General features: G+C 41.5%; 8 protein-coding genes across 19 annotated transcripts in view; 5 read left to right on the top strand and 3 right to left on the bottom strand.

The window, feature by feature from the left end:
- Nucleotides 1-33,625: 33,625 nt before the first annotated feature.
- On the top strand, nt 33,626-39,552 carry LOC147152945 (potassium voltage-gated channel subfamily A member 3). Of its 2 annotated transcripts, none has more exons than XM_086049049.1 (3): nt 33,626-36,524; nt 38,540-38,609; nt 38,696-39,552. In XM_086049049.1, exon 1 carries the CDS (start codon nt 33,899-33,901, stop codon nt 35,492-35,494), a length of 1,596 nt encoding a protein of 531 aa, XP_085905175.1. In that variant the 5' UTR covers nt 33,626-33,898; the 3' UTR covers nt 35,495-36,524; nt 38,540-38,609; nt 38,696-39,552. The 2 variants fall into 2 exon arrangements, with proteins under 2 accessions (XP_085905175.1, XP_085905263.1); XM_086049137.1 differs by having other exon boundaries at nt 38,680-39,552.
- A 7,214-nt stretch (nt 39,553-46,766) lies between these two features.
- On the top strand, nt 46,767-54,771 carry kcna2b (potassium voltage-gated channel, shaker-related subfamily, member 2b). 4 transcript variants are annotated; one of them, XM_086048829.1, is made up of 5 exons: nt 46,767-46,991; nt 47,178-47,360; nt 48,762-48,969; nt 49,600-49,872; nt 50,321-54,771. In XM_086048829.1, the coding sequence occupies exon 5, from the start codon at nt 50,398-50,400 to the stop codon at nt 51,895-51,897; it is 1,500 nt and encodes a 499-aa protein (XP_085904955.1). In that variant the 5' UTR covers nt 46,767-46,991; nt 47,178-47,360; nt 48,762-48,969; nt 49,600-49,872; nt 50,321-50,397; the 3' UTR covers nt 51,898-54,771. The 4 variants fall into 4 exon arrangements, with proteins under 4 accessions (XP_085904955.1, XP_085904870.1, XP_085904780.1 ...); XM_086048744.1 differs by lacking the exon at nt 46,767-46,991 and having other exon boundaries at nt 47,078-47,360; XM_086048654.1 differs by lacking the exons at nt 46,767-46,991; nt 47,178-47,360 and having other exon boundaries at nt 48,443-48,969.
- Nucleotides 54,772-60,856: 6,085 nt separating this feature from the next.
- Nucleotides 60,857-69,719, top strand: kcna10a (potassium voltage-gated channel, shaker-related subfamily, member 10a). The gene is made up of 2 exons (XM_086043117.1): nt 60,857-61,162; nt 67,101-69,719. The coding sequence occupies exon 2, from the start codon at nt 67,228-67,230 to the stop codon at nt 68,947-68,949; it is 1,722 nt and encodes a 573-aa protein (XP_085899243.1). The 5' UTR covers nt 60,857-61,162; nt 67,101-67,227; the 3' UTR covers nt 68,950-69,719.
- A 4,445-nt stretch (nt 69,720-74,164) lies between these two features.
- Nucleotides 74,165-78,906, bottom strand: pnpla1 (patatin-like phospholipase domain containing 1). Of its 4 annotated transcripts, none has more exons than XM_086048539.1 (10): nt 78,739-78,906; nt 77,712-77,832; nt 77,379-77,611; nt 77,231-77,296; nt 76,948-77,157; nt 76,693-76,753; nt 76,327-76,590; nt 76,130-76,244; nt 75,073-75,195; nt 74,165-74,965 (listed from the first exon to the last, which is right to left on the bottom strand). In XM_086048539.1, exons 1-10 carry the CDS (start codon nt 78,739-78,741, stop codon nt 74,803-74,805), a joined length of 1,359 nt encoding a protein of 452 aa, XP_085904665.1. In that variant the 5' UTR covers nt 78,742-78,906; the 3' UTR covers nt 74,165-74,802. The 4 variants fall into 4 exon arrangements, with proteins under 4 accessions (XP_085904665.1, XP_085904675.1, XP_085904655.1 ...); XM_086048549.1 differs by having other exon boundaries at nt 77,712-77,899; nt 78,739-78,884; XM_086048529.1 differs by having other exon boundaries at nt 77,712-77,907; nt 78,739-78,878.
- A 557-nt stretch (nt 78,907-79,463) lies between these two features.
- On the bottom strand, nt 79,464-87,371 carry etv7 (ETS variant transcription factor 7). 2 transcript variants are annotated; one of them, XM_086048077.1, is made up of 9 exons: nt 87,240-87,371; nt 86,951-86,977; nt 86,715-86,850; nt 85,629-85,793; nt 85,403-85,561; nt 84,555-84,647; nt 80,846-80,988; nt 80,667-80,767; nt 79,464-80,584 (listed from the first exon to the last, which is right to left on the bottom strand). In XM_086048077.1, exons 2-9 carry the CDS (start codon nt 86,966-86,968, stop codon nt 80,395-80,397), a joined length of 1,005 nt encoding a protein of 334 aa, XP_085904203.1. In that variant the 5' UTR covers nt 86,969-86,977; nt 87,240-87,371; the 3' UTR covers nt 79,464-80,394. The 2 variants fall into 2 exon arrangements, with proteins under 2 accessions (XP_085904203.1, XP_085904119.1); XM_086047993.1 differs by lacking the exon at nt 87,240-87,371 and having other exon boundaries at nt 79,466-80,584; nt 86,951-87,108.
- Nucleotides 87,372-87,382: 11 nt separating this feature from the next.
- Nucleotides 87,383-92,151, top strand: ube2t (ubiquitin-conjugating enzyme E2T (putative)). 3 transcript variants are annotated; one of them, XM_086048199.1, is made up of 7 exons: nt 87,383-87,551; nt 87,823-87,932; nt 90,154-90,223; nt 90,287-90,392; nt 90,481-90,579; nt 90,851-90,939; nt 91,213-92,151. In XM_086048199.1, exons 2-7 carry the CDS (start codon nt 87,824-87,826, stop codon nt 91,436-91,438), a joined length of 699 nt encoding a protein of 232 aa, XP_085904325.1. In that variant the 5' UTR covers nt 87,383-87,551; nt 87,823; the 3' UTR covers nt 91,439-92,151. The 3 variants fall into 3 exon arrangements, with proteins under 3 accessions (XP_085904325.1, XP_085904493.1, XP_085904411.1); XM_086048367.1 differs by having other exon boundaries at nt 90,851-90,934; nt 91,213-91,465; XM_086048285.1 differs by having other exon boundaries at nt 87,402-87,530.
- Nucleotides 91,148-132,833, bottom strand: lgr6 (leucine-rich repeat containing G protein-coupled receptor 6). Of its 2 annotated transcripts, XM_086047864.1 has the most exons (19): nt 132,717-132,833; nt 129,783-129,960; nt 114,872-114,943; nt 108,212-108,283; nt 105,588-105,659; nt 102,937-103,152; nt 102,763-102,834; nt 100,892-100,960; nt 100,370-100,441; nt 100,175-100,246; nt 99,744-99,812; nt 98,464-98,535; nt 98,281-98,346; nt 98,117-98,188; nt 97,691-97,762; nt 97,367-97,492; nt 95,659-95,813; nt 95,061-95,141; nt 91,148-94,923 (listed from the first exon to the last, which is right to left on the bottom strand). In XM_086047864.1, the coding sequence occupies exons 1-19, from the start codon at nt 132,736-132,738 to the stop codon at nt 93,677-93,679; spliced, it is 2,877 nt and encodes a 958-aa protein (XP_085903990.1). In that variant the 5' UTR covers nt 132,739-132,833; the 3' UTR covers nt 91,148-93,676. The 2 variants fall into 2 exon arrangements, with proteins under 2 accessions (XP_085903990.1, XP_085903909.1); XM_086047783.1 differs by lacking the exon at nt 132,717-132,833 and having other exon boundaries at nt 91,149-94,923; nt 129,783-130,302.
- Nucleotides 132,834-143,156: 10,323 nt separating this feature from the next.
- Nucleotides 143,157-144,179, top strand: part of LOC147152938 (uncharacterized) — a 3,079-nt gene continuing 2,056 nt past the window's right edge. The window contains exon 1 of the mRNA XM_086047581.1: nt 143,157-143,218. The gene's annotated coding sequence lies outside the window, so the exon portion shown is untranslated. The remainder of the gene's footprint in view (nt 143,219-144,179) is intronic.

Genomic DNA, 144,179 nt, shown 5'->3' with positions numbered 1-144,179 from the left:
TATAATTTTCTAAATATTTCCTTTTTTCCATTGGGTCACTGATTGTCAGTATTTGGATCAGGAAGCTTTTCCCTTTGTACTTTATCACAAGTTCATACGTGCAGCCTACTGTCTGTCGATGTTATGACAATACATAATTCATTTTAGTCATTTGAGTGCCATCGAGGAATACAATTACCAAATTGCACCTTGAGATGAAAAGGTTTGGGAAACCCTGATTTGATGACTCAAATGACGACAAGGGCAAAAGTAATGAATGCAGATTCACTCCTGCAAATATTTATAGGGAGAAGAGGATTATCAAAAGATTTTATGGGCTTTTAGACTCGTTCTTTTGTCCTGAGCTGTCCTTTGGTGTACTTAGACTAAAAGAGATCAATGTCAGAGTGAGTATGCACAAGGGATTAAATACATCCAACATGTAATGGAAATGAGCTCAGGCGCTTGCTCGTGCTGCCACCAAGAGACTGGGCCCAAGTGTAAATGAGAGCAAAAGAATTCACACACTCGCGCACGTGCACTTTTGACAGGGACACACATGAGATCTAACATGGCTGAACTTGCACACGCCCATTTTTGTCATTTGTTTGGCCTTAATCAAAACACAAATTCACTGGGAAAGGCCTCACGGATTGCAGCCATAAACACAGACATCTCAAATATTCTGTAGAATTCCTCTTAATGCCCATGTTGCTTCTGCTTTGGAAACATCCGCACAGAATTATTCCGGACAGTCTCCAGACGCGTACAGTCAACAAAGTTTTTGTTTATTTTGACGATCTAACAAACAGACGTGGGACCGGTGAGCGTGCGCGCATGTGTGTGTGTATAAAGTGGGTTGTTGTTTTGTGATGGATTGCATAGCTGGTACTGTCCTACAGTATAAGTTTTAGTAATAAATTTCAGAACACATCCGGAGATATACAACATTAGCATTGACTGCTAACGCCACGTTGCATCTGTGAAAGCCATTACATTCAGGCTGAAGAGTGAAAATAAAGCAGAAGGATGAGATGAAGTAGAAAACCTTCAGTGGAACAACAGTGCGCGTAATCAAATTTTGCACAAAAAGGCCTGAACAGAGATTCCAACCTGGAACCTCTTTTCTGTGAGGCAGTCATGCTAGCTAAATGTGCTGCTCTTTTTTGGAATACTCAAACAACAAGCTTCTTTCTCTGGTAACTTGCTTTTAAAACTACTCTTTACATGGAAAGAAACCCACCACAAACAATTCATGGAAGATTTTGTAAAAGCATTTCTGACACTAATCAAACCTTTACAGTATATGGAACAGGCATTCTTTCAGCCTGCAGGTGGAACAAGGGAAATTTGCCCTTGATTACTTTTTCCCCTCTCACTGTTTTATGACATCTACTTTACAAGCTTATTCACATGCAATCGGGAGCCCTTACCACCCACAGACATTACGTCAGTCAGGATCCATTATTTAGAAGGAATGTCTTCGTCTACTGTTTGCAAAACATGATTGGTTAAATTATACAAAGATGTTTGCATCTGCAAAAACATAATACGGCGGAAACTTGATTTACGAGGGCCCCGCCTTTTAGGAGTGTTTCGAGTTACGAGCCACGCTTGGTCGAGGTCTCAAAGTTTGAGTTAGGTGCCATTAAGGTACTTGCATGTCGGCCAACGCACTTTATTGACAAACAGTCAAACGCACAAATAGGCTCACACTTAATCAAGCCAACCCGATTCCGGCTCCTGACATCACTCACCAAGCCAAACCCCTGAATCATCTTTCATATAATGTGTTGCTAGTTTAAATGATTCAAAACACAATACCGACATAATTGTGGTGGTTTTTGAGGGGCTGTACCAGTCAATTGATTTAAAAAAGGAACATATATTTGATATACGAGTAAAGTTAGGAGGTGGCACCATATATAGTACAAATCATAAATCAAGTCATGTGCCTACACCAGCTTGGTCGAGAGCAATTGGTATTAAGTGAAAATTAGCTAAAATATATTAAAGAGAAAGTCAAGTATAGTAAGTCCTGAAATGTAAAATGAATGTCCAAAGTGAAAGATTTTTAGCCCACAGCTGAGGGGCCGGATAAACGAATGGACTGAATTTGACTTTGCTCTGATGGTTATACAATCCACGTAGGTCTTAACTACCGGTATATAATACTCATGACAATAATAATAATAATAATAATAATAATAATAATAATAATAATAATAATAATAATAATAATAATAATATGGTGTTTGCTGGCATAATTCCCCCATGGAACTAAAGGTTGAGGGTGTGTTGGGGGACAAGGCTTTTTTGTGGTTGCAACATCCGTTTGGTTATTTGGTTTCCTGTTTTCACTTGGGAGACGTGTTCAGTAAAGTCTTTTGTGATACACTTCCTGCATGCATTAGGATTCTAATCTAGAGAAGCTGGAACACTGAAAATTAGAGCAATGAGGCAAAAACAGGGATGCGACTCCAAAACCATTCAGGTGATTTTTTAAATGTTCTCCAAGGAGCCGTATTTTACGTGTGAGGACTGAAGAGCTATTGAAAGTACCATTTTTTTTCTTCTCCCACAAAGATCCCTCACCTCTTGCCCTTCAGATGGCTGAGTCCATTCTTATATACACACGCATACATCATCCATTATAAACCTTACAGCAGTTTGCCGGGCAAAAAGTTCATGAAATTCAGCTATTTGTGAGAAAATGCATGTCTTATCGTCAACTGACAGAGCTCATCACGTATATAAAGTCAAGAGATAACGTTTAAGAGGGTTATTTATTTTGTTCGACCTGTGAGAGAACTTTGAATTTCACTGTATTTGGCACTTCACTTGACATGCCGGTAAGCTGTGGACAGATGTTCCCCTCGCACACACGGTCCAGCCGTCTGGTTTTGTTCCTGGCAATTTGTTGTGCTTCGCTCAAGAAGTGGAGAGCACCACTGAGCTTTCTCAAAGTCATCATGGCTGGAGTGCGGGGAACTACAAAATTACGAAAAAAGAATTGAAATGAGTATTGGAAAAAGTGCTGGGTGATGATTGAGGAATCCCTTTACAGTCAATATGATATTGAATAAAGACATGATGTCTCTAGATTGAATACAGTTTGTCAACACTGATCATGTGTCATGATAGGAGCATAAATAACCGAATGAAAGATTGGTTAAAAATGTTTACAATTCAAAATAAAAATGTGCACTGGATATAAAAAGTCTACACACCCCTGTTTAAATACTATTTTTCTAATATAAAAACAAAATTACAGAGGAAAAAACATTTTTTCTTTCCTAACTTTTTTTTTTGCTTCCTTGCAGACCATTTGCCCAATGTGTTTTGGTTATTTTCTGAATGCCACAATTCCAAAAAGTATGTTAGCCACAACACAGCTTATGAACAGAAGAACACCATACTAAAACATAGTGGTGCATCATGGTAAGCGTCATGTTTTGGAGTTGTTTTTTTCAGCTGGAACTGGGGTCTTAAACAAGGTAAGGGAATTATGAATAGTTCCAAATAGCAGTCAATATTAGCACAAAACCCTCAGGCTTTTGCTGGGGGGAAAAATGTGAGGAAAGCCTACTAGAAAAACTAAAAATGTGCTTTGGTTTAATCTGAGGCACTTTAAAAGGTGACCGCTGTGGGATGACATTCATTTAACAAGCGTTTCAATGTTATTGATTAATTCTGAACACAGCCACATCTCAGTTATTGGAGGGTGTGTACACTTGTGCAACCACCTTATTTTAGTCACGTTTTTTTTCTTTACCCTCAAAAAGATTTGCACAAAAAAATCAATTGAGTTGTAAAGGCTACAGTTCACCGACACATGAGAAGGTTTTGAAATCATTTATCTTGGTCTGAGGTACCCCCCCATCCCAAAAAAAAGACAAATAAGTAAAGGGATTTGACCAGGGGTGTGTAGACTTTCCATTCATTGCACCTACTAATAAGACCTTTTCATCATACCTGCCTTGACAACTATATTTTTGATATCCTTCAAAATTCCATTGTTTCTGGGTTTCACAACTAATATGGTGAAGACTTGAAGGCTGGAAGAACACAGAAAATATGTTTTCTCTTCATGGGGTCCAAGACATAGTTGAAAATGTAAGGGCGTACTACTAAAGGGAAACAATTACTGAGCGTTTCAAGAAGATTGAGTTGGAATTGTTGCTAAGTGTGCCAATTATGTCCTTTAAACTTTGTGGGAACAGTTATGGGAAGGCCATTTTCGGCTCCAGCTTGACTGTACCTCAGTGTACCAAATAAGGTCCATAAATGCATAGTTGAGTTTAGGATCTACATAACCTACCGGCGGTGTGAAAGAACTGACCTTGGCCCCATCAAGCACCTTTTTGACTGAGCTAGAATAAACCCCTCATCCACTATCAGTGACCCCTGACCACGCTGGATGAATGTTGACAAATTTCCCCACACATCCAACATTTGGTAATAAGTCTTCCCAGAAGAATGAAAGATGTGATGGTTACAGTGTCGAATGACTCCAAGGATTCCATCAGTCGTTTGTCCCATTTGTAATAGTTTCCTGAAATATGAAATGAAACAGCAAAACTGGAAATGTCACTGTAAAATGTTAAAATTATTGCAAACTCAGTATGATCCCAGTTGAGATTTTAGTCTTGAATTCCTCAAACTTGGGGTGGAGCTGTATATTATGGGAGCCAAAAATACATCTATGTGTGTGTGTGTGTGGGTGTGTGTGTGTGTGTGTGTGTGTGGTTGGGTGATTAGGACTGGGCAAACACACCCTTCCTCAGTGCCAAGCATTTCTCCAATCAGTGAAGGCCGCTGGAGTTAGATGGAGCTGCTGTGTAAGCCTTCCTAACTGAGAAAAGATGTGGTGGCTTTGTCCTTTGCTCAGCACAGCACTTGGCTCAAAGATGGAGACATTTCACAATCCGTTTTTGGGGACCACTACTGGATTACAATGTCCTGAGTCCTCGCAGTCAAGGTGGAGGTGCTCAACGTGTTACGATAAACAAGCATTTCAAAGCTTGGTTTATACAGTAGTTGATTTTGCTTTCAAAGTCATCGAAGGGGAGTTTTCCACATTTTATCGGGTAACATACAGAGCTGGAAATTCCGTCTATGTGACGTCATTGACGGACGCCCATTTTGCTGATGGTTGACGAATGACGAGAACATTTTTAAAATAGACGGATTAAGCATAGACCCCTTTATTTAGTCCGCCATTCATCTGCAGTCCGCCATTAATTTAGTTTTTTCTTTTATTTTTATCATTATATTATATCACAGTTCAGAGGTTGCGGGTTCGATCCCGGCTCCGGCCTCCCTGTGTGGAGTTTGCATGTTCTCCCCGTGCCTGCATGGGTTTTCTCCGGGTACTCCAGTTTCCTCCCACATTCCAAAAGCATGCATGGTAGGTTGATTGGACGCTCTAAATTGCCCCTAGGTGTGATTGTGAGTGCGGTTGTTTGTCTCTGTGTGCCCTGCGATTGGATGGCAACCAATTCAGGGTGTGCCCCACCTACTGCCCGAAGACAGCTGGGATAGGCTCCACCACGCCCCGCGAGCCTTGTGAGGAGAAGCGGTATAGATAATGGATGGATGGATATTATATATTATATATTTTTATTATTTTTCGTGGGGAGGAAAATAGTGAGTTGTTGTTGCTTGGGGGACAGATTTAAGTGAGGGACCAGGCTGTGAACAGGCTTTCAAAGCGCAGCGAGTCACTATTTCTGTTCAAATAGCGGGGTGGAGGGTGCTAGTGAAAGTTTAGTCGGACTCGCCGACGCCGTTTCAAATTAGAGGGCCGGCCTATAGACGGGTACTATTTTTTTCCCCCGGAAAAAAAGGCGAATGACAGATGACAGACATGTACCCACGCTGCAGACAGATGCCGAATAACGGACGCTCAAGATTTAGTAAAATGCCCAGCTCTGGTAATATATATTGTTACAGCTCATAAGTTCTCCACAAACAGCTAGCATTTTAAGCAATTTTTCTCTTAGTTTTACTTACTGTATGTTTAATGGAGGAGTTGAAAAGTAGTGAATGCACTCTCACATGTTTACGTTTGCATATAGGGAACTTGGGGGGAGGTCCCGGGGGTCTGCTAGGCCAAATTCTGCTGGTGTTTTGTGTTAGGTCGTGAGTGCGAGCCTCAGAGTAATAAAGATGTCTCTCCCACTTCAAACTTAAAGGTCTTACAAACTTATTACCACTTCAATTGGACCACACAGATAGTGCTGGTGAGTAATGCCGTTTACTGGCTGGTCAATCACTTTTTTATGATCTTAGCACTGAATCATAATTTAAGAAGTAATATTTAGATGCCCACCCAAAAAGTAGCAATTGTCTTGTGAAGTCAATAGCAACACCTTGTAAGTGAGTGTGACCAGTCCAAGGTGTAGTCTGACTTTCAGCTAGAGTCGGCTGACTCCAGCTCCCCGTAACCCTGAACAGGATAAGCAGTATAGCAAGTGGACGGATGAATGATGGGACAAAAACGTAAAAATCATTTTGGTACAATTGACTTAAGATGCCCATTGTCATACTCTGATTTGCAAATAAATAAGTTCATGAACAAAATTTGTGTCGTTTGATCTGGTGAAGGGCAACATAAATAAAGGAGGGGGCCACAATGTTTCATATTCGCTAGTGGTTGAACAGTGCACTTCCTAACCAGGTGTACTGTATGACAAAAATGACATTTTAAATATTGACAGAATATAAATAGACAAATCCATGTATAATTGATGCCCGTTGATATATATTAGGGAAACTGGGAAAAAAAATTGTAAACCATTCTTTTTCTTGAATTGTAAAAATTCTTCAAAAAACACTGATACCTGTACGAATAGGATTGTTAGTTTGTGCGTATGTGTTTCCCGGGGGACTGTTAAGTTGTTGCACAATGTTCAAGGCGGGCGGAAGTACACTGTATGGGAGACGGGCTTTTCAAATAAAATTAAGTGAGCAAATGTAAGAGCTATAACCATCCATTCTGTATAGGAAACAGAACAGAATGAAACAATACCAATGTAAAATCCTACCTCCTCACCACACCGCCCCAAAAATAAAAAATAACATTTTAATTTAAAATGGGGAGGAAAAATAAAATTTTAATTAAAAAAATTTTGGGGCGGGGGGGATTCATTGGGTGAGTGTGAGCGCAGGCCTGTTCTAGTGACACGTGAGTTTTGCCGTTCCACCGTTAGTCAAAAAAGATGCATCACATGCATCAGTTACATTTTCAGGCCATTAAGCCGCCTGGGAAGGCACGATCTAAAGACACGACTTCTTTGTGAATCATAGTTGAAACTGCAAGCCTACAGGGCTACAATTCTGACCAACTTCCTGTGTGTCCGCACCCACAACCATGGCACGCCTTCAGCAACGTGGATTCTTGTTGAATGACATCACGGTAAACCAAAATCGCATAAAACTTGAGATTGTGACTGAGTGTGCTTCACATGTTTCAATGACGCCATCCACAGCAGAGGCCTGAAAACCTTTTTTTCTACTTACTTTATCAGCTGACACTTATGAACTTTATTTTATTTTATTATTTTATTTTATTTTCAGACATAGTTTATTTTTGCATTGAATTTTAGCTGGAGTCAGACAAAAATCCCCAAAACTGTGACATGGACCAAAACAGTTATGACTGTACTGATGACGAGCCTGCTCCGAGAAAGCCCATTCCATCTTGGGTAGAAGTTCAAAATCCCCTGCAGATAATCACAAATACTACTTCAGCCTCCTGACTCGGACTCTTTCTTTGGTGCAATCAAGCCATCAAACCTTTAAATGAACCTTCCCTAATCTTGCCTATATCTGGTCTCATCAGCTGTGCTCCTCTAGTGTTAGCCAATTGGCTTGCGCCGCTCCACTTAACAGTGACACAAGACACACATCTCCAATGAACACAGTCCAGAAGGACTGCAGGAAGAAAACAAGGGTATTTGTTTCAGTCAGAAATTAAACAGGTGTTTCGTTTTTTTACAAAGAAGTGTTTATTGGATACGCTGAAATGTGGTATATGTACTACTATGCTATTGAGAAGCTGAGGGCAAAGTGTCAACTTTAAGGCACTACACTCATATAGTTACACACCTTTGTTTGCCAACAAAGTCTTTTGGATCGGAGACAAGAGTTTGAGTGTCCTAAAATGCTTCCGCAGAACATGAACATGACGAATCACAACATTTTCATCTTTACGAGATTCGGTGTCACTTTTGTGTACAAAGAAACATCTGTCTTCCCTGTATGAAGGGGTCGTTCACCCCTTTGGAAATCTGGTGCATGCGCATGCTGCACTTTATTGGAGCAATTGAGTCTGACGACCAGATAGAAAATGTTGGAGAGCGTTCCGCAAATATCAACCGGACGAAACAGTGTCGGAATGACGGATGTCCTGTTTGCATTACGTCCAGCGACTCATTAATGCTGTCACGTGTTGGCCGTTGCCACGTTTCAGCACAATGTTGGCCAAGGCTCAGGGAGCAAAAGCATGCAGTCTTGGCCTTGTCTAGGAAATGCTCATCCGATTGACACGCATCTTTAGTGAGTAGGCACTATGCCAGATCTGATTTTGAACTTTAAAAAAAAGAGAGACAATGAAATCAGACAACAAAAAGAGCAAATAGCTCACATGACTCCAGAACAATGACTCCATTAAAAGCACGAGACAATCTTGTTGTTTAAGTTCACCCAGATAAAGCTGAGTCTCTTTCTGGCAGGTAAATGTGAGGCAAAGATGTAACACAGGGTCCGACTGGATCTAGTCTTACTAATTCTCAGCCTCATCCTGCTACTGACAGGAAATGGGCAAACCAAACCAAAGTAATGGGGCTGAGCTGTCAAACTGTTTAGAAGTCCCAGTTTGGTTTTAAGAGATCCTCAAGCCAGTTCCTCAAGCCTGCTCTTACTTGGAAACCGGAACAGATACATTTGACTGTATGGCACGTGCAAAAAGCAAAGGGTGGTTGAATGACTCCACATTTTCAACTATTTTCACTTCCTGTTGATGTCATTACCATGTACCCCAATGTTTGTCCCCATACTGGGAATGTCTCATGTTTAAATCAGTGTTTCCCAAGCTTTATTGAGCCAAGGGCTTGTTTTTCTGCAGAGAAATATCACTGCACATCACTAAACAAGAATGTAAAAAAAAAAAAAACTAGGAATGCCAAGTATTAATATGATTATTTAGTTAGTTGATACAATAGAAGAAAAGGACTGAACACTCCAATGAGTTCTCTGTCTATTGTTAGTAATAAACACAGGTGGGCATTCTGTCAGTACTGGCCGTTTTGCTGATGAATGACGAATGACGCGACACTTAAAAAAAATGACGGACTAAACACTGACAGAAGTGGCTTTTCGTCCGTCAGTGTAATTGTCACTAACCGGGTGACGAAGTACCAATGGACCTCTCACTCCATCACTGACGGATGGCAGTTTCGCTGACGGCTGACGTAAACACGAACCGCTTTGCGCTTCCTGTACAGTAGGTGGCAGTATGCACCAAAGAGCTGTAATCCGCCAATGAACCAAGAAGAAGGAGAAGAAGAAAAAGAAGATGATGATGATGACTATTTATAGACCGGAGTAGGAGTGCGAGTGACTTGAATTGAATGCTACCTTTGGTCACAATGCGGAGCGGGATTCTGGTTAAGGTAATACGATACAGCTTTATTTATACAAGCCATTTTAAACTATAAATGAAAACGTTTTCGCATTGTATGAGTTAAAACAGCTGAAGGTACCTGTGTGCTCTCGCTTAACAGTTCTGTAGATTGATACACTGATATATGATGCACTCCATTTGCCATTTGAATCAAAGTGGGTTTTTCATCTGTTGGACTATAAGGTGTTTTTTTGTTTATTTTTTCGGGACACGGAATGACAGATTGACTGTAGACAGACTGACAATGACGGACGGGTGCCCAGGCCCCTGACCAATGAAATTTGGTAAATTTCCCACCTCTGGTAATACACTCAAACACAAAATGTGAGAGGTAAAAGTCCAAACACTGCAGTTTACTTGTTATTGCCTTCCTATACAATACTACACCTGATGACATTAGTCCTTTCGTGAATCGGCAAGTCCTAATTGCTCGGTAGTGATGGATGTGTTCGAAGGAGTGTCGCAGGTCAGTGTTTGAATGCCTTAGTGTTATATTTGTGACGGATGTGTGTTTATGTTTGTGTGTGTTTATAGGAGTGTATAAATGGGGCTTGCCCCTCAGCAAAAGGGCCAGTTGTTTGGATTAACCTCCACAGTTGCCATCTTTGTTCTAGTGTCTGCTGCTGTCGGTGTCAGTCTGCTGCCTCACTCTTCAAACTTTTAGATACACAAAGAAAGTCCGAAAGAATTCAAAATGTTTGTGTCTTACCTTGTAAGCAGCCAGCTGCTGATGATTATCCGGGATCAGTAGTGCATAGATAGCATAAGGTGTGGCATTAGCACGACATTCCCCAGTTAAAGGTCAGTTGTAAGATGCTTTGCCAAGATGCTGGGCATAGGTTGACTGGAATTGATTTTGAGGCATAAAACGGCCTCATGGGAACACGATTTTCTCTGTTCTGTAATGAATCACTAAAGTGTCGACTACCACTCAAGAGGTTGGAATCCTTCTGGAAATTCCATGCACTTAGTGGCCACAACATTAGGCCCACCTGCACAAGTTGTATCAAGAGTAGTTTAGAATAACACCATTTGTCTTATTCGCTGGTACAAATGTACAGTATGCCCACAGAGTGCACACAAAAATGTGAAATTAAAAGTCACATTTGTGTGGAAATAATACATAATTTGTTGTAAAAGAAAAAGTTTTCCAAGTGATTTTGAGTCTGTAATTAAAACCATAAACCTTTTTTTACAGGAAACTGTTTCAAGCTGTACTGGTATGACTACAAAATTTTCCCAATGATCAATTGGGCCTTAAACACTATTGTCTTGGCACCATCTGACATTTGGACCAAAGGAAATGGTGATTCTATGCTTGTCTAAACATTCAGACAAAAGTCATTTCCAATAAAAGGTATTGCGTAATTTCCAACATTAGTCATGCCTACACTGTATTTCCAATAAGTCTCACGTTCAATCAAATCTTTTCTTTCAATATTAGTCTCATATTATCATAACATTTTAGTAACCGTCATCAGTATTAAAATACAGTTTCCTAAAGTTTGAGAAAAGTGTGGTCACAGCGCACGTTTGAATGAAGTATAACTTGCTTGAGCCCCTCCATGAGACATTTTTAACCACTCTTAAGACAATCATTTTAACCCCTGGCCTTGACTGATTGTGACCAGGTGCTCACCATCACATCTGACTGCATCTCATCTTTCAGAGAGAGAGCGCATATGTGTGTATCTCACAGTGAAGTATTAACAGGTGTCCGTGGCTATTAGCACGCGTTTATAGATGCATCTCACACGAAGGTGGAAGTCTACCAATGATCATGGAAAATAACTGAGACCATGTTATCACTCTCTCTCTTTCTCTCTGATTAACTAAATAAGAGCCAACTGTACGTCTTCACCACCAATAGCCCTGAAAGAGACAAATGGTATACTGCAATGCAAGTGTATGTTCATGTATGTATGTATGTATGTACGTACGTATGTATGAATGCATGGATGTATATACGTATGTATGTATGTACATATGCACGGATGTATGTATGTATGTATGTACATTTACATGTATGTATGTACATATGCATATATGTATATACGTATGTATTCACTTATGTACAGTATGTATGTAGAGTATATACATATGTACGTATGCACAGATGTATGTATGTATGTATGTATGTACGTACTGTATGTCTGTACGTATGTACGTATGTATGTATGCACTTATGTATGTTTGTATACAGGTATGTACGTATGTATGTATGTATGTCTGTATGCATGTATGCATGTATGTACATATGTACGTATGTACGTATGTACGTACATACATATGTACATACATATGTACGTATGTATGTATGCATACATACATACATACGTACATATGTATGTATGTATGCATGTACGTACTTATGCATGTATGCATGTATGTTTAGAGAGGTTCTAATAAAGGTCACCTGTGAACATTACAGTTCATTATAGGTTATCCTGAAATTTCACCTGAAAAGCTGAATATCCCCAACTTTCTCTAAGCAGTGTATAAACATACACCAGCAACCAAGTCTCTATAATCAGTGTTAAACATCCATCAGAGCTGTGAAGTGGATGGTAAGATAAACAGATCACAGTCAATGTAACCCAGAGAGAGAAGTTTGGCCCGATACCGCAGCTCTCAGACCAAATGACTTCCTCCCACTTCTCGGTTTGGCTTGACGGAGGATTCTGGCTCTGGTTATTGAGGTCAACCGATAGGTTGGACAACATACAGATTATTTACTTATTAACTACTAAATCAAGAATTGACCATATGTGTTTGACTGGAGGTACAAACCAATTTTAATTCACATTCAAACGTGTTCAGTTGTGCTTCTTGTGACTGAATCTGCTCTTGTGGTTGACTACAACGAGTATGGTATAAACAAGGAACATGGATGCAAGCACTCGACGCTTACGATGTGTGACTGAGCTAGGGAGGCCGCCTCTAATAAGTAGTAATTGCCATGTTGCCTTTTCATTTTTAATGATGCCAGGGTTATTACAAGAGAGCCATTCAACCCTTTGGTTTCAGGTTGCATCCTTGTTCAGAGGAGTGTGACTGGTGCAGTGACATCTACTAAATAAGAGATCATGCATATGCAGCCACACACACTGATGTACTCCGTATGTTCATGCACGTTTGGGGTTCATCAGATTTTGGCAAATGTTCCACAGCCACATTTAGAGTACTGTACGCTGTTGAGCTCTCTGTGGTTCTTTAAAGACACAGGTCTGTGCATTTGTGACACTCCCTCATGCGCACACAAGCACTTTTGACACATGCTAAATAAAACATTGCACTCGTAAACTAATCCAGCCCGCATATGCTGAGCACAGCATGGGTAGCGTGCTGCATTGTATGGCTGTATGACATTCGGAGGGCTTGAGTTTCAATTTGGAAACGGTAACACGCTATTTGTATTCCCCGTTTCACCCTGCTAATCAAAATCATGTGGATTTTTCACTTCCGCCAGCAGGTGTACCATCCATCCAAAAGGCATTTTTGGTCTAAGAGTGAGCATAATACATCTAAAACCAGGTTCTTTGATATGCCAGATGATGTACTGAAGTTGGGAAAAAAAAAAACTTGGAGAGCATATGGAAAACATCTGGAGGGATGTGGCTGGAGATACTGTAAAGCTGAATCGCTATTGAAAAGTGGATAAACTGACAGAATGTGTAAGAGACGGGGTACACCCTGGCCTGGTCATCAGCCTATCACACATCGCCTAAACAACCCAATCCAATTGCCACATGGCCTTGAAACCCAATTTGTGCCTGTTGTTGCCTGTGCAAAGTTCGGTTGGCCTCAAGGTGATATACAGGAGTATACAGCAACGCTAATGAATAGGAGGGGCTCTCATAAAATCACAACTCTGCCTGCGGAGCCACAGAAATGCCAGGCTAAAGCAAAGATGTGTGGATATACTGTAAACCGTGCTTACCATTGAACGTACAACGTACGAGCACAATCCGCTGTGCCCTACATGACTGACATGCGACTACAATTACTTGAAATTCTGTTGATGCCATTACTTTTCGGAGGCAAATTTATCACACCATGCAAAAAAAAAAAAAAAGAAGGTGAGTGGGGGGAGGAATGTGCGGCATATGTGGTTGCAGCTCTGTGTGACGGCCTTATATGAAGCTAGTGTGTGATTCATTAGTTCAGCTTGTAAAGATCCCAAAATTGTTCAAAGCATGCTCTCTTGATTAGCAGTAAGGTAAAACAGCCTTTAAGCACATTATACATTATGGGAAAGGAGAAGTCATTGGTGACGTTAAAATGTAATTAATTCCTCCCTTTATGCTGACTTGACAGATTTTTGGATTTACATCCCCACACACAGGTGTAGATTTGATGTCTGCGACTCTGTGACATAGTTGTGCAAAGACACCTTTGGGTCTGACCAGCTTACCTCTGTGCACAAAGAGTCTTGCATCATATGTTTCTACTTGATTCTTGGATGGAATTTTAAAAGATTAACCATTCAAGCAAATGCAGTAATCCAACCAAGCATAACCGGGCTTGCATTTGTGCTTTAGGTTCCTCTGGAGCTTATCTTAGTCAATGCGAAAACAAGCTTGAAAACTTGAGGATTTTACTGACGCTTTTAGTAGAAGATACACTGTATAGCGCGTACAGTATGCAACACATACAGTATAGCATTTGTGTTTGCGTCCGAACAAACACGTTCACATCATCTGTTTACGGTGTCAAGCAGACGAAACAAGCACTTGAAATTACTGCGTTGTGGCCACAATCAGAATTCATAAAGCTGGAGTGCAAAAAAGCCGCATGCGTTGACTGGAATTCCAAACACTTGGAAGTCAATTGGGTCTGTGTTTAAACTGTAAAAATACCTCCCATTGCTCTCCGGGGCGCACGACTATAACATGACCAACCTGACCTCACAGTGACTCAGGATTTTCATTAAAACACTTGGTACATGCCACAAGAATTCCCCCCCAAAAAGAGGGGGAAAGCAAAGAAAAAAGTGAAGGAAACAACTTGAAACCCATGACGGCGTTTTAGAGAGAGCATTATTTATATAACCTGAACGGGCGGGCACATCACTTGATTTCTGCTCATCCAACTCTGGCACTGATGATCTGGGTCAGTGGATTGTTTTTGTGTTGTTTTCAGCAATGCAAAAATAGATTTTTGAGGGAAAATACTGATGATGCCAAAACAAGATATTTCTGAGGCAGTGCTAAATTCCAAAGCTGCGAAATGATTGCCACAAAACATTTGGGAGGTTTGGCATGTTCCGTCTCGGTATAGTCCCAAAGAGTAAATACTAACCATATTAAAGCAGCATTAAACAGCTGTGTCATCAACCAGCAAATTTGAACAAGAACACCAAATTAATAGTTTGGCTTTGATTCTGTTTGACTTCATTCTTTTTTTCACAGCTGTGCTCACAGCTAACCTGACATATGAGAGGAGCATTAGCTCTACCTTGCCTTACCTGTATGCAGAAATAAGATCCTGGGGGGAGGGAAGGTGGGCAAAGAAAAAGAAAGAGAGAAAGGGGCCGCCACGACAAACTCTGCACTTCTTCACCGGCCTCACCCAAGGTGGGTATCCCGTGTCCCCCTTTGAAAGGGCCAATCAAACAAAATGCAGGCAGCTTTTAACCGTAATGACCCGTACTGGTGGAGCAGACTGTGTCGGAACCGGGCAAGAGAAAACCAAATTTACAGCTTGGTGCGGAGCAGTGGCGCTTGAATGGTGTGTCAGAGTGTGTTTCTCTGTCATCTGATAAGGAGGTTGTCGTCTTCTAATTGGCTTCCCACGCACACCAGGAGACTTAAGTCAGGGACGGATTATTCACAATTCATGATGTTGTCCGCCAAAGTAAAAAAATGACAAATAAATTGTGGAATTTGTGTTTTGGCCAAAATGCAATTTGCATGTTGTTCGTCTTGATTCCCAAATCTGAGCAAAGATTTTTCAGTTCATACAGTCAGTGTTTGAGTCTGCAAATAAGAATGCAGACACAGGGTAAAATGTTTTTTGTTTTTTTTTCATCACTTTCAGGAATAACACATTTGATGGATTTTTTGAAACATTGGAATATAATCTGTAGTGCCCCCAATGCATCTGGGGGCAAATAAAAAAGTCCCTTTCTTACACGCACTGCTCTTTTTCCAAACACAACTGTACTATATGTCTGCTGAGCATTAGCTCTCTTTGTGGTTTATATGCCCACATTTTCTTTGGCATTGATCCCTTGTATTGTTCCTTTCAAACAGACGCATACTTGTACTTGAATGCAACCTCAGACATCAGATTTGTGTCCTTTGGCCTTTACCACTCAACCACTAAACTCATGTTTATCCACTTGCCAAGACACAATAGCTTCTGACCACACCGTGGCCAATTACTTTCAAACTCTTTATTTGACATGAGGAAACTGTGACTCGAAGACCCTGCATGTGGAGTTGTTAGGGTGGTTTTGTAAACCACCAGTATGACTTTGTTGATTTTGTTGATGGGAAACTCAGATATTGTGCATCCTTATTTTCACACAAGTTAAGCATAAATATGCAAAAACTACCGATTAGATTTGCATGAAAAAGGTTGTGTAAATCAATGAACAGATGCCTACAGATAAACATTGTGAATCATTCAACAACAAGTACTTGTAGGTTTTATTTTGCATTTGTCTATTGCAGCTTGAATCCACGGCAAAATTTAAATCAACAACCAAAGTCTTGTTCCGCAGTTCTCTTGAGATCTACAATGATTTTTATGAAATTTAATTGTAATACATTCAATGGTGATGGCATACGTAAAACAAAAACAGAACTTCTATCCTGGTGTTGCATAAACAGTCGGCGTCAAGACTTAAAAATGAAGTTAGGCTACAGGAACAGCAAAAGGATGCAACAATACACTACATGGAACCTTAGATTAGTATAGATTGATACTTTGTTCTCTGTCTGTACTGATTGCATACTATTTCTGAATTTTAAAGTAGAAATCAACCCAAACATATTTTTTTCAAGAATATGTTCCCAGCAGGCCCACTAGTTGGAACAAGGCATTCTGATTAATATTGCGTTTGTGGAATATGAGCTAAGTAGCAAACTCCAACCCTTTTTAGCCATCTCAGGGGGCGGCCATTTTGTCTCTTCTGTCGACCGAAAATTGCATCACAACTGCTCAGGGCTCAGGCAACAACCAATCAGCTTTAGAAAACAGGTCAGCAGTGATTGGTCGTTACCTGAGCCCTGAGCATTTGTGATGTAATTTTCAGTCGACAGAAGTGACAAAATGGCCGCCCCCTGAGATGGCTAAAAATGGGTGGATTAACTCTTATTCCACAAATTCAATATTTATAAGAATTCCCGTTTCAACTAGTGGTCTTACATAGAACATAGTCTTGAAAAAAATATGTTTGGGTTGACTTCCACTTTAAAATTGCATTAGCTGAAACTTGTATGTTCTGGCACTGACAACGACAGCACAAATCTTGCAAGCAGTTCAAAACAAGCATAGACCAAATTCCCAAACGCTCACATTCCATTTCTGGTGTATACTGTGCTGGTGTCAGCCCGCACAGTTGACACATTCACACAGAGTTGGGATTACAAGGGCACATCCAAGATATACACTGAGTTGAATCAGATGTTCCATCCCTCCCCATTATCTCGGTTAGTCCTTTGCATGCCCTTGAATAACCTTGTATAACCAGAATTGGATCCATAACAGAATGCATGTAGCTGCGCTATTTTCAAGCAATATACATTTGGGAAAGGTCTGCATGGAATGAGCGCTTGCGAGGGAGTTTGTCATCGCTTCCCAGCTGGCAGTGTCAACTGCTGACATGCTTTTTAAATTTCAATAGCAGCTTCCTAATTCATTACACAAAACAAGTTAAGTGCACATGTTATGGACAGTAAATCCCTCATCGCCTTCCTATTAGTTTTTTTTCAGTCAGCCTGCAAAAGGTTACAGTTTGCATATGGGTTTTTTTTGTGGTATTGTGGCAATGAGGAAGTCATGGCTAAGTAATGGGACAAGTGTGTGTGTGTGTGTGTGTGTGTGTGTGTGTGTGTGTGGTGGTGGTGGGGGGGTTGTTTTGTTGAACTGCTGGGGTCACTCCACAGGGATATGGGAGTAAAACACATTTGCAGATTACAGATTTTCCGTAATGTAAAGTGAGTTTATGAGATTATTGTTATATATTGACACATAAGTGCTAGAATAAAAAAAAATCCCATACGCGTAATACGCATACCTCTACAATTGGCTCACTTTCAGTCTGGGCCTCTTTTTAGTAGGAAACACATGACAAGTCCCTTTTAGCTCCCCTGTTAGCCAGAGAGGTTGATGCAGGACAGTTTGCTGTCCTCTAGTGGATAATAGCAATACTACACGCAAAAACAACCAACAAATGACATCTGACAAAACCACATTTCAGTCATATACATCTTTACTGAAATGACTATAGATGGAAGTTCTTAATGTGCATTGATAGCGTGTCCCCGCATCCCCCCCACGTCAGCTGCTGTCCCCTGGCTCCCCTGCACTAGTCCGCAGCACACTTGCAACAGGCCACGCTGGAAACCCAAACCCTCATTACCTCCATCATTAGAACACGCTTCACAATGGGGTCCTGCTTGCCTTTGCTCCCACGGTCCCCAGATAAAACCTGCAGACACATGCACTTAATGCCCTCGTCGCTGTCTCCCTGGGCTACGGCCCCGCTGATCAGGTGTCTGAGGTGCTTTCTATTCTCTTTTGTACTGTAACACAAAGACTGGCTCTTTGCCTTTTATCTTTTTACATTATCCACTCACCTTACCTGCATTAAATCTCTTTACCCTCATATGAAGGGCAGTGTGTCTGCTCAGTTCCCTTTAAAGACCACCGGGTAGCAGCAGTGGCTGTCTATCAATCTGAATGGAAAATGGAAGCTGCAATGAAAAAAAGGGGCAACAGTTCATCTGATTGCCTCGTTTAGCACCAGTGATTCTCTGTCTTGCTGCTAAATGATTCATAATTGAGATTTCCAGATTGACTCGAGTTGTGTTTAGAGTGTAGCTTTCAAATGATTGCTAATGTAAAGTGGCTGCATTACTGGCAGCAGGGGAGAATGAAAATGCAGGCAGTCCTCGTATTACGACGTTTCGACTTTACGACGCCCGTGCCTCCTCCTCCATTTTTTTCCCCAGCACCGTAGTGACTACGTTTGAATCCAGTTAATATTCGGGTTGATTGGCGCGCAAACCACCTCACTTCCGCATACAAGCCCTTCCTGTACTACAAAGACCAGTATTTCTTACGGTTGTGTATGAGTGTCACGATCGTGTCTGTGCGCGCCGGCAGTATCTTTGTCTTTTTCGCCCTCCGCTCATCCTTCTCCATCCACTTCTCAGCAGTAATGCTAAGTATAGCATCTTATGTTTTTATTTTAATGTATTTCCGTTTTTTTATGCAAAGTATTTTGACACAAATTTCGACTTTAATGGTGAAATCCGACATACGCCGAAATTCAGGTTACATCGCCAGTGTAGGACCGGAACTCGTTCGTAAAATGAGAACCTGTAGAATAAAATATCCTTATTATCACTGTAAAATGAACATATTTGACCATGGCATGAAATATTGGCATGAAATTATTGTAGTTCAGAAGATCTTACTCAGGACTTATTTTAACATTTAAACCAGCAATTTGGTTCTGTTGTTAAATCCAGCTTTTTTTTTTGTCTGAGGCAACTGGCTAAAGTAAAGTCTCTCCTTTCAGAATAATAATATTTTTCACAAAAAATAATCAGTAATCCATACCTCTGTTACATCATTACTGTCATATACTTTATTTTGGAGTCAGCCAGTCTTCCCTCAAGCGTCTCCAGTTGTGCCAAAATGCTGCTGCTTTCCTCCTAACTGGAGCTCGTCGGAGGGAGCACGTAACTCCAATTCATTTTAAGATTATTTTATTTGTATTTTAATCTTTAAATGGTTTCACACCTCTCTGAGCATCTCCACCTCTAGACACCTGCCCAGTGCCTCAGGTCAGCGGACCAGATGTGCCAATGACTCAGCGGAGCCTCAAAGGGGATTTTCTGTTTGTGGTCCTCTGCTTTGGAATGAGCTTCCGTTAAACGTTTGGCAAGCTCCCTCTCTCTCTGACATCTTTAAAACTCATCTTGAAAGCACATTTTTATTCTTTGGCTTTCACCTCAGCATTGTTTTAATGTTTATTCTTTTTGTGTTTTTAATTTTTTTTCCCAACTGTCTTTGTTTTAATATATTTGTTTTTAACATATGTACATTTTTTATGCAGCTGTGGTTGTTTTGAAAGTGCTCTGTAAACAAAGTTGAGTTGAGTTTGAATAAATGCACTGTTTTGGCTTGGTGTTTGGACTTTTAAAATGCATAATTAAAATAGTTTGTTTTAGTACAGGATGCACACATTATATTATTCGACGATTACTGTCAAAATGCTGAGGTTTGATGTTGTAAAGCCACTGATTAAGTTTGTGCAATCATTTTGAAGTATATCAATGTGAATTCGGTATTTACTCCCATCTTTTAAATCACCTGTTTGAAAAGTGTTTCCGCGTCAGGAAGATGGGCCCCTTTGCTGAAAAGACGAGTTGCTTGTTCGCGCATGTGGCCAATGAATAAACAGTGGACTGTAAAGAGGAACTCAATTGTTTAGCTCCCACAGTGAGAGTCTCCATCTGGTTTCCTGAGGCGCAATTCCATCATGTGTAATCATGACACAAAAAAGAAAAAAGCTCGCCAACGTCTTGGCGCACACATGCATCACACTCACTCTTGCACACACACACACACACACACACACATGAACAATTCTTAAATTTCCCTGGGTTGTGTGTAGTATAAAGGAAAGAACACTGTACAACTGTGAAACTTGTCGGAGGCTCTGTTGTGTTTCGGGGCTACTGTTCTGCATCCGGAACAGATTGTCTTGAATCTGTGCAGGGTGCAATGAAATCTCAAGACTACCAAGGCATTGCGGAGCCAAATGTGTTGCCCGGAGTCACAAAGTTCCGTCTCAGCAGAGCGTCCTTCGACATTGGGCTATTCTGAAGATAGTCACTCATACTGTAGTTGTCCATTTGCCTGCCACTCAGTGGGAGTGTGAATGTAAGTCTGGATGGTTGTCCGTCTCAACATGTGCCCTGTGATTGGGGCACCGGGGACCGATCCATGGTATACTCACTGTAATCTGTCTTTCACCTGAAATCGGCTGGGATAGTTTCCGGCTCCCCGTGGCCCGGAACAGCATAAGCGGTGTAGAAAAATGGAGGGATGAATATTCTGAAGCGCTCTCATCTAAATTCTTTTGAATGACACATTGTCAGTTAGGACTCTTGGCTGTGATTGGTTCCTTGCAAATCAAATTTGAAAGCGGGATCAGAGAGGGCACGTTTTTGTGACAGATTATTTAACTACTTTTATTTCGTCAGGTTGTATTTGACTGTTTTTACAAAAAAGACAAAAAGTGATCAAGCTCCCCTTTTAACAGAAGGACGTCCAACAATTTGATCCACGTGTGTACTTGTTCCACATATGGAAAGAGGACGTTTGATCGGCCTCAACACTGGGCATGTGGGGAACAAGCAAAATGCATCATGAAGGAAAGACTGCACAGTTGGTTTACAACTACAGCACGTTGGCTGTACAGTGAGCAACTGAAATATTTGCATCTTGAAAAATGTGTTCATTCCATTTTGACCAATGTCGTCTTTTCAAAGTCTCATGACATACAGTACTGTATATACAAAAAAGCAACCGCAGGCCCGTTCAAACATTCCCCACTGATGAATGGAAAGAACATTCTTGACCTCTTACAGTGGAAAACCCTCGTGTGCGCACACAACCTGCATGTCAACAGCATGCACGTGCGAATGACGTGCCTTTGAATGCTTTCCATTACATTCACAAATACAAAGCAGCCATATTATATGCAAGCCACTAACTGAATCCTAATGCCTAACAGTTTGCCGGGAAGTGACGGGCCGCATTTCTTTGCTAATTGAAAGGGCAGGAAGTGTTGGCAAAGAAAATGACTGTATCCCTGTTTTTTTTTACTGTGCAGTGCAGTTGTCTACAGCGTGATAAACGTGCTTCCTTTTGCCGGCGTGAGTGCGCTGCTCATCCGTATCATTGAAGTCTTCACTCCTGCTGCAGCCGCGAAGCGCGCGACAGGAACATGGCGACATGCCAGACAACGGCAGTCGACGTGTAAACGCTCAGATTGCTTTTTAAACGACAGAGCAACCAGTCGTAGTGCGCTTCTTACTGTGTAGTTCGGGTTTGCCACCACACACATGACATGCACGTACACCCTTTCACTTCTATTCTGTCATGTCATGGGCCCTTTGCAACCCGCAGCTCCCTCCTTTCTCTCGTGCGTTACGTAACAAGCCAATACCTTGCTTTTACCCTCTCGCCTTTTTCTGTCTCCCTCGTGACATCGGCCTCCTTTGTCATGCTCTTTCGACAGTTTAGGCATTCATTTTCTCCGCCCTCCCTTCCCTGTTCTAATCAGTGCCGGTGGTGAATAATTCACGCGGTGTCGTGGCGACCGGAGCACTATGATTGGCAGCTTTATTCTCTTGTCTGTTTCATTATTAATGCACTTCTATTAGGGCTTATTTCTATGGTGGAAGCCATTTCAGACAAGAGGACAGTCAGCTGTGAGATGATAACGCAATCCCCACCACCTCTAATCGCACACCTATTTTCTCCTCTACCTTCCAGCCCACCATCCTTCACTTTATTCCACGTGCCGTTCCATATTTAGTTCTCCTGAAGGTCAGTGGCCGCAGGTGGCCTTTCCATATGGCTTTTGTGTGAAGTCACGAATATGTTGAGCCAGGTGACTTACAGCCTCATTGAAGGAATAACATTGACGTTTCAAATGAACATGCCAACCTGAAAAGTCATGCAGGCTAATATTATAGATAAGCAGTAAACCTTTTATTGATTGGTGAAAAATGAATCGTGTCTCGAAGCAAGGGAGACAAAAGGTAGTGCTGTCGATTCCGTTTCTTTTAGTCTGGTGGACATGCAGCATGAATCTGTTTCTAATGATGGCTCTAGAAAGTTTTACCAGGGGTGGCGAGAGGTTCATTCGTGGGGGCCGACATTATAACTCCGCTCTCTGCATCACCGTCGACACTGCATCGATCGAAGTCCCCAAGATACTCGAACTCCTCCACTTGGGGCAGGATCTCGTCCCGACATGGAGAGGGCACTCCACCCTTTTCCGACTGAGTATCGTGGTCTCAGATTTAGGGGACCTGCCCACTCCTGTGTGCTTTTCCTGATGTACATTTTGTCCCGCGCCATACAACAGCTGTGTTTTGTTGTAAATAAACTTGAGATTACAACAAAGGCGGGGTCGGAATGTGGGTGAATTCTAAGATGGTTATAAAAACTTTGTACTCATGTACGGACAATATCAGGAATATTTATAATGAAGTTTTAAATGTAGTATTGATAGATTCATTGCCAACAGTAGAGTGGCAACTGGGGTGGCAATCATTAGCCACCCTCTAAAAGCGCCTGTGTCTGCTTAATAAACACTGACATGGAAACATGCTTCATAAATTCCTCCATTGTAACAGAGTGTGAACAGAGTTGTCTTCCCCCAGATTATTGGTCTTTCTGTTGTTTTTTTTTGTTTCAAAAGAAATAATCCAAGAATCAAATGTAGTTTACAGAGAAGATATCAATGACCATATGAAAGAAGGAAAAAAAAAAAACCTTTCCAAAAGCATCAAGGATAAAATTGCATATATATTAAAGCGGAAGACAACCCAAACCTATTTTTTTTTAAGAATATGTTCTGTGCAGGCCCACTAGTTGAAACAGAGCATTCTAATTATTTTTGTGTTTGTGGAATATGAGTTTAGCAACAAAATCCACCCATTTTTAGCCATCTCCGGGGGCGGCCATTTTGTTACTGCTGTTAACTGAAAATTACATCACAGTTGCTCATGGCTCAGATAACGACCGATCACAGCTCAGCTTCAGAAAAGAGGTTGAGCCGTGATTGGTCGTTATCTTAGCCCTGAGGGTCTGTGATGTCAGAAATGACAATATGGCCACCCCCTGAGATGGCTAAAAATGCTTACCTCATATTTCATATTAATCATACTACCTTGTTTCAACAAGTGGGCCTGCATAGAACATATTCTTGCTTTAATCCTTTAATGCACATGATGAGGCCTTAGACCACCTTAGACTAGCTAACAGAAGAAAGAAGCAGCCTCCCTTCTCCTAGTGGAGATTTTTTGCTGCTGAGATTTCAACCTCAAGCCTCGGTAATGTGAGGCAGACATGCTAACCAGTAGTCCACAAACTTGTGCCTCCTAAAAGTCGATGAAGGAAATGCCCGTCTTTATTTTTACTATACTACAGTAGGCTACTAAAATCTATTTCTGTTAGTCTTCTGCCTGGTTACACAAGCAGAAAGATAAATAAGTAAATTTGGCTGTGGAACATAATACAACATTTGGCCGCTAGCGTGTTAAATATTTTCCTCAGCAGCTGTTTGAGGCGTGCTTTGGAAGACGTCTTATTTCTGCCACTGTGATGGAAAAGCACCCGACTTTCTCAAAAATGTGGAAAAAAAACTTGGTGTCAAAGTAGATGGGGTAAATAAAGAATAGTTAAGGTCACAGGAACAGTTTAATTCTGATCCTGTACTCATTCAAAATGCGTTATGCTTCATATTTTCCCAAGTGTATTTATACCCCAAAGTGGCCACATGTTCAGTGTCCAAGCACTTTAGCTGCTATCTGATGATATAAATGAGGTCAGGCACAGATAGGACACTGGGAATTACAGTTATTTTTCCTACAAGCTTCAGCAATAACTCCCCCAAGAACAATAATCTTCACTTACCCTGTGCTGCAGATTGCTTTTTTCCCCAATACAATATTTGAAATGCAGCTCATCCATGAAGACACACTAAACCATGTGCATCAAATACACACAAAGAAAGAAAGGCAAGGTGAAGGACATACTTTAGCTTCTATATGTACTGTACTCTACTTACATTTGAAGTCAAGGTGAGTGCATACTCAGTTGCATTTCTAGTCGGCCGCGGAAGTTATCTGTCAACGTTTGTAGCTGCCCATCCATCCATCCATCCATCATCTATACCGCTTATCCTCACAAGGGTCCCGGGCGTGCTGGAGCCTATCCCAGCTGGCAACAGGCGGGGGACACCCTGAATTTGTTGCCAGCCAATCACAGGGCACACAGAGACAAACATCCGCACTCACAATCATACCTAGGGGCAATTTAGAGTGTCCAATCAACTTACCATGCATGTTTTTGGAATGTGGGAGGAAACCCGAGTACCCGGAGAAAACCCACGCAGGCACGGGGAGAACATGCAAACTCCACACCGGGAAGCCGAAGCCGGGATCGAACCCATGACCTCTGAACTGTGAACTGTGAACGTGCTAACCAGTCGACCACCGTGCCGCCCTTTGTAGCTGCCCGTGGAGCTACGGGGTGTTTAAAACTACACTTGCTTGTTTACTTTCAAACTCAGCTTGTAGCCAAAGTCACGCATCGCTGTGATTGCGACATCTATCATCCCCTCACACTGTTCATTGGAGACTTTAACCTTGCTCCTCTTAGTTGGATAAAGTCGAGTTGAGAGATTCACGGCACAGCGAGATACTGTAGGTCTGTACTCATATGCAAATGCAGATATTACAAAAACGATAGCACTTGGTCAGCCTGACATAGGTAGGAGGACCATGTAAAGATACCAATAGTACCTTAAGGTAACATGGATGACAACCCTTTATGCACTGCCTCGGCAGAAATTGAGGTGGCAGATTGGGACACACGTAACTGAAATGTCTTGTGTTACAGGCTATACTCAAGTGAAATTTGCAGCAAGGCTGTGAAAAAATCATCAAGTTTGACATTAAAATGTCAAATTGTTTTTCAAAAAAGTGTGGTTTTAGAGTGAAACGTATGCTATGTTAAGGAATGTGTTTACTTTTCACTTTTCAACTATATTTGGCATTATTGATGATTTATGATGAATCAAATGGAAGTACTTATTCTGGTACTTTGTCAAAAAAACAAGGGTTATTCCCCATTGCATGTACATGTTGTACCCTGTTCCTCCTGCTCTTCTGTCCTCTTTCTCTTCGAATAGAATGAACACCGGGTCCCAGCAGTGGGCAGTAGAGGTGAGTGAAAAGCGCAGATGTACTGACTTTGTAGTTTCAGACAGGGACTTGCAGTCGGGGGCAGATATTAAATTCTTTTGATGTTCGCACGATCACATTGTTGAACTGTGGGATTGACTGAACCACAATTGAGCTTTGAAAACAAATGTTTCAATTAAGGTCAAAATTGAAGTACCGTCTTATCTTCTGTTTTGTGTTGATATTTTTATATCTGACGCCAGAGGAGTCAGAGCCTCACCAGTCACCAACATTACCCATGTCAGAATTATGCCACTGATAACAAAAAGTATTCCAGACCCGTTATCTTTAAGTCCTAAGATACTTTGCAAAGTTTTGTATTGGAAGTGTCTTGCTCTCTAATTACTCAAACTATCAAACCTATTAAAAAAGAGAGCTAAATCATCAGTGTGCTTGGGTGTGGGTGTGTGTCTCATGTGAAAGCCTTTTATGGGATGCTGTGCAAAAATTGGGTTACACCTCACACGCCCTCCTTTACAACTGGGACTCAAAAGCTAATTAACAAGGATAGCATCAAGGACTTAAGATGTTCTAAGGAGAAAGAAAGGCAAAGTGCTTAAACTGTCTTTTTCTAAACTTAAAATATTGTATGTGCGCCTTCCTGCACGAAGTATGCATGGGTTTGTGCCATTAGTGCATGAGTTTACCGACATCCCAGAGGACACGGTGTTTAAAGCACCTTCTAATAACTGCATGCTGTAGTATGTGACAAAGGTTGGCCAGAACGATGGTCAGCTCATGTGCTTGTATTGGGTTTCCATGTATGAAGGTTCTGGATGTAATAGTGAGCACAGGTGTGTTGTTTAGCCTTGCAGCCTGCTGTGACGAAATCTCGACTGTTGGACGGCGCAAAGATGGAGGTTGTGTTTTTTTTTTTTTGTGCTTGTTTGTTACCAGATTCACTCAGAAATATCTGATTTCCATGCAACTTTGAGGAGGAATGGGATTGTACTTTTTACAGTGAACGTTACAGGACACAGGTGTAAGGCTTGAGCACGAGCCTGTACTCTGAGTAGTCTTGTTTTTTTGTTGTGTCATTTTTAATAAACATTTTATGACCTCCACTACCCAGCTGTGTTTTTTTTTTTTTGCCTGCATTTCTATGTATGGATTCTTGTTATCAGCAGAAAATATAATGCTATGTTCTATGTTAACATTTGGTGTGCGGGTTTATTTATGACCCAATGGCACTCCTGGTAATCATACGGAATAAGAATTCTCAATCTGATGCAACTTAGGTCTGTATTGTATTTACCTTAATCGGAATTGTTCTTTGAAATATGGTTGACTTGTCCACATAGTCATTCTTTAAATTCAGATAATTTTCCGGGTCTGTTTCTCTCGTTCTTGCCTTATATGTTTTCAGCATAAATGAAAGAGTGTATTGATTTGTGCCCTCCCAGCTGTTCTCCTCTCACGTTAGTTTCCGCTTGCCTCATCACTCCACACAATGTTGTGAACAAAAAAACATCACAACTGTAATGCAGTGGGCTTGCAATGAAATGCAAATGCATGATATTGCTTGTATAGTCATGACAGCGTGTCAGTCACATAGACTGATCTGTCAGATTTTTCGCTTTATCTTCCTAACCGCTTATCCTGTACAGGGTCGCAGGGAGCTGCTGGAGTCTATCCCAGCTGACAATGGGCGAAAGGCAGACTACACCCTGAACTGGTCGCCAGCAGGTCCCAGGGCAAACACAGGCTGAGTGGGAACCGATACCACGCTGCCCGCACACAACTCAGGCGTGTGTACCACTACACCATCAGTGAGCTATTTTTCGCTTTAGTCAGCAGTATTGTTTCTACACAATTATCGTTTGTATAGGCTATTGCTGGCGTTAGGCCGAAACCTCCGATGTCACAATCAGGGATGCTGGTAATGCACTAGAAAGTAACACATTACTCTAATGTATCCATATTTTACAGTAACAATTAATGAGTTACTTTTTTCAGTTTAGGAATCACACTACAGTTACCTTGCAAAGTCACAATTTATTGCTGTAAAGCAGTTAACGATGACAGTCAGCTCACAGACAGCTAATGGCCACTTAGCGTTCATTATCAAGTGGTAGCCCAATTAACTGCCTCTTGACTGCAGCAGTGAGTGACATTTGGTAACACTTAAAGCGGAAATCAACCCAAAGGGATTTTTTTTTCAAGAATATGTTCCCAGCAGGCCCACTTGTTGAAACAAGGCATTCTGATTACTATTGCCTTTGTGGAATATTGAGTTAAGCAGCAAAATTCAGACCTTTTTAGCCATCTCAGGGGGCGGCTATTTTGTCATTTCTGTCGACTTAAAATGACATCACAATTACTCACGGCTCAGCTTCAGAATACAGGTCAGCCATGATTGGTCGTTACCTAAGCCCTGAGTAGTTGTTGATGTTGATGACATTTTCAGTCGACAGAAGTCACAAAATGGCCGCCCCCGGAAATGGCTAAAAACGGGTGGATTAACTCTTAGTCCACAAACGTAATATTTATCAGAATGCCATGTTTCAACTAGTGGGCTTCCATAGAACATATTCTTGAAAAAACATGTTTGGGTTGACTTTCACTTTAAATAGAAATCACATATATTTTAATCACGGTTTTTCCTCACGCGTGTCGGTGGAAAAAAGGGGAACTACAGCATGTCAGCTGGGGTCTTTCTGTGCTGAATTTGCATGCTCCGTTTGTGCTCTTTGGGTATAACCGTCTTTTGACCACAGTGAATGTTAGGTCATTTATTTGAACACTGTAACATGGCTTGGATGTGTGAATGGGAGTGTAAATAGTTTTCTGTGTCTTTGTGCCAACAGGTGGTGTTCAGGAGGCACCCTGCCTCTCATCCTAATGCCCCTCAATGCTTCTCACTGTTATTGATGCTTTTACATTGGCAAAAGTGGACACTGTACTCTGAGGTGGGTCACGAGCCTACACTGTCAACAAAATTGGCGTGTTGAATTTACTCCATGTTATTTTGCCAAGTGGCTACACACAACAGTCACTTGGATTTAGATACATGTTTTAAGTAGAGTATAGTCTACTTAAAAAATGTATCTGGATCCAGATGATTTTATTTCGTGCAACTTCTTGACAAACTAAAATGGAGTAAATTCAACACAACATTTTTTTTCATCGCATTTGGACAAAGTAAGGCCTAGCGCATAGATAAAGAGAGATCTCTTTTCAAATTCAGGGCTTGAATGTAGGGATTAAAAGTAAAAAGTCATCAGAAAAATAAACGTTGAGGTAAATACAAAATTCATGGAAAATCCACTTCAGCAAAGTTATTTACTAAGTTACTTTCCATCACTGACGTAAACCACTGCTAGCTGCTTGGTCAATAGTTGGGCAGATTCCTCTTCAAAATCTGAAATTACATATCACTGCTGCATGTACCAACAACATTCTTTAATTGGAGTCACACAAATGTCTAAATTGAGGTGAATAGTCAACACAGATGGCCACAAATATTTTCTCTTTCGTTCAGAATCGGTCTCTGTTGAGATATGTACGAAAAGACAAACAAACAACTGCGACTGCCAACACAGTGTGCTGATGAAGGAATCTGAGGTAATGTATGTTTTGGAAGAAACTCCATCTGGTTGTCATACACACATTTATGGCCTCTGAGATCATGATAGTGAGGACTGGGAACTATATACTGTAGGCAAGGCAAAGCAGCTTTATTTATATAGCGTTCTACGAGAAGATAGTAGGAAATTATACAAAATGTTAATCGCTGTATTTCATTTATTTACTGTGCAAGTCTGAATTTGGGGATTTGAATCCACTCTTTCTGTGTTAATTCTGACATTTCTTGTGTGGGTACTTACTAAATTATATTAACATTTTGTGAAACCACAAACATGGTGAGTTCACCGCAAAAACACTCTTGGCCACGTTGAAATGTTGCTTGCTATACGAAACTTAACTATCAGAAGACTGTATATTCTCAGTGGAACTTCTTAATGGTTGCCAAAGAAATCGTTTACAAGGCTTTTTCTGCCAAAATGATTCTTGTTGTTTTACTATCTTAGCCACTCACACTCTCGAATGATTGTAGAAATCTTTTCATTAACCGCTTTGTCGAATTTCAAGCCATTTAAATGGGGTACCCGCTTGTGTCTCTTGCCACACCGGCCAATTCTCTGGTCATGCAAACATTGCTGCATCATTTTCCGCACATCATTTCTGCCTCCCTGAGAGATGTGAGTGCGCCACATTTAAAGGGAATGAGAGAAGCTGCTTTTGATAGGCGGTGAATGGGGTCGGCTCTGTTCACACTCACAACGGCACAACCCCCCCTTTTTTATATGGTGGCTTGCACGCATCTGTGAACTTAGCAACACCCGGCCAAACATGCCTAGCTGATTTGCGCAAGTCACAAAAATAGAGGCTGAGACTTGATAGTACATTAATTTTCTCTTCTATTCATCCTCACCCGAATAAGCAGGTGAGCTGGAGTCTATCCCAGCTGATTTTGAGGAAGAGGCGAGGTACGCCTGGACGGTCGCCCGCCAATCGGCACACAGACAAGCAATCATTCACACTCATAGGACAATTTAGATTTTTCTGTCAAGCAACTCCACACAGAAAGGCCATTACAGAAATGTGATTTGGGCCTTTGAAAGGTGAGGCGGATGTGCGAACCACTCATCCACTGTTCTGCCTCTTCATAATTAAAATCCTAATTTATTTTCACTTCTTTTTTATGAAGGTTTTGGTCTTCAACGTCATGTGTATTAGTCTAATCCTGTTTCCTAGCGTGTCCTCATGCGCTTCCACACCACCAACCAAACAAAGTGGGTCAAAGAATCTATTTAATAGATAATTAAGAGGCTTTATAATTCATCAAAGTCCTCTAGTCTCCGGAGTGCCAGTGGGGATAACACATTATCAGCCTTTCGATAAATCAGCCTCATTGTCTTGTCCCAATGTCTTGCCCCGTATTAAGATTTTTTTTTTTTTCTGCCATCATTTAATGTATGAATGGAGCTGGCAGGTTGAAATAGGGACGTGCCTCTCTCTCTTGCCCTGCTTCAGCTGAAATACCCCGGCAGGATTTCATTTATTATGCACGCATATAACTGCCACCACATGTTCATATTCATTACACTCAAAGTCAGGCTGAAGCTCTCGAGAAAAAAAAGACAATTGCCGTACTTGCGTGCCCACTCTTTGTTTATGTCGAGCCCAGACAATAACAGTAGTGTCACAGGCCGCCCGATTTCCTCCTCCCTGCTCTCGCCCTCCCATCCCCGTTGCCGAGGTTACAGCAGGATGTGATGTAGCTCCTGTCCAGTCGGGCTTTTGTTCCACAGATGTCTCTGTCCTCTCTGCTTCTCGTCCTCCTCCTCTTCGCCTCGCCTGTCATGTGCAGCTGCACGACGCACGTGATCAATCTATGACCCTGTGAATGTCTCAGCAGTTGAGTAATTAGCTCAGCAGCCCAGGTCTTTTTATTCAAATTGATCATTTTATTTGCCAATAGCGGCATTATGACATCATGAGGCGAACGCTGGGTGGTGAAAGCATGTCACTGCGAAGAAAGCGGGATTACAATCTGGATCTGATCATGACATTCAGCCTTTCAGAGTATAATATCAAATTAAACATAGAGTTTTAGACACCAACTCATAACTGTGGACCAGAATACTGAGACAAGTTGGTAGCCACATTATTAACATCCTGTAAATTAACTTCTAGCTCGTCCTTTTCCAGGAATTGTCTGAGTGAACTCAGGAGGGATCCAAAGCAAGCCATTTTCCCAAGTGCAACCAGATGTCCATGACCTCAGCCAACTGAGTTATCCTTCCTACATAATGAGCCACTTCCACCCCCCATACATGTTTGCAGGCCTGCTCCGATGCCTTTCGTGTCATTCAAGTTGAACGAGCAAGGGTATAGCACAGTTTTGTAGGTTGGCTCGGGAGCTTGGGTCGCTCTATATTTAGCGTGGAGAGTAGAATCCACATTTTGAGGCCCTTTAGCTGTCTCTGAGCTCTGTCCCAGCGGAGCAACTGGCCCGTTAATGCAAGACTTATTCAGTGTGGCCTCGATCGGCAAACAGTCTGTTCCAGTGTCCCAGTCCCAGTGTAACTTATCGGCAGTGTGAGCATTCTGAGATGACCCTCGACGTGCCCTCATTTGAAATTCAGAAACAAGCTATAGAATCGAATGGAACATGTAAATCATTTCAACGAAGTGTTTATTGGTGCACAGCGTTACTCAGTTATATTACAATTTCCACTCACTGCCAACTCATTAAGTGCACAAAATCGAATGCAATCCAATGCAAGAGCTGCTTAAGAAAATCTGCCATTGCTAAGTTTTGAGTGACGCTTTGAGCAAGGCAGTCATTTCACACTCGGCTTATTGCTGTTGTGTTTATTGCAGTCGTGTACAACCGCACTGCATCACAGTGACAGCTTTTCCAATAATGTTTTCAACAAAATGCAATACGTTAATGTCGCGATTGGTGAATACATATTTTAAAGTGATTGGCATTAACATTCCACAGAATGCCCTCACCAGGATTTTATTGTGTACATTTAGGTGAAATAGAGAATCACACCATTCATCATGATTAATGAAGTCCATTCAAGGGTTAATGATTGTGTCCGGTGTTGCCAGATGTCATATGATGTTCATCTGGTAAAAGCAGACCATGGTCAAGGTCTCTCAAGGTATTCTCCATTAGATGATGATGTGTGACCTTCACTTGTTGATTTAGAACACATATGGCTAGGATGTGATCGTCAAAGACACTAAGCGGTGCGTTAAATATGTTCATGGAGGTTTTAAGACAGCCGTTATGCTCGGTGTTTCTTTGTTGAGCAGATGCAGCATATGTATCCCAGAGTCAGTAATCATTTTATTCTCAGCTCACAAATCTACAACCACCCGCTTGCCAACGCCCACATAAACACATGGCTGCACAAACAAGTGGCCAAATACTTAAAGACTTTCTGATGCTGTATTGTCTTCCTGAGCTGGTGTAGCCTTACACGTGAGGATTGTCCTCATTTCCTCTGACTTTCCTCAAAACCTCCCTTATTTTGTGTCACAGTTTGCTTGCAGGTGAACTCGATAAATATCAATGGGGGAAGCTACCTTGACTTGTGGATTGTCCAGTGTCATCATTTTCATGTAATGCCAGACATATGGTTGTGATAGAAATCAGTTCAACCTCTCACTTTGATTTGGCATTTTTTTTAACCATCGCGATCCGAGCCTCAGTAAAAACAGAGTTACATATAAATCTCATTTTTTTCTGACAGTTTCGCTGTTTCTTTTTTAACTTTTCATTTCAGAACCCTGGACAGCAACTCTTGCCGAACATTTCTGCAAACCAAACTGGCAAAAAAAAAAGGAGTGGAAAAACAAACTGCCGTGTGTGTAATTTGGATCAAAACATACCACAGTACATTCTGAAAAAGAAAAATGTAGGTTTGTTTTTACCAGACTATTATTGCATGTTGGCCGTTGATGCAAATTAGCATTATAATGACATTTTGTATGCTTTTGCGCATGTAATTTTTTGCGCACCTTCCTTTTCACGTTACCGTTGCATCTTAAATCGCCATCTAACAACTGGGAACGACTGATTTATTTGTGGGCACCCCCCCTTATGTCCTCTCTGTGAGCAACGACCTTGTTTAAAAACTAAATTGATGCGTGCGTGCGTGCGTGCGTGCGTGCGTGCGTAACAAAGCCGAGTGCGCGACAGGGAGGCGGGCACGCCCCAAAAACGGTGCGTGTTGAATGACGGCCGACTGTTGCTTTCAGCGTGCGTCCTTGCGCGCTGCAATTGGCCGAATAGGAGGACATGCAGCCGGGCGCTTGGTACTGTGGGCGGGTAGAAGCCTTGTTTATAACCCCCACGTCTCCGGTGGTGGGCGGGAACAGCAACCCGGGAGGGGAGTGAGAGTGGAGGAGGACGAGGAAGACGCCAGACACCGGGCTGTAGCGGCGGTGGGGTCCGCGGAGGGGGCGAGGCGGCCGTCCCTGGATGCGTCGTGAGCCGCGCATGGACGACCACCTGAGCCTCCTGCAATCACCCCCACCGAGCGTGAGCAAAACACGCGGCGACAACCTGGTGAACCACGGATACGCCGAGACGGAGGCCGACGTCATGACCGTCGCGGCGTGTGACAACATGTTGGAGGAGTCAGCGGCTCTGCCGGGCCACCACTCTCTGGATCGATACGAGCCGGACCACGAGTGCTGCGAGAGGGTGGTCATCAACATATCCGGCTTGCGCTTCGAGACGCAGCTCAAGACTCTCTCGCAGTTCCCGGACACCCTGCTGGGGGACCCCAAGAAGAGGATGAGGTACTTTGATCCCCTCCGGAACGAGTACTTCTTCGATCGGAACCGACCCAGTTTTGATGCCATTCTCTATTACTACCAGTCAGGAGGGCGCATCAGGAGACCCGTCAATGTCCCCATTGATATCTTCTCAGAGGAGATTCGCTTCTATGAGCTGGGTGAGGAGGCTATGGAGAAGTTCCGGGAGGATGAGGGCTTCATTAAGGAGGAGGAGAGGCCCTTGCCTGAGAATGAGTTCCAGAGACAGGTGTGGCTGCTTTTTGAGTACCCGGAGAGCTCGGGACCAGCGCGGGGCATCGCCATCGTCTCCGTCCTGGTCATCCTAATCTCCATTGTCATCTTCTGCTTGGAGACGCTGCCTGAATTCAGGGACGAGAACCGCGATGTAATCCCGATGGCGCCGGCGATTAATGGTACCCTCCCCTATTTCGTCAGCCCCTTCTCGGATCCCTTCTTTGTGGTGGAGACATTGTGCATCATCTGGTTCTCCTTCGAGCTGCTGGTGCGCTTCTTCGCGTGTCCGAGCAAAGCCACGTTCTCCAAGAACATCATGAATATTATCGACATTGTGGCCATCATCCCTTACTTCATCACCCTGGGAACGGAGCTGGCGGAGAGGCAAGGGAACGGGCAGCAGGCCATGTCACTGGCCATCCTGCGCGTCATTCGCCTGGTGCGCGTCTTCCGCATCTTCAAACTCTCGCGTCATTCCAAAGGCTTGCAGATTTTGGGTCAGACCCTCAAGGCGAGCATGCGAGAACTGGGCCTGCTCATTTTCTTCCTCTTCATCGGCGTCATCCTCTTCTCCAGCGCCGTCTACTTCGCCGAGGCCGACGACCCGGAATCGGGATTCAACAGCATCCCGGACGCCTTCTGGTGGGCTGTGGTCACCATGACCACCGTCGGCTACGGGGACATGCATCCCGTCACCATAGGGGGCAAGATTGTGGGCTCTCTGTGCGCCATCGCCGGCGTGCTGACCATCGCGCTGCCCGTGCCGGTCATCGTGTCCAATTTCAACTACTTCTACCACAGGGAGACCGACGGCGAGGAGCAGGCCCAGTACCTGCACGTGGGCAGTTGTCAGCCTCTGGCGGAGCCCGAGGAGTTGAGGAAGACGCGCTCGTCGTCGTCACTCAGCAAGAGCGAGTACATGGTGATAGAGGAGCACGGCATCAACAGCGCCTTCAAGCAGCAGCCAAACTTTCCCGTCAGCGCTCAGAACAACTCACAGAACTGCATCAACATCAACAAGAAGATCTTCACCGACGTGTAGTTGGTTCTGGTGTCACGGACGTCACGAGAGGACGCGCCGAGGGTCGGATGTCATTGCGCGGGGAAGCGGCGCTAGATCAGTGAGCGGTAAAAGAGGAGTGGCGTCTACTCTTATCCGGACGATTAGAATTGGCTTCAGTGCTTACGATTCCCCCCCCCCCCCCAAAAAAAAAATAAAATCACGTACGGAGAAAAGGCACTCCTGAAAAGCCTGCAATAGAGAGGGAACCTGTAGCTGTTGAGGGAAGCTTTCTAACTGTGAAAGACTACAAATGTATACTCCAATGACCTTCACGTTGTATTAACCAGTTGTGATTCGTCAGTCGTAGCCAATGTGCAATATCCAGGATCGTTTCGATGTGTTCGATGTGTCTTTACACACACGTAATGTCTGAAAAAAAAAAAGAAAAAAAAAGTTAACCTATATGATATCAATTAGACTGTGCTATGCCTTTATCGTGCGTTCAAGTCTAGTCCAAAGTACATGTGTTACAAATCAACCCGCATCTAGAATAGAGGCTTTTAGACGCGCCATGTGGGGCCAGTGGACCGCCATGCTGTGTCTCATCACCCACTCAAGACACGTGTGAGAATGAGAGCAAAAGAGAGGCAGAGCTCTCTCTCTTTGGATGCCTCAAATAGAGCCTGCTGTGATGCAATCTCCATGGCGACGGCCGTTTCCTCGGCAACCCCAACCACCGTTGCCATGGTGCCCCTGTTTCCACAGAAACCTCCCAGATGGCTTGGAAGCTATATCGAAGATTAGCATCTGAATGGCACGTCTTCGAGGACCGCTGTCAGGTGTGACGTCAGGTGTGTGAACGCGACCTCGCGGGGGTCGAACACCAACAAGCTCATCTTCATTCGACCGTGATGATCCAAAATCCCACCACCCTTAACGAACCAGTCTCAAACCAAGGAAGTGGATGGAGAGGCAGCCTTCAAGGAATTCTGAATGGACTGTCTGTCTATCCTGGGTGCAACACTGATGGCGCCCAGCAGGGGCTGCTCTTCACCCACCGATGGCACCGGTAAGCTTCCTTTCCATGTCCTAATGGCATACATTTCCCTTTCACCGCTAGAAGTGTCTGCAGATTTACCGGTTGCTTTATGGACCTGCCAATGTAAGCATGCTGTTTGTCTGCGACCACATAGGGCGTGTCAAAAGCGTTTGCTAGCGCAAACAGTCGTGTTTCTTTGAGTATTTCACGTTTTCACCTTCAGTTGACTTTGTGTATGAACAACCTGCCCACCTTGCCTCTTCCCCCTGGTGGCCATCATCGCCTGCCAGCAGAACAGGTGGCTGGTATCCCTTTGTGACCTATTTGTGTTTACCAAGAGTCGACTTATTTAGCTGAAGGGGGAGAGCTCACCGCTCTGACGAAGTGGTAGATGTCTACGTGTAGGTTTTCCTCTACTACATATCTTCCTACAATATAATTGGCATCTTTATTTACTGTGTTCAGCTCTTATGTGGGCCAGCTCTTCTGTCTACCTATAATCAGCTTCATAAATATTGGGACATTGACACAATATCAGCTTTTTGCCTCTAGACACCACCACAATAGATTTAAAATGAAACAGGATGTGCTTTACCTGCAGACTTTGAGGAGATTTACATCCAAATCAGGTGAATGGTGACGGAATTACAGTGAGTGTACAGTATGTGCCTCCAGCATTAGAAGGGACCAAAAGTAATGGGACAATTGGCTGCTCATCTTTTTCCATGGCCTGGTGGGCATCTATGGCTGCCAATGGAAATGGTTCCCCTGTATTTAATGACGACGTGATTGCTGACGAACACAGCAGGATGAATTTTTGAATTAGGCAATGAGATTTTCTGCCAAATGCTCCAGAACTCATTGTACAGCGCTTCACAGTGCGGATGGACAATAACACGACGCGTACTGCAGAAGCAACCAAAAGTGGAATGATATGCAATAGCCAAGTCAATCACCTGAACTGAATCCGATTGAGCATGGATTTTACTTGCTGAACTGACAAAACTGAAGTGAAAATGCCTGGAGAACAAGCAGGAAGAGAAGCAGCAGAGACCCGGCAGAGCATCACCAGGGATGAAACACAGCGTGTGCTGATGTCATTGGCGTGGTTCACACTTCAGGCTCTAATTGACTGCAAAGAATTTGCAACCAAGTATTAAAAAGTGAAAGTTCGATTTATGATTGTTAAGTGGTCACGTTACGTTTTGTCCCTGAAAAGTGAGAAATATATACAAACTGTTGTAATTGCAACACTTCACCTGATTTGGATGTGAATCCCCTCAAATTAAAGTGGAAAGTCTGCAGTTCAAGCACATCTAGGTCGTTTCATTTCAACTCGATTGTGGTGGTATTTAGAGTCCAAAAGATGAGAATTGTGACCATGGCCCAATACTTAGGGACCTGACTGCATTTCTCTTGACGCACAAGTGTATGGCACTCAGGCCACTCTTAGCTTGCGTTCCTCTTCTTCTTCTTTTTCTTTAATCGTCCAGCACAAGGATGCTTGCGATGATTGAACTGGACATCTGCTTTTCTACAAGGCTGCTTGGCATGCTAGCTTCTTCTCTCATATCCTCTCTCGACACATTTTGAAGAGACAGTTTGGCCATAGTGTGTGTCTTTTTGCCAAATACTTGGCTCAGATGTTCCAGACTAACATCTTTTCAACTGCTCAAGCAGTTACATTCTGTATTATTACCATTATTAGAATTCCATTTAAGTCTTATCCTTTCATTATATGCATAACACCGCCTTTATTGTGGCATCAATTGACCCTTGATGGGACAAGCCAAAAGTCACATCATGATAGGCCAGTGTCTTCATCATCGGTTTGCAATTCATTTCTTCATAATATGTGTTGATTCACAATCACTCATTTTACATTAATAGAGGCAAATATCTGTATCCAATGTTTACTTGCATTAGATGTTTCTCCTCTGTGATGAATTGTGACTTTGTTCATGCTAAGAAATGAGGAAGTGAAATGTCTCATACTATAATTATTACCAGCACAAGATCATTAACAATATTGCCCTCCATGTCAGTTTCTCAGGTGGAAGCTGTCCAGGCCGCCTGGAAGACTTGATACTCCCACGTTGACTGTCTCTTGTGCAGGTAATATTTCAACCTGAAAATATATCGAAAATGACTGAATTATATGTTGCTGTCCTTTTTTAAAAAACAGATTTTGATCTCTGCAGGGAGGCAAGACAGCACTTCTGTGGACCAAATGGGGTAAACTTGATTGACAAAGAATTCGCCCTGGAGGAGAATTTCTTCCTCTGCCTTCTCGCTGGCGTCCTCTTACTTGGTGCCTATAGCAGCTCCACCCTGCCACTTGATCATCTTTCAGACCAAAAGTCATAAAAATCGCAAGAATAAAAAAAAAAAAAAAAAACTCTCTACATACTGTATATACAGTACAGTTTATCAAACAACCTCCTTCATTTCCAGCTGTGTAGCTGCTGTTTTATGGCTGCTCTCTATTTTTCGTGGAAGCATCACAGCATCAAATGTTACATGCAGTGAGAAAATTCATCTCCATGTTGCCCAATGCTATCAAAGATGGGGAGAAGACAGCCAATAGTTTAAAAACACAAAGCACACAACTCCTGGGATTTATTCAGATTTCTATATGTATGCTACGTATATTAATGTATCTTCTAACTCATCATCAGTGCATTTGATAAGAGATGTTTTTTTTCATATTGAAAGCTGCAAAAAAGAGGCCAAACATTGAGTGATAAGAAACTGTGATACAAATCAAAGACTGTTAACCACATGCCTTTGTTAGCTCAGTGTGCTCTGTATTGCTAACATTTAAAATAACATGTATGTTACATGTGATTGTTGCTGCTATTCCCCTGCCCTACACATGGAGAATAATTAAAAAAAAAAAAAAAAAAAAAGTGCACACAGCACAGACAAGCAAACACACAGAGCTTGCGTCTGTCCCTGAGTGCTCCGCTGCAGAATGTTGGCAGGGGAAGGCTGCGTTTGTCAGTATTTGTTCTATGTTAACTCTGTGCTGTCTTTAAACATGACCCATTTAACGAGATCATAACTTGCTCTGTCTTTATTTCAAACAGCGCGTCTTCGGTGAATGACTGAGACGTTTATTTACTGCCAGGGGAGACCGTCGGATTTAATGTGCGTTTGTAGACAATCAGACAATCTTAATCAATTTAAAATCTTACAAAATCAAATGAAGGTCAGAGCTGAAAATATTGTATATTCATTTGTTATGGAAAGCTAAGATCTGGAAAAGGGGTGGTCGTAGGGCATACTATTTTGACTATGCAATTTTCCTATTAATTATGAAATCATGTGATGTGAGCACTGTCTTATGGCTGGGCTTTAAACAGTCACACGATTGAAGTGGCATGTCTGCTTGAGATGGGAAACCCCTCCGTATGCAAGCACACTGCCCAGAGCTTTCCAGGAGAAAGTCATTGACAATACAATTGAGACAAATTATAATTCTCTCTGCTACAAGTGTTTTATCCTTTAAAGGGAAGTTAACCCAAACTTATTTTTTCAAGAATATGTTCTATGCAAGCCCATTCGTTGAAACAAGGCATTCTGATAAGTATTGTGTTTGTGTAATAATAGTTATCCACCCGTTATTAGCCATCTCTGGGGGCGGCCATTTTCTCATTTCCGTCGACTATAAATGGCATCACAACTGCTCAGGGCTCAGGTAACGACCAATCACGGCTGACCTGTTTTCTGAAAATGAGCCGTAATTGGTCGTTACCTGAACCCTGAGCAGTTGTGATGTCATTTTCTTCTGAAATGACTTAAAAAGGGGTGGATTTTGCTGCTTAACTCATTTCCCACAAAAGCACTATTAATCAGAATGCCATGTTTCAACTAGTGGGTCTGCTGGGAACATATTCTTGAAAAAAATATGTTTGGGTTGATTTCCCCTTTAAACAAAAAAAGAAAACAAAGTAGAATATTCGCATGCGTGGATATGATTCTCCCAATTTGTTGCAAACATCGGAATGATTCTATACTGCCAAACTATACATAATCCGCCATATTCATGAGAGGTACCTGACAATGAAAAAATATGCATGATTTTATGAAAGTGCACAGCTCGCCAAAGGAGTACAGCAGGAAATCACCATAGCAACAAGAGCGAGCTCTTGCTAAGAGCATATAGACATACAGAAGGAGAAACCATTGAAATTTTCAATACCATTGTTACCTGTTTACACATTCTGACAGAAAGATGGTTGGATCCGTGTCCCTCTGTGTGTATATGTATTTCCTTCCTGGCAGAAAAACAGTGCGTGACCTGACAACAGACTCCATTTGGACAGGAGTTAAACACAATACCAGGACCACATCCATGAGCCAGAATCGGCACAAAAACAGACAGTAGCAGGTTCAGCCATCAGCAAATTATGAAGCCGTAATGTTTAGCGGCAGATGGATTCATTCCCGTGAGGGAAATAATCCAATTGGATAATGTAGAAAATATAGATGTAATGCACAATGCAAATCAACATCCATCCATTTTCTATACCGCAAATCCTCACTTGGTTGGCGGGTGAGCTGGAGGCTATCTCAGTCGAAATCAGGTGCGAGGCGGAGTAGATCTTGACTGATTGCCAGCCAATCGGAGGACAGGGAGAAAGACAGTTGTTCATGCTTAGATTCACACCTCAGGACAATTCAGGGTTTTCAACTAAGAAGCATGATTTTGGAATGTGGGTTGAGGTCAGAGAGCTTATGCAAAAGCCACGTAGAAAGGCCGGAGCCCAGATTCAAACCATCAACGTCAGGACTCTGTAGCAGATGTACTAATAAGTCAACATGGTAACGACTGTTTTATAAAATGAAATACATTCAAATATCAACAGTGGACAGAGAACATGTAGACATAGAATATAACAACACATTTCTTTGTATGATATATAGGCTGTATAGAATTTAAATAATTGTAAATTTCCCTATTGTCAGACTAATAAATATTGCCTTACAGTCATATACGGTATTCTTTATCCTCTGCAAAGAACAACTGTATAAATCCCACTTGAGTTCTAGGCAGGACACGCCACACTGTGATACGGATGGCTGATGCATCCAGGCAGGAAAATAAATGAGAAGTAGTAATGGGAAAATGAAGGTTCATGAAGCACATGGGATTTTTCTAATTCCTCCAGATGGTGCGCTTCGTTTAAAGAAAAAGGCTGGTGCAATTGAAATGTATTACATTTCCACTGCATCTTTAAACCAAGAGTGCCACTGCCAACTAGAGGAGTCACAAATTATAACAAGTGTTTCATGAATGGGTGAAGACGAAGCAGGTTGAGAAAAGAAGAAGTAGAACTAAATGTACTGTGCTGTGAGCTCTCAAACTCACCGAATTAAAAGAATACTATTGAAGGTTAAATCTTGTTTTCTTTCCACCACCAACATAACAAACATGTTTGCTCTTTCCTTTGGGGAGGATGGAATCTATTAATGGACTTTCCGTTCATTTCAGTGGGACAGGATGATTTCATGATTTAACAACCTTTTTTGACGTTCGAGCCTGTTAAAGAAATGACTTGAACTTGTATTTCAAGACATCACTGCATTCTCAATATGAGTTTAGGTAATAATAGAAAAAGTTTGCTTTTTGCAGTCAGATGTAGGCACTTTTGCTGTTTATTAATTTGTCAAATGAATTGTTTGTGAGAAATGCCAACAGTGGAAGAATCAACATTAGTAAGACTAAATATTCCAGCAAAGATATGATGATGAGTGCACACTTTAGAAATGAGACTAGAGCAGATTTCACGGTCAAGCAGTATACACTATTCAATGCATTTTTAAACCTTCACATTTCAGTCGTGCGTCTTGTGCTATCGCTCATATAATGACGTCATACTGTACCATATGTGTGACAAAAAAGTGAGCAGATTTATATCAGATGAGATTCACATATTATTGTCAGAGCAGAGATTTATTGTTGCCAGGAATGATGATGCTGTTGCTAGTGCCTCTGGTTAAATGAGAATGCTGATTGGCTGAACTGGCATAGTATTCATCCACAGGCACAGTAGACAGGGCGGAACACCTTCTACAGACATGTGTTTTGTACAGAATACAGTAGACTGACAAATCCTCATATTCAGTGAGGGCAAAGCCAAGCAAACGCGGACATGATCAAATATAGCAAAACAAAACGGATGGATGGCTTGAAATCAAGAGGATGCGGCTTTGCCCTTCAGGATGACTCACTTCATGTGACCTTTAAATCTGCACCTCTAGCCCCCCTGTTTCCCACATTTTTATTCCCCGCACACTTTAACAGGGCCTGACAACTCTCCCCGAAACCACAGTTTTCCTTGGCTCTAGCCCGCTGTTACCTCAATACCGCATTGTTAGAAAAAAGGCGCCGTCACTTGAAAGACAAACAATTAGTGTGCCTGTCAGACCTCAGCGAGTGCGCATTAACTGTTAATTTGATTGTATTGACCAGACGGAGAGCACGAATCTGCCGCCAGCAGTCTGGAGAGCAAACATTTTGGCCCTGGGAATGATTCCTTCACTTCATACTTGATGCGGTGTTAGATTAAGTCAGACTACTGTTTGTGAGCAGTGGACCGATCGCCTTTTATAAACAACATGCTTACTTACCTTGAGTGGCGTGTGGTCAGGGCCTTCAAGGACTTCTCTGCTGGCTCAAACACGATTAGAAGCGCACAGCTTCAGTATATTTACAACTTGCATGAAATGGCTGATCATTTATTTCCAAAAGTATTTTGTCTTTATTTGTGTCTTGACTGCGCAGGTCCCAGTCGTTTGGAGGTTCATTTTTTTCTCCAGTCAGATTTCATCTTCAAAGTGTTGCCATGCAATTATTATTTGCCCAATTCCTTGCGAATGGCAAGTGCTGAGTGTCGACCACACACACACTGCTGAAATTGCTGTTTCCTTTTTCAACAGACCCGATTCACTAGTCTGCGCCTTCACAAATTGTCAGAATGATGTCAACATTTTTCCGTCCTCTAATAGGATTAAGGATGGATTTACATACAGAAGGGTTGTTGTCAGACGTGATTCAAAATTCATTTTCAAGACGCACTTTTCAAGAAAAACTGGATTTTATATTGATGTGGATGAATATTATATTGATTGTGAACTGCTATATTGTAATGTAGAGGTTTGGAGTTGTTTGGAGGTGATGTATATTGGAAGATAAAGGTAACTGTGTTTCTTCCTTTATTACGACTGGTATTCATCATCAAATATGCAAAACGCCTCTATCTCTTCTTTAAGTCAATCACTGCCAGACATTTTCAGACCCTCTTTTACCCTAACGTTTGAAAAAAAAATTGAAAAAAAAAACTAAATAAATTCCTGGGATTGAATGGCTGCCCTGTGAAAAGACAAGTAAATCCGTCAGTGGCAGTGAATGAGTTCATTTCATACATAGTTACAGTAAATTGCGTTTTTGTACACTATCTTGTGATGTGATGGTGTTATTAACATGTGGATGACTATAGGTCACTTGAGTCCCCACTGAAGGCCCACAATTAAAATTCACCACTACTGAGTATTTTACCGTATGCTTAGACCAAGCAATTGTGTTCAGTTGACGTGAGCCCAGTTTGCTGCACCCAGATTTGGTTGGCTTTCCCAAGGCCGCTATGCATAGACGGCTTATTGTAAATAGTGTGACATCAGGTGTGTAATCCGCCATTCAATTCAACAAAGAAGATACAAAATACACAAACAACTTTTAATCCTACCACCATCCCAACCCATGGTATTTTTTTTTAAACCGCGCTTCTGTTCACGTTGCAGCATTCCCAAAACACAAAGTAGAAGGTCTTGACATGAAAGCAATGACACAAGCCACGAGAACTATTGAACAAATGAAATGCTATAAATGAAATGCTGAAATTTCTCACACATTCAATCAGGTTTACCATTTGTTCGTGTGAAAAAGGTCATTTAAGATGTATGCTATCGTACTGTTTATTTATTCATGTCATATTCTAAGTTTCTTCTTTGTCCTCCAGATCAGTTGATGCATTGATTATTCCGTCTGAGTCCAGGACTAACAACTGTCAGTGAAACCGCATCCAGAATCAATTGAGTACTCGACTGTGATGGTAAGGACATATCTCACCATGAGCGCAATGATGGCCTTGAGCTGTTCTCAACAGGTAAATGGACTACTTTACTTCCACGGATGATGTCCAAATATATGGAATCAGATCACTGATGACTGAAAGAAAAACAGATTTGGATTCTGTTGAAATAAAATGAACAATAAATACAAATATCGTTATTGCAAGTGAATTGCATGGTAATAATAATCCACGATGCGGGCAGTGTCTGCACATGTTGTTTTTGAGCGATCACCTGCTGCAGCAGCAGTAGAGGTCATCCAGGACTCCTCCCCTGCAGTGTGCTGTCATAAGTTGGATCAGCGCCCTCTTCTCGCTCACCTCCTCCTGCTCTCCTCCAAATGTCCTCCTGTGTGGATAAGGGCGGGGATAAACTGCACAACTATCATCAAGATTATTTATTATTTATACAATACTCTTGCCAAGTGTAGTGAAATGTACGCGTATATTCCCGCAGACAGCAACATTAAAGCGGAAGTCTACCCAAACATATTTTTTTCAAGAATATGTCCTATGCAAGCCCACTAGTTGAAACAAGGCATTCTGATAAATATTACGTTTGGGGAATAAGAGTTAATCCACCCATTTTTAGCCATCTCCGGGGGCGGCCATTTTGTCACTTCTGTCGACTGAAAATGACAATGATAAAAAGACCAATCATGGCTGACCTGTTTTCTGAAGCCGAGCCGTGATTGGTCATTACCTGAGCCCTGAATAGTTGTGATGTCATTTTCAGTCGACAGAAATGACAAAATGGCGGCCCCCTGAGATGGCTAAAAACGGGTGGATTTTGCTGCTTAACTCATATTCCACACACGCAATATTAATCAGAATGCCGTGTTTCAACTAGTGGGCCTGCTGTGAACATATTCTTGAAAAAAATATGTTTGGGTTGATTTTCTCATTAAGGACATTAAGTCGTATTTAGTCAAGCAATCAAAAGACAAAATTGTGCGCTCCCCAAATAGAGTCTGAGCGACAATCGTCAATTTTCCATTGCATCAAGGACTGATTGTCAGTCAATCAGAGGGCACATGCAGTATAGCCAAACAACCAATCACACTTCCATTCAGAATTTAGATGCTAATTAAGCAATACTAATGCTAAGCTAATGAATTTCGGAGCCAAATATGCTGGTTGCAGTAACTACAAGGGCACATGTATAAATGGATGATGACAGCACGCATTGCAGACAATCAGCACAATGGGCGTATCTTGTGGCTTGAGATTCCACTCACTGTGAATTCCCCCAAACATTTCAATGCCTTTCACCTCAGCACTCATGTAGAGTGCACCGTCGATCATCTCAATGACCAGTGTAGAAGGACGATGAATTGGACATTGGCATGCAGGTTCGATTGGCCCGCCATTAAAAGGTGAGCTTTTCGTTTACATTCATGGTGGTGGTGGTTTAAGAGTTTCTGGCCGTCCATCAGTCCTCTTATGGAAAGTGTCACCGGCTCTCCACAGACACATTTAGTCCCAAAACTGAAGCAAAAGTAATTACTAGGCCTGCTCTCAATGAGCTAATGTTACATCTTCAGTGGTCCTATGTCATCAGCCTAATCACGTCGGTGACACTTTGATTGGAGTGGGATTGCATATCGTGAGGAACCTGTACTTGGGTTTTGCTGAATGGCAGAGAAAGGACATGGGGCTGGGACATGAGGTATTCCTCCCCAGAAAATGATATATATACTTATCATTACAATACAATTGCCTTTGTCTGCCTAAAGGCATACTAATAGAAATGGATTGTGTGAGGCACACTTCATATATACTGTGTGTACATACAGAGCGAGGCATTCCATCTAGCCGATGGACCGGTCCGTCTATCCGCCTATGACGGATGTAGGCGATCAATGAAAAAAGGACGGATTAAGCATAAGCGCAAGTGGATTTTCACCCATCAATGTCATCGTCTATTACCTGACATTGATGATTATTGTTTCGTTTGATATAGGTACGTTTTCTGCTTGATTCGTGTATTTTACATCAGGCATGATTTTGGTCATCTAATGGGTCCTAATAGCGCGTCGGGAGACTGCGACAGACAACTCCTGTTAGTGCTGCTTCTTAAAAAGAAACATGCTGAGTAAACACTGCTGCTATGAAACTTGCAGAAACGACTCCAGACATTACAAGCATCCACATATGAAGGATGTATTCTTTGTTTCCCGAAGCCAAAAACTCTGAGGGATAAATGTGAATGATGGCTCAACTTGTGCAGACGTCCAAAAGACCAGTTTAACGCCAGCAAGGTGAAGCCTTTTACCTGTAGTAAACATTTCGTTGGGGGCCATATGGTTTTACAGATGACAATCCGGCCGATCCCTTGCCGGCCACTGCTTGCATCGAAGAGGTAAGCCATTTCAATCATTTGCTTTCTATTTTGCTTGGCGTTTGGCCCTACTCATTCTGCCTGACATCAATGAATGATGAGGAAAAATATAAGGCTTGACTGTTTTGTACTACTGAGGTGCTCCAGTTTGTCTGGTTGTTTGTGATTGTGTCATGTGTCATCTTCCAAACCGCTTACCCTATACAGGGTCGCGGGGAGGTGCTGGAGCCTATCCCAGCCGTGTCAACGGGCGAAGGCAGACTACAACCCGAACTGGTCGCCAGCCAGTCGCAGGGCACACACAGACACCGTCACTGAGCGGGAATCGATCCCACGCTGCCCGCACACAACTCAGGCGTGTGTAACACTACACTATCAGTGACCTTATTCGTGAGTGTATTATTCTTATTTTTGTATGATTTGTTTTGAAGTATATTCTAATACAAACCAACTTTGATATTGTATTAGTTCTCTTCATTTAACTATGAAGAGAGTGGGCGCTGATCAAATCATGGGGTCAGTAGGCCGTTGTGCTGAATCTTCAAAGGAAGGCGGCACAATGGCTTGCCAGACAACGGGCACCTACGTATGTACTGTAAAACACCTCTCAGATCATTCCCAGGGTAATCAAGAGAGAGAAGTGTACTCATGGTTGACCATTTGGCTCTGTAAATGTATAGATTATATTGACATTTGTACTGTATTGGATTTGGTAACCCAAAAATGTTAACTTTAATGTGACTCAATGCCAGATAGCTTTGGAGTGTACAATCCCTACTATACCCTGCACAATCCAATTTGTTGAGTTGCTGACAATGTTCTGATTATTTACAGACCTCCTCACTGTATCACTGCCCACTAATTACTGGCAAGACCTATTAGGCACATGCAGGCATACACACACAAGACACACTGTAATGCAATCATGAACTGCAATTGCAGGAATTCATGTTTGTGCACAGCGATTAGATCGAGCCTCCCCTGCTTGGAAATAGGTAGAGCTGGGCATTTTACTAAAAATTGTGCGTCCGTTATTCGTCATCGGTCTACAGCGTGGGTACCCTTCGGTCGTCCGTCATCCATCTTGGAAAAAAAAAAATAGTCCCCAGACGTAGGCCAGTCCACCTCTGATTTTAAACGGGCTACCGTCAGCGGTTCTGACTGCAAACTTCAATAGCTTTGTTACTTTGAACCTTGCTTTTTATGGACTTTGTTAATTTGTGATTTTGGTAATTCTGCATGCCTTGTTTTTTTTTGTGTGTGTGTGACTAAATGCATTTTTTCGGTAATCGTGCATGCCTTGTTTGGTTTTCGTTTTTTGTTACAAAATACATGTTTTTACATTACTCTCGCTGCTTCCCTTCACTCGAGTTCTGCTCTTTTGACTCCACATAAAAAAAACTGGGACGAAGGGATATTTTTCCACCCTGGACTGTAAATGTTCAAACGGCGTGCCCACTAAAACATGAAAGCATGAAATTATTTGTGTAGTATTAATGTGAGCAGGCTACATTTTGTTGTGATTTAGATGACCAAATGCAGGTAATGCACTGTTCACATTCATGTACCTTTTAATGCACATATGGTATACAGTATTTGCTCAGCATACATAACCCCACAAAAAAATCAACAGAGGCATATTTTCTGGCCCGAGGTTGTTTCCACTGCATTTAGTGACGCTTCCCCTTTAACTTGCAACACTTGAGTGTCGGGAAAGTGGGGAGAGCAGCAGTGTGGGGCGAGGCGCGCTTTGCAGAAGCTCTTAGTATGCGCCGCGATGCCCAACTGCAGCCCACGCATCCCCACGGTGGTGGATGTAAGAGACAGATGAGAGACGCGGGTCGAGCAGGCAACTCCAGACGGCCGTGACGAGATGGCACAACGCGCTGGACGTGCGAGTCAAATAAGGAAAGAATGAGAGATGACTGCTCCCCACCGTCACTTTAAGAGGAGACAAACTGGATACAATCTCGTGCATCTGCACATCAAGAGACACACGGTGAATTCCTGCATGCAATTAGCTGAAACGATAAGAAATAAAGCTCGGATCTGCTTTGATTAGTGCATGGACATGGCTGTGGCTGGATCAACTGGAAAGGGCTACAAATGGTTAAGCATGTTTGGCACCTGTCACTTCCAACTAACTCTCCCTCGCGTGTGTGCCAATAATCATTAACAACAACAACCCCACTGGTGTTAAATGTTGAAGTGACCCAGTGCATGAACTTGGCGGCTTTGTCTTGCTTTAAATGCCACCTAGTCTACTTGGTCACCCTCAGGAATAAGTAGTAAATACTTTAGCTTCAATGATATGCACCATATGTGCACATCATATGGGCATCCCCCATACGGAGAGGGGAAAAAAAGCTGTCTGAAGGCTAATTATGAACTACATTCAATCATGCTAAAACACAAACATCTTTCAGTGGATGATATATGGATTTGCTTTCGCAGGTGCTTTTGATTGCAATCACAAGTATACGTAATGACATCAGCATCCCCCACAGCCTCCCGTACTCAGCTGCTGACATGAGGCTTGGAAAGCTCTGCTGCTGCATCCTTCGCCATGCTGAATAATAAACTTTACAGTGTGACTTTGCTCATGCCTGAATTTGAATGTCACCAGCAGTGCTCCAACCTGTAGCAGATAGCCGCATCTCGGCATGACGTGACGTGAGGGCGGCAACTCCCTGCGTCCTCATCCCTCGTCCCTCGTCCCTATCTCCTATTCACACTGCCTTGCTGCAGAGCGCAAGCTTTGGGGGATGTATGGCTGGAAGAAAAGGGAAGGAGCTGGCTGGACGGCGAGGTGTGACTTTGGACACTTCTGCTGGTCCTGTTGCGTATCAGCACCGTACACAGCAACAACTGTAAGACAGTCTTACAAAGGCCCATTAAACAGGTATTGGACTTCTTTTTTAGCGAACAAAATGCTTGTTTTTAGCACAGGTAAAGTCTTAGAAGTATGCTAAAAATCGACATATTTTTAAAGGCGCTCAAGCAGAGAGAGGAAAATAATCTCGGAGATTGTATGAAGCACTCAGCATATAATCAGATCTATTGGTTGTAATTGCACCCTGCGAGAGCTGATATAATATTACTGGATGGCATATTGATCCAACAGCACGCTCATACGAGAGGAACTCATAACCCAATACTCAGAGACAAAGTGGAGCCGATGTGCTCAAACGGTCGGGACCCGACTTGCTTCTGTCTTTCAAATGCCCCGCAGACTTGCTTGCCTGCAGGAATGTTTGACTAATGCAGTCTTTCTGGGTGTTACTGTCAATATTAGCGTGCGACACACAAACCAAAGTGAAATTACAGTTGTCCCTTTTTCTACCCTCTAGTTCTTTATAGGCGTATCTCCCGTGGCCAACGGTGGCCCCACCCCATTTGAACGCTGCAGGTTCCATCGCCCTCCAGCATGACGGTTGCGACCGGCGACCCCGCAGACGAGGCGGCTGCACATCCCGGTCAGCCTCACGACCAATACGACCCGGAGCCAGATCACGAGTGCTGCGAGAGGGTCGTCATCAACATCTCGGGCTTACGCTTTGAGACGCAGCTCAAGACCCTGTCCCAGTTTCCAGAGACGCTTCTCGGCGACCCTAAGAAACGGATGAGGTACTTTGATCCTCTTCGGAACGAGTACTTTTTTGACCGCAATCGGCCGAGTTTTGATGCCATTCTTTACTATTACCAATCTGGAGGGAGGCTACGCCGGCCAGTTAATGTCACTCTTGATATTTTTTCCGAAGAAATACGCTTCTATGAACTGGGTGAGGAGGCTATGGAAATCTTCAGGGAGGATGAAGGTTTCATTAAAGAAGAGGAGCGGCCGTTGCCAGAGAATGAGTTTCAGAGACAGGTGTGGCTGCTCTTTGAGTACCCAGAGAGCTCAGGTCCAGCTCGCATCATTGCCATCATCTCGGTCATGGTGATTCTCATCTCGATTGTTAGCTTCTGTCTAGAAACACTGCCAATTTTCCGAAATGAAGATGAGGAGTACAATTATCCCTTCCAAGCCAATTCCAACATCACCACCACCTATGAGACCTCCTCATATTTTACTGATCCTTTCTTCATCGTGGAGACCCTTTGTATCATCTGGTTTTCATTTGAGTTTCTTGTCAGGTTCTTTGCTTGTCCCAGCAAAGCTGGATTTTTTGGCAACATCATGAACATCATTGATATCGTGGCAATTATTCCTTACTTCATCACCCTTGGCACAGAGCTAGCAGAGAGGCCAGAGGATAGAGAGGCAGGACAGCAGGCTATGTCTTTGGCTATTCTCCGTGTTATTCGCTTGGTCAGAGTGTTTCGCATTTTCAAACTCTCCCGTCACTCAAAGGGGCTCCAGATTTTGGGGCAGACTCTAAAGGCCAGTATGCGTGAGTTGGGACTCCTCATCTTCTTTCTCTTCATTGGCGTCATCCTCTTCTCCAGTGCTGTTTACTTTGCTGAAGCAGATGAGCCCCAATCCCAGTTCAGCAGCATCCCAGAGGCCTTTTGGTGGGCAGTGGTATCCATGACGACCGTTGGCTACGGAGACATGGTCCCGACAACCATCGGAGGAAAGATCGTTGGGTCCCTTTGTGCTATCGCCGGCGTTTTGACCATCGCACTGCCAGTGCCGGTCATTGTGTCAAACTTCAACTACTTCTACCACAGAGAGACCGAGGGTGAAGAACAGGCTCAGTATCTAAATATCCCCAGTGTGCCTAAAGCCAGCTCAGTTGATGACCTGAAAAAGAGCGGTCGGAGCGGCAGTGGATCAACACTCAGTAAGTCTGACTATGTGGAGATTCAGGAGGCTGTCAACCACAGCGCTGAGGACTTTAGACCAGAGGGCATGAAAACGGGAAACTGCACTCTAGCCAACACCAACTATGTCAACATCACCAAGATGCGCACGGATGTATAATGTGAGCTGTTATTGAGGATTCACATAATGTAGAGTCTGCAGGGACTGGAAATGGAAAGAAAAAGTATGGACCCAGATGACCAAATATTTGGGAAAAAGTGTGAGAATCCAGAGCACATGATTTGGCGCAAAGGTCAACAGGAGATGACCTCATGCTTGCCCACATTCAAGGCACCTGGAGCACATCATAAATCTGCAACCAGTCTTACTGGGACACCATTGGCATCCTCATGGAGATAGTTTTACTTTCCCGGCAGTAGTTGTCAAGCCGGCAAAAGTAGCCAAATAGTAGCTGAGAAGTAATAATCATTATCAACCATCCTATGGGACCGTCTGTTTGACGAACACAGCGCACGTAATGATCAACCTAATGTTTATTTCAAAACGTAAATTAGAGATTACTTGACATATCAGGACACATTGTGAGTGAAATTGATTGTTCCACCTGCCCAGAGCCCAGCCAAACTGTCAAGGGAAACCTGAAGGGATCAACATAGAAAGACAGTGATGCTGATACCCAATTACAAGATGGTCATTAAAATGCTCCCTTTGTAGAGCTATAGGCTCCGTAAGTGCACTACCATTCATTCTTGGTCAATCGCTAGATATAGTCCAGACCAGTGGCCTCTGAAGAGACCAAACACAATGGACCACGGGGAAGTGCTGTATCTATGAACCACAACAAGGCATTACTTTTTCCCCTTTTCCTCAATGATGCATTAGCGGGTATGCAGTCAATATGCACTATCAAGCCTGGTTTGGTTTTTAGTCAGTGCAGACGCCTCTTAAAAGAGTGAATGTCTCATACAAAAATCAGATTTCATCAGTTGATTGATACTTTACTATTCGTCTGATTGTATGATATGGAAAATATGGGATACAAAAGTATTGAAACCACATTCTACGTTAGTGCCTATTTGCTTTTTTGTTTTGTTTTTTTTGGGTTCAAAGTTCTACCTTTAAGTGTCTCTTAACTGCCACCCAGAGCAATTGTAACAGGAATACTGCATAGTTTGACATCACTGCCCAACAAAAACAAAGCAGTCCTTAACTTCATAGCATTCCATCTTTGTAGAAATGGACACAATGTGAATTAATAACAAAAATGTGGTGATATTTGCGCTTTTTTTTAATGCTTGCGACGGCAGAGGTAACTGCTTAAATGTACCTAGAGCTAATTCAGGCGCTTGGTGTATTAATCCTACAGGCCCAAAAAAGCATGAGTAACAAATGATGAACAATAGAACAAAAATTAGCAAGCTTTGTCGTAGTATGCTTTGGCATTCGATAAAAACAACAACATTGTTTATTTGATTTGCTCGCTGTTAGAAAGAAACCATACTGTAAGAAACCATATGTCCATAGACTGTACATTTACAGTATACAGCTCTGGAAAAAAAATACGAGACCAATTCAATGATCAGTTTCTCGGATTTGGCTATTTATAGGTATATGCTTGAGTAAAAAGAACATTTTCTGTTTTATGTTAAAAGCTAATCATGGTATAACTCCCAAATTCAAGTCATATATTGTCATTTATTTGCAAAAAAAATGTTAATGGTCAATAAAGGTCCTGCGGCTTTTTGGTCACTTCATTTTTCTAGAACTCGTGTATACTGTACTGTATATATACGGTATGTGGATCAACAGGAAACCAAAGACAAACATGCTGCCACCTGGATTGGCGCCTTGAGTTGTAAAATAGACATTAGATGAACATTTCTAAAGTATGCTTAAATGTCTGTACACATGCACTTTGAAAAATCATTCCAATGGTGCCCATGAGCTATTGCAGACCTAGCTTACATTTTTTCATCAGCATTTAGCAAACCTTTTCGCTCCTGCTACTGTCGTGCTGCATGTCTTTGGAAGTAATCATAATAGCATGCATCAATATGAATAATATTAACAAATGGACTCAAATATACTCCAATGTATTTATACGCGATGGCATAATATGCAGAATGTGGAAGACACGGGTGGTTTGTTTCATGATTTCAGTGTGTAATGCATCTTTGCTTTTGGTTTCTATTACAACAACGATATGAGAAATGAGTTTCAAGCCATGTGTAAATTTTGCCAATTCAGGAAGACAAAGGTCCACTCCAACATGACAGAAAACCGAAACGCGATGGTCATGTTTTTTCTTCAGTCAGGTGTGTCTCAATCAAAGTGAGTCTGTGTTAACGAGGTAAAAATATCGCGCGGCTTGCATGCAGCAGTGTAAAACACCTGATTCCCTGACCCACTTGCAAATTCTAATTCATCGCAGCACACTGTTGACAGCTTGAATGTCAACCTTCGGCACATGCATACAGAGCACAAAAAAGTGACAACTGCTTGCTTATTGGGCATCAGTTCGCTTTTACGCCAAGATCTGCTGTCAAGAGTTGAGACTGACACTAATATTGAATGTCAATCAAATAATTAACACTCATGTAGCCAATCGCTGCTTTCAATGATGTCGAGTAAGCGTACGCTTTCACACCATATCCAAGGTACATGCGCTTGAAGTGTATTTTGTACTTTTGGAATGCTCTGTTAAAAAAAAAAAAAAAAATCATGAGGGAAGTCTAATTTCAAAAAGAATATATTCATGAGGTACCGCATTGTTTTGCACAGTGTGTTATTGTTAGCTCTCCTGTGTGTGCGTGCACAAGCGTGCGTGTTCATGCGTGTGCGTGCGTGTGTACAGGCTGTTTCATGATCTGCATATTAGCATTCGCCATGCCCTTCAGAAGGACTTCCAGTGAATAACTACAAAAGTAGTGTAGAATGTCTGGAGAATATTTAGTCATTCAAAATGAAATGGACATTTTAAATGTAATATGAATTATATTGGTCTTGATGATAAAACAATAATAATATCCTCAAGCTATTGTGTGATTTTTCTGTCATTACACCGTACCGTGTGCGCCAAATTGATGTTGTGTTAGTAGTCTTGATAAGGAAATTACCTCATTGGCCTTTTGTATGATTTCATACGAGATTTAAATAGCAAACAATTTCTCCCAAAGACTATTCATTTGCCCGCAAGAACATAGTCATACACATGGAAGAATGTTCCAGTACAGCATTAGATTGCCCATTAGAGAGGACCATTTTAGTCAACTGAAGACCTTCACCTTGGCTTTGTCATGCACTTTTCTTAAGTGAGTCTTTATGCTACTTGTCTGTGGTTTACAGCTAAGGCAAAGTGCTCTATTTATAAACTGCAGTATAGGGAAAGTGAGCCGGAGTTTGGCACAGAGGCAAGAAAAATGCTCACGTCTCCTGCTTCTACAGAAAGTGGGACGAGTACAAACAACCTCAGAACCTGTGTTATCTGGTGGTCTACTTGCTCTAGTGGAAGAAAATGCTTGTTTCTTGTGTCAGTGCTCTTGTCTTTTCAGCTTGGTACTACTAAGCTCATCCGCTCTGTCCTTCCTTCTCACATTTCACTAAGCACACATTTCCTCTCATGTTTCTCTCTTTGTGGCAGCTTCCTATACACGAGTAGACGCAGGCCTACTGTACACATTATCCGGACTGATGCACCCTCTGTCCATCACACTTGGCTGACTTCCAGTAAGTCAGCTAAGGATATCACTCAGGTCAGTAAGTGGAAGTTTACTAAATCTGTTCAAATGTCCTTGAGCAAGGCATTGGACCCTAACCAGAGACTACCGACATTCACTAAGAATGATTGGAACGATGGCAGTTGCGTCAAGCAGTGGGTGGCTGGATAATAGAGGGTATTGCCCCACCAATGAGCATATTACTTTGAATAAGACTGAATAAAAATGAAATCATCTTTTGAACGGTACCATATATATATATATATATATATATATATATATATATATATATATATATATATATATATATATATATATATATATATATATATGTATATATATATATATATATATATATATTTATATGTATATATATATATATATATACATTTATATTTATATATGTATATATATATGTCTATATACATATACGTGTGAGGCAGTAGTTCCTAAGCCATGCTGTAAATGACTTAACATGTTATTTGAATATCTGAAAGCAGACCATCATCACAATACGTATGTGTCCTTTACAATGGACACAAGTATGCCCGTGGCTGTGTGTTGCGTGAGGCAATCCTCAGCGGACCCAGTGAATACCTCACATGTTGGCGACATTAGATCAGTGCAGTAAATGCTGATTTATAACCTCATACATGGGTCTTTTAATGACCTGTCAACATGAACTTTCTTTAAAGCAAAACTGGTTCCACGGGGGAAACCTGGACCATTTAGAGTGTCCTTGTGGAGGAGAGCGATGGAGAGGGTTTTTCATCATTCCTGTTGCAACAGTGGAAGCCCCCTTGCAGTTGTGTACTATTTATAGCACATACTGATAATTCCCTCTCTGTTCACAAGGAATGCCTCCTCTCCTTGCTTGAAATAGATTAAAGACCGCGTCCTGTACTCTGTGCTCTAGTTTGGTCAACTGACACGCATGACGTTTATTTTTGAAAATAATGTATGCAGAAAGACTACATTGATAAAAGAGCGAGGGAAAAACAACAATGCAGTGATGTACTTTCAGACTGGGTTGGCATATGAGACAAGAAAAACGCTGCAAGGGAGTTCCAACCTGACAGTTCGTATAATGAGCCCAATTGATTAGTAGGTTTGACCTACTTTGTTCCGACTGCTTCCCATCATCCAGGATTACTTACATCAACACAGGAGTGCATGGGAGTTACACTGGGCTGGTGTTTTTTGTTTGGCATCCATTTAGTGCCCTATTTTCGTGCCGAGCGCAAATGTAGCGCAAACTGCAACTTTATTATTATAAATTTTTTGGGGGAGTTTGTCAAAGTCGGAAACGCTAACGGGAGCCCATTTAAAATGATAGTCGGATCGGCCTAGAGGTGATTACTATTTGGTCCGGCCGGACAAAATGGTGGATATACGCTGTAGGCGGAATAAACGGACTGCAATTTTTTAGGAAAATGCCCAGCTCTGCGTATTAAGTACGTTCTTGATGCCAATTGGTTGTTGCAGATGACAAAGGACGGACTGGGCCTGCCTGAAATCATGACCGAAGGATGACTGACGGGCTGATGTGCCCACATATGGGCACACATAATAATAATAAAACAACAATAATAACAATAATAATAATAATTAGCTCTGCAGTTAGAAGGCATTTAAAAAAAAGATCTCGTCTGTAGTTAGCCTTTGGCCCCATAAAAGTAAATACGGTATAGGGCTTTCCTCAAGGTTTTCTGGTCCGTGAATCTTGTTAATTTACATTTCACTCCATGAATCACGAGTTGGATGGCACAGTGGTCGACTGGTTAGCACGTCCGCCTCGCAGTTTAGAGGTCGTGGGTTGGAATCCGGCCCCGGCCTTCCTGTGTGGGGTTTGCATGTTCTCCCTGTACCTGCGTGGGTTTTCTCCGGGTACTCCAGTTTCCTCACACATTCCAAAAACATGCATGGTACTTTGATTGGACGCTCTAAATTGCCCCTAGGTGTGATTGTGAAGCGGATGTTTGTCTCTGTGTGCCCTGCGATTGGCTGGCAACCAGGTTGGGGTGTCCCCCGCCTACTGCCCAAAGACAGTTGGAATAGGCTCCAGCACCCCCACAACCCTTGTGAGGGTAAGCGCATTGGATAATGGATGGATGGATGGAATCATGAGGTCAACAAGGGAATAAATCACGTATAAATTCTTTTTTTCTTTTCCACATAAACTTTTCTGACCCCTTGCGGCCATGAGGAAGTATAGACATTTCTTGTTTTTTCTCTGGAAAGTGCTCTGGGTCTGCAATTTTATTGCTGTATGTCAAGGCTTTATTTATTTATGCATACATTATTTTTACTTATTTATGTTTGTATCAGGCAATTCCACATACAATGAAGAATTTTCTACACTTTACATTACACTTTACAAATAATTAGAGCTGCCCTTCTCTGCTCTTTGGTGACAGTTAATAGAAATGAAATGAAATATGAATGAAATTTAAACGTGTTATTACGTTTGAGCATGTTCAATTGCATGTGTGAGTGTGTTCCCACGTATTCAGGAAATCATTACAGTGACGAGTAGACAGACACAGAGACAAGACAGAAAGACTTCTTTTCCACCCGGCTTAGCCACCTCCCACACACGGCTCGCAAACATGATATACAGAGCTTTAAATATCTGAGGTACATGAATAATTCATGAGCTCTAAACTGTGCTGCATGATCCTCTCAGGTCTCTAGTGGTCCGTCATTCTTTCCTCTCTGCAGGTGCATTTTATGTGTTTACATTGTGCCCGCATCGGCTTTTCTTTTTCATACCTTTTATTAGAATATTGATCAAGTATGCATCACATAATGGAGTGGTGATTGCACAGCATTAGCAATGAACAGTTTACCTTTTATAATTGTATCTCAAACTCAAGTGCTCATTGACTCACACTCCATTAGCTTCTTCTATTACAAAGAGCACTCCCAATGTCAATAATAATCGTAATGACAATATTAATACAAAATTTTAATATGAGTGGAAGGATCTCTATTCGGACTCCAGTACTCTGGAATGACCTGTAAGTGTGGAAATTATAGCAGCTGCATGTGCTAAATGTTTAAATCTCATGACTTATCTCTTCAGTCTCGAATTTGGTTAAACCACACAACAATTTTTTGTTTGTTTGTTGTTTTTTAGTTGTTGATTTTGTCCTGTTTTACTGCCGCTTCTCTTCTATCCTCCCCCTTCCTCTTCTGCTCAGAGAGGTGGATGATGAGCGAACTGAGGCTGTTGCTTTGGAGGATTCAGTATTGAGCTGATCCTTACAAGGCCTCAGGAGGACCACTCGACTTGCAGTTCTTCATTTCATTCAAATGACTCGCATGCTGTTTAAACTAACATTGTGTAGTATCATATCAAGTGATTAATGTTGCCTGGAATCAGCCTAAAAATATCCTGAAAGGGGATCCCTCTATCTGTGATCCCTTCTCAATAAGAGCGCAATTGAAAAAAAAAAAAAACACTGAGTATTGCTTCAAAGCATATAGCCAAATTGTTTTTTGGTACCACCAACAAGCTGGCTTGCTGACCTCAGACTGCCAGTCGGTGTGCAGCTGTAGCAGGTCAGATGAGGAGGAGATAGACCGTGCAAGCTCTGAAAGCAACACATCTCATTCAAATGATCAGAAATTCCAAAAGGTCCGCGGAAGATGGATAACCATCCTGATCATTTGAATCAGGTGTGTTGCAATAGGGAGGGATGGAAAAGAGGCAGGGCAGCGAACCTCGAGAGAGTCATCCAACTCATCACTATCTGGCTGAGGTCCCAACAAACGCCAGCAGAAGGCAGCATCTCCTCACTGTCTACGGTGTCGTGTCGTCCATGTGATGCTGGCCAGGACTCAGGAGCTTTCCTGTTTCAGGCTGAGGCTTCACGCAAGGCCAGCCGTGGCAAGGCACAATATACTGTGACACTATGACACATATCAATGAAAATGAATGGCTCTTACTGAATCACACAGGGTGTTAACCTTCTGATTTCAGTGGATCACTCAGGTAAATGTTATATGAGAAAACGTTTTTCATTTTGAAGAATGATTAAAGGCAGTTCGAACTATTATCTTAACTTTTATTTTGTTGGGCTTCTGGTTGTTTTATTCTCTCTATTTTGTTGTGTTTGTTTGTGTTTTTGTCCAAAAGCCTTTTTTTTTGCATCCAAAATTCAAGGTTGCCTATTTCTGACCTTGTGCACTGTGACAATTTCCATACACTGTGCTGCGCTACATTAGTTGTTCAATATCCATGGGCGCTCTGAACAGCACTTGAAATAAAATGTATTTTGTAGGCGATAAATGATAGACGGGAAACTTTTAGAAAAATAGCCGGACTAAGCATGGTCGGAAGCCCATTTTTTCCCGTGTATTCAATCGTCTATTTTACGCAGTGTGGCGTAATGGCCGCCCCGAGTAGTGTTTTGTTTTCCTTTTTTTTTTTGTTGGACAATAACAAATGAAAATAGTGAGGTTCACTGGATTACTTTGGCTTGTTTGTTTAATATGGATCGATGAGATCCTTCGTTGCAAAGGCCCCCCTCAATCTTGTGTTGTGAGATCAGTCCGTTTCATTTTATTATGCACTTTATAGTCGCGGTTAGCGACGAATAGGCTAATATCTTCATTTCAGATGTCAAAAAGTGTGGCTCCCTGTGTTTTCTTTTCCGTCAAAACCAGGTCGAACTGGCTCTTTTAGGGTTAAAGTTCACCGACCCCGTTTTATGGTGTCTGCTGTATTTGTGTTAGTATATGCTATAATGCTATATAAAAAAGTTGAGGTGAATTGAGAATTGGTATTGTTTGGTTTGGTTTCACGGACTATTAACAAAAGAGTAGACAAAGACTAGAGTTGTGCTTTGCATGAAAATAGAGCCCTATATGCATGAATTTCCATCCATCACCATGTCTAATGTGGAATCATTTTACCTGTTAAAATGGAAATTACACCCGAGGTTGGGTCTCACTTCCACACATTGCAACTACAGTCTTTGTTTTCTTGTTTTGTTCTTTCACCAGTGGTGTGACGTCTAGGTGAAATATTGTGATTTCTAGCAAAGGTGCACTCCATCTGCTCACTGACCTGTTCTTGGGAATGACATTAAACTCACAAATTAATACTTCATGCACACGTACTTATTTCGAGGACACGTTTTGTTTTCCACCCCATATTATGTCTGGTGAACACAAATGATTTTTCATCTTAATCAGAGATGAGAATGAGAGTCATCCTGAGGGAGTGCAGCCAAGAGAGCATGAGGCAGCTTATGATAGAGGTTAGGAAACAACCTTTTTTTAATCTCCTTAGTTTCTCTCTCTCTCTCTCTCTCTCTCTCTCTCTTTCTCTCTCTCTCTCTCTCTCTCTCTCTTTCTCTCTCTCTCTCTCTCTCTCTCTTTCACTCACTCTGGACCTGATGCACAGTTGTTGCACAGTTGTTGTTGTTGTTTTTTTTTTATGAGGGCGAAGACAAGCGGGGAATTGGCCAAATAAAACGTCATTATGTTCTCGTTATATCACTACGACATCTGGCCCCAGTGTGACCTCCACCTGCCCGCGGGGGGTGCAGTTGTGCCGCTGGTGAAACAATGCAAGCTGTGGATGTGCGGGCTGTGTCCAGTGTGCACTCAACATGCCTCCGCTTTGGCCCGGAGAGCCAGGAGAGCAGGACCAACGCTATCAGGGCCGAGGAGTCGTAAAGGTCTCTGTGGAAATTGAGGTAAGGTACCTCTGTGACTTTCCCATCCTTATATGCAATCTGTGTAACAAGTGCAACAAACGGTGTGTGACTGAGTGTTGTGTTGTGCAATACTCTCAAACAGCAGTTTTAAGAACATTTTAAAAAAGTAAAAAACAAAAAAAAAACACTAGTAGGAAATGTCCTAATTTCACAAAGTGATGTAACTGTGACCAAAGTGTCTTTTAATTTCAAGGGGTTTACAAAAATATGATCTATGCCTTTATTCACATTTGGGTCCGTTTTTTTTCCACCAACATTTTTTTCATATTTTGGTGTTTGAAAAAAAATATATATTTTTTTTAAATCAAGGGTCTGCTTTGAGTGTGGTCGCATGTGGCCCGCGGACCCCATTTGCCCATTTCTGGTATAGATTTTTATCTTGAGGTACACAAATTGAGTCCTCCTGTATTTCTGTACTCTGTACTTTTCATGAAGCTATGTTATTGAGTATTGACCGGGGGCTAATTATTGGAATCCAGGGTGACCGTTTGGATCTATTCCAGTGCCAAAAGTGTGCAGCTACAATTTCCAATTCATAACAGTCATGTATGAATGGGAAGAAAATCAGTAACTTTTACATTACCAAACGTGTTGAGTTACTGCACGCTTGAAGTTCATTGGATTTTCTTCTGAGAGTGCACTCCAATTGTACAGTACTCAAGTGGAAGTGACAGTGTGAAAATAAGAAGTAAAAGTCCTTAGTGTTTTATGTACTGTTATACAACTTGATTTGTTGCATTAAAAGTTAGAAAGTAGGAGCTGAAAAAGCACATACATGGAGACTACAGGGTTGTATTCAGTTAGCATCTTTGTGTGTGTGTGGGGGGGGTGCGTGCGTGTGTGTGTGTGTGTGTGTGTGCGTGCGTGGGGGAGTGTGTGTGTATGGCTGGCTACTTTATATGATTGTGGGGCACCTGGGATTAGTGTAATAGTCAGTCCAGATGGCTATATTTTCCCTGTCTGGCATAAAAAGTGGACTTCTGGAAAATAATGTAACATTTCTGTAAATGAGACAGGCGTAATCTCTTTTGGAGGAGGGAGGTGGAGTAGGAGGGGAAGGATTTGTGTGTTTTGTAGTTAGTTACCGTAATTGGGTCCAGAATAACAACTATTGCCTTTTGTCTTGCGAGCAAATGTTCTCTTATAGGCGATGACAACTTATTACAATTACTATAGCGTTGTGTTGTCAAATCTGCACGAAAAGAAAGTGATGTAACAACAAAGGTCACAGCTGCGGGTTTACACTAAATACAATTACATCATGATACACTATTATTCTAATATTATCTGCATATTCCACTTACAAATGTCATATAGTGTTTTATCCATCCATTCATCCATCCATTTTCTGTACTGCTTATCTTGTTTAGGACTGTAGTGGGCAAGGGCTTATCTTAAGCTGACTTCAGGCAAAAGGCAAACTGTATCGTCAATCACAGGGCACATATAGAGACAGACAACTATTTACACTCACATTCACGTATGGTAATTGAAACAATGCTGCCTGCACAGAAGTCTGGCGAGTTAATCATTACACCATCAGGGACTCCTTCATTTCAACTGTGAGACAGAAAAGATTGGCAAAGGAGTAATCAGAGAACGATATAACTTAAGTAGGCTCCCTACGGTTGCTGTTTTTAGATGTTTTTACAGGAAGTTTTGAATTCATTAGGAAGGGATTTCAATTTGCTCAGGCTGTTGTTTCTGTGCCTGCGTATCTGCATGCCTGTGTGAAAAGGCCAAAGACGGATTTTGGACCCAGCTGCTGTGCACAGGAACTTGGCCCGGAGCCTGTCGATACACCCCTGTCAGCTTGCATCTTATAAATGCCCCGCTGCACATAAACAACACATGTGCTCCACACATGTAGATAAGGAAAATGCACTAATGCGCAGTCTATAATCCGTAAAAGCCAGTATGAATTATTTCACAAATGGATGTTGTGGGTACATTCGCTTTTCATTGTGGATGCAGCTGTGTTGTGAACAGCCCGAGGTGTAAGTAATGCCTCGGGCATGGGGTTGAATGCGGGTTTGACATTAGATTTAGAAAGTAAAAACAGAAATCGTGACTTGCGACAACAAGTGATGAATGTCCTGGTCAACGCACGCTGTGAAAAATCTTTCATTTTCCAAATACACTGCACATGCTTAAAAGTCTTAATCATGTGTGTGGCACGTGTGCGTGCCTGCGTGTGTATGCGTGTGTATGCATGTGGGGGCTACTCCTTGTGTTTGTCTGCCTATCTATGACAGCTAGCTGGCATCTGGGTTGATCTGACACAACTGATCCCCCGGCTTATGGCACTGTGCTGCCCAGCCTGCATTAATCCCAAAAAATCTTGTCCAAAAATATCACCTCTACCAACTAATGCCCTCCGACAACCAAAGACACACTGCCACCAAATCATAACAAAGAGTGGACAACGCACGAGGTCAGCCACGCAACAGAGGTTCTTTTCACGTTACGCTCATCTCATCATGCACTGAAGATATTGTACAAATGAGAAATACCAATATTTAGTGTGCTCATACGCCTGTAAAATGCAACCCCAAAATGAGATTCCAGAGGAATATATTTTCTTCAATTAAACTCAGCCGTATAATCTCGGCCAAGTGCATACATATTTAGCATAGTCAGCAAATGTCTGCCAGGGTCTCCATTGTGGGCCATGTGTAATTTGTTGTACCTACAGTATGAGCATTTGTTTATTCCTTTGACCTAATCCACTCGATTTACTGAATGAATTTATAGCTTTAGGTGACAAGTTGCAATATTTAGACATATTATCCGCCCTGCTACGGAAGAGTTGGTTTGAAGCTAAACTAGATCTGGCTGAACATCTGTTCATGTTTACACACATCTGGTGAAGTCACAGGGGTTAGCCGACTAAAATGTGATGTTTCTCAGAGCAGCATGCCAAACCATATTTCTGATGCTACATCCAATATCTCACTACGTGCACTCCTTTTTTTTTTCTGTACATTAGCATCACATGTGGCGCAAGCTATTATCTTGTGGCTTTCTCCCTCAATGTTGTGTATTATTAGAATGGCAAGAATAGACAGAGCGCCAGGCATTCACATGCACCCCATGTGACACCTCTGTTTTAAGCCATCCCGCCACAAGGTCAAGGTTATGCTGTTTCCTTAGAATGAAATTGGATTCCATGCATGCTACTAGGGCTGTTCGATTTTGCCGAACATGAAAATCCAGATTATTTTCTCCCAAACCCGATTTTACGATTTCTTCGTAAAATATAAAATAATGAAAAATGAAGTATTTTGAATGTCTTTTATTTAAACTGAATTTTTATTTCTTTCTTTCGAAATGCAAGTCAATTTAACTTAATACACACAGAACAATCCATTGGGATTTACAGCATTTTACTTACACAATAGATTTCAGATCTGTTCTTAATTGAACAAATAATGAATGAAGAAAGTGCATATACCATCCGAAACAAAATCATCAACACGAGAGTAGATAGACAGTCAAGTCTGTAAACCAAACAGTCTGTCATTTTGCCAACCAGCTAGTGACGAGCCTTTCACCTTTCTCCCTGGTCTTACTTAAACATAAATCAATGATTAGTGCAAAATTGTCACTCAATAATACAATGCACTGTCAATGCACCGGTTGGAAGAGAGGTCCGTTCTAGAGGAAAAAAAAAGGGACGCCTTTCAGACGTTGAGTTACTTGCTCACGGGTTGTATTGTACATGCGTTGTGTACTACACTACTATCTATTTTTGTGTACTATCTATTTTTGCCCGATTATTAACTCAACGCTCACTTGCATGAGCAAATAGCAGAATCGCCGGTAGCCATGGATGTTGTTGTTGTTGTTGTTATCGGATTGCGCGTTCGTGGGAGGAAGCGGAATTGCAGAGGAAACTACGGTGGCTTAGATACACCAAAACAAAACAAAAAAATCGAACGTGCCAATTTGAACGTTTTTAACATCGTTTATCCAGAAAATTAAGGTTTCGGTTCAAAATCGCTTAATCGAGCAGCCCTACATGCTACTATGCACTATTGTATGCAAAATACGTAACTATTATTTTGTCAATTGTGTCAATTCTTCCTTTCCATTCCATTCTTGTGATTCACAAACCCTGGTAACCCTTACGTGAATTTTACCGATTGATATGAGCCGTTCATCAATGGCTTTTCTTTAATGATGCGTATTACAAAAATAAAGCAGGGGAACGATTATTACATGAGGCTGACAAATAAAGACACAGCAAATGAACACTGTTGCCGAGAAGCTTGCAGAGGTTGTTCAGGCATGCTCTTGTTACAAAGTAGAGTTATCTTCCTGACGTGCCAATGTGTTTTACGGCGTGTGGACAAAGTGGTATGCCGCTGTGATTTGTGCATTCTGGAATCTGACATTTGATCATTCATAAGCTTTGCTGTTGCCAAGAAGAGTTCTGCTTTCTAATGATGGAAGATTATTTCGACAGTACAGGGCAGAGCGATGGGGAGTCAGCCCCATCTGTCACAAGACGGCATACGTCTTGAAGAAGACTGTAAAATATCGGGATGTAATGAATGGATCATGAAATATTTATGGCAAGTTGAAAATAAAGGATGGAAGGCACACGGTGTGAGAAAGTATACGTTAATCTCCCCTTGTCACGATCCGTGTATTAATAGGTTCAGTATTACTCTCGTCATTGTGAATCATGACTCACTAATCAAATTTACAAAAAAATTACATTTGATCAAAATGAGTATCCGTTTTAAGGTCACTCTTGTGTCCCATGACCTTGTCCTTGTTGGTAATTGAGCTTGTTGTCATAACAATTAGGACGATTCCATGCACTTTAATTAGCAGTGTTCACACGTTACAGTATGATGTTTGTGCTGTTGCTGTCAGCAAGAGCGAGCCCCAGGAGGACAGAAAGCTTTGAAAATGAATTGTTGAAAAATAAAGCATGTCAAACTTGTTTGTGTTTTGTACCTGTCTTCATTGATTTTGTGTCATTGTGCACCATTGTGGGATGGAACGCAGCCGATCGAAGCAGCACCCGTCATTCCTTTTAAATTCAGCGCAGAAAGAGACATGCGGTCTCCATGGCATGTTGATGAAAGAAAGACTTGCCGAAGACGTAAAGTTGGCCACTTTGGAGATACACTTGGACACTGCCATCTACCCTGAGCCCACCACCCCCCAGGGTTGTGCGGCCCGGTCAGTGGGGTGCTAGTAAAATATTTTCAAGATGATAATTTGCTTAATGATTTGATTCCTACAACGATTCAGAGGGATTGTCCCACACTGTAATCATATTTCTGAATGAAATCCACCCAAATCATGTTACATCACCTGCGTGACAACTTAGACCTGCTTTTAGGTAGTCTAAAATCTATTCTACTTTTGGTTCCCAAATTGCCAGATACGTCAGGGGGATGCAATAGAATACGACAGAACACCTATCAAGGCGTAATGCGGTCTCTAACAAAATCACAAACACGGTAAACTGGACATTGGACTGGAGATGAAAATGAAATGTGCCCGTTTTTACGCCGAGTGCTTGGGCGCCTGACAACGAAAAAGGGCATTTTACACTAACCCTCACTATAAACTTTACAACCTTGATAAGGGCCATTGTAAAGACATGGCGGTTGCCTCTTGACTGTTCCCTCCTGACATTTGAAAACATCGCATATTAGCCAAACACGCGGCCTAGATATCAGGGTACGGTGTTCTTTTCGCAGTTACAATGACTCATCGCGGCGCCTCCTCAATAACAGCATAAAGAACGAAAAAAAAGGCAATTGTTTTTGTAGTCTTTCAATCATTTTGCCTATGTCTTCTGGCTCCTAGATATCTTGCTTCATTGAGAATTTTCAAATAGTTACGTTACCATTTTTTTGTCAAACTAACTGACTTCTTGTATCTCATTCCGCAGGTGTGGAAGAGAAAAAAGGACAAGTATCTGACTGCCTCTGAGTTGCTATCTGCTGACTGAGCCACTCATCTAGCTGTGTATGGTTTTATCACGGGTCCTTTTGGTCTGCTTGGGCTGAACTGGAGCCATGGACATGGCCCTGGTAGACTTTGGGAGTCTAGATGAGCTTGACGTCGGCCTGGAGGATGGGGACACTTATGCGGATGAGAGCACGGCTCTTACCGTGGACGTACCCGCAGAACACGACATGCCAGGTGGCAAATACCGACTGCGAGCCCCACAGTTTGCCACCTGCACACTGTCCGGCACCAGTCCTGTTCCCTCGTGCATGTGGGAATCCACTTCATCGACACCACTCCCATTTATACAGACGCTGGAAGTACCTCCTTCCCCAATGCTAACCCCAAGCATGGAGGGCAGAAGTAGTCGCTCCAGTATGATCTCCAACTGGAAGCTGCTGCTAAGCAGTGAAGGCACGAAAGAAAGCGAGGCGGTCTTCAGCCAACTTGCGAAGGAGTGTTGCGAGGACCTTTTTGTGGATAAAAGAGGTTTGGACGATGGAGACCAAAAAGTCATTATCAACATCGCCGGTCTTCACTTTGAGACTCAGCTCAAAACATTAGACCAGTTCCCTGATACCCTGCTAGGAGACCCTCAGAAGAGGATGGACTATTTTGATTCAATGAGGAACGAATACTTCTTTGATCGCAACCGACCCAGCTTTGACGGGATTTTGTATTACTACCAGTCCGGGGGCAAGGTCAGACGTCCGGCTAATGTTCCCCTAGATGTGTTTGCTGATGAAATCATATTTTACAGGCTTGGAAATGAAGCCATGGAGCAGTTCCGGGATGACGAAGGATTTCTTCGGGATGTTGAGATACCGCTACCTAACAATGATATCTCCAGACAATTCTGGCTGCTGCTCGAGTACCCAGAGAGCTCCAATGCGGCTCGATGCGTGGCACTGGTGTCCGTGCTTGTTATTGTCATATCCATCATTATTTTCTGCATGGAAACACTGCCGGAATTCAGAGATGACACTGACATCGTAGTGCACACGGCCATGAAGCCTGTCAACCTATCTGGAGTTTACAGCTCTGTGGCTCCACCTGGTGTGATGCCCACAGTTTTCTCTGATCCCTTCTTCATGATTGAGACTGCCTGCATTGCCTGGTTCTTCTTTGAGCTGTGTATACGATTTTTGGTCTGCCCGAGCAAAAGAGAATTTTTCCACAATCTTATGAACATTATTGATATCATATCCATCATCCCCTATTTTGTCACTGTGGTGACGGAACTGATCACGAAGCCCGAGGAGAGCTCCGGACAGAATATGTCTTTGGCCATCCTTCGCATTATACGTCTGGTCAGGGTGTTTCGAATTTTTAAATTGTCACGCCACTCCAAGGGGCTGCAAATCCTGGGACAGACCCTCAAGGCCAGTATGAGAGAACTTGGCCTACTCATCTTCTTCCTGTTTATTGGAGTTATCCTTTTCTCCAGCGCTATCTACTTTGCTGAGGTAGACGAGCCGAACACTCAGTTTGTCAGCATACCTGATGGCTTCTGGTGGGCAGTGGTGACCATGACTACTGTAGGCTACGGGGACATGTGTCCCATCACCCTTGCGGGCAAAATGGTCGGGACGCTGTGCGCCATTGCAGGTGTACTGACCATTGCTCTACCCGTTCCTGTCATTGTCTCCAATTTCAACTACTTCTATCACAGAGAAAATGAAGCAGAGGACAAGCTGTCCTTGACAGATGCTGTTGAGCAAGCCATAATGGAGGACATTTGTATGAAAGAAAGGAGCAGCTCTTCGCTTAATAAGGTCAATGGCATCTGACAGAGGGACATCACTAAGAATATGCATTTGCTTACAAGTATTTAGAATTTGCACACTTATTTTCACTAAAAAGTGTAAAAATGATGAAATATACCTATGAAATAAGGGTTGGACTAAAGGTCGTTCTAGTAGCCCATGTTTCAGAACTAACTGAAGTCTCTTTGCCGAGTCTTTCTAGTAGATTATTTAGCAAATTACGTTGGAGTTTTTCCATAGCTAACCAATTTTGTTGTTCTAGCTATCTTGAGTCCTCATGTTTGAAAACCATCTTTGTTTTAAATTAATCTGTTCTGATATTTTACTCCCTACCTTCACTAGGGCGAGCCTTACTGAACTACAAATTGTGTTTATGTGCAACTTTATTGTCTTAGTGGCTGCTGCAAACATGGGCCATATGGTCTCACTTCTGTAAAGGTTGGCCAAAGGAGATACATCATGCTTTCAGATTAAATCTGGAACCCAAGCTAATGCTATAATCGCCCCCGAACCAAAACAACTACAAAGCAGCATTTTTCCTTCCACTGTTGTACTACAACAAGATTTCTTGCAAAGCAATGCAGGAATTGTCATCATTTTTAAAAACAGTTTTGTAAATGGAACCGTTTTCACTCTTATGTTGTTATATTTAGTGTGACATTTTGTTTACTTTTACCAGTTGATACAAATTATTGTACATTATTTCTAAACTGCTGGAATTACTATAGAGGGTTCAGACTAGTTTCAATGCTATGTACACAAACCAAAATAATCATTAAAAAACAAGAAACACATTCATTCATAGTTGAAGAATTCCTTTAGTTTCTGCAATGAATAAATTGTTCTTAGCTTCAGTGTTATTACCGTGTACACATTTGCAACTGTCATGACACTATCTGTTTCTGTGGTAGATGGAACCTTATCCACCTATCCATCCATTTTCTGTGTTGTATCCCTTTCAGGGTCACAGTTGGGCTGAAGTCTATAAAAGGCATCAAGAGGTTTGGTGATGGCTCGGGACCAATTCCTTGAGAGGATTTTGAGTAAAGAATTTGGGGTGGAAATTCAACAACGTTAAGAAGTATATGTTCAAGCTACAATGGAAAAAAAAACACATCACGTGTCTTAAAAATGTATTCCGCCGAGGACGTTTAGGACAAATGGGACTAAAGGATGGTGCAATAATCTACAGATTGTCATAAAAGTTTCTGTAGCCTAAAAGCAGGGCTAATATTAGTTACTTTTATTATAAAAATTGTGAAAAAAATATTATGAAAAGCCTCTGGCTGTGGCATGCTTACCTTGACACAACTTTTTAATCTTAGATACAGTATAGTAGGTTACCTTGGGGTCTAATGTCCTTATGAAATACTAAGAAAAGTACAGGTCAACACTGGAAACTGCCCAAAGCCAAGTCAGTGATGATACTGTTAAGATTTCAAAGAATTGTTCAAGATGAAAAAAAAAAGGCCTATTTCCTGAATGAAAAGTCATAGTCTTTTTTTGTGCAGAGGAAGTAAAATTAAACAAAAAAAGGGATTTTTGTATTATGAAAAAAAACAGAATTCCCCTCTTACGTCCCCACAACGGAAGCGTCCTGAAGCAGCTGATCCGTTTGTGGTTACAGAGTTTGAATCTTTTTTTCTGTATCTCCAGGACAGGATGTCAAAATGTTGGGTTAATTTTGAGGTAGCGATGACATGATTATGAAACATGCTCAATTGTAAAAAAAACAGTGGCAGTGAAACAAATGAATCAAATGTGCATTGGAAAACGTTCACGCAGCAGTTGCAGTTCCATTAACTCCTTGTGAGACAAATTCAGAACAAACCTGAAATTCATTTCATGGGGTCTGGGAAGGTATGATGGATTACAACTGACTGAGGGTGGATCTTAGCCACAAATGTGACCCACTAATTGTAAACATTTTGCTTTAAAATCTCTTAAAATCATTTTAAAAGACTTTAATCTTCTGAAAGTCTATTCCTGCTCATCAAAACTGAGATTCATCATCATCAAGAAAGAAGAGAAGCATGTTCTTTAAAGCGGATAAGTGTCTTTGGTTGTCCTTCTGTACCTTGTAGATAGTGTGTATTATAATACATACACTGTAGCACTGACTGCACTACCTTTGTTACCAAGAGTGTCACCCAAAGTCACGATAATTTAATACCAAAAATAGTAATAATTTTATAACACGACTAGAAACAACACCACTGCAACCAAACATCCACTCAGTCAGTACAAAATAACGATAAACTCAATCACAACTGTACATTGTAACTGCAGCAAAGCATGCTGGGAATGCTGCTACTGATGTGCTGTAAAGTACCGATGACAAAAAACTACTAATCCTGTAGAAAAGGGTAAAATAATACATCATTAAAATGTTGTGAACTAAAGTGGGCTGATCTGAGTCATGAAACTCCATATCTGAAAATTCCCACTCTGGCAATACTTGACACACTTAGTCTTTCAGCTTTGAATGCAAGTCCACACACACACACGTCCAGTGTGTGTTCTTTGTGGACTTAATTCACCTCCAAAGCAAATTGTTTATCATTTTGATACTCACTGAAATGAGACCAGTGTTTTTGCATGACCTTTGAGGCAGGTTGTTTTCCAAAACGGATGACCTTCAGTGTGAAAACAATGACATGCTACTGTGAATGAATTTCAGCCTGGTTGGCAAATGTGATCAGGAAGAGTTGCCATGTGAGGAATATAACTGTCGGGCTGATTTACAATTTGCTTCACCTAATCAGATGAATGTTTATTACGATCTTGGATGATGACGATGACGGCTCAGAAACAGCACGACTATGAAAGTACTACTTTGTATGATTGTCCTGGAGCACAGGATCAAATCCAAGAGATCCATGGAAATGAATAAAATAAATGAAAAACATGCATTCATTAAAATGTAAATGGTGTTCCCCAGTAAAATCTGACATCTGTTTCACTCTGGTGATTGCGTGAACAGGATTAATGAGAATTATCCCCATCGGACCTAACAGATTACCCAACTTCAAGATAAACAAACAGCCATGGTAGGTCACATGAATTCGGAGACACCTAAAGCGCCACATTTTCAAACTCATTTTTCTCTTTTTTTTTAATTTTTGTTTTTAACCTGATCTAATGACGGTCTTTCTCATTTATGAATTCCACAGTCACAATCCCTCTGACTTTGCTGCATCCAACACCAGTTTTTCAAATAACATGATATCGCCGTTGGAGAAAAATATACAAATATAGATGCGGGATTCACGGTAATTAGAGAATTTAATGGTCAAATGGGACACCCAGTAGTTTTCTCGGCAGCGCCAGGTCACTTATAGTTCAGGATGAAGGTAACCAAAGTCAATTGATACAACAATGTTTGTACATGTTTGAGAATCTGGGGCCCAACCAATTTTTCCATTGGGTTAAAACTTTTATTGGTACTCACCAAGATAGCCATACAAATCCCCACATGCTAACAAGCACAATGTACAGAATTGCACATCTCTTGCCATACATGAAGTGAGCTAATGGCATAAATCAGGCTTTACGCATCACCAAGCACACAACATGGCTTTAATGCTTTCAGCCTCCCTCTTAAGTGTAATCAGAGGATAAATTATACACAAACACAAGCTTACAAGTATGAGAGCAGAACATATAGTTTCAGTGAAGCGCAAGATTCTGATTCTCAAGACCGAAAAACTGAAAAATATGTATAATCGCATCCATAGATTATATTCTGCCCTCATACTATTTAATCATTAACATGCTCCAACATGTCACCAATGGTGTGAGTTGCTTTACTGAGGATTAATTTACAATTACGCATGCAAAAAAAAATGAAACCGTTTTCTTTCTGGATTAACAGGTATTGCATGGTTTTGCTGCCTCATATTAGTGGGGAGTGTGGTGTCTATTGTGATTGAATTGCGTGTTGTTAAATCTTATCTCTAATATTTTTGGGGTCATGATCTTATCTGTGATTAATGAATATAATTCAGATGTTTAGTTGATGGGTGTTTTCAGCACTTCTAAAAAGCCCTTGCTATAAATACTGTAAAATAACCATTTGAAGTGTGCTAAATATAACCCATGTAAAATTTACCTGGTTAAAGCATTCTAAAATAATTGGCCAATTATACGTACCTATTTCATAAGTGTTAACCAGAAAAAAAATTAGTAAAATCCTATATTACCAAATAGTTTCTCTATAAATCATCCGCCCAGCCACCCCCCATCACCATGTGCATAGCTGTAGATACAATTCAGCAGTAAAGATACACCTACACAGCCTCTCTGGTCTCTGTTTTTCCAAAAGCAGATGCTTTCCATCTGACTGGCTGGATCAATGGCTTGCATAGAAGAGCAACAGATGTGTGCGTAATCCGTATGATCCGACCACAGGCATTATATAAGAGGATCCCCCAGCAGGTAATAGGCCATCTGGGTGACACACGAACAGATAGCAAACAGTCTGTTGCAGAACAGTGCCAACACATTCATTCATCCATCCATCCATTTGGATGGGGCTGAAAAGGTAAGTAGCGGGACAGGATATCCTTGCTGAGGATCTGTAGGTCAATGACCTCACAGTGCCTCTGCATGTGTTAGAGTCATATTAGCAAAAACAGTTGAGTATAATAACAAAGGGCAACCAAATGGTCAGTAGCAACCTGGTAAAGATTTGGGAATGTTTAGCTTTTAAGCTTCAACCTTTGCAAGACTGATGTGGGTGTGTGCTTCATTTGTGCTCAATACTCCACACAGTGGTTATCTTGGCAAACTGTTAAAAAAAAAAAAATCTATACAGGAAAACTTTATTCTAAATAAAAAGGAAGGCGAAGTGAGGACCTGCATTGCCATACTATTACATATGAACGCAAGTATGGTTGGACCCAGTTACCTTTGATCTTGATTGGGTAACATGTAGGAAAGGCAACATGGCTGACGCGCTGCCCAAATGGCTCTGTTTAAATCGAAATAATTACATGCATTGAGTTGGTACATTTCCAATACAACTGTACAAAAAAAAAAAAAAAAAAAGTTGAGTTGAATTTTAACCTTCTTTCCAGCAGGGACACAGAACTATTCAAATAAATTCCAGATCACAGTAATCATTGTGTGCAAGTAAAATATTAACAAGTCTGTTCAATGCTTTTAAAAGTTTAACTGCACTTGTACATGTCAATGTGAAATTTATGGCAATAAAAACAGCAAAGAGGCGACGGAAACATTTGAGTGTGTGGCTATCAGCCATTGCTTTATTCATCAAGTGTAATAACTACATACAGTACATGCTAAAACAGCTCATGGGATAAGATGTACAAACGTTAATTTTCTTGGAACATACACTCATCTATACACCCCTATATCTTCTATTGTATTGAAACCATTTGGACACCCCGAATTGCAAAGTGGCCACTAAACAGGAAGCAAAGGTTTTCTGTGCCAAATCTCATATTGGACAGTTTAAACTAAGCCACAACATAAATATACTCACTACACGTTCAACAAATTACACTAGGAACTTGAGGACACATTTCTGGAAGGAATTGAGTGTCTAATAATTGGACTTAGCTCAGCGCTGAATTGTGAATTACTGTACTGTACATGCACAACCTTTAAAGTCTGAAGCAAAATTGTTGGACACCACTTTAATACTGCAAAGTAGAATGAAATCAAAACATTTTCGGCACAACTTGCTTAAATTAAGCCTTCACAAAACATGCTTAACCTCGCAGCTGCTCAGTGAGAATATGCACACCTAGAACTGCGTTTACGCGTTACACATGTGACAAGTTAAGCAAAGATGATTGAATATGCCATCCGGCTCGGCTAAAAATAAAGTCTGACCATTTCAATTGCGACATTTCACAAACCTCTTAAAGTAGGTATGGACCGCGAACTTCCAAACCTGACACTTTCAGAGAGAGCAGGACACGACGACTCCTTGTGACATGGAGGCAAACTGTGCTTTAGTCGAACCTCATTTTGAGCTTGTTTCAACGGCTCAAACTTCAACATGGGCAATACTCTGGATGGTAGAACAGAACAGACAAGGGAGGAAACATCAATACATGCTATAATTTTGAAAACAAAACAATGACTGTAATCATTCAAATCAATAAAAAGGTGTCAAACCTGTCCTTTAGGTTCTTCATGAAGGTACAGAGCAGTATGCCAAAAAAGAATACTGTAAACTGTCTCAGGCTACACCAAGCCCAAAAAGCCAATTCTGGAGTCTTCCGGGACATCAACACCACTCTGTTGAAGACAACATGGGCAGATAGTGTGTTGGGGTGTGTTGGGGAAAGAAGTTGTTCATACATGCAAAAGACATTCTGCGGTTAACATCACAAGGTACAAGAGCAATCTTAAAATGGCATTGGCAAGGCGGCCCTCAGGTATCAACTCACGAGGGGGTGACACTGATGTCACTTGACAATGACTCTGTTCACAACTTTTTCCAATAGTGCGGTGCTCGGGTAGAGAAGCAACCCATCTCAAACAAGCTACATTCTTTACTCTGACTTTATCAAGTCACTGAACCCTTAAGGGTCCAAGTAGAAAAATGGTCACATTTGGAGCCCTATGCAGCCTGTTTTAGTGTAGGTGCACCTCTACGCCAACATGTACAAGCCTGATAATCCTGATTTGAATCAGGTGCATTGCCATAGGGATACTAAATCAGATCTAAAACAGGCTGGATAGGCTGCATTTATTTCAATATGCGTTGTTCACATGCATAACACTGACAAAGATGGAATTAAGATAAGCAAGCCACTTCCCACAAACCTTATTTGACGATAAAAGATCAAAACAATCCTAACTTTTGAGTGTTGCTTTTTACTGGTCACCACGCAGGTTCAGGCCCTCAGATTATAGTGTAAACAAACTACAAAGCTTTTGTACTTTATGAGTTATGAAATATGTTTAAAAAAAATAATAATAACCCTCAGAACTGCGTCCAACATCAAACTCCTCATAAACCTTTGTTCATAAAAAGGTGCTATCCATACATATATTCTAAGAAGCTTTTTTATTCTATGGTTTGTTAAATAAAAAAAATTAAATTGATAGTGTTTTTCAAATTATAGCGCCCCCCCCCCATTCCCCAACAGTCTCACAAATCAATTTGCTGTGTAAATTTAAGTTAATAGTTGTAGCAAAGGCGATATAATTGTGATCCCATTCTTACATTTCCTTGGTTTCAACCAGAGACTGCAACAACATCATCATGGGTAGCACCACGTATGCCAATAATCCAGAAGATCCCAGCATGCTCCCATATATCGTCACATTGCCCATCAGAACTGTAAAACACAAAAGCCACATTTTACTGGAGTGTTCTTGAATACAGTTCTGATAAGTGTAAAATAAGAGTGCAATGCACACCATTTTTTATTGTGTCAAACGTGAGGGGGAGTTCTGTAGCTGTCAGTTTTCCAGTTGTAGATTCAAGTTCAGCAGAAGTGTTCATCTGCATGCTTTGGCTGCCTTGAAAAAAAGACAATATTGTTGTCTGCATTTTATCTTCCTCCTCCTCTTCTTCTTCTTCCTCCAGATTGGTTTCTGGGAATGTGGGCGTTTCAGCGCAGTAGTAGAGAGTGCTCTCTGGTTCTTGAGGAAGTTTGATCATTTTCATATTTTGGACAAGCTCTGCAAACAAGGGGAGGGGGAATAAGTTAAAACTGCGGTTAGATGTTAACGCATACAAACTTCTATTTGTGTGTGCTTTCCTTCAAGAAGTTGTTGACCAACCATTGTTCAGAAGAAAATGAAAGGCATCTTTGTAGCCATTGTGATAAGCTTGCTCCACGATCTGAATAAAAGAACAGTTTTTTAAAGTAGTATCAATCAATTTTAATTACTGCCCAAAATGAATCATGAGGTTCAAAGGAAAGAAAAACCATTCTGTTAATTATTCACACGGGTAGCCATAATTCCACTTTGAGCATTGAAAGGGATAATTCAGTTATTTAACAAGCCAGTGGAACATGCTTGGGGGGTACTCACCTCCGATTTTATGGGGTAGAGTGCATTCCAGAACCTCAGGCCATTGGCCAAATTGCCCTTCAAGGTTAATCCAGTCACAACCATGTCCAACATGCAGGGCTCGTCTCGGGGACAGATGTTGGTCTCTCCAGAGAACGGAGACACGGTTAAAGTATGGCAGGGTTGTGCCAGAACTGGCTGTATCTGGCTGAAACCTCCGTCCATATAGTACTGCAAGATAGGGTCACGAAAACATAGGGGAGACATGAAATGTTTTATTTTCTTCAATGCTGGAAATACTCACTACTCCGTTGAGAGAGGGAGGCAGCATGCCACAATATCCCGGAACAAAGCAGCTACAAAGCAGAGTCTGAGAATTGGAATTAAAAATGCTCAGTTCGAGGACTTTTAATTGCAAAGAATCAATCTGTTTAACCTGTAGTCCACCTCACCTGTATGACATCATCTTTGGAATGGTACTCTTTGATAACAGTGTACTTGCCGTCATCCAGACGGGTGATAGCCACAACGAGACGCCCATTTGCGAGGAGATGCGCATCGGCGGGAAGATATTTGTTCAAGACACATTTTAACCAGTGTAGAATATCTACAGAGGGGTTGAATGGTCCAAGTGTAAAGGTTTTCATCGCTTTGGCGAAGCAAAGCATCTCGTTTCGCATCGTAACTGTGCATGAGATCAAAAAAAAATTAAAAAAAATTAGTTGAAACAATCATTTCCAACCCCCTACACAACAAAAAGCACTCATGAGAAAAGAGCCACTTACTCAGGTTCATTCCACAGGTAACAGCAGCAGCAACCAAAGAGCCCGCTGATACACCAAGAATACACGGTGCCTTGCGCAGTAGCCACGGAGCATTATGTACAAAGCACTGGGCAACCCCCAACTGGTAGGTGGCCAAAAAGCCGGATCCAGAGAAGGAAATGGATGAAGGCGACTCACGAAAATTAACGCTGGATACCTCGAGAACCATTTTTAAGGCCGTCAGTACACAAACTCTAGATCTATTTCAGAGGTGATTAATGTTCTTAGCGTGCCCCCCCTCAAAAAGTGTCTCGCTCAGAGATGTCATCCAGTGAAAAGTAAGAGAAGGTTTTATAATGATGCCTTTTAAAGATATCTCAATTAGCCATAGCTTATTAGTCAGGGACATGTGATGTTTACCAAGCATACAACACTCTCACTGTCATTTGTCTGCTCCTGTTCAATTTATTTCTCTGAAACAACTTCCCATGTGATAACATCAAGGGAAAGGTCTGAATTTAAGTCACCAGTATGAAGTACTGCATGTGTACAATACACAAAATTTTTTACTGCTCGACCAAAGCGGAAGACACCTTGTGATTATACAACAGAAATTGGTAATGTGCCTCGCTGTGTTCTAGTTACACTGAAATGAAAACAGATTTAATAATACAAATTGGTGGGGGGCGCGCGCGCGCTGCGCAGCAGAGAGCAACCCAAAAAACTGCGACCCCCAGTGCTGATATTGGGGGGAAAAAAAAGGTTTTCACACTCAACACACTCCACTTTTTAATTCACACAATGAAATTATATACATAGAGCAAAGCATTATCTTTAAAACATATTGACTGTATATACTATATTGTTATGGCTTGGTGGAGACTGGTTGGAGACTGGTTGCAGGGAAGCAGTGAGGCAAGGCAGGCAAAAGAAAACAAGGCACTTTATAATCACCAAGAAACTAAATTAATGAAAGTACCCCCCCCCCCCACACCAAAAAAAACCAAAAAAACATTGAAAAACAAACAAGCACTCCGACTGAACTCACCATGACAAGGGGGGCAACTGACAGGAACTATACACAGATGCAAACAATTGAACAAAGACCTGAAGGAGGCATGGAACTAAATACAAACAAACTGAACAGACAACGGGGAACACCTGGACAAGACAAGTGGCTGAGGGAGCTGATTAAAAGACACAAGGGACCGGGTTGATGAGCACAGGTGGAAATGAAAGACCTAAAGAATAGGACAAGATGTGAAAAAGAAGACATAGCATGAAACAAAAACAAATGCAAAAGCTAAACAAAAACACAGTTCATGACAGCCGCAATTTCACTTGCTGTTTCTACAATTTGCATGTGCCGGCAAATAGGTACTTTGTGTATTCCTTTAAACCACAGGTGTCAAACTCAAGGCCTGTGGGCCAGATCTGGCCATCAACATCATTTTATGTGGCCGTGAAGGCAAATCATGTGCGTCAACTTCATGTATTTTTGCAAATTGTTTTCACTTTTAACAACACTGAGATACGAGATACAGCAATGAGTTAATTGTTGCCAAATCCTCCCCTTTGAAATAAATTGAAAAATAATTGAACAAACAATTACTTACCGGCTTCTAATTTCGAAAACTAGCTATCCATCAAATTTGTTGTGTATGTGTGATCATATAAGGCGATCCTACCTTTATATGGGTGCACAGTCATAACGGCCATCCGAGGGACACCATAACTATGATGTTGCCGCGGAGAAAAAATGAGTTTGACACCCATGCTTTGGAACAGTTGGAATGACTTGGCCATCATGATAGGCTTGAGAGATGTGACAAAAGAAACATGTATACACACTTTTGGTCCTGTTCAAATTTGAATGTTTATTAAAACAACAAAACAAAACAGGAACTGCATTTAGAGATTAAAATTAGTATCATTGATGGACAGAAGTTATAATGTCCTGTACAAAATGTATTCCACAACAAACATTCAATATATTTCCCATATGAATTATTACACACAACGTATAACAATTTCTTGAACATACCTACATGAACATTTTAATACATGATTATTCAATAATGTGGTGGATTTTTTTCTTCTCTTTAAAAAGGGAAAATCAACCCAAATATATTTTTTTTCCGGAATATGTTCTATGCAAGGCCAACTAGTTGAAACACGGCATTCTGATTAATATTGCGTTTGTGGAATATGAGTTAAGCAGAAAAATCCATCCCTTTATAGCCATCTCAGGGGGCAGCCATTTTGTCACTTCTGTCAACTACAAATGACATCACAACTACTCCGGGCTCCGGTAACAACCAATCACTGCTCAGCTTCAGAAATCAGGTCAGCCGTGATTGGTCGTTACCTGAGCCATGAGCAGTTGTTATGTCATTTTCAGTCGACAGAAGTGACAAAATGGCCGCCCCCAGAGATGGCTAAAAACTGGTGTATTAACTCTTATTCCACAAATGCAATATTTATCAGAGTGCCTTGTTTCAACTAGTGGGCTTGCATAGAACATATTCTTGAAAAAAATATGTTTGGGTTGACTTCCACTTTAATAGTGTTTAATGTAATTAAAGCAAAAGCATTGATTCCCTGGGGGAATAGAAGTGAAAGTGAAGAAGACGCATCAAAAAAAAAAAAAAAAAAAGTCAAGTCAAGTTTACTTACTCAAAATGACTCATGATACACTCTTATTTTATCTCACTGGTGGGGCAGTGGGAGAGCACTCTGGAGAGGTACGATAAGGGGAAACCTCAAAATGTTCCTCGCTCAATTCGGATGAAGGACTACCATTTGGAAAGTTCGTATCCTTAAGGGGAGAGTGTGCTGGAGACTCAAGGGCGTCATTCAGCTCTTTCCTGATGTTTTGTGGCGTTTTCAGAAACCTAATGAATGACAAAAATTACATGCAAGTTAACAATATGAACCAAATAAAGGGAAGACGACAATTAGATGGGAAAAAGAGACCTGAAGAGGAGTTTCTGTCCTCGCTCCTTTTTGATGATGTTGAGTTTGTAATAGTGCCGTAGAGCACGAGACATTTTTTCATAGGTCATATTGTCTCGGTTCTATAGAGGACATATGTCATCGTTAGTGCGGCAGGGTGCAACTTGTCATATTTGAATGGCACAGAACTTGGTGCTAACTTTGTGTCGTCCCCACAGACGTGCAAGGCCATTGGGATCCACCACCCGGAACACCAGGCTGTCGCGGTCTTCCCATTGGATGTATTCTTGATATTGGTCATCACACAGCAGTTTATAGACATAATCCCACAGTAGTCTGCACTCTACTCCAGCAAAGGATATAAAAAACAAAGTCAATTAAACACGAGCAAATATAATCATTGCACCTACAAGCGAAACAGTTTGGATGGGGTGGTTACTTATTTTTAATTTGTATTGCTTCTATACTGATGATATGAGCCGGTAGATATACTGTGCTGCATTTTGCTTGAAGAAGGGTCCACCTTGCAAATATTAAAATACATTTACAATGCACCTTGACTTATGTGGGAGAGAATTATGATTATGACTAGTGTTGTTTTTTTCTTTTTTAAAAACACATAAAAATGGTGGGGAGGGGGTTCAGGGGTGGAATGAAATAATGGCATTCCATTTTTAATTGGGAATTCTGATTTGATATACAGCGGATAGGGGTACAGGTACACTGCTAGCCTGTGAATAGCGAAAAAAATTATGCCGGTATATATTATATATACATATTTTTTCCATGAAAAAAAGGGGCAAAATGTGGAAGCTCCCCCAATTAAATCCTAAATATTGAAATAAAATCTGCAATTATGTCGGGGGTCCACTATAATTGTGTTATAAGCTTGGTCACGTAACAAACGCAAGTCAAGTAAGCTCTTTATTTACCAATACAATTGTGCTGCTAAATGTTTGTAGAACAGGTTCGATGGTTGGTAACACTCCCATATAATCATTAGATCATGTGTGTTATATAACACTCCATAAACAGCCTGACAAACTGACAAACACTGCGCTGATCTCAGCTACACTATTTTTGCTATGTACAGTAGATATGTGTGGCCTCTGGCATTCTATCCTATTTATGAATATGTCATTATAATGTATCATTACTGTAAGGAATGTAAGAAACTGTAACTTGCTCTAAAACACTGGTTTTGAAACATTTCAGAGTCAATCTCAAGTCCATAAACCAACTGTAATTAATAATGATAAATAATTGTATATTTATAATATAACAATAATAACATTTAAGCACGAGGTATGTGCTAAGCTAAAAGTAAAAGTACCAAAAACTTCAATGATTGCGCTCTAAAAAAGAAACACACACACAAGTGAAGAGAAGACTTTCTCTCACAAATACGCTGAAAACAAGTCCTTTTAAAGCCGGCCGTGGTTTATGACTTCAACTATCTCCCGCATACAATGCTTTCCTTTCATCCATTCCAAATAGACTCAATGATTATGCCTCCAACCAACACTAAAAACACAGTCCCCTTTGACTGCCGAGATTTCCTGCTCCATTTCCTGTTCACAATTACGGTAAATGGAATAACAACGAGTAGGCTTTACATGGTCAGAATTTTGGGGCCAATCGTGGAACAGCTAGTTTGAAAAAAAACGATAACCGATCACCGATACGAATATATCTATTCAAACAAATCGCATGAAATAGGGACTCCCTCGAATAGCAAAAATCCACATGTAAGTGGCACCCATTGAAATGCATTGGGAGAAAAAATAATAATAATGCTTGTTGGTCGCATTTGTGATGGGCTAAAATTCACAGAACTTCCGCCTTTTGAAAGATATTTTGACGTAATTATGGCGACATCCACCACTCGTGATCTTAACTCATTCACTGCCAGACATTTTCAGACTCTCCTTTGCCCTAATGTTGGAAAAAAAAAAAAAATCGAAAAAAATATGAATAAATTCCTGGGATTGAATGGCTGGACTGCGAAAAGACAAATAAATACGTCAATGGCAGTGAATGAGTTAATTAGAGAGATGTTAAAATTAGGGGTGTCAAACTAGAGCATTAATTGCCATCAATGAATTACAGTCACAGTTAAAGAGTCATTTTTTTCACTTGCATTAATCTAATTTTTAATCTCTAACTTTACTGTTTCTGTATGATGATGATGGGATCCGTTTTGCTGCATAGGGCTTGTGCTTGAGTTGTTGTGGGTGTAAAAAACAATGGTCAGTGTCACACCCTGAAGTGGACACTGATTGGCCGCCATTGTGTTTGGCATAACCTGACAGACTCCTATTGTAGGTGGGAGGGCAAGTTCAGGAGCAGAGAGAAGACGTGAAGATGGAGGAGCATGTAAGAGTTGTTGGTCCGATGAAAGGTCAATTTAAAAAAACGCCCTGACGATGCTATTGATAAAGGCAGAGTGATATCCTTCTTTGTAAGAAGGACTTTGCTTACCAACGAAGCAGTTCAAGCCTACCACTAATGATAGCAAAGAAGATGCTAATGTAACGAGCCATTTCAGAGCTCTTTGCCAAACTAAACTCGAGAACAGCCCGCTGCAGGACAATCAACACAGTTGAAGATAAGGGATTAATTGAAGTGTTGCAAACAACGTCCAATAACCCATTATACAAACCACTGTGCAGGACTGTAGTGATGACTAAAATCCGAAATATATACATAGGACGGTGAAAAGAAAAGCAAACGCGATGTTTTGGTGGGGAATTCGGCCAAATGTATTGCTATAACTGCAGATCACTGGAGCTCAACTCGCAACCACGGTTATTTTGAGGTGACTTTGTCAACACTTTTTTGATGGTGAGTCGAACTTTAATTCATTTTGAACTGATCGTCGTGAAAACAGAAACCAGGGACTTGGCTCATAAATGCGCCAAACAGTTCCTCAAGGTGGCAAATTACTGGGTAATTGTAAAAAAAAGATATACAACATAAATACAGACACATACTGTACATACAGACACTGAGGGGGCAATTTTTAAGTGAGATTAAAAATAGATTAATTAAATTAATTAATTACAAGATCATAATTAATTACTCTCTCCATTTTTTGACAGCCTTTGTTAAAATTAAATAAATTACACACGTAATGTAGGTAGTTATAAGTTATAAGTAAACAAATCGGTTTTCTGACTTAATAATTGACTTATGGGTATTTTCCAATTTTCCCAGGATTTCCCCCCATTCTCTGGAGGGAACATGTGATAAATGTTAATCACCATTTTCTGAAGAATTTTTGGGGTTTGTAAAAAAATAAAAAAAATAAAAATAGCAAGGGGAATAAAATAATCAAAGTGCCACTCAAAATGTGCCCCGCAAGCCGCCATCAGTTGCCCATCCCTGATCGATATACTCCCACAGTTTGTCAACCAGCTGAAGATTTGAATATTAATGTGCGTAGACGTGTGTGTGGGTGTGCGCACAAACTACTCAATTCAAAACTGGATGTTGATTTTTGATAACTTCTTTCCAAGTTTTGGTTTTGCAGACCCCAAGATAGCCTTGGCCACCTCATGCCCCCCCAAGGATAAAAGTCTAGCTCTGCCATTGCTCGAAACCCCCCAGTCAATCACAAATCACACTTAGTTGGTTGTTTTAAGAGCCTCCCAGGAAAACTAAAATTACAAAACGTATGAACAACACCAGCTGCAGTGTTACAAGTGTGACAATGTTCAATGATTATTTTGCGCACCACTAGAGGGAGCACTGCAACCACCACGCCTTGAGAATCACTTTGGATGCCAACACATCTAACAGGAAGTACCGGTAAAAGTGGAAAATCTCTCAAATGTGACACGCTTCACACAAAGCTTTAACCTGTATTTGAGTTTGAATATTTTTGATGATGACGAAACTAAGCATTACCTGGCAAGCGACCATCAGGTCTGTGCACTTGTCTTTGAGGCTTCTCTTGGCAAGTCAAATTGAGAGGTTCCTCTATGAGGGTTTCAGTTTCACCTTGTTTTTGTGGAGATACAGAAACAGAGAAGCAGACACAGGGGGACAAAAGTCACAAACATGTCACAACCGTTGCTGAAAATGAAACCTGAGAAATCTGAGCAGCTAACGAGAGTAAAACTGAAAGCAAAAGTTTTTAGAGCAACTGAAGGGGTTTTTTTGTTTTATTTTTAAAAGGGTGCAGCACTTTTAACTGTAAGGCAATTTCTGGCTCCTGAAGTTGCAACACTACTGGTTTCTAAACCAATGGTGGCATGTATACCACTTCCTACAATGGAAAGTTGGAAACCACCTTCTTTTTTTTTTTTACTGGCCATTGACAGTGATTGTGTAAAACGTGTGTACTTTCAAGCAGGTTTATGGCGAGTTATAAATTCAGAACACCACACAATTTAGAGGGGTCTGTATGTGACAATTTGACATGTATGCTGACAGTTGTACTTGTCACGTTGTTAATAATCAAACAGCTACAGTATTTCTTAAGCCACTAATCCTCACATGCACAACAATATTGGGCTTAGTGTGTTGAGAGTCGACATGCAGATTTAAAGTTCTATCAAAAGTGCAAAAAAAAAAAAAAACATTTTAAAAGACAGATTAATTTTTTTCTGTTTGCTCAAGAAGTATTGAACAAACTCTCCATGTGATCACAAGGGATAGTTTGTTGCCAAGACATTACATTTTAAAGCTACTGACTATCCCCGTATTAGTACTGTGTGTTTTTGAAGTCAAATACAATGTGCTGTATGTCTGACCTTGTATGTTGTCTGAGGAAGGAGACAGGGATTCTTCAGTTTTTGGGACAGACATCGGGGCCCTGTCTGTGCTTTGAATGTGAGACCTATTTGGGGGTTCACATACACCACTTCTCCGTTGCTTGATCACACATTGCAGGATCTCATAAAGAACGTCACCTACAGACAATCAAGTGTTAAACATTCTGGTGCAAAAGAAGTCAGCCATGCATACGTTCAGCTATACCTGAGCTGGGGCAGCGGTGTCTGAAGTCCTCCTTAGTGAGCAGGCACAGGGCTCGGCCATTCATTTCAAAGCGTCCTTTCTCAGGTCGCCGTAGTGCGTATTCCTTGTGAGCCCAGTGAACCCAGAGGGAGACATCGTCTCTATCCCACAAATATGGATTTATTCCTGTTTGCATAAGACGCACATAAGAGTCAAGTCAAAAGGAGTTTTTCTTCTCATCAGATATTTCGCTTTGTTTGCCACAACCCCGAATATTTTTTTAATGATTACATTAGGGCTGTTCAGTTTTAGTTGAATAAGAATCTATTTGTAGTGTTATTTAATTCCAGTAACAGGATTGTAAATCAATGCAAATGTTCAGAGTTTTTCCGAAAGGCTACATGCTTAGCTTTTTTAGCTGCTATGTTTACTGTTCAAAAACAGAATTTTGTCCGGAAACACTTTGAAATTGATGACTTTTGATAATATTAGTAACAGCGCTGTGTTGATTTGAGTGGCACACACCATTTTGGCTGAAATTTGCAAACATTGGAAAAATATGAAAAAATAGAAGAGATGACTTACCTTAAGTCTAACATGGTCAGAGCAATAAGCTTGATGATGTTCTCTCTCTTAAGTCATGTAGCTAACTTTTTCTCTTCCTCTAGATGTCGAATAATAAGGTTGTTGCATGTAGGTTGAGAGACAACTTAAGCGCACATTACTATTTCAAAAAAGTCTGAGATCATGTCTGAACAATTACAAGGAAGACACATCAATTAAATAAAACAAAAAAAGTTTATTTAAAATATATATAGTATCTGTTAAAGTAGATGATATATAAATTGTCCAAGAGAGAAAAAACATTTTTGGGTGGTGCTCAAGAACTATCATATGTAGGATTTTACTACATCCACAGTTACATTTTGTCTCAGGACACTATAATTTACAAAAACAACTGCATGTTTCTGTTTTTTGGTTGTTGTTTTTTTTAAGGATTAAAAAAAAAATCATGTAGGTGAGGTGTTGGGGCAGACAGAAAATGTCCTCCAAAGCCTGCAATATATAAATGTAACTAGGATAAATAGGATAAATAACTGAACTCACGCAGCTGTCCGGGAAGATGCCACAGGTCATCCTGAGAGGGAGGGCTGTCGTTCGGAATCTTTTTTGGTGGGCTGTGATGCACATTGATTTGCGTTTCATGCATGAAAGTGGGGTCACTTCTTTTTTGACGCTCTTCCTAATACAACATATTCACGTCCATAAAAACTCAGTTCAATTTGTGACGGTTAGTCGCCCAAAGACCAACACATTGCCCATGAGTGCAGAGACCTACTCACCTTCACCTTCAGTGACATGTTTTGCGGCTGCTCCCAAAATAAATAAATAAACAAGTACTCAGGGCTGAGCTCAACTGATTTGTTTTCCGAGAGTAACTCTACTGTTCCCTACTCTTTTCGTATTCAACCCTTCCGGGAAATGAAAAACGAAAGAAAGATATCGCGTGCAGTAGCTGTGTGCAAAATACCGTGATTGGACGAAACAGGACATTCGTCTCTGCAATGATAATATCACTAAATCATCATTTCTTTTATCCCATCGGCCATGTGAATAATAACTTTCACTCACCAGGTTGTACAATACACGAAGGAATATTTGCAATCTAAGTCTCAACTAGACAAACACGAACAGGTTGACGTTTTTCTTTTTTTTCTCTTCACAACGACAAAGACAGAATGTTGAACTGTGAACAGTAGACGGCGCTAGTTTTTATACCGCTGATAAACATTGCCCCTTTTCAAAATAGAAGAAGTACTCCTGATGACGTTATGAGAGGGAAATACAAACGGAACAGCGCTTGTCCTCGTCATCAAACGATCGTCGAAAAGAGGAAAAAAGAGGGCAAAAGGAGAAATACAAGTGACTATATTATCGCGTCGAGTAAGCTGCGTGTAATATTATCCACAGCCTGATTATTAGTGGCAGAATAATATATTAGTGCGACTTCGGTCATGTCATTAGCAAGCAACACTTAGCTAGCTAGTATGCAACCGGTATATGTGCGGAAACGCAAATGTCGAAGAAAATACAGTGCGGTTGTCTTACGCTGACTGTATGATATTATGCAGAGAACAAATACTTTTAGAGCTTACGACACACAAGTTCTACATGATATACTTTAATGTCAGTTGACGTTCAATTTGTTAAACAGAATGCAGAGAGCCTCCCGTTTGAAGAGAGAACTTGACATGTTGACCACCGAACCACCTCCCGGGATCACATGCTGGCAGACTGAAGACCGCATTGACGAATTGCAGGCTCGTAAGTAACCAATCATTCATTTAGGAAATATAAACTTTATTTGTTTATTTTCAAAGATGATCAATCAAGTTACTGTGTTTGATTTTACTCGCCTGGATCAGAACTCCCATGACGTACTGGTTCTATTCATTTTTTGATTCAGTACAAAATTTTAGCAGTCACATTAAGAGACCCCAATGGTCAGACTCCTCCTTACTTGGTTTATCTGGTGTCATTTTTGTCATATACAGTATTAACAGTAGAGCGAAGCACAGTTAAAAGCGCATTTATTTTGGCAGGTATTCCAGTAAGATTTTATTATGTTGCTTATTTTTTCTTTCTTGTATTAACTGTGTAATGTTTGTGATTCTGCATTCACATTTTTTATGTACAACACTTTGAGAGTCCATTGCGAGAAGTGCTACATAGTCAGTATAAAAAAAATGAGACAAAGATAAATCATTTAAAAAATACTTCCACAATATAACTTAATAAAAAAAACAAGAGAGGATGTAAAAATGAACAACTGAGATAATGTGGTTGCACAAGTGTGTGCACGCTCTGTGGTTGTATTCAGAATTAACAGCTAATATTGAAACTCATTTTAAATTGGAGTCAGCAACCATAACACACTTTAGAATGTTTAGGAGGTTGTGGCCCAATGAAATCAGGGTTGAATTTTTTTGGGCCATGATTTCAAAAGTAATGTTTAGTGCAAACACAGCACTGCTCATCACCAAATCAACACCATACTGACAGTGAAACATGGTGTTGGCAGCATCATCCTTTGGGGTTGTTTTTCTTCATCTGTACCTTGGGCTCAGGTAGAAGGAGTTATGAACAGTTTGAAAAGCACATACCCTTATGACTTGTGCTAGAAAGAGAAAAGACATGATGGAAAAGGGATACTAGAACATCTGGAATTTGTTTAGTGTTACTGTGAAGAACTTTAAATGGTGGCAGGTGTGTGCTGACTAGGGGTGTAACGGTACGCTAAATCACATTTCAGTTCGGTTTTTTGGAAACTTCGGTTCGGTATATTTTCGGTACATAAAAATGTTGTTTTTTAAAATATGTTTATTTTGGAAAGATGACAAGTAAATGGTACATTTTTTTAGAAAAAATAAATAAAAGTGAACCATTCGGGTGATATTCTAAGAAACTACACTAGAATAAAAATACACTAACAATAAAGATCTCTTAATTTAGTAAATTATTAAGACACTGAAATCTTTAAACACTCAGCAGCAAAAGCCTATGACATACCTAAGTACTCAAGTTAAAGAAAAGTTGTTCACCACAGTACATGTATACACTTTTTGTGATTAAAAAAAAACAAAAAATACAATAACAGTTACAATTATTGCTAACTATATTAAAACTTTTTTTATAATGAATTAAAAAAAATCTTTATGAAATTGTATACACTTTTTGGGCATTGAAATCTTTGAATGTTCAACAGCATATTGTAACGAATTGGGTTATTTGTGTTGTGGTCGGATTTGTGTGTTGCTGAGTTGTGATGTTTCCGAGGATAATGATAATGCATCGTACGGCAAGCAAGTGGAGCAGCGGAAAAAGAAGAGCGTGAGCAGTTGTACTTGGACTATTAAAAACGTGATAATTAAACTACGTCTGACGGCGTGTTCCTGGTAGACGCTACAATGTGATAAATCTCGCAATTTAAGTTTGACGTTTTGGGCTAAAAAGACTGTTTGCTTCCTCGTCGACTCCCATTTAACGCAAGTTTAAATGACATGATTAAACACAGCCACATGCCAAGTTATCAAAGGGTATGCACACTTGAAGGAACCTTTATAAGAATGAAATTAACCTCTTTTGAATACCCCCCATACCCCATAGTTTTAAGTTTTGAAATGATATGACAAAATCTGGGCTGTCTGCAAGCGAACGTATCCAACTTTGAATGTAAAAATAGCAGGCAATTAAATAACAGTCTGGAGATTATACAAAATAATGCCACACATAACATAACATTAGAGCTTAAAGTGAGAAAGGGTAAGCAGTTGTGGGTTGTCGGGTTTTTTTTTTTGTAGAATAACTGAAAATATTATTGTGGCATGCTGTTATTGTGATATAAAATGGCCTATCTCTTGATAGATTGTTTGCATATCTCTACTTACACCACTACATTTCAACCGCATTTTCAAGCATTTAACATCAACGGGGTCTTTTTCTCCTTCAAATTTAACGTGCTTTTCTCCTTTGTTGTGGTTTACAGAGATAGTTGGTGGCTCAGGGACTCCATATGAAGGTGGAGTCTTTTCCCTGGAGATCAAAATCCCAGAGAGGTAAACATTTCAACTGCTGCCCACTCTTCTTATTGAGACATAACAGCCAAATTCCCTTTGTAGATATCCCTTTGAGCCCCCTAAAATGCGATTTTTGACTCCCATCTACCACCCAAACATTGACACTGCAGGACGCATCTGTTATGAGGCTCTCAAACTCCCTCCAAAGGTTATAACAAACAAATTGCATATGTGTTTTTTTATTCATGTTCTTCATGGTTATGTGGATTGTAATACTTCTTGCTCTGTTTAATCAGGGAGCCTGGAGGCCCTCCTTAAATCTCTCCACACTTCTGACCTCCATCCAACTTCTGATGGCTGAACCAAATCCAGATGACCCTCTTATGGCTGATATAGTGAGTTGAGTTGTATATAATGTGGTGTAGCTTCAGTAACAATCATTCTGTTGTTACGCAGTGTATTATTTACATATTCTGTCGACGTGGAATTTTTGGTCCGTTATACTTCAAAGTATTCACTTTCACTCATTCTGTGACCTTATTTACCGTCAATTTTTTTTTTTTTATCTCCAAATTTCATTAGAGTGCGCTTTACTTGTGATACTGAAGAGTTGTGTAAGAGTAAAAGTACACAATGTAGCACGGCTTTACATGTTTTGGAATGCAGGCATCAGAGTTCAGATACAACAAGCAGCTGTTTACGCAGAAGGCCAGGAAATGGACAGAGGAACATGCTGTTCAGAAGATGATGGTAAGGTTCGTTCAGTTTAGTTAAATTTCATTTGTTCAATGCTGAATGAAAACAAATGTTTTCTAAAGCCACCTCTAAAGAAATAGGTAAAAAACACAGTGCATGTACATTAATGAGCACCTGTTAATATCATTACAACTACTACTCTGTTAACAAAAGACATCTCCTGAGCACCTGTTTAGTAACACTATACATTTATTACGTTTTTTTTACATTACACTTTGAACATGTAATTGGTGATAAGATTACAACGTAGCGTTACATCTGTCTGTGTTTAGGGAATCTCAGAGAGCAGCCACAAAGACAATCAGAATGCACCATCACGCAAAAGAGCGTCTTCTGGTGCGGAGCAGGAGCAGGACAAGCCGGCAAAGAGAACTGCTGTATAGTTTCAACCACTTTTGTTTCAGCCACATGCTCGTCTCACACACTTTGCATGGTCTTAATTGTTTGTTTTGTTATTTGAGATGTATATACATATTTATATGGATGCTTGTGTTTTAATAAAGATTACTGTGGTGATGTTTTAAATAGTCGTGAGAGCAGAGTGATTCCTGTACAGAATATAAGGATCATTTTATTCAAACATATGCTTTTCACTTGTATACAATAGTATGTACAAACTACATAGCAACACATGTTTTGTTTTAAACAAACTGAATTTATATCTTAAAATCTAGAATAATATATTTGGTGTTTTATCATAGGAAAAGAGAAACATTTAAAGGCTGTAGTGAGTCAATACTAGGGATGCACCGATACCACTTTTTTCTTTCTTTTTTTTTTTTTTTTTCCCCAGATCAAGTACAAAGAAGTAAGGTAGGCCAGGGACATTTTTTTTTTTTTTTACATTTGTGTCTCATGTTGAGCTCTTTTAACCTTGGGTGTTCAAACAGCTATGCGAACTAGTTGCAAGTGTTTACTAATAAATAGCTTGGAAAATGCCTGTTCAACACAAATAGAAAATACGAGGAGTGAAATGTAAAAATTGACACCATGGTCCGGGTCAATTGTAACATACCTTAGGGGGAAATGCAACATTATGAAATGAAGACTATGATAATGATTAAGATACTGAAAGCTTTCTGTTTAAAACATTTAAACAAAATTGCTATAGGTCTTAATAATAGGCTTGGAAATATTAATCTTTATAAGAATGCAATTGTACTAAATTGTTGACTGTATACTAGCTGCAATAAACTTTCTTCAGCCCCGGCTTGACAGTTGTCAATTAGTGCTTGTATCTATGTATATAATGTGTGGTTCCTTGTCCCTTTTGTTAAAAGGAGTTACTGTTGTCTGTTTTTTGATAAGGGTCTAACAACTGTTAAGCTCAAATTTAGCCAAGTCAGTGTTTCTTCAGCAGAGACTGGCTTTTTGAGTGACTTGGGTCATAGCTGGAGCAGCATATCGGTTGGCAGAGGCTTGGAGCACAATCTTGGTTAGTTGGTAGAGCTGGACCTGGATGATCCGTTACTGGTGAAGGCGCAAACTCATTCTACTCAAATGTGGCTGGGTTGATGGCCAATTGTTTTTCCATCGAAAATCCAATTTTTACTGATGCATTCAAGTTAAATTTTGCTTGTGGTGAATGTTATTTTAGAAACGTCATAACTTACCCCAGGTGAGTTTGTTACAATTGCCCCAGAGTGCATTAGCAATTAGCTATCTTGGCTTAGAGCTAACAGTTAACATATTACCACAAACAATCACACTAAAGTACAGATATACAGACACATAACATGATACTGTATACGATTGATGAGTTGAAATTTACCTCAAAATTACATTTTCCCCTTATACTGTATCTTTTTTTCTGGTTGTGTTTTATGACACTACTTTTTCTCATGTGGACTAAGGACTAAACTAAGCATGTGCCAGGTGAATCAGGTGACACAAAGCCCTCTTACAGCTGTCCCGGTCTCCCCTACTTATATCTGAGTACTCGCCGATACATAAATGACGCGCCCAAGTGTCACCCAGTACTGGTATCTGTGCACCCCTAGTCAATAACATGCTCGTTTGGAGGTAGTTACATTGCATATACTGTACACATGGTCGGTCTGCCCTTAAGTCTCCAGATAAATGGCTAAATAGCAATCAGACTTGATCCCCCACATACACACATTTTTGTGGAGTTGGTATTTAAGACAGAACAATATGAATGACATGAATTTGTGACATTTGAATGTGTTAGCTTACTCTGGTTAATCACCTGACATGCTTGACAATGAATCGTTTCAATTGAAAGTAGGAATAGACACAAATAGTTAATTATGACCAGGCAATGTGTAACTTCAAAGTCACTTGCCTGTGATCAGTCACATTTTGATATAACGTTTATACATGTAACTCTGTTCTTGATATATTTAAGGGTCCACCCTGCTGCAAGTTCTCCAAGGTGTCTCTTAATTTCAAATGGATTGTATTTCAACTTTTAATGGGTCTTTCCTGAAGATATGAAAGTCTTCGGGCTGCAGTCCACTGAATAGATTCTAAAATTGCCCTTTTTGTTTGAATAATGGTATTTTAATTCCTTATTTGCAGCGGGAACTTTTTGTTGCACGTTCACTTTTTAGAGGCATTCCACCATTCATTGCTTTTCAAGAGTACTCATCTGTTCCATGCGGTCTCATTGAGAGGTTCTTTGTCGACTTGGGCGCAGAACTGTTGTTCCTGCCACTGTACATGATGACCTGTGAGTCTGTGATGCCCAGTTTATCAGGCAGTTAGCTTGGTCGTTTATGGATTTGGAGCAACAGAGTCGGTCATGGCCGAGCGATGCAATGGGCAGTTGCTGCGAATATCTTGATTCAGAGTCTTCAAACATCCTTTGTTGTCAAGGCTCCCTTGTTCTCTCAGTCTGTCTTTAACTCTGACAATGGGTGTCTGGCAAGCGATGAGAGGAACCGAAGAAGTGGAGGAGCACTGGGATAATCGAATTGGGTCCATTTGGGAGTGGACAGAAGAGGCCCTACTGCACAGGGTGTCGGCATCAGAGAGAGACAAATGTGTAGATGTTTCCGAGCAGGAGCTCTTTTCTGTCTCCACGGAAACCAGTGAGTCTACGGTGCGGTCGCGGCGAAGCTGAAGAGGCGCTTTTGGGCCATACGAGAAAAAATACTGGGAGTGGTGTCTTGTGAATAGGAGGAAGAGTAGGGGATTCAGGCAGGCAGGTAGAGGCTGAAGAAGCAAAATGATTGATTTGAGCACCTCCTCCCCGAGAGATAAGAGACCCAGGAGTGAGCAGATGGAGAAGAAAGCTACTGGCACATAAAGGAGGCCGTTTGTGAATATTAGCCAGGCAACATGTTTGATCATAGCGCAGTCCCACAGGCCATCACATTCTCCCCTAAGTAATTCCCAGTATAGTCGGATGTATGAACACGTTACTACGAGTAGGCACAGGGTGTTCATCATAATAAGCACTAAGGGGAAGACCAAGGAAGACGGTAGCTGAGAGGCCGAAGGTGGTAATGGTGTCGGAAGGCAGAAAGGGGAGGATCCGTACCCCCCAATTCCAAGCAGTGGAAAACAAGCTAGGATGAGTGAGAGAGTCAGACATAAAAGTGCAAATATACGCACACTTCTCAGTGAGGGTGGTTTCCCATAGTTGCGCGCGCACGTCACGCTCGCTCCGCATTGCACAGCCGCCAGTGTCAGCAGCAACACACTTGCCTCAGAAGCAAGCACCCAGACCCATCCTGTCAACTGACATCCAGGGCCTCCTTGCCAGTGGGCACCATGTTGGCTGAAGTCTCCCATTGTTAAAGCGTCTACAAGGGCCAGTGTGCTTGTGCAAACACCAGTCAGCAGATTAGAGGCACCCATGCAGGCCACCGTGAATCTTAGTGGCGACAGGGGGCAATAAGAACTGAATAGAGAAAGGAGCAGCAGCGAGTTCCCCAGCAGAGACACCAGGGAGATGGTCCATAAGCCAACACGAACCAACCAGCTTCCCATCAGAGAGTCACAGGGACGGAAAGGACCTGTGACACCAAAGAGATCCAATCCATCAGCATTAGAACAAAATCCATCAATTGATCACAGCTAAATTGTGTCCTAGCAGGTTTCAATAAATAGAGCTTCTTTCTCAAGGTGTGATTGAATTGATGCAAAATCAGACCTGGTGTGGGAGTGCACTGGACACTGGCCTGAAGTTTGGACTCCTCTATTTCTAGCTGGAATTCCTCTAGGTCAGGGTCATCTGGAATCATTGGGATCAACATTTAAAACTCCACAGCTTTTAAGTGGAAGTCAACCCAAACATATTTTTTTCCAGAATATGTTCTATGCAGGCCCAGTAGTTGAAACAAGAGATTCTGATTAATATTGGGTTTGTAGAATATGAGTTAAGCAGCAAAATCCACCCATGTTTAACCATCTCAGGGGGCGGCCATTTTGTCACTTCTGTCGACTGAAAATGACATCACAGTTGCAGTTGTCATCTCATTTTCAGTCGACAGAAGTGACAAAATTTTCAGTCGACAGAAGTGACGGCTAAAAATGGGTGAATTAACTCTTATTCCACAAACGCAATATTTATCAGAATGCCTTCAACTAGTGGGCCTGCATAGAACATATTCTTGAAAAAAAAAATGTGTTTGGGTTTTACTTCCACTTTAAGGTTTACAGTATGTAGACAGATTTATCATACGGTATACTGTATGAGAAAATTATTTTTTTCTAAATGTTTTGAAGTGGCTAAATATTTACTTTCTTACATTGCGTGTCAGCTTGGTGTGGGTAAATGGCAGCAGTTCTCTTGTGAAGGTCATCGTCAGTGTTGCTTTGATCAGTGTCCCACTGGCTGACTGTCTTGTAGCTTTCACAAGAACCATACACGCAGCACTGGTAGGCATACGGCATCTCAATCACCCTGTAATGGACAGCCAAGCTAAAATGACTCGGAATCAGGAGAATCTCTGCCATATGTTCAAAGACAAGTTTACAAAAATGTGATGAAGTCGCATGAACGCTACATGGCTATTAGTAAGTCCGCCGCACTCCGCAATACGGTCTAAAGCGGCTTACCTGGAAAATCTCAAGGAAAGGTATAGATTCACACCCACATACCGTACCATACCATACCATACCATTCATTGATTGGTATTTTGGCAACAGACTCTCCATGCTTGGCTTTTTTAGCCACAGGTACATATGAAATTAGAAATATACTGGTGTTAATAGTGCTGGACAAATTAAGCGTCATGAAGCACTTCTGCTAATTTTTGACTCCTCTAGAGAGCACTCTTTGTTTAAAGGCGCAGTGGAAATTTAGCACATTTCCATTGCACTAGCCTTTATCTTGAAACCAAGATCACCATCAAGAGGAGTAAAAATATCAAAAGTGCTTCATAAAGCTTAATTTTCCCACCACTAGTAGTTATTATTCTAAACCACAATTTATATAAACTATTATATTGTATTGGTAGAGTTTCGTGGCGGCTGTCATTGTGAAAGCTCATGCATTTTGGTCAAAGAGACTCCATGATCCGCCACAGCAACATATGCAATTGTAAATTTGGTCAAGTATTATTGTACAAAGACAATACAGTGCGTACTCATGGTCAGGCAGCCACTGATTCACCTATTCACGGCTTTCTTTTATATATTTAAAAAATTAAAAAATCAACCCAAACATATTTTTTTCAAGAATATGTTCCCAGCAGGCCCAGTAGTTGAAACATTCTGATTAATATTGCGTTTGTGGAATATGAGTTAAGCAGCAAAATCCACCCGTTTTGAGCAATCCCAGGCGGCGGCCAATTTGTCATTTCTGTTGACTGAAAATGACATCACAACTACTCAGGGCTCAGGTAACGACCAATCGCGGCTCAGCTTCAGAAAACAGCCGTGATTGGTCGTTACCTGAGCCCTGAGTAATTGTGATGTCATTTTCAGTCGACAGAAGTGGTAAAATGGCCGCCCCCAGAGATGGCTAAAAACGAGTGGTTTAACTCTTATTTCACAAAGGCAATATTTATCAGAATGCCTTTTTTCAACTTGCATAGAATATATTCTTGAAAAAAATATGTTTGGGTTGACTTTCCCCTTTGATATAATGTATCTTTTTTTTTTTCTTTCAAACCCCAATCAACTTTCTTTTCTTATAAACATTCCCATGCAAACATTCTTCTTTGAAATTCTCATCTACTAGGAATTGTGGTTTGGATGCTCTACGACGGCATTGCAATTGGTCATCTGTCCGTCAATCCATCTATCCATCCATATTCTGTACTGCTTATCCTTATCTGTTTCTACTTCTTTCATATTCATTTATTGGTTTTACCTTGCTAAACCTTTAAATGCCTTCAGGGATTTCAACAAGAATTAATTTGCTGCTAATGAACGTTTGTTATTCTCGAAGGTCAGTGTTAGGCTACTGGTTACACAAAGACTGCGCTGTATGTGTCTTAGTATTCGCTTTACCTTATACGAGGGAAGTGATCGGGGCTGAAGGCATCATACAATTCAATGTTTCCCCTGAGCTTGAGATGAGTGAGACCCGCCAGTCCTGTAGATGGCAGTGAGGTAAGCCTGTTTTCAGTCAAATCTCTGGGATGAGCAAAGAAACCAAGAAACAAGGAGTAGGATGTTAGATCAGTCCCTGTCAAGATGTGCAGTATTTTCCCTGTGGGCTATGACATGTAAATAAACAGCACGTTGTAATTCCATGATAGCAAAAAAAGATCTTACATAAGGAAAAAAAAAAAAACATCATTAATTGCCATGTATCACCATGTGTTAACTTACAGTTTGACCAAAGAATGCAAAGAGGCAAAGGCATCTTCATGGATCCAGTCTATCTTGTTCCAGCTCAAATCCCTGACAAAAAAAGTAAACAAAAATAAAACTTGGGAATTATGTTTTGAGTACTATTTGTCCCTGACCAATAGATGTCAGTAAAGCTGCATGAGTGTAATTTAGGACCCTCATTGCCATTGAAATCCTTTTACGCCTTAAATGCCCTAATTGGAACTAGCGTATTTACTCGTTGTCTGCCTGTCAAACAAGACAGCTAGGTAAAATAATTTATTTGAAAGGCCTGTAAACTGCTGTTTCACAAGAATGTTATTTACCCAACTCCCTACACTCCTAGTGGCCACCTAAAGACAATTGGGGGCCTGCCCTGCGTTATGCGTTTCCACTTTAAACATGTGGTATGAAAGTTTTACCCACAGTGTTTTTAGAGAGGCGAGCTGCTGGAAGGTGCTGGACTCTAGCCTTGTGATTTGGTTATGCTGAAGCCCTCTGTTGAGAGAAATGCAAACCATCTCGGTGAAGTGTGATTATTATAATTTTTTTAAATATCATTTTGCGGGATTGCGGTGGTGGTCACTCACATTTCTTGTAGTGCAGAGCAGTGGTAAAAGCTTGGCAGATGCCCTATTTGGTTGTGTGACAGCTCCCTACAACACCACACAAAAACAGAATTGATTTTAGGGTATGCTGCTCATCCTTTTGACTTGTTACACATATGCAGTTCCCCCCCCCCCCTCTATGTTTGTGTTTATATGTATACTTACAACACTCTGAGGCGAGGCAGCTGTTCACATAGATTTAGAGGGAGAGCCGAGAGACCCGCCTGAGTCAGTGTCCTAGGGAGAGAAAGACGATCCTCTCAAACAAACACGTGACAACACTTTGCAATAAGCTGAACATAGTTAGAGAGGAAATTTTGCCAAAGCTGCCATTGACTTTCTGAGTGTATTTTGCCCCTAATATCTGAAACCCGCATGTTCACGCCAATTCCACTGTCAATGCGTGCGCTATATTCTGGCCTGTTGACTGTTTTTGCGGCATATTGACTCTGGGTGCTCCAATCGGTGTTTTAATGCTGCTGATTCCAATATCGATAGGTAACCATCGCATGGATTATATGTACGTTTTTCGATTTATGTTAGAGCTGCAAATAAGGAAGAACCCACAAAATGTATGTTCATATCCGTATAAAAATGTAGCTATCTTAGATTGGGTTTTTGTTTGTTTGTTTTTGGTACTTTACTTTATCATAGTGGGCCACCGCTATTCAAGGATCAAAGGGACCAGGCAAAGCCGGGTAGAATTTGCGTGGCATTGACGCCCATCGAAAAGCATTCTGAGAAAAAAAAACGAATATTGAAAAAAAAATGGAAACAAAATGTGTGACTGCAAATTTGCAGGTACCGAACCGTGAGTATGTGGAGGTCCACTGTATACTCATTCATGTCTCCTCAAGGGGAAATTCAACTCACACTCGGATGTATTCTATGTGTTGCACAATGCACACAGAACCAGATCACACACATGCAGACATGCAAGGGGAGAGTCAGAGTGAAAAAGGTGCAAAAAGAGCCGTGCACCACTTGATCTGGTGGTGGGGGCAATGCCTTGCTCATGTCTACCTCAACAGTAGCCCGCAAGCAGATTAGCATCTTTACAACAACTAGGTGCTATTTTCACGTTTTTGTCTGTAGTAGGACTTGGCCTTTGGAGTCGGAGGAAGTCCTTGCAGACTGAGATATTGCCGCCTTATTTTGACAGTTGAGTCACAAGTGAACAACCCAATGATACGGTCTCTTCTGCCGTTTTGGTGAGTATTACAGTAGCACAAGCACCTAACCTTCATGACCAGCCAATTGATGGAATGGGGTGTCTTTCTCTTCAGAATAAAAATGTTATTGTATGTCATCCTCTGAACCAGGAAGTGCTGTTGTCAATAATTCACCTGTGGTGCATGTGCCATTTTAGTTATCAGATTTGCCCATAATAAAATGATATGACTGTGCTATTGTGAGTAGACTAATTGTCAAAGGGAGACACTCACAAAACTTCCAGGCTCGTTGTTCCTTTCAGCTCAGGAAAGTTTTGAATTAGAGTGGCTCCATTCAGGGAACTGCAGGAGGTGAGGGGAGGGGGGGGAGAGAAAAAGTGTAGTCTCTGAAAAGTTCTCACTCTCACTCATGCACACATATGTTTGTCCACCAGACTTTGTCTAGCAGCTCATTTCAACCATCACGCTTTTCATCCAACATCAATACAGGCTGTTTTGGCTGTCTCACTAGACATCATAAGTCACACCATTTAACATGTTCTTACAACACACTCTCTTACCGCATCACAGCACAGCAATATGCTAACACAACATCATTCAGTAGGCCATTGCACATGTCCGCTCTTGCTGCTTGGGACGCACAATGATTTAAAGAGCGTTTGGGTGAACTCACCGGAACTGTTTTCGACTGACCGCATACTTACAGTGTGTGCAACTTTGGTAAGAACTGGAAAGCGGATTTTCCCACAAACTGGATGGGGTTCTCATAAAAATGGCTGCACAAAAAAAAATATATATATTATGGTTGTTTAGATAAAATAGGGTTGACAAAATTGTTCAAGCTGTTGACTAAAAATAGCCTTTTAGTTTTCAATGTAGCCAAAGCACGAAGCGCTCACATGGTTTGGAGGTGAGGGTTTCCCACAAAGGCCCTCTCGGGGATTGCTTTGATATTGTTGTTATGGAAGCCCCTGCAAATGGAAGTCAGTATGCAATATATAGTTAGTCAGTCTATTAATATGGAGCTGATTTGTCTTGGGGGTTTGACTGTGCGTTTGTGTGAGAGCGGCAAGTCATGCCGCACCTGCCGCGGAACAGCTGAAAAACATTTTTGGATGCAAGAGATTTGAACATGAACACGTATGCTGTGTGTATCTGAGACACGTGTGCGCCGTGGAACATCTGCTGAATTTCAGTAAAGACATAGTGTGTACGTGTGGGTGTGTGCGCGCGAGAAGGTGGGGCGTGGGGGGCCCAGCCAGCACCTGCTTTGGGCGAGAGAGATTGTATCCGAATGCCACATTAAATTCACTTAACGGGATTAGTGGGGATAACTCAGCCATGATAGTCATGTTGGGCAGGTGTTATTTAGTGTGTGTGTGCGTGCGTGTGTTTGTGTGTGTGTGTGTGTGTGTACGCACAGCTCCTGAAGCTTACTCAGTGTCCTGATGGCCACAGGGAACTCCTGCAGTTCATTGTAATTTAAATCCCTATGAAAGACAGATAAACATCAAGTTACTATGGTTAGGTGGAATATTGAAAGCACATGGCTCACTAGAGGTTTAACCCTAAGTGCATGGAAATTATAATTCAAGTATGTACATTATAATATTGTAGTCTGGTTCTGGTTCTACAGTGCATGCCGTTTGCTCTCTGAGAAGCTGCAGGGTTTGAAGTTTGTTGTATTTGACCCTCGACCTTTGCGGCAGTTACTTTATTATTTGGGTCTGACTCTCATTAGTTTCCCAGGAAACACTGTACCATAACAACTGTTGCTATCGCTGACTTTTCTCACATGCAGGTGGCAGGAGGATGAGGTGGGGGGGGGGGGGGGGGGTTAACGTATGACTTGCTTGTATGACGATGTGCAAGAGTGTATTCTTTTAACCTGCATTTTTGCACGGGGAGCATGTGTGTTCTGTACTTATTTTTCTATCCTTTGGCAATATATGAAAAAAAAACCAGATCACAACAGCGACTCCAAACTCACGAATTAAAGTACAGATTCAACTCAATTTGATTGGATTGACTTTGCAAATGTCTTTATGTAATTGTCTTAAACAATGCTACTGCGTTCTCTCATTGTTTCAGGAGATGTTGTGAAATATCTGTCAGTGCCCAAATGAGTCATGTGCAATATACTTAGTCTCCTGGATGGCTTATTTCGGTAATGGTTTTCATAATGCAAGATGAGGCTCAGGGAGGGTGACAGTGATGCAGACGGTCGCTTGAATTTCTCATAAGCAATGCCGCCGTGTGAGATTAACCCTTCATACCATCGCAGTCCCCCCCCCCATCAGTGTCACCCCCCTTTTCACCGTACTTATAGTTTATGGCCGCATCGCTTTAGCACAATCAAATCAGCTCCAATCATTCCAGCCCTTTTTTACTTCTTTTGTTTGTCTCAATTCCTATAATATACAAGTGTTTATTAAATGGCATGTAATGGGCTTTTTGAGTTCACGGACCCTTAGTAACGTGCTCAAAGTCATGTGCCCAAATACATGCTCATAAAAAGGTGTATGTAATTTGTTACTTCGGCAGGTTGTTACGCAATATACCAGCAATATTGTTTGAATTACACCACAACGACTTCTGCTGGATATCAGCTTTCTTACTCTCAAATTCTCCCCCAGCTTCCATATTAGTCCGTGGCAAATGTCTGTTTTGCAAATAGAGGCATCCATTTCCCGATTCGTTCCCGATTGTATTGTAGAGAATGTTCTTCTGCATCCCTCAATCATGACCTCCAAAAGGAGACTCAACTGATCTCAAAGGTAATGAAATGGCAGCGTTTACTAGCAACCTTTATTCCAACACCTGCCAATTGAATTTAATGATAGTTTTTTTCTTTCTTTTATTTGGCACGGTTAATACCAGGATTTTAGAAGAACATTACAACCTGCTTTAAGTACCTCATAACACAAACTACTCAAAGGCACGCAATTTAAGTAAATGGATGTGAGGGAGTATTTCAGAGCGTTTATCATTCATCCTGGGGTAATAAAGCGTTGCGATTGCTGTAAACACGGCCATAAAGACTTGATGTTGATACTCGCTAATGCGTAATTGTCATGGGAATGTTTGTGGACACAGCGTGAACATTTCATCTTGGTCTCTGAATTCGATCTTTACTTTTGTAGTCTAACTATTATACCTGTTTGTTGAGTAAGCGGGAGAGCCAAAAGATTGGGAGAATGCATCATTTGGGTAAATTACGGCACCAAATATCATTCTGGTTCATGCATTTGTCTTGTTTTTGAATAAATGAATAGATGTGTGAGATACTCACAGAGTCTCCAGACTATGTAAACCTTCAAAACATCTCTTTCCCATAATCTGGATCCGGTTGTTATGGAGATGTCTAGGTAAAGGCCACAAGTGTTGTTTAGAGACATTCTGGTCTCTTATACAAACTGCATTTATTACCAACTCAATCAAGAGAACAAATTCATCCTGCACTTACAGTACAACAAGTGCCGAGAGGTTGGCAAATGCATAATCTGGAATATGCGTGATCTGGTTGAGGGCCAGGGTCATGGCCTGAAGGGAGGGTAGAGCATCCAGGGCCATTACTGGGATTTCTGTCAGGGAATTGTCGTCCAGCCATAGGTGCCGTAGAGAGCGAACTCCTTTAAAGGCGCTAGCAGGAACTTCTGACAGGAGGTTAGCATCCAGACGCCTGTGGGGATAGACGATGAATTTTACAATAATGTGTGTGGTATTGAAACATTTGGCCTTCCTGGAATATAATTATGAGAATTACACATACTTCACTTATGTTTTCTTCAGTGCAAAAAAAAACCCAACCCAAAACACAATTGGCTTTACCAGTACAGGCCTGCATGCACAGTAGCTATACAGAATAATTTGCTGGTTATTAATACCTCGGTGTCCTGGGAAAGTTAACAAGAAGGGAGTGTCAAAGGCCTTACAATCGTCCTTCTGACTTTTTCACTCTTGGAATTTGGAACTGAGACAAACACTGTATCCTTTCAAATGATTCATGTATCAAACTTCACACACACAAACATTCACTCTTTCATCCCTTCAAACCTTTGTCCTCCTCTTGGTGTCCTCCAGCCATTGGCATGAGTGTGACATAAACAGCAAGGAAATGTACTAATGCGTACACACTGTCCAGACTGATGGATGGTCCCCTCGGGGCAGAGATGATAACCCAAGCCCACATCCTCTTTCTGTTCTTCTTTTGGCCCTTCAAACCTAATTGTCCCCCCTCCATTCATCCTCTTTAAACCCCATTTTGTTACATGTCTGTATCAAAGAACTCACAACCACTACGAACCAGTTGGATCACAGATTAACGCTTGGCTATTTTCTAAACTTCCTCCCAGTGATTCTTTGAGACTTGTGCTGCAGCTCCCTCTGTCTCTCGCCACCTGTTCGAAGCTTCACCAAACAAACACAAACTTCAAAGAGAAATCTGAAATTAAACTCTGAACTCTGGGCTTTGCTCCCTACGGGCATTTGCCATCAGGAGAGGCGAGTGTATATACAAGCAGTTGCTCCCATATGACCAGCATCACGACATTTTCAACTTCCTACTAGATTTCATATCTATTTTTTTTTGGTGCGTAACATCGTCCCTCGACATCATGTGTGGACATTGTCCTTGACCCAAATGGCCAGATGAAAGCTGCGGAAGACACTTGAACTTTCTCGACTACTCTCCAGGGCAAAATAATTGTTCCTCAGTAGTAGACCTGCCAGGTCTCCAGAAGGTCTAGTCAGAACTAGGAATGTTTCACAGAAAGCAATAAAGCAGCAGCTATTTCCTGTCTATTACATCAAAGTCTGAAGTATGATTGTAGGAGAGTGAATGAGAACATTCTCTTACATGATCCAGGAGTTGTGCGGATTTATCTGTCTGAATTCTCCAGACCTATTCACTGGTGCCTACTGAGCACAATCTAGTAATTATGTTATTTTGCCGTTACCTTCTTTTACCTCACCGACTTTCATATATGATGACTTGGTTCTCAATGTTTTTAGCTCTACGGAGACAAGATAATTCTTGTTTGAGATCAAGTGATAATTTGTTTTGGATGAAAGCGTCCTGTCCTGTGCTGTGATGCCCTGCTTTCTTTTGACTTAATCACGTGTTTCACGTCACTTAGAGGCACCGGCAAGCTTTGCTTTCCAAAGCCTTCTCCCCTTAATCTTTCTATGCTGGGCTTATCATTACAGTAATGACAAGGTACTGGGTCTCTATGCAGGGGCTCATTGTGTATGCGTGTTTTCGCGACTTGGAGCCATCACTAAGGGGAGTAATTGTTCAAAGACCACACACACACACGCTTGACTTGTATGGCATACTGAAGGCAAAGACAGAAAAATGAATTTATGACACGGATCAACGAAAGATCCAGCTTTCAGGCACAAAGTTTACAGGTGTGGGAATGAGCAAAGTCTATTTGAGCATACCTATTACCGTATGCAAGCAGGTGGATGGCGAGTGCACAACACTCTTTTCCTACAACTTTACCAAAATGCAATGAAGAAAAAAAAAAAAGAACGGCTTGATGTTTTAGAACACATGAATTATTAATGTGGAAAGCAGGCAGGTGGAGTGTGTCTGTGGTATAATATTAAGATTGACGGGTAAGGTTGAGGAGTTACAGATGAGGTCCACATGCACACATCCAAGCATACATGCTGACACACATACATTGACCCCACGGATGAGACAATTAAGCCACCAAACACTCATTAGCGAGGGGGTAGCGGTGTGGGTGGCGCAAGAAGAGTGGAAGAGGAAGAGTGGGGGAATTAATGGAAAATGAGGTTGTTTCACAGCTCATTGGAGATGTTCTCCCTGGCCTGCAGTGTCTGCTGTTTCCCTCATGGCTTCCAGATGCTACCATGAAGTGCGTTTACACAGGCTTGGGACTCAGACAGCTCTGTACTGAATGCAGAGGTACTTTAGCCGATATTAGAGTACGGTCTGCAATATGTCACCAGTATTACACAGCTGAGACATGCGTGGGTGGGGATTGTAGCATTTTTCATTCCCCGCTGAATGAGATGTGAGCATGTATGTATGTACAGCATGTGCGTGTGACCGTGAATGTGTGCGTACATGTGTGTTGCACTCACAGCGAAAGCAGGTTTGGTAGGTCCCACGGCGCATCATCAGGAAGTCTTTCAAGGTGGTTGTTCTGTAGCATTCTGAATGGAGCAAAAAGAATGCCTTCGTTAAATTAAGTAAGGATGAACAATTGGTGAGGGCACCTGAGGCCGCAAATAATTCCATCGTGATTGGAATCTGACCCAAGTAGGAAGAAGGTCAGTGTAGGTAGAGGAAAGGAGATGCTTCTTGGGTGGGCTGTTGATGTCATTCTCAAAAGAAAAGAGCAATGAGGAAATGGGGGGTGGGGGGCGGGCGGGGGGAGCAATTGAGTACTCTAGTTTCCCTCCTGCTCTCTGTTTCTCCTTGTCATATCGTAGGGGTGCCCAAGTCCTAGATGTTTCCCTCCTCTAACACTTGATTCACATGATCAGGGTCGTTGTCAGGCTTCTGCAGACTCTGCAGCTGGTCATTTGAATCAAGTTGTTGGAGGAGGGAAACATCTAAAACAGGCAGGATAGGGTCTCTCGAGGACCGGACTTGGCTACCCTTGTCGTATAGGTTACTTCGGCTCTTTTTGAGTCTTCAGCATTTGAAAGCCCAGGTCCTTGGTATTTCTTGTCTTATTGCTTTACCAGAAAAGCAGCAGGATACTGAAGTTGTATGTGTGATGTACCGTTATTAAATTGATTGATTCCTAAAGCAACAGTATTAACTCAATAATTTTAGAACAACAGTACAAATGGCACTGGTCTAGCTGCCTACGCACAAATCGTAATATTCCTCTTCGCACTTATGGCCCGAGTACTCAATTTACTATTTGTATTTTTTAACAGCAGTTCATAACAACGGTAAAATGTTAAATATTGTCTCCAGCGACCAGTATGAGGACACGAGGACCATATATGTCATTGGCCGGGATGCTGAAATTGTTTTTTTTTTAATGACCGCGTGTATGACATGACTTCATCTTAGCTCCAAGCTGAGTTTGATTGTAAACCAACAACTACAGTAATCTAAGAACCGAGTGGTTATACATTGTTCCACCCTGTATATCGTTGCTGTCCTTTGAAAAACACATATCTCCAGTTTTGGAAACGTTTTAATGTTTACATTATTGCGACGTCTGTAACGCGGAAACACCATTCATGTACAAATAAGAAAAATGAAAAACATGGAGATAAGTGTTTTTTTACAGGACAGCGACAGTCTACTGTTATACGCAGTCAATGCACCGAATTCAGTCTTATGGTTTGGAGTTCCCTCGTATGATACTACAGTACAGTGTGCGAGTTGTGTGTGCGTACATGTGTGTGGCTGTGTGATGAAGAGACTCCATCACCAGCAACCTTGCAGTCTCTTACACAAGGTCAGCCATGCATTTTACTTTGAAACAGCTCAACAAAGCGTATGCGTTCAGGAAGGAAGCTGAACTACTCTCAGGTCACATCCGAAGCTGGCTTGCTGTCATGCAAGAATACTTTGTTCCTTTCTGATGGATTCAAGTGTAGTTCACTTATTATCAGAGTGTCCGTGGACCTTTACAACTGACACTTGATTTTCAAGTCTGACATTTAAAGATCCTTATCAACAACTGTATCGAACAGCTGACAAGTCAATATTTCATTTAGTTGTGTATACGGTACATAAGGTAGGTTTTGACGGTTTGAATTGATAAAAGCTGCTGCCATGCCCTGAAAAAATGTTTCAGACCTCATACTTTAAAATAGTATTGCTTCATTGTCATATAAACATTTAGTGAATAAGATGTCTTAAATGTTATCTAAGCGTACAGTATTACGTTTGGTTTCCTTAAACATGCAGCTTCCCATGTATTCTATATTGTTGTTGTACTGAATTGTAAATAAATGTGTTTACTGTATATATAGTATGTATAAACCAAAAAAATAGTTTGATGGTGACTTCTCTGTCACTTGTTGTAGTCATGGTGGGTGGCGTGACCAGGAGGTTCTTTCAGCACACTTTTAACTGTGTGTGAGTGACATTTAAAGGAGTGGAAGAAATTAATTCAATCATGGCGGTTAACTATGCACTGACCTGCGTACAGAGTATGCTATTCTAGAAAACGGCGCCACCCATAATTCTTGAACACCAGCACAACAGCATGGCAAAAAAACTCAAGCCATAAAATCAGTTCGGAAAGGTGGAAGAAATGACTCCCCAAACTTTTAAGGTTGTGAATACACCAGAGAGTATGTCCTAACAGATACCTCAGCTGATTCCCAGAGATTCGCCTTGTCTAACACCCACTAAAAATGTGGCCACATTTTATTATCTTTTGCCCTCCCAATTCTGGCTATACTATATGATTTTATAGCTGCTATGCATGTTTTTCTAATTTACTACTTGTAATATTCCTGGCATGCGTAAAAAATAGTTGGATGGTGGCTTCTCTGTCACTCGTAATCATGGTGGGTGGCGTGACTACTTGCAGTGCACCTGTGAAGGTCTGTAAGTTGCAAAAAATGCAGGAATTAATTAGATCATGATGGGGTATTTAATGATGCACAGACCTGCGCATAGTAGTCAAGAGAACGACTCTCCCCGAAAACCTTGATTGAAACAGCCAAGCAGTATGGCAAGAAGACCGAAGCCATAAAATTGGTGTGGAAATGAGGAAGAAATTACTCACAAAACTTTAAGGTTGTGGAGACCCTGGAGAGCGTGGCCTGAAATATACCTCAGCTGATTCCCAGAGATTCGCCTATGGCCAAAATAGAGATCAGAAAAGTGAGACAAAAATTAAGTACAGGCATATACAGTACATGAAAGTTTACGAGTCTCATAAGAAAAACGTTGCCTTTTGCTTCATTCTGTACTTTTGGCTGAAGGGATCAAGCACTGCCATGACTTCATCTCAACGCTTTGGGGCGAGTGTTGGGACAGTATGCAAATAATAAATTCACTTCCTTTCAATGTGCTTGCTATTGGCCCCAAGCACACGCTGAAACTTTAAGCAATCAAAGGGAGATCTGATGAGTTGAGTATTGTCTGATTTGAATAAAACTTTGCTTCGCTTCGTAAAGGCTGAAACGAAATACTTGCTTGTCTTCCTATGCATATGTTTACATACGTGTGTGCGGCAAGGTATATCCTTTTTTTATGTGCGCGTGTGTAGTGTGACAGCTCGTGCTGTTTTCCATGTCCTTGATTTAAATTGGTCTCATTCTAAGGAGCCTTGAGGATACAAAGGGAGAAAAACCACACACATTCATACAAGCAATCCAATCAGCTTGTTTATCAAACACAGCACCTAATGGTCATTTGTGAGTGTGTATAAGATGTCCAAATAAATAGCATGGAGTCCAGCAGTGTAACTCTCAAGGTCAGAAGCTGCAAGCACAGTTTAAACACAGATTTGCGCTTCACAGCTTGAGACCACCCACTTTTGTTAAACACGCAACCACACGTTACATGTTACACACTGGCATCCTTCGCCTCACACTCTTGCTCTTCAGTCAGACAGCCTTATGTCTTGGTGCAAATCACATACTGATAGAATATTGGCAGCCCTTCCAAACCACCATCACCGCTATCAAACAGATGGTAACAGACGAGGGCTGTGAGCAAACTCTCCCTGACATCTGAAACTCCTGTCAGGCAGACTAACTGCGCTGGCGAACCACTCAGCCGCATGTACCTGCCAATTCTCACACTCTGGAAGTGCGTGTTTATCAACATAAATAGAGACACACACTCACATGTAGATTATAGAGTACGAAATGGATTGTTTCCAAGCTATTTTGGTGCCATTTCGTCATGCCGATAAAGGAGCAGTAAAAGCCTCAAAGTTAGATTGAATGCACAACATGATTTTGACCCCAAACAACCCTAACATATTCTTTTCAAGAATATGTTCTATGCAAGCCCACGAGTTGAAACGAGGCATTCTGATAAATATTGCGTTTGTGGAATAAGAGTTAATCCACCCATTTTTCGCTATCTCTGGGGACGGCCATTTCGTCACGTCTGTCGACTGAAAATGACATAACAACTGCTCTTGGCTCAGGTAACGACCAATCACGGCTGACCTGTTTTCTGAAGCTGAGCCGCAATTGGTCGTTACCTGAGCCCTGAACAGTTGTGATGTCATCTTCAGTCGACAGAAGTGACAAAATGGCCGCCCCCTGAGATGGCTAAAAATTGGTGGATTTTGCTGGTTAACTCATTTTCCACAAGCACAATATTAATCAGAATGCCGTGTTTCAACTAGTGCTGGGAACATATTCTTGAAAAAAATGTGTTTTGGTTGATTTCCCCTTTAAGTGCGGGCTTTTCAGTACATTTACGATTTATTCCTAATTGTGCATTGTGCAGTGACCGAGTGTAAAGCCCTTTTTCGGCTTTATTTATGGTTTTTGCTAGGAAGGCCATTAGGGACAATTACAATAGGCACTTTTACCGGAGTAATTGTTTCTGTAGACCTTCTTGAAGCCCCATAAACTAGATCTAAGTCTTTCTCTATATAAGTCCTCAGGCGTCTTCCTGCTGAAGTCAAGGATCAGATACAGATGCATTGCAGATATACAGTAGGTTGCACAACGGGGAGAATTAAGAACGGCCCCTGTAGTGGAGGCTGAGTGGTGGTTTGAGTAAGTCCTTTATAGATTCTGGAAACACACAGTAACAGCCATGATAGGTATGATGTGCAAGTATCTCTGCCAGCCGGCCTTTCCACATTAGCTGCAACACTGGTGCCAAAATTGTATCAAAGTGGAGTTGAGCGTTCATTGGATACTTTATTTGTTAAATGTATTATTATATCAAAAAGTAAAGACGGTTAGTGAAAATGTGTTTTGATGGTCTTGATCGACATCAGCAAAACAGCCTTAGATCTGTTGACACAGAGTTTCCATGACATCAGTCTGTGTATATACTGTATGTGCATATGGGTGAATGTTCCGCACTTTGGCTTTCATAATCATTTAAAATCAATCTCATTCTAATGAAAAGTGCCTTGCTCTTGTCAAAGCATCGCCACAGCTGTTTTTTTTTCTTTTCTTTTAATTTGATTTTAGGATGGTTTGGACTTTTGTTGGCCCTTGAGCTGCACAGATAAAAACTCAACTCAAAAACTTCAGAGTGGTTCACCCCAGTGAAGTGTTTCTTAGATTAAGCAAAAGAGACCACAGTGATTTCACTATATCGGATACACTGGTAGGCCTAACCAATGAAACCACCCTGCCATTACGCAAGTATAAGTATCATCGCACCCAATTACCTCAATTTTTCTTTCTAGAAGCTAATGTTGCAGCACAGCCAAAAGGATGATATGCTACCCTGATAAAAGAGTGTGGTTTGTATAACCATGTAAGACTTTCTTTTTTTTTTTTACACCCTTTATCCATCAACAGAAATGTGATCTCTGCTTATGTTAAGAGGTCCAGTCTCAGGATCAACCACCTAACCTGGCATTAACGTCTGGAATTATTGTAGTTAAAATTAAGACTTGGAAAACTGTCAGCGAGAAGTTTATGTGATAACAAATACAAGCAGAGGAAACTTTGGGGTAAAAACTCCACTGGCACAGTTGGATCGAAATGCTGTAGTTCCCTTTGTGTGCACCTGGAGGACCAAGATGGCCAATACTGTATTACAATCTCCTAACGTTCCTCTTGTTCTGTCACAGAGCTGTATTTTTATTTTAACTCCTCGCGTTAACATTTGTACTCTCATTCGGCGTTTTTTTTCCTGTCAAATGTGAACACTGGATTAAGGTCATTGAGATTGAGTGTTGAAAAAGAAACTAAATTCCAATAGCTCTTGAAGAATACAAATGTAAGGGCTACATGTCATCTTTTGCACTCTTTGAAAATCTTCTTTGGTGGGAAGAATTTACGATTGAGGCCCTTTCGCAATTTCTACTTTTAACCACACCCTGCGTGTAGACAATGTGATAATATTCGAAAAGACTCAATGTTTAGATTGTGGCAGAACACTTGAAGACATAGGATAACGTTGATGTTTTGTTGAACCCCGTGTTTATTACCTGAAGTTAAGCACTGCTTCAATCTTAAGAGTCTGAAGACATGCAGCGGGCTCTTTAATGCTCTGTTTGACTGTCAGTTCCTTGCAGGTGTTTGAAGTAAAAAGTCATGCATTCCTTTCATAAAACAATTCTGAATTATGTCCTAATGGGAGGAATGTGGGTTCAGTCAGACCTAAAATTGTGTAGAATTTGCTGTAGGCCAACGAACACTAACATTAAAACCACAGAGATCAAAGACATGCTTAAATCACTTTCTAATAAATCACCATAAATATCATTAAATACCCTAATGCACACTGACACCAAAGAAGGAACAATATTACCCGAGATAAAATGCAGCATAATACAACCAACTTTTAATAAGGACCTGAAGGAACTGCTTTACGTGGCTGAAAAGATTTGCACTCCAACAAAACGGATGTCTAAAACATCAAACCGGGGGATAAGTATCTCAAGAAGTAACATTGACTTGCAATATCAGTGAATAATAGCAAAGTGCTTAACCATGAGTTGGAATGGAGGTGTGTGTGTGTATAGAGAGCGTGGGAATGCAAGGATGTAAAGCCATCAAACAATTAATTACTCTACCAGTCGCAGCATGCCGAGTCCTGCCCTCTTCTGGCGTTACGAGCAAATATTATGCACACACGTCAGCTGCTCTCTTGCACCTTGTCCAGGTTTGCTTATATTTCTTTGAGGTATATATTGACAATACAATATGTTTATCATGAGCTTCCATGCTGGGGTTCATTTGGTTCTTTTATGTACCTGAAATAAGGAATGTGGTTTTTGACCTGCTCAATGCATGAAGTAGCACGCGATAACTTATGTTGTGAATTGGTGCACTGCGATTGGCTGGCGACCACTTCAGGGTGCACCCCGCCTACAGCCCGAAGACAGCTGGGATGGGCTGTAGCACGCCCGAGACCCCCGTGATGATAAGGGGTACGGATAATGGATGAATGGATGATTATAAATAAAATTGGCTTGACTTGCTTTTTCTGAAATAACCTAATTGGTTATTACATTTATTTACAAAAAATAACCCAACCACCCAAATTACCCACCCTTTCATTGCAGAAATGTTGTAAGACCAGCTATCTTTCTTCCTTCTATCAAGATTGTCTCAGTTTACCCCTGGGAAGTAGTGAAGGCGCTATAAAGATAATGGATCTTAGAACAAAGCAGATGATCTCATTTTTGACACGAGCAATTTGAAGAAAGCAATATTTATGCTGTGAAACCACAATGAAAGTTAGCTTTGGCCAAACAATATCCGTGGCGCCGCATCCAAGCCCTCTTCCGCCCTGCCACATACCTCGACTAAGACTGTTGTTTACCATTTTTATGACAAAAAAATGTCCTTATCTGCCAACAAATGGCAAGAAATAGGATTCTAGTAATTGAGTCCTTAGAGCGGAAGTCAACCCAAACATATTCTCACATTCTTTTGACTCGCTTGCAACACCAATTGGGCATTAGTGGATGCGCTTTAGAGTGGTTTGGATCCTATTTAGCTGGCAGGACTTTTTCTGTTAGCCTAGGTTCCTCTGAGTCCCGCTCTGCCCCTCTATCGTATGGTGTTCCACAGCGGTTCAATTCTGGGGCCATTGCTGTTCTCATTGTATTTGCTGCCCCTGGGTTCCATCATTAGAAAACACGGAATCACCTTCCACTGCTACGCGGACGACTGTCAAATCTATATCCCGCTAAGCAAAAAAGAGGCTTTCTCCTTAAGACCACTTTTGTCCTGCCTAGAGGACATCAAAGACTAGATGTCACTGAATTTCCTAAATTTCAACAAAAAGAAAACAGAAGTTTTGGTGTTCAGTCCCAGTGGCTCGGCTCCACCCCACCCTGCTGACCTGGGCCCCCTGTCTTCATATCTAAAGCCAACAGTCTCAAACTTGGGTTTTAAAACGGACAGTGATCTTAAATTGGACCAGCAAATCAGCGCTGTTGTAAAGTCGAGCTTCTTTCACCTTTCCCATCAGCACTTGAAAACAGTCATCCATGCCTTTGTTACATCTGGGCTAGATTACTGTAATGCACTTTATTTTGGAATCAGCCAGTCCTCCCTCGAACGTCTCCAGTTGGTCCAAAATGCTGCTGCCCGCCTACTAACTGGAGCTCGGAAGATCGAGCACATAACACCAATTCTGGCCTCCCTTCACTGGCTCCCAGTTCATTTCAGGGTTCAATTTAAGATTCTCCTATTTGTTTATAAATCATTAAATGGCCTGGCCCCGGCGTACCTCTCCGAGCTCCTCCACTCCTACGCACCTTCCCGCAGCCTGCGGACCAGGCGCTGCTCAAGGTGCCGAGGACCAAGCGGAGCCTCAGAGGGGATCAAGCCTTTTCTGTCTCTGGTCCTTCCCTCTGGAATGACCTTCCATTGAATGTCAGGCAAGACCTCTCTCTGTCCACCTTCAAAACCCGTTTGAAGACACATTTCTTTTCTCTGGCTTTTGATCAGACCTGAAATTTTCTGCTTTTTTCCGGTGTCAATTGTATATAGTGTTTTATGTTAATTTATTGGCTTTATTTATTTATATTTTTATTATCTATATGTATTAATACGTGTATCACAGCCTTTTATTGTTTTTATTTATTGTACTGTTTGTAAAGTGCTTTTTTTTACAGCTCTAGCTGTTATGTAATGCGCTATATAAATAAAATTGTATTGTATTGTATTGCATATATTTTTTAATGATATGTTCTATGCAGGCCCACTAGTTGAACATACTTTATTTGAGAAAAAAAAGTCTCCTTGACTAAATATGTCATTTACAGTTCGCTACTTCATCAAATTGTGTTTGTTGTTGTTTTGTCAGTAAGAGTTCTTATGTTGTCATATTGTTCAACTAATTGGAAAATGTAGACTCTCTCCAATGAATGTATTCACAACTATGCATGTATCAGTAGCTATAGCAAAACATTTCTAATGGCGCTGGTGCAGCTGTTTTTGCCTCAACTAAAACCTGCGTGCACGCGTGCTGTGCAGCTGGCAAGGCAGAAAGGCAGCATGGGATGTTTGCCGTGCGCACAGAACCTGCTTCACGCTATAAGCACAAAATATTCACTCTAGGTGAATATCAGGTTCCCTTGAGCAGTCATTTCAGGGCCCACTTGGTTTTGCTTCAGGCAGTTTCTCAGTAGGAGAGATGAGAGGCAGGCCAGAATCATCAGTTGCTGTCACTGAGGGAAGCATAGATCAGCCGCTCAGGCTATGACTTCCTTGTCATGTATGAGTTGTGACCACAGGCTATTAACTGAATATGAGCTGAAGGATTCCGTACTCACAATTCTGTTAACAGGTGCAGTCGGTGGAAGGCTCTTGGCTGGATCTCACTGATGTTATTCATGCTGAGGTCCCTAAAGCGAGGAGAAACAACAGAATGAAAGTATCAGTCAACGCACAGGCTACCTTATCAATGGTCTTTGAAGATTGTCAGGCCGTGTAAATTATATGTTGAGGAGCTGTATTTCAAATGGTGATCAATCATCCGTAGTGGGGAGTAAATCGCAGAGAGGATCAGAGGTTCGGTAGAGGTTAAAGGAGGAGGAGAGAGAAATGTAGGAACATTTCCCCAGTGAATCTTTGTTGGGCTGCTAATTTCCTCCTCTTCCCAATGACTCTTTCTCTTTTCCAGATGTCTCACTCTAACTTTCCTCTGATCTGACCCCTCGGTCTCCTTTCATACCTAGCGCCGTCGCTTTCCCCCCTCCTCGGGAGGCCGTCTCATTCCGCCTTTCTGCTCAGTGCTATAAGGTAGACACTCTCCACCTCTCTGAATCTTTGACAGGCTCACCGATTTCAGCGTTTGTTGGGGGTGAATGTTGACGCAGCTGGGGTCACTGAGGTTAAGGAGGGGGATGCTCGGATCCTTCAGTGCAACAGTTTGAAATTATACAGCGACGTCTATGTCAAGGCGTGGAAGAAAACACATTTGTGCCTCAGTCACGTCGGGCCCTTTGACAAACGCCATGCAACCCCTATTCTTTGCCTTTGGAGTCCACAGAGTCTCTCTTGAGTCTTCAAGACCGAGACGCGTACTATGCGTGTTTCTTTGTGTCCATGATACTAACCATTGTCCGTGAAGCCAGACCACCTGGTGAGCAAGTGTAAACTGTGCTCCTGGAAGCCCCTCAAAAGTTGGGAGCTTTGACTCGCTACTACACTAGCTGTTTGTTTGTCCAGTGAGTCAAACTTGGCTTGAATACGTTGATCCACTGGTGTGATCTTTATATTCAGCTCCAGAGGAGTGTGGAAAAAACACTGCGCGGCTAAAAAAAACAACCCCCCCAAAAAATCTGTCTATATTCATATTTAACTGTTCTGACAACTTCATACCACCTTGTCAAGAATAAGGCTAATGTGAAACAGTCTGTTCCAAGCTCAGCACTGTCGCTTTTTTTGAGGGGTTGGGTGCGTGGGGGGGCATCTTGCCATATGATGAGCTTGCAACATTTTGCGTGTCCTTTTGTCGAGGGATGTGTTAGGTTTGTAATTAAGTAGCCTTTTTATAGCTCCACTGACATTTAACATCTTCCTTATGAGCCCCCCCCCCCAGAGTTCTAAGTGCAAAATAGAGCTGAGACGGGTTCAAGGTGTCAGTCAAGGACACCTACGTGTCTTCAGCCAGTGTTAAGAGGAAAAGTAGCTGTTTCTCTAATGACATTGTGTCACACTGCAAAGTAGACCATTCATCTTCCAATTGCACTAATTACGTTACCATTACCACACTCAACTTGGCTGTTACTTACTGGTATGTTCCATTCTTGTCTTAATGAGTCTCCGACTTGTTTGTTTATCCTGGAATGGCATCATAGCCTTGTGTTAACAGCTCAGACTACAAATGCACATTGACATGCTGGGGCAATGAGCCATAAAAAGGTAGCAATGGGCCGATTAAAAAAAAATTAATAATAATAGTGGAGGGCTGCAAGCCTCCGCAAATGACAGGATTACAAATTACATGAGAAGTGCGTTTCATCTTTCACATGGCAACAACAGGCTCTGAGCCTAACTGATTATAAAAACAGTTGAAAGTGAAATGGGGCGTATCAAAAATGTGATCAAATTCAATTGTAATTCATGGGTAAAAAGTTGAAGTCTTGTTTCAATCTCTCCCATCTGGAGGCTGAGCTCCATCAGGGCCATAGACCCACGCCACAAGAGTTGCTTCCCCTCTGTAGTCGGTCTTATCAACAATTGAAAATATTTTTTTTTTAAATTACATTTCATTTTTTTCTTTACGAGCGTAATATGGGAATGGTCTCCCCTTCCAATAACAACGCATTGGTAATGTAAGGCTTGTAATATGCTACATGTTTGTCCTGTTTTTTTTTTTTTTTTTCTGTAAAGCTCCATTCAGTGATTTGAAAATGAATGCAACAAAATCAACTTGTTCTTGATTGAAGAGCAGGTAAACATAAGTGATAACAAAGTTCCTGTGGCGATGACAAATAAGTAACAACATGACTGGCCTGTATTATGCATGACACAGAATGCAGACATTCACATCATACACCAACACACCTGAATCCTAACGTGATTGTAATATATTTGCTAAAACATTCAAACGTTCAAAAAGTATCGTTATAGTAAAACAACGCACTCACAACATACATAGACTTCACTCAGCCTCTGAGGATGCACCTATCAGACGAAGACAACCCTCTATTATCTGTTCCTGATTAAAGAAGCCATAAACAAACATTGCGTGAAAGTCCATAACAGCGACTTTGCTCTGACAAAATAAACAAGCTGCAATGGGGAAAATGTTTTAAGATAAAGACACAACGGTGAGTCATGGGGAAAGGTTGAGTGTGGCTCGGTTTGTTCTGCTCTCCAACGAGCTCGCTGGGAAGCCGGAGAGAGACACAGAGACATTTCTCCTCTGCAGGCCAAGGCCTCTGCTGACAACTTGACGTATCGTTGGAAGGCGCTGTGCTATGGCTTGTTTTTAAAATCAAATAACAGCTGTGGCTTTTTTAAACCATGATAATTATGATTGATGACTACCACATGTGCATTGTGTCGACTGGACTGGCGCTGTGACGTGCAGATATTTTCAGCGCGAGTAAACGGCCGCAACAGAAAATGAGAAAGCAAGAGCTTAAGTATTTTGCAGCCGTTGCAGTGTATTTGGGAGTTTTGCATCTAGAACGGAGGTTTCCCTATTCCCGTGTTATTGGATTCTAGACTCGTTGTATGTGCTGCGCATGTGTGTCAGCATCTTGTGTCTTGGACAATATTATCGCTGTTTGTTGGTGGCGGGGGTCAGTGTGGTGAGATGTCTGTCACTCATTTTCACAACGCATACGGTATTGTTTTCCACTACGCCTGCAGGTGTGGTTGGTTTAATTGCTGGTTAAATTCCAGCACAACATCCATCCATCCATTATCTATACCGCTCATCCTCACAAGGGTCGCGGGGCGTGCTGGAGCCTATCCCAGCTGTCTTCGGGCAGCAGGCGAGGGACACCCCGAATTGGTTGCCAGCCAATCGCAGGGCACAGAGAGACAAACATCCGCACTCACAATCACACCTAGGTGTTTTTGGAATGTGGGAGTAAACTGGAGAACCCGGAGAAAACCCACGCAGTCACGGGGAGAACATGAAAACTCCACACAGGGAGGCCGGGGCCGGGGTCGAACCCACGACCTCCGAACTGTGAGGCGGACGTGCTAACCAGTCGACCACCGTGCCGCCCCTAGCACAACGTGGGAAAATATTGCTATGTGGGTCTTGTGTGTGTTTCAACACAAGTTGTCAAATCTTTTTGTTATATTCTGTATGTGCATATCTTCTTTATTAGCGGCTGCTTACTTTAAATCTACAAGTTATTTATTCTAAAAAAAAAAATACATTTAAGACATTGCACTCATGGGGGCTGCCATTTTTAGGCAATATTCATCACCGACCAAGATACACATTCAGTTTCATTACATGTTCCAAAATGGCATAATAAACCGTAATCATAACATCATCATCTACCTGGAAATGTACTTACCGGGTTGTAAGCCAACTTGATTTTCTTTTTGTGGATCTTTTTGGGCAAGGCTTTTTCTCTAAACATAACGGCCGCCTTACATTGATGAATCCTTTCGTTTCTTATTCCAAGAACACAATATTAATATGACTACTCTAGTGCTGGCACATATAATGGATTTATGCAAATACCGTAAATAATCATAAAAGGTCAATTTATTCCTGTAGTTAATAGATCTCTCACTCTGCAGAGGCCCACAGGAAATATCAGCCCCTCAGATCTCTGCCTAATGTTGAATGATGCTCTAAAGACAAGGAGACACTTTCTCATCCCGTCACAAACTGTTGAACGACTGGGAAAAGCTGTCATCTTATGTCTCCCTGTTTAAGTAACGGCGGAGGCCAATAGCACAGTAAAAGAGGACACGTGATGCAGTCCATCTGTTCTGATGTTCCGATAAACAGTGTCATCTGATATACAGTATTGTTCGGTCTGTGTGTACGTGTGTTCGCGTGTACATGTTCAAGTGGTCAGAAAGGCTCTGGATATTTGAAGAATTTATGAAATGATTTATAGGGTGGCAAGGTGTTTGCCTTAAAGGGACGGTGGGGCCGGGATGGCCATGTTTTCACTAACAAGTTCATTTTATATATTTTTTTATCAGGAAAATGGAAAGAGTTGTCATTTTCTATTTTATCAATAAATTTGGGAAAAATTAGGAAATAAGTGACTCCATGAATAACGCCTCTTGTTAATGAGGAGAATGGCCGCGCCCCCTATCGTTCTATCCTTGTTCGGTCGGAGTCACTGGAGGAACCGATTCCAAACTCTCCATTGGAAATCATTGTACTTTCATTGCTTATAACATCCAAAAACGGTGATCAATTGGCACCAGAATTTATGTGGACACCCTTACTAATGACCACTACAACATATCAAAAGGATTAACCTCTCTGTGGCTGATTTATGAGAATGAGGAAATGTGGAAGAGAGCATGAGCTATATAGATTTAGGATGGGACGGGCGCAAACTGCTTCTTTGCTCAAAAAAACAAACAAAAAACAAACAAAACAAAAAAAACCACTGCTTCTATGCTGATGCCGGTTAGGACGAGTGAGGCATTTAACACCAGTCAGGATATTTACAGAAACTGAAGTGGGAATGAGTAGAAGTGCACATTTATTTAGATGAGGAATGGCCACAGTTTTTCGACCGACAACGCCGTGGAGCGTAACAGCCGAAACGGTACGTTCCAATGCGGCCACACTCCGCTGTGTAGTCAGCCTCCTCGGTGGAACTTTTTGTTTGCTGAACAATGACGCTTGTGCGATGAGGTCTTAGCTCACTCTCAAGCCGCTTCACTCACGGCGATGATGGCGGCTGCAAGCGGTGTCGGACACCACACGCGACCCCGTGACATGAAGACACAGGCTCATGGTCACCTCCACACGCTGCACGGAGAGTAAAGAGCTAATGTTGTTGTGCTAACGCCTTTTGTTTTAACGGGCTGAAGCTAGTTGTTGCTACTGTTATCCTACTGTTAGCTAGGGAGGGGGGGAGGGGGGGGAGATAAAGATCCATGCTTGCTTGATTGCTTGCCCACTGCCAGTCGCCCTCTGCCTCCCGAGAGTTGACACGAGTTTAGCGTCACTAAATGTCCAAAATATAAACCAGTCGGGGTTTGTGTGCGCATTCATGCTCTTGTCCGCTTCAGCCTGTGTGAGTGGAGAAGCGATCGCCACGGTATTTTTGATTTTGTGGAGGTGATCATGATGAGATCATGTTTTATGTCAATAAATCCAAACTATTGTGCAGAACACTTTTATACTTTCACAGTTTGAAGAGGACAAGAGTAGTAATGTGCATTTGCATTTTGGTGGCGATCGGTCGCCGTTTTAGACAACAGACCTGACATAGCGAGCAAGATTACCACCTTGCCTCCCTCCCATGATGTAGACCGCTGAGACTGAAAATATAACATAAGCCACGCCCCAAAAAGGGGCGGGGAAATTTGTCATAAACCTAATTACAGAAAAAACCCTTAAATCACTACAGAGTCTTTTGAGGTGGGCATTTTAGTACTGATGTTATTTTTACATACAAACCTATTATATAAGTGCCAATGTTAAGCTCATCCAAGTGTCCCTTTAAGGGTGAAATTTCCATTCATCCCCCTGGGCCCTCTATCCCTTTATCTTACGCCATTCTAGCACCCTTTCTTCCCATCTCTGCTTCAAATTTCAGCCGGAGCGTGACGTTACATAGACTGGTTGTTACAATTGTGTGATTTATCATATTTCTCTTTTGCCGTCAGCAGCACCACTGAAGTATGTTATCAACCCTGTGATCAAAGGCACCTCTGTGTGCGGGTGTGAATGTGCCCATAAGCTTCATTGTGGACAATTACAAGCTGGTGGCCTTCCTTGACAAGTGCAATGATTTAGCGCAACAAAACAACTGGCTACATTGTATGAAGCCCAACCACAGACATGCTCTGAAGTTCAACCTGAACTACATCCACCAGCACTACAATCAGGAGCCACCCTGGAATTTTGTAGGGTGCATGACAGACCACCCTGGTGGGTACTGGATGCACTCTCAGATGGGATCAGCACGCAGGTGTTTGCCTAGCATTGTCCGTGAAAGGTTTCAGGCAGACAAAGCTGGCCCAGAGCGAGGAGCTAGGAGCCGCTTTGATTGGCTGGGAGCCGTCTGCGTTCCCTCCCACAACGGCGCAAACGCCCTCTTCTATCTGCGCTCGTCTCGCAAAGAAAACTCCACCCATGTACACAGTTAAACTGCGCTTTGTGCTAGACTTGCGCTGGGCATGAAAACAGGGTCCATTGTCTCAAAGTATAAAACTGGACGATTTAGATATAAATGTGGTCAAATGCATGAAAATATTTCTGAAAATAAATTGACAAATGATGATAATTACCAATTTGTCTTGAAAGCCAAGCAAAAAATAAATTGAGCAGATTATATCACAGGATGCATCTTCAGGATGAGGTCCAAATGATTTAATTTTGAGATCTTAGTAAGTGCTTTGGGGACAATATCAAGTCATCATGGCCACATCATTGATTTTCTGTTGCCTTCGATCTAAACTGATAAGCAAACAAGTGTATGTGCTACAATTAAAAGAGGCAATCGTCAATCGGGATGCCAGTTTGTAAGGACTTGAATTTATGATCACAGGGTTGATAAACTGCTACAGATATTGTCACTGGTTGGTGGAAACATGCTTGTCTGATCAGCACTACCGATGTGGAAGTTAAAGTGGAAGTCACCCCATCATTTTTTCAAGAATATGTTCAATGCAGGCCCACTAGTTGAAACAAGGCAATATGATTAATATGAAATATGAGTTAAACAGCAACATCCAGCCGTTTTAGCTATCTCGGGGTGCGGCCATTTTGTCACTTCTGTCAACTGAAAATCACTCACCCTCGGGGCTCAGGTAATGACCAATCACGGCTCACCTGTTTTCTGAAGCTGAGCTATGATAGGTCGGTATCTGAGCCTTGAGGTTGCATGATGTCATTTTCAATCGACATAAGTGACAAAATGGCCGCCCCCTGAGATGACTAAAAACAGGTGGATTTTGTTGCTTAAGTCATTTTCCAAAAACACAATATTAATCAGAATGCTGTGTTTCAACTAGTGGGACTGCATAGCATATTCTTAAAAAATATGTTTGGACCGACTTCCGCTTTAAATAATACAAAAACCACCAACGCTGACCTCTCGCTTGCATGTCTATGAATTAAAAGCAACATCTCAACAAAATACCGTACATAGTTCAGTAAAATTTAAAATAGTAAACATTACTTTTATTTGACATGCAACTGGCAATGCTATTGGCACTTATGCATGCTTTGGATGTATCTTTTTGTTCATGGCTCACGCTTTCACAATATAACCTAATACAGTTACAAAAGCCATCCCTTCAGGTCTTCATCTCCTTTATTTCGTAACACCCCAGCAAACCCATTACCCCTCTCATCCAACAAACAACTAATAATGCCCGTAAGATTTGTTCCCTTTAAGGCAGCTTATCTGCAAGGAACGTTGGCCAGATAGAAGTCTGTTTGTAGGCAACAACCAGATTCCTGCCTGCGGGGCTAAAGTTCTGTATTTGCAGTGCTTTGAGCCACACCTTGGCTGTCTCTGACTGTCACCATGACAGTAAGGTCTTCCGTCGCATTCAGACAGTCAGATCCTCTCTGCTTACCTCTTTAACACAGTCAAAGCCACAATGAAAGAGGATCTTTGATCCCACGTTAATGCGACTGCTAGTCAATACTAGTGTGTTGCCATCAATGGGGCCTAAATGCTTTGTGTGTGAGGGTGAGGTCTGTCTGTTTGCTTTTTACATTTTTTTTTTTTTAAATATACCAACTACTTTGGCTTTCAGTTCCTCTGGCGGTCACACCAGTTTGCACGAGCACGTGCATGTGCAGCCATACACAAAGAGTGCAAGAAGGAGGCTACAATGCTGTCTTTCGCTTTCTCCTTCCTCTAAAGATGTTTTCTTTCTCCTGTTTTCTTTCTCTTTTCGACTTCCTGGGAGGGGTACGTTGCCCCATTGTGTCACAAGCAACTCTCTTTATCAGGCCTTCTCTTATTCTCTTCCGTCGCTCATTCATGAGCCACAAAGAGCAGAGGAGAGGGTGAGGAAGTCTTTCACCTGGACACGAATGTCCACAGGGACGCCTTGGATACAAAAGAGCACAGGAAACAGATAGGGAGGAAGAGAAAAGAAGAGATAAGGCAGAAAGGGGAGATTGTAGTTTCGGGGAGAGTGACAGCCGGATGTCCGGGTGGAGAAAGTGGATGTTGAGTCTGGGGTCATGTCATGGGAAACCCGCTCATGCTTTGTGGGAAGTCTTCATAGACTGGTCTAGTGCTCACAGGGCACATACACACTTTTATGTCCGCTTCTTGTCCTCCCACACATAAGACAGAGGGGAGAGGGGTGAAAGGTCAAGCACTTCAGTAATGGAACAGGAAGTGTTGGAAGAGTGTGAGCTACATGACATACAACTGACTCTGACATGTGGACAGGACTGACAGGCAGCTGTTGTGGGTCGGCAAAAAGAGTCTTCATAGTTCATTAACATTTTCATGGTCTTTACTTGACATATTGTGTATGCCATTCCTCTCTCTTTTGTGCCTTTGTAAATCAAAGTTGTGCCTCAGGAAGCTGATTAACTAATACTTCAGATTATGTTTCGCCTTCAAAAATGATATGATCCAACGCGTACGAGTTTGCTACTTATGCAATGATCCCGGAAGATTATCTCTGATGGGTGTTTTTGTCCTGCACATATGACGCAGATTCTAGGGGCAGTTTTTGTAATGAAAACCGATTGTGTGTGTGTTGGCGTTGGGCTTTATGGCTTCATTTGGTTGAATGGCAGATACCGGAGGGCGCCGGTTCTAGTTTGAAATCCACTTTTGATTCAATGCTACTTTAACGCTGCCCTCACTGATCCGCTCCTCTGCTCCATAAAGAGTTTGTAACAGTGACCGCAGATAACATCTAGAATTAAAGGAAAGCTTACCCCATACTAATGAAGACGTAGCCGCTGTCATTTGGAAGACATTTAGTTTGGCCCTGTGCCATGCATGTTAAGAGCACCAATTTTATTTTTTCTTGCTCCTTCTTTGGCATGTGAATCTCATCACAGTGGCACAATTCCCGGCTGATGGAAAACACACATGTGGTCCAAAGTGTTGCCACTGTGATCTGACCATTGTATAATTGCTTCTATATTATTCAAACTTGGCCTCCAATGTTTACTCTTGGAATTAGTTGAATCATTTTACCTCATTAGTAAGCGTCTCCTCAACCTTTCTTTGTACAGCCCATCCTTCACTTGATGTCCATTTCCGTGCATAGTCGTTTCCATAAATTGAAACGTGACAAAAGTTCCGTTCCAAAGATAGTGTATACAGTATAAGAAATCCCTTGATCACTACAGTATACGTGGTTGGTGTGGTTTGTGGGAGCTGTGTTCCATCAATTTTGTTTCCTGAGAATGGTGGCTATCTAAATCTTGTGCATGAAGTAAGCTAAACAATTTGGGGAACTGTAGGAGCGCCAGATTGTGGTTATAGTTTACCCCCTGTCTATTTTAGGAAATGTTTTTTCTTTATTGGATACTGGTTTTAAAATGGCCGTAAAATCCATTTGATGTGCTATCCAACCCAAATACCATCTAGAGTTATAATTGGCAGTTGTACATCATACAGGTGTAGTTGTTATATACCCATGTATACAGCTAAGGACAGTTCGGAACATTTATTGCATTGCTGGAGAACACAATGGCATCTTTGTGGTGGAAAAGTGAGAACTACAGATCCATGCAAGCACTCACACGCGCAAACATTCCCATGAATTCCCAGGCCGGCAAAGGGGCAGAATTGGAATCTGGGCCATGTAGGCCTTCTGAATTCTCTCAGTCAGAGGCACCCCTCATCCTCACGTCACAGGCAGCACATTCCAAGCCCCCATATCATACATGTGTCACGCTACTGCGCCTCTAAACATACAAGGAGTCAGTCAGTGGGTACACTTCTGTCCACCTAGTATCTCTGTAGCATGAGACCAAAGTCAAGAAAGCGTTGGTGGTCCAATTATACTTTACGATGCCAACTGTTTTGAAACAGTTACTGCTGGTTATCGAAAAAAGATTCCGTACAATACATAAGGGTGACTGTGTAATAATGCCTTTAAAGTTATAATTGCGTTCTTGGAGAGAACCAAATCAGTGCAAAAGTGTATCTATGTATTAGTACATCTGTGCTGTATGTACAAATGTGATGTTGTTTTTGAATGTAGAAATCAATGATACACAATCAGCTCGCATAACTGACCTGTGAGCCACATCCTCACTCAAGTTCCCCTTCAAGATGCCATGTTGCGATTGAGATCTTTTTTTTTTTGCCACAGAGTACACTGTGGCTACTGTCTGGTCTCTACTTACATCTCCCCTAGAGAAATGTTATTGTGTCCATTGTTCGGCTACCTGCCGTCTGTCCCTGGGAGACATTTAAGAGCTTCCCAGGTTGATGTCAGGAAACCACAAGCCGGAACACTAACTGCCCACTCCTTTCTAACACCCCTCAGGCACAAATATCAATTTTCTATCCGGCGGAAGTGGTTGTCATGTTCTTTGCGGGAATATAGAGGAGACACGTTGGGCAGATTCTTCTGCTTTTACAGGAAGGAAGAAACAAAAGAAATAACAGGGAAAGATAACATTGTTTCCCCTTCTTTGTGATGGCATTTGGTTCCCTGTCTGTCTTTCTTTGAAATCAGAGGTGCATTATCCTTTCCGTATATCTGATCGTAGACGTTGCTGTCAATGTAACCTTTGTGCCCGGCGTTAAAATTGCTGTGCCTTTTGACTGTAGAGTTTATGCATTTTCACAGTGGAAAACAGCAAAACTACAATTGCTTCACTCTAAAAACAGTTGGGTTAAAAATAACACAATTTTGGGTCAAAAATGGAACGATCCACTAATTGGGTCATTTTGACCCACCGTCTTGTGTTATTTTGTACAAAACAGACCATATTTGGGGGTTATTTTGCACAAAACTACCCATTTTCATGAAGTTGGGTCAAATTGACCCAAGTAGTGGACCGGTCCATTTTTTACCCAAAATGGTGTTATTTTGAACCCAACTGTTTTTAGAGTGTTCAAGCGCTTCTAAAATCCAGCCATAGATCTTGTAAATGACGGCGGTAAAGGCGTCATTTGGGCGAGCGCAAAGGAGGCTTGTGAATGAGGATGGAGGCTCCTATAGGCAGTTGTCTGGAGCCAGGGATACTGATGTTGGGGCTGATAGTGAGACTGAGGTCCCTCTGCTGACAGTTTCCAAAAAGACCCACACAAAGACTGCTCTTTCTTCTTTTTTGTTTGTTTTCGGCAATTCTTTTGGTTTTCAAGTCATCTACCTCAAACAATTCACCCCTATTCACCGTATTTCTCTCTCTCTCTTTCTCTCTCTCTCTTTTTTTTTCAGCCTGTCTCAGACATGATGTTTACAGCGTGACCCCGGTCACTCATGATAGGAATCATTCCATCAAGATAATAGCGAAATGACACGCACACGACAGTTTCATTTACTGCCACAACACAGAGGGAGGATGTTATGTGTGGGTGTGTGTGCGTGTGTGTGTGTATTAAGTGTGTGTGTGTGCACACTCTTTTTGGGATTCGTTGGGAGCTGTAGTCATACTCTCATTTTCACCTCTCCTCTGCTCAGGTTTTTCCTCTTCATCCTCCTGTTCATTTTATAGTCCTGCTTCATTTCATCTGGCTGGAAAACATAATTCCCTCAGCAGCCTGGGTGGTCTTCACATACACTTGCATGTCCTCACACACATACACACACTACGGTTTTCATCTGTCTGGTACTGTACTAACTGCAGTTTCCATTAGAAATTCACCATCAGCGAAAAAAAAAAAAAAAAAAAAACATCACCTAATCACTGCTCAATTCCAGTCGCAGACAACCGCCGACGTAGTTACAAATGCACTTCATCAGGAAAACATTCGATTTTCTGTGGACAAACCTTAGACACATCTCAAGATCACCCCCCCCCCGAACCTCATCTTATTTCCTTTTGATGTCTGCATAAAGCCAATGCGTGACGTGCGTCCTGTGCACAATGTCTTCTAATGCCTAACCCACATTAGAGCACACGCAAGTATAGGCGCACACCCTGAAGCTCTCATCTAACATCAAAGAACGTCTCCGCGTCTCGCATGACAGCTCATTTCATACATCGCCCCCAGAAACGAATTTCGTCAGAAATCTCAGGCCTCAAAATGTGAAAATTTGCAAACTGCGCCATTGAAAGAATCTACCTGCATAATAGGATACTGGACTGATTACAATTAAATCGTGCATTTACCTGTTTACCGAGAGCTCGGCCAAGTGTGCAAATAAACACCGGGGAATAGGACGAGGGATTCGTAGCCTGATTGGCCTGCGGCGCGTATATTTGGGCACACTTTGAAGCGCTCTCTGATGACATGGCTGGATGATGTCATACAATTTCACAACATCATGTGGATCAGGTTTGTAATGTGGCCTGTTCCCAAGCAAAAGCCATGTGACCCGCAAACCCGCACTCCGTGCCGGGAGGCTGATCCGACCTCCGCGGGCAGTTAGCCGGAGCTCACTTTTGTCACTCTTGTAATCTTGCATAGGTCAGGGCAAAATGAGAAACTGTACTTTTCTGCGCCGAGCGAGCATGTGTGTGCGTTTGCGTGGAGAAGAGCATGTTTTGCTTGTGCGGTTTGATGTTTATCACTAAAGCGAAATGGCAATCTGTGAATCTCCTGCGTGGTATCGTCACTTAGTGTTGCGGCATGCTCCCACTGTCATCTTCAGGTTTTACTGTGCAGCTCCTGTAGTAAGCGTATGTTGTTGTGACTGCGTGTGGGCGTGTGCGGTTGGTCGCAGGGTTTATTTATCTTGTTCTAAATCACCCCTCAAACTCACTAATTGGTCCGGTTCCAGTGTTAGGTAATGAGGGGAAATGAACAATTACACTCGTGTTTGTAGCGAATGCGCTGCGCTCATGGGTGTATCTTTGTAGCCGCGCATGTGCTTGTGTGCGGTTACAAGGCCGGGGAGGAAAGAGTAGTGCACAGAAGGAGTCTCAGGTCATCGCTTGTGGGTGTGCCTGACTGAGCGATTCCTGGGGAGATGTGACCCTGCGGGTTCCCAGTGAACATAAGAAATGTGGAAATTGGATGCAACCATCGCAGATGTGGACTCAGGCATCATTCACGCAGAGTTATCCATTGTGTCCTGCCTTTTTCATGACATCAACTTTTGATCTTTCCTCAGCCGTTGGAATTCCAGCTCCCCCACCACTGTAAAACTTGCACATCCCCGTGTGAGTAACTGCTCCATCACAGTTTCCTGGATTTTACTTCAGTCACCTCGATATCAGTTATCAAGACACGCATCTAATCTGTCCTCGGAGGCCTGTGTAGAAAAGCAATTTGGAAGTTCTGGCAGCTGTGGAAGAAAGTCTTTCACATTCTGTATATTGTCTCTGCTCTCACTTTGACACTCCTGGTGGGAAATGTCTACACTGAAAAAAAAATGGTGTCTTGAATTTACTGAACTTTATTTATTTCATCAAGTGGATGCATGAAATAAAATCATCTGGATCCAGGTACATTTTTTAAGTAGACTATAAATCTACTGAAAAAATGTAACCATTTTTTTTTCGTCAAGTGGTTGCACTGAATAAATCATCTGGATCCAGATACATTTTTTTAAGTAGACTATAAATCGACTTAAAAAATGTATCTGGATCCAGATGATTTTATTTTTTTGCAGCCACTTGATGAAATAAAATTGAGTACATTCAACAAAAACGGTTTTCAGTCTACTTTGCTGTTAACATTCACATTGATTCTCATGTCAGACCTTTCCAACACGCATTTTTGGGGAAAATTTATGCAAATTTGCTTAACGAGTCATTAATCTCTCAACCAAAACAGAAAGACACCGTATTGTATTCATGAAAACATACACTGAAAAAAACGGTTGAATTTACTCAATTTTATTTTGTCAAGTTGTTGCACAAAATAAAATCATCTCTATCCAGATACATTTTTAAAGTAGATATGTAGTCTGCTTAAAAAATCTCAATCTGGATTCAGATCATTTTATTCCGTGCATCGCTTGACGAAACAAAATAGAATAAATGATGAACAGCATTTTTTTTTTTTTCAGCGATAGCAGCGCATTCCTAGTCAACATCAAAGCACTAATTAAACGTCAAACATATTTACATCTAGCCATCCCTATCTAGTACTGCCCGAATTAGATACACAGTAATCATACGTTTGTGCGCTGCATAATATCATGTGAAAGCACGGGATGTTAACCATAACACACACCTTGCCTCAACTGGTCCCAGTTGGTGCTCAGAAACCTGACACTGAAAGACGTGCTCCATTCATTCTTTCTGAGCGCTCAGCACAAACACACTCGACTTTTTGATCAACAATCTGCTAATGTCGCTGTCCCTGGTCACACATGCAGCCTGGTGTTGCCTGCATGAAAAAAATGAAGCCATTCGGCCTCGGCTGATAACAGACCTGGCGATGAAAAGTGGAGGCAGGAATAGAGTAGAAGGGCCCAGTGCATTCTTTACTAGCTTCTGTTACTCACAGGTAAGTGGTGAGAGGGCTGATGTCGGTTGGCACGGACGATAGTCCCGACTCGGAGCAGTCCACCACGATGAAGATGTTGTCTTGTTCACACTGGCATGGCGATGGGCACAGCGCGGCTGCTGCTCCTTGCCCGTCCTGCATCCGGTCATAAGCCCAGACTCCAGGTGTGGACGCTCCTACTCCGTCGAGCACGCAAAGAAGAAGAAGAAGAACGGGTAGCATGTCGGACCGTCCACCTGTCTGCCTCTACACCTGTAATGACCCTACGATGTGCTGACTCTCTTCTGGTCTGTCTGCTGTTGCAGATGATGGGGAAAATAAACGGTCTGTACTTCCTCTGTTTTGTTTTGTTTTTTATCAAATGATGGCTCTAATCAAAGATTGAGACAAACTTGTTTCTTCAGGAGCTCTGCACTTGCTGCTGTCATAACCTCTTCATCTCGTCTATCCTCTCTTTTAGTTGCAACTTTATTTCCTTCCCATATGCCCTCTAGTTTCTCATCATTTATCTCCCCCAAAACAAATGCACACCGTCTCCCCTTTTCTCCCTTGTAAATATATCTCGCTCGTTCTGCCACCCACTCCTTACCTATTGTAGAAGGAGCGCGTGAGTGCCGAATGAGCTCCTCTCATTGGCTCGTAATTTAGGGATGGGCTGGAGCATCTCTCGGAGGTGGGAGGGGCCCCTGAGTCCTAAACTCTCCCCTCTCTTTCTCCCTTGCTTTGCCTTGTTTTATTTGCTTCGAGGCTCAATGTGAAGAGAATGACTGTTTGGGTAAGGGACAGGCAAGAGGTGGGGGCAGGGGACCATACAGTGAGACAAGAGGGGACCTTATGAATGGAAGTGAGAGAGCATTTATAGCTGGAAAGGAAAATGAGAAAAGTTTGGAAAGAGAGGAATGGAGGCAGGGCAGTGTGTTTTGGCTGTTGTGTCAAAGTTAGATGAAAAGGATCGGAGTGTGACTGGAGGAAATTGCAATTCTGACACTTCAGCGTCCCTCCGTCAGTAGAAAGATCAGAATGTGGGGTCTCGAAAGTCACACCTACTCGGGTTTCTGCTGCTGGATTGTTGGGGTCTTGGCGCACAGAGAGACCACTCATATGACAGCATGTGTCCAAACACGCACAGAAAATATTGTGTAGCTTATTAAAAAGCACTTGTACTGTTCAGTGGATATTAAAAAAAAAATACACAGTCTGCAAACAAATGCTAGTTTTTTTTATGATATAAAAAAATAAATCATCTCAAAACTTTTTCCATCATTAAAGTGGCCTGTAATCTGTACAAGTCACTGAAAAAAAACTTTCAGTGAGGAAGTAAAAATAAACAATAGAGTTAATGTGGTTGTGAAAGTGTGCACACCCTCTAACAACTGGTAGCTGACTTCAAAACTAACCAATCATGTTAAATGGAGTCAGCACACACCTGTCACTTTTTAAAGTGCCTCCGATTAACCTCAAATACATTCAAGATGTTTTAGTAGACTTTTCTCCAAATCAAATTCAATTTTAGTTATATAGCACTTTTCACACATTAAATCACGTGGTATCGATGCAAAGCTCCACTTCTCTGCTTTCAGAATGCGTTGGAATTACCGTATGTTCCTAGCTTAAACAGTTCATGAGTTACATTGCCTTGAAAAACATAGTAGTTAGTGGTAGGTTGCCGAAGGTTTATTTATTCATTTATTTTTAGTCAGAAACGCTAACGGAAGCCCGTTCAAAATGATAGTCGTACTAGTGTATAGGCGATTACTATTTGGTCCAGTCGGACAAAATGGCGGATAAACGGACGGCGGAAGGATACCCCGGCTAAAGGCGAAAAGCGATAAACGGACCGCAAATTTTTTTATAAAATGCTCAGCTCTGTCCATAATTCCCTTCACGCTGTCTAAGGCCCCAGTTGTAGCTGAAGACAAAATGCCTCTCGTATCATGATACTGCTCCCACTATGCTTTGCTGTGGGTCTGATATTCCTTTGGTTATGAGCAATGTTATTTGCACCAAACATACCTTTGGGAATTGTAGCCAAAAAAAATCAACCTAACACACTACCCCACCCACTGTGTTTGGGAGTGATGAAATGATTTATCTTAATGTCATTTTTTTGACATGACAAAAACCTGGCACTGGATGTGTAGACTTAGATAACTGAAATAATTAAGCTTTTCCTTCAATGTTGCAACATATGTGTTGCTGTGTTCGAAACTGCACTAAAATTAGCTTCAAATGTCATCTAATGCACAGGAAGTTGCATAATCAATATGCTTTTGTTTGTGTGATGCAGGAAAATTCGATTGGGACAGAAATGTTAAAGGTGACACCTTTACTACAACTGTATGTGTGTGTATAGCATGCAAATGCACACATGCAAAGCTATGTTGAAGAAGCTTTGTACAATTCTCCCACCAAATTCGCTAAGAAAGTAAGACACAAACATAGACGAAGTGTTCCACACAATAGTAAAAGTAAAAAAATAAATGAATAAAAAGTTTGTACAAGTTTTTCTAGACCTCCAACCCATGTCTGTGCCACTCCATCGTTGTCTTTCTTTCTCTACCATTCTCCGGAGGCTCAAAAGTTTCTCATTAATTAATTAACATTCCTATGTCACTGTGTTTTCTGAGGGGCCTTTGTTATGGCCCCACAAAACCTCTTTCAGAGCTGTTCTTCACATAGTCACTCTCATGCTCTCTCTCTCCCACTCGCTCTCTCTCTCTCTCTCTCTCACTCTCTCTCTTTTCTTCCGCTTTGTAATGGAATGTCTGTTTTTGCTCCCTCTGTCTATTGTCATTTTAAATATGTTGTGTCCAGTGGTATCAAGTCAAGCTTTATGTGCGCTCTTTTACTGCAAAGCCCTTTGAGCAAATATTCTGACAGTTCAAAGGAGTGCGAGCCTTTGTATACACATGCAAACACACGCAGTCCTTACCATTGGCGTGCACATACTGCATCCACCTGCATGTTCTCCCACTCCCTGCACTCGGCACCTTTCCCTTCCTGTTCACGGAGCTCTGTCATCTTTAAAACGTTCTTTAGTTGTCTGGCCTAAGGGGATCTCTTTTACACACACACACACACACACACACACACACACACCGTAAAGCCTACATGTCTGGTCTTCTGCCCGTTTCAAGTCTTGCTTCGGTCTGCCTCGCTCTCATTTTGGCTATGTTCCTTTCTTTTATGGTCGCTTTCACACCTGCCCTGTCAACGTTCTTTCAGTCAAACGCTCCATCTACTGCTATGCCACAACCCAATAGATGTGTTGGAGTCATGGAGCAAAATTAACTCCTGACTCCTGATAGTCTGCTTTGATGCATTGTCATAATATGCTATCTGATATAGTTAACATATATGACATTATCAACAAGTATCATGAGCACATCAGACAAAATTATAGTGGATGTGTGTACAGTGTAATGTGAGGTAGCACACAAAGTCAAATGCAAATGTTTGTATGTTTAGCAGTAGTCACTCATTTCACTGTCTTCCGCATTTTCAAACCCGAGTCGGATCCTTTTGTCCCTCCAGAAAAAAAGAGTTAGTAGTTTCCATTTGCGAATAATGATGTAGCAGGTGTTCTCAAAACATTTTGCACCACCTCAAAAAAAGAAATTTAAATGTATAAGTACCACCAAAGTGACCAAAATTAAAATACAGTAGCGTAGTAGGCCAGTAGTATAGTGCCACTAAGAAACAGCATATGTTTTACTCCTAAAGAGTAATTTAAAGTTGAACATAAAATGCCTTAATAAAAGAGGACAGTGGTGATCACAAGCTCTGCCATCACCTGTCACTGAAATATGTTCGACTCGGTGCTGGGTTAGCCGCTAGCTAGCTAATTAACATGCTTCAGAACGTTGGAGGCCGGTGGCTGGGTCGTCTATAACCAGAGATGAGCACTTTACCCTATTTTGCCGGTCAGTCCTCCGTCCGCGACCTGGGCACCCTTCTGTCATTGTCCCTCCATCCTTATTTATAAAATAATCGGCCTTCGTCCATGTTTGCCTTCATTCTTTTAAAGCGCTACCGTCCTTGTGTTTCATGAGTCCTTCTCCCCCGCCCAAAAACAAAAAAAGCATCGTGCATGACAGGAGAGAGGTTGATGGCAGATGTTTCATAAACATTATTTAAAGCTCATTAGCTGGCAAATTTCCTATTCACATCCACTTAATGAATGTTTAAAACCGTTTAAGTGTCAACCAAGATAGCATTTATCTGCCAACACAGACACCGTTAGTCACCAGACTGACTGCGGTTGCCTACGTTTTATCCGTCAATCATCTCATTTTTCTTGACCTTATTCACAGGGCATATTTAGACAACAAAAACATTCACGCTCACATTTACACTGAAGGGCAAATTATATGCCTAACTACGTGTATTTATACACTGAAAAAAATGTAATGTTGAATTTACTCAATTTCATTTCGTCCAGGTACCTGGATCCAGATGATTATATTTCGTGCAACCACCTGATGAAATGGAATTGAGTAAATTCAACAAAAACTTTTTTCAATGTGCGAATGTCCACTGAAAGTTCGTGTTGAATTTACTCAATTTTATTCAGTCAGGTGGTTGCACAAAATAAAATCATCTGGATCAAGATCAAGATACATTTAGTTTTAAGTATAGTCTTCTTTCTAAATGTATCTGGATCCAGATGATTATATTTCATGCAACCACTTGATGGAATAAAATTAAGTAAATTCAAGTGTCAGGTATCAAGTAGCTACTTGTTTGTGCCTTCAAGGCAGCCGCTGCTTGGATAATGTTTGCAGTCGAGAAAGTGTACCACAGAGGAGGAGAGGTGAGAGACCGCTCCAGATGCATTTCTTAAGTAGACTATACATCAATTTTAAAAAATGCATCTGGATCCAGATGATTTTATTTTGTGCAGCCACTTGACGAAATAAAATTGAGTAAATTCAACATTCCATTTTTTTTTTTTTTAGTGTAGATGTTATGTTTGTGCTTGTTTTTTATTTGTTGCTCAAATATTCTTCATCAGGTCAAAGTCAGCGCACCCCCCTCCTCCTCCGTGCTACGCTTTCTCGGCTGCAAACACTATCCGAGCAGCGGCTGCCTTGAAGACACAGACAAGTAGCTACCTGACACCTGACACTAACTTGAGAGCACTCACCGTGGACTGCTACCTGAGCTCCTTGCAGCAAGAGGAATCCATTCAGTAGGTTGCCACTCAATCACCGCCAGAGCCACTTCACCTTCTCACCCATACTACTAGCCCCTAACCCAAAAAGTCTCCTTCATTCCTTGCATTTATTTATTTTTTTTGCACCTGCCAATACTGTCCCGATCTAAGTGTGTAGGTCATCATTCTTGTGTCTGTATTTGTGCATGTCAGGGCTCTAGTGGGGCGATTCCAGGCCGACCTCGTACGTGTGTGGGCTCAGCGGAAGAAAGCGAGACACTGCGCTTTTCTGGTGACGGCAGGTGTGTTCTTTGGCCTTTCATTGGAAACCACCTGAAAGGCAACAAAAGGTTCCTCAACTTCCATCCTCCCAGCCTCCATCTTTACCCCGTCACTCTCTTCTTCTCTGCATCTCACAGTACAAAAGGGAAGGAATGAATTAAAAAAAGGTGGGGTTTAGGGGGGGGGGATGAGGTAAGGGGACAGAGGCGGGGTTAGGACAATAGTGGGCCTCCAGAGATGTGATTAGTCATGGAGTTCAGTTTAGCCCTCCATCAGAGGCCAAAGTGTTGAACTCATCACCTCAGCTGGAGGCCTGTCAAGTTCCGCAATGTGAAACAGCAGAATTATTCTTTTGGATTTGAATGACTTTCTTTCGGACAATTCAGTCAGTTATTCCATGACCGAGTACTGCCGGCAGTCAACTTCTTATGTAAATGTCAACGGCCGGCATCCACATAATACAAACTCGTTGTATCAGATTTGTGTTTTTCACAGCCTTCATTTAGCCAAGGCACATATACTTAAAGCGGAAGTCAACCCAAACATATTTTTTCAAGAATATGTTCTATGCAGGCCCACTAGTTGAAACACAGCATTCTGATTAATAATGCGTTTTTGGAATATGAGTTAAGCAGCTAAATCCATCCCATTTTAGCCATCTCAGGGGGCGGCCAGTTTGTCACTTCCGACGACTGAAAATGACATCACAGTTGCTCTGGGCTCAGACAACGACCAATCGGGACTGAGGTTCACAAAACAGGTGAGCCGTGATTGGTCGTTACCTAACCCCTGAGCAACTGTGATGTCATTTGCAGTCGACAGAAGTGACATAATGGCCGCCCTCTTGCGATGGCTAAAAACGGGTGGATTAACTCTTATTCCACAAACGCAATATTTACCAGAATGCCTTGTTTCAACTAGTGGGCCTGCATAGTACATATCCTTAAAAAATATATGTTTGTGTTGACTTCCTCTTTAACATTAAAATCTAACGCCACACCACAAAATTGAAATGTCAAAAAGAAAGCCAATGGCCAAATGGATTTAGGTTGTATCTGCTGTCATGTAGTGGAAGAGAATTTAATTGTGTCTGTCACTATACATCCCTGGTTTATTTTGATGAACAATAATACATTATTTGTTTTAAATAAATAATCATATTTGGACCAATCAAAGGAAATCAGATAATTTGTCAATGGCAATCCTCCTGATATCTCACGGGAAAACACAGTACTACTCTAATGCATATGATTACACTCCTGGCATTATCTTCAAAGAGCTACAGGAAACAAAATAAGGGCGTATAAGATTATTATTTCCTTGTGGATTGTTGAGAAAGCTTTGAAGGGTTTGGCTCCAATTTCAGGAACTAATTACCCAATATTTTGCCTTGGTAAAACCAGCCTGCTGTTCCCAGACTAAAACTTTATTTTGTGTTGATTCCAATGTTATTTTTTTTTCTGGGGTGACAGACAGTGCGGTTTATAATACAGTGAAATAGTCGAACAAAGCCGACAGGTCTACACCTGCACAACAACAACGAGAGATAGATGCTGCACTGTTTGATGTCGTTTGACTGGCATCTCAGTCAGCGGCGTGTGGTTTTGGGTTGCTCTAGGTGTGTTTTTGTTGCTTGAGAATGTTACAACTATAATTCGGATCCATCACTAGTTGATTGTCCCACACTGAGTAGACTGATCCCTTTGGCAAAGGTTGCATCATCATCATCATCTGTGCACATTCTTATCACAAACTGCATGTGTGTTTGTGCACGCTTGTAAGGAACGTATGTGCCGCTTTTGGTGCCAGACAAACTTTAGCATGATGCTATCATCAGCCATGTCAGAATGGAGGAAGACAGATGAGGAATGCTAACAGTGACTGCAAGTGCTGGGTTGTCTCCATAGAGTTCAATCCATGCAGGACGCAGACGGGCTTCAAGGATACGCACCACAAAGGCTTGACATTAGCCGCAGAAAATTCCAATCATCTGACTAATGCCCAGCAGCAGAAGTCTTGCGACTATGAACAAACACATAACACATACACACAGAGAAGAGACTGAGAACACTCCTCTCATTAAAGCTGAATCAAATCGGCGTACAGCAACTTGCAACTTGCTGGTTCGGGTTGCAGATATCAGAGTTAGACGACGTAATGTCGCCATCTTCTGCTAAAACACAGAACAGCATCACTACTTTGTCAAACTCTCAGTGGAGACTGATGTAAACCTCCAAGCAGTCCAATGTCACTGTCGCTATATAATCACTTTAAGACACTGCAACGTGTGCAGTGAACTTTAACCCTCCAACAATTTACGGGGGAAAGGCCAGAAGGACACAAAATTGAATTTTTCTTTCCAGCATTTAGCAGCTACAATTTTGATTAGCTGGGCTCTCCTACTCACGTGGTGGTGTTCTCTTGTGTGGGAAATATATAGTGTACTATTAGTGTGTGCAAAATAGATAGTATAATTGATCTACTGTTGATCAACAAATTGTGTGTGTTATTTGACAAAGCACAGACATAATTGTAGACAATGCTTCTGCAGCACAGAACAAGTGATCATTTCAGTTAGCCATGCATACAAAAACGACGCCACCCTCTGGTTCTTCACAGTATTGCGTGACTTTAGGCATTGTGATCGTCATAGAGTGCGGAACATATTTAACCTGCCACCACTGGAAACTCCTGAAATCTGCTGTGGCACAGGAGAGATCATCATGGGTTGCTGCAGAAAATGATCCACTTTCACTTTGCTTATGATACAAATTATTATTATTATTATTATTATTATTATTATCATTATCATTATTATCATTATTATCATTATTATTATTATTATTATTATTATTATTATTATTATTATTATTATTATTATTATTATTATCATTATTGGCGGCACGGTGGTCGACTGGTTAGCACGTCCGCCTCACAGTTCAGAGGTCGTGGGTTCGATCCCGGCTCCGGCCTCCCTGTGTGGAGTTTGCATGTTCTCCCCGTGCCCGCGTGGGTTTTCTCCGGGTACTCCGGTTTCCTCCCACATTCCAAAAACATGCATGGTAAGTTGATTGGACTTTCTAAATTGCCCCTAGGTGTGATTATTGTGAGTGTGGATGTTTGTCTCTGTGTGCCCTGCGATTGGCTGGCAACCAATTCAGGGTGTCCCCCGCCTACTGCCCAAAGACAGCTGGGATAGGCTCCAGCACGCCCCGCGACCCTTGTGAGGAGAAGCGGTACAGATAATGGATGGATTATCATTATTATTATTATTATTATTATTATTATTGGCCTGGCGATGCCAGCGACTTATAGTGATAGGCAGAATAATGTAATGCTCCTTCACTAGATGTCAGAATCCACCTGTTGCCATTCATATAACTGAAGAAGTCACAGCTACCTGAATGTCAGATTTGTGTCCAATTAAACAGGCTCATATTTCACGCCGAGTGAGTAAATCGAGACATGATATCACTATTCTTTGTGTGGCATTTTTGGTTTGTGGTGAGTCATGAGATTTTTCTTAAAGGAAAAACGGTGCCTTATCTGTCTCAATCAAGTTTGTGAAAGACTGAGTCCTGCTGTGTTCTTACTTGATTTGATTTCACTCCCAAGCTGTGAGTGACCGTCTTTTTCTTATCTTACTGTGAAAACGGATGATTTATGTGCAATCTTTGCATGAGTTTGTGTGTTATTCCGATAAGGCGTGTGTGTGCGCCAGTGTAGTTTATGAGTGTTTATTGAGACCACAGATTATAGAGCTGCCTACTGATGGTCCCAAACAATCTTCCGTGGGAATGCAAAGTCTCGCCAGTTCCCAATCCCATTCCTTATCTCAAACTTTCCCGTATGAATTATGTATGCCGGCCTCCCATACAAGATCATGTCTACCGCTGCTCTGCTAATTCTATACACCACAAAGTTCCGGCAAATATATGCCCCTAAATAAGTAATTGCAATGATATACATCTAACCTGTCCAGGGTGTATCCCTAACATTGCAGGGATTCTTTCCTGACACTATCAGGGAGGTGTTATTTAAAGCTGAAGTCAACCCAAACCTTTTTTTTTCAAGAATATGCTCTATGCAGCTGAAAACAGGTGTTTTCTGAAGCTGAGCTATGATTGCTCGTTATCTGAGCCCTGAGCAACTGTGAGGTCAATTTCAGTCGACAGAAGTGACAAAATGGCTGCCCCCTGAGATGGCTAAAAACGGGTGGATTTTGTTGTTTAAAGAGAAAATTAACCCAAACATATTTTTTTCAAGAATATGTTCCCATCAGGCCCACTAGTTGAATCACGGCATTCTGATTAATATTGCGTTTGTGAAATATGAGTTAAGCAGCAAAATGCACCCGTTTTTAGCCATCACAGGACACTTCCATATTTGTCATTTCTGCCGACTGAAAATTACATCACAACTACTCAGGGCTCAGGTAACGACCAATTACGGCTCAGCTTCAGAAAACAGGTGAGCCGTGATTGGTCGTTACCTGAGCAACTTCGACGTCATTTTCAGTCGACAGAAATGACAAAATGGATGCCCCCGGAGATGGCTAAAAACGAATGGATTAACTCTTATTCCACAAACGCAATATTAATCAGAATGCCTTGTTTCAACAAGTGGCCGCGTATAGAAAATATTCTTGAAAAAAATATTAGGGTTGACTTCCCCTTTAACAACATGTTTATTGCTGTGGTTGTAGTTTGCAGCGGTGTAAAACTGTGTGACAGCTGTCTCAATTTCTCGGTCTATATTTTGGGGTCTGCGCCCACCAAGCAAGCAGATTCCGGGAAGAACAGTGCAGCGAGCACGGTAGAGCTGACGGTGATGTTTGGAGGCCAACCTCAAGTTTTGCATACACATCTGCGCCCCTGACAGTACCAACACCACAGCATGACTAATTGTCTCCTCGCACGGGTGCGTATGATCGGCCTCCCCCGGCCTCTTTTCGGACCCTTCTTCCCGAGGGCTAGAGTTTGTCTTTTATCGCTTTGCAAACACGTAAACAAGCACACATAACACAAAGCAACAAGCTCCATGCTTTGTCTCAGTCTCTGGGGAATTCCCAGTTTGCTGCACACGCAGGTGATTTGCTTATGCTCACTAATCTAAGGGGGGTTGAGTATAACTGTTAACCCACTACACCTGTACACACACACACACACACACACACACACACCCACTTGTTCTTGGACAACTCATGTTCGCTGGCCTTTCAGGTGCCTCAATATCTGACACACCAAGGGTCAACAACGTGTGTGTGTGTGTGTGTGTGTGTGTGTGGTGGTGGTAATTATGATTTCATTTCACCTGTCAAATGGAGACCGTTAACCTTGAAGTGTCTCAAATGCCGGGCAACTAATCAAATCTACGCATGCTCAGCAACATGAGAAATATGCAAATGTAATTATTTGTTGCCATCTTTTTTACTGAATTTATTATGAGTGTAGCTAATAATGAATACCTTCATTTGTAGGTGACAGAGCCTTCAGTGCCATAGATTCCCACCCCAAATGTCAATGCGTCAATACTTTTAAATCCAGGTATAAAAAAAAAAGTGCTTTTTTTCCCCATAACTATGATTAAGATCTTCGAAAGCATTTCTAAAATCAGTTTTTCACAAATCTTGTTCTTGCGCTGCATGTCCTTTTACTTTTTATTTATTTACTTTGCTTTTAAATGTCTTTAGTTCTTTTCTTCCATTGTATTTATTTTATTTCTTTAGTTTTGCTTATAAAAGTCAAGTAACTGCTTTTAAACACAAGCACATTGAGTTACCTTGTGTATGAAATGCCCTGTATAAATAAATCTGCCTTAATTGCCTTGCCTTGCCAATACAGTACATACATTTTAATTACAACCATGAGCTATTTTTAAACATAGTTGGGTCCCTTGAAAGACAATACAAATCTAAGCTGTGATTGTCACAATTTAATGGCAGCAACCCTCCAACATCAAACTCTGATTGACTTCCAACACTTTTGTCCCGGGGTCAGACTGTTACCATCATAAACTCTTTCAACTACTAAGTATGTTGACGTGAATAAACATCGCTGAAAGACTGAGATCTTTGTATGTTGCGGAGTAGCTGAGTTTAGCCTGGGTCATTAAATGAACTTACAGAGAGTTGCATTCTTAGGTAGGCGTCAAGTACTCACACTTTTTCGCAATTTACGGCAGGGCTCAAATCCTGCGAGTAGGTTTTCTGTTTCAAAATAGATTGTTCCGAAAAGAGAAAGTTTTACTTTGTGTATTTCAGACATCAAGGGTCCAATGAAGCTTTGGCTTTATCTCCTTCTTTCAAGGCTGCAGGTGCAATTTGGACTATTGTAACTCTAACCGTCGTTCAATTCACTGTGACACTCAGGGTTTTTCCGGACATGTTTTTCCAGTCTTTTTTTTTTTTTTTAAGCTTTTAAAGATTGTGGTGAGTAACAACCTTTAGCTTCTATAAATATGAAGTAAAACTATCAGTTAAGCTGCTATACTGATCACTGTTTTACTTATTCGCTGTACTCTTACGATTATTCCAAAATGGAGATCATTTTAAACCACGCCGTGGATTCATATTTCATAACTAGCATTGTAAACTTGTGACTGAATTGTACAGAACATCCACATCCAGCGTACATACTCACTGCTTACAAGTTGGATCTGTGGTAATAATTCAATATGATGAACTTGCGCTCTAAACATGGATCATTTCAAATTGGAAAGTTAGTGACGTTGAGTTTTTATCACGCTGAGGCAATAGTCTGGATAGAAAAACACTGCGTAAATACCAGCTGCCTTTCCCAATACACTTCATACTGTATATCATCAGTTCACGGACACGACCGTATGGTTGCATTGTGTGGTCACGCTGCCCTAAGCCATGTGCTTGATTCCATTCATGTCAGAGCTTTGTGACAATATAACTGCTACAACTATAAACTTGTATTTAGGTGCTTTTAGTATGAGCTGTGGTTGAAGAGGAGAAGCTGTGGATGAGTTAAAGATTTTGGCTTGTGCCTAATTGGCCTCAAGCTCCATTCGTCCGGTCCGTGTAGGGATATGACGATAACTTTAAGTGTAAGCAGACTGGGGAAATCCCTTGATCGTACAACCAAAGTGAACTGGTCTGTGAAAATCCATCCTTCCATTTTCTAGCACTTATCCTGTTCAGGGTTACGAGTGCGTTGGGGTCTGTTCCAGCCGACTCTGGCCAAGAAGCGGGGAATACCCTGGACACTTGTCGGTCACAGGCTTCCTATAGACATGCAAGCAACACATTTACCTATCTGGACAATCAAAAGTCCTCAGTGGTGCTGACTTGCATGATTTGAAGGAAGCTGGAGTACCCAGAGAAAACCTTTGGGGAGCACATTCAAGCTCCACACAAAAGCCCCGATCTATCTAATCGATTACCAGTAAATGTACAATCTAATCGACACGCACTAGAGGCAGAACAAGGTTACTGGGAATGATCTCGGGTCAACTTGTTTTTTTGTTTTTTTTTAAATCCCAACGTCATTTTTAATTTCACTAATTTAAGTAGCTATCATTTATTCTGTTGTGTATCTGATAAATTTACGAACATAGCAATACCTATTGTTCATTTTTAATTTGACCGAGGTTTTAATTTAATTAATACGTTTTAGAGAGCCACTGGATTTCAATGTGCACAGGTACCTAACACTGTGGCAAAGGAGTTGAGCAAAATATTGTAAATAAGACAAAACAACCCCGAATTCATTTGACCTCAATGTGAATTTAGTGGGCAATACCATCCTCATTACTTCTCCTTAACCTTAACAAGCCTTAATTAGTTGAACCCCTCCCATGCGTATGCTTTTGTCCAAACGTGATTGGACCGAGTGGGTGAACTGAAGGAGGATCTGTCTACCAAGGCTATAAGAGGTGCCACCCCGGTGGCGCATCATACAGGTGCCAGTTTACTTTTTGATACATGAGGACGCCACATCAGAGGAGGACATTTCTATCGGCGTGTAAAGGTATGACTTCTGATGCGATATTGAGCCATCACAAAATCAATGTAGCAGCTTTACTCCCCTTTTCTCTTTCAAGACTAACCTTAATTTTTGTCGGCTGAAATGGAGACATCCAGTACTATTTTTTAAATGCATGGGTTTTATTTTTTGCAAGTCAGACTAGGGGAAAAATGTTCTCTGGAGTGTTCATATCATGAACTGCCCAGCAACTGGATATTATATACATATTGTAAAGAGTGTCAGTGACAAACACAGTTACCCTAATGTTGCCTGGTTGGTGCAGCAGTATGTAAACACAGATTTGGTAGTCAAATTAAAATAAACATGGTGGCAGTGTTTCTGGCTGGCAAATAGCCACTAAGCAAACAAAACCTTGGACCAGGTTGATAAGATGCACGCTTGCTTCTACATGTGGACAGATGTGGCAAAAGTACTTACAATGAAGTGTGAAAAAAAAAAAATAAAGAAATACTGAACCATAGTTACAAATACAAGTTTTACTCAACTCCTTAAATAAGTCAAAAAAAGAAATACACTCAATAATGTACTTAAGTATAAAAGTAAATATGTTTTTTTTTTACTGTCAGTTATACACAGCACCCATTTTCATCACATGGGACAACGAAGGAAAAAAAGCTAATAATACGAACAAAAAAGCAAGCTATGGCTATTTTGTTGTTGTATGTAAAGTGCTTTGTTACAGCTGTAGCTGTTGTGAAATGTATTTTATAAATAAGATAATATTGTATTGTATTTTATCTTACCAGAACGTATGTTGACACCATTTAAACACATTAACAGATAACTTGAAGAAAAATAATTAAAACTTTTTAAAGGAAAAAACAAACAACAACAAAAAATAAGAAGACCTTGATCAAAGGTATGAAGAAAAAAAGCAAAGTTTTTAATCTGGACTTCACTTCTGTTGGCAGTTTATTCCATTTGCCTGCAGCATAACAACTAA

This window comes from Filicampus tigris, chromosome 1 (assembly GCF_054856515.1).
Source record: "Filicampus tigris isolate MCC_2025a chromosome 1, RoL_Ftig_1.0, whole genome shotgun sequence".
Lineage (NCBI taxonomy): Eukaryota > Metazoa > Chordata > Actinopteri > Syngnathiformes > Syngnathidae > Filicampus > Filicampus tigris.
The sequence above is the reverse complement of the archived record's forward strand: the minus strand, read 5'-3'. Positions and strand labels throughout refer to the sequence as shown.

Coding starts and splice junctions, on each gene's coding strand:
- ube2t (XM_086048199.1), top strand. CDS start 87,824: ATGCAGAGAGCCTCCCGTTTGAAGAGAGAACTTGACATGTTGACCACC. Junction 90,580..90,850: donor ACCCTCTTATGGCTGATATA/GTGAGTTGAGTT, acceptor TTTGGAATGCAG/GCATCAGAGTTCAGATACAA. Junction 90,940..91,212: donor GTTCAGAAGATGATGGTAAG/GTTCGTTCAGTT, acceptor GTCTGTGTTTAG/GGAATCTCAGAGAGCAGCCA.
- LOC147152945 (XM_086049049.1), top strand. CDS start 33,899: ATGCGTCGTGAGCCGCGCATGGACGACCACCTGAGCCTCCTGCAATCA.
- kcna2b (XM_086048829.1), top strand. CDS start 50,398: ATGACGGTTGCGACCGGCGACCCCGCAGACGAGGCGGCTGCACATCCC.
- kcna10a (XM_086043117.1), top strand. CDS start 67,228: ATGGACATGGCCCTGGTAGACTTTGGGAGTCTAGATGAGCTTGACGTC.
- pnpla1 (XM_086048488.1), bottom strand. CDS start 77,919: ATGGTTCTCGAGGTATCCAGCGTTAATTTTCGTGAGTCGCCTTCATCC. Junction 77,612..77,711: donor TACCTGTGGAATGAACCTGA/GTAAGTGGCTCT, acceptor TCTCATGCACAG/TTACGATGCGAAACGAGATG. Junction 77,158..77,230: donor CTCCCTCTCTCAACGGAGTA/GTGAGTATTTCC, acceptor CCTATCTTGCAG/TACTATATGGACGGAGGTTT.
- etv7 (XM_086048077.1), bottom strand. Junction 85,794..86,714: donor GCATCTTCCCGGACAGCTGC/GTGAGTTCAGTT, acceptor TTATGCAAACAG/GAATAAATCCATATTTGTGG. Junction 85,562..85,628: donor ACACCGCTGCCCCAGCTCAG/GTATAGCTGAAC, acceptor GATTGTCTGTAG/GTGACGTTCTTTATGAGATC.
- lgr6 (XM_086047783.1), bottom strand. CDS start 130,006: ATGCTACCCGTTCTTCTTCTTCTTCTTTGCGTGCTCGACGGAGTAGGA. Junction 102,835..102,936: donor CTCTCGGCACTTGTTGTACT/GTAAGTGCAGGA, acceptor GCCTTTACCTAG/ACATCTCCATAACAACCGGA. Junction 94,924..95,060: donor CCAGTGCACTCCCACACCAG/GTCTGATTTTGC, acceptor TTGGTGTCACAG/GTCCTTTCCGTCCCTGTGAC.